Source organism: Ictidomys tridecemlineatus, chromosome 10 (assembly GCF_052094955.1).
Source record: "Ictidomys tridecemlineatus isolate mIctTri1 chromosome 10, mIctTri1.hap1, whole genome shotgun sequence".
Classification (NCBI taxonomy): domain Eukaryota; kingdom Metazoa; phylum Chordata; class Mammalia; order Rodentia; family Sciuridae; genus Ictidomys; species Ictidomys tridecemlineatus.
Window position 1 is genome coordinate 6,725,885 of NC_135486.1, and position 144,179 is coordinate 6,870,063.

Sequence of the window (144,179 nt, forward strand, 5' to 3'; positions counted from 1 at the left end):
TAAAAATGTGCAAAAGACCTGGGTAGACATTTCTCAAAAAAGGATATACAACTGTACAACAAGTATATGAAAAAATGCTCAATATAATGAATCATCAGGGAAATGCAAACCAAAACCATAATAATTCACACTCTAACTCCAGTTAAAATGACTATTATCAAAAAAATGAAAAATATGGGTGAGGATCTAGAGAAAGGGAACCTCTAATACACTGTTGGTAGGAAAATAGTGTGTGGCTTCCTTAAAAACTAGAAATAAAACTATATATAATTCAGCATCCCCTACTGATCATATATCCAAAGGAATTGAAATCAGTATGTTGAAGAAACATTTGAATTTGCAGGTTTATTGCAGCTCTATTCATGATGGCCAAGACAGAGAATCAATGTAGGTGTCTATCAGCAGATAATGGATAACGAAAATGTAATACACACACACACACACACACACACACACACACACACTCACACACAATGGAGTGTCACTCAGCCACACAAAAGAATGAAATTCTATCATCTTCAGCAACATCAATGGACCTGGAGGACATTATGTTAAGTGAAATAAATCAGGCACAGACAAATACCACATGTTCTTCTCATTTATATGTGAAAGTCAAAATAACTCAGTTTAGAATAGTGGTTACTAGAGCCTTCCAAGGGTATGATGAAAGGAGGGATGGAGGAGGAGAATATAGTCGGATTCGAGGAATTACTTGTTTTCCACAATAGGATAATCATGGTTGACAATAATTAATTGAACATTATCTAGTAGAGAGGATTTTGAATGTTCCCAACACCAAGAAATGATAAAGTTCCAAGATGATAGATATGCTAGTTACCCCAATCTGATCATTACACGTTGTATGCATGTATTGAAATGCCATAATGTATCCCATAAATATGTACAATTACCATGTGTCAATTAAAAGTAAAAATATATATTTTTAAAAGTTGATGGGCTGAGTTTGGGATGAGGATAGGAGATGGGAGAGGAACTTTCCAGGCTTGAGATGCACGTGAATTCTAATAAAACTTCTTTGGCTGTGAATTCTTAAGAATTGGCTGGGACTCACCTGTTCCCTATTCTGAACAGCACAGTTCCTAGAGTTGCAAGAAAAGTGTGCCCAACATGATAGCGAACGTCTAATAATTCTCATCCTTCTATTACTTCTACCTGCTTTTTCACTTACATGTTAATCATTTGATACTGCTCTTTAGGTAAATACTTGCTTCCTACAGTGGGGAACTAGAGATGGAAGGTTTTTACTGTCATATAGTAAGAATGACATCAAAGATAATTGGAACTGTTATCTAATCATTGACAGAAAAAATAGGTTAGGGTGAACTCCTCTAAAACCCAAATTACCATACTTGGTAGAATTGCTCTAGCAACCAATTGAGTTATTTCCAAGAATTATAGAGTAGGTCCAACCCTTAAGTTCCCTGGGCTTAAAGTAACAGCTACACATAAGATTCACAAAGAAATTCCATGGCTCAAAACTATATGTTAATCTGGCATTGTAATGAAGGTTTTTTTTTTCACGAACAAGGAACACCTCGTTAGAAATTTTTCACACTAAACATTATGGCATGTTTCAAGGCACAAATAACTGTAGCCTCTGCCTCACACCTCCAGTTTGTATCCTTCCCCCCAATTTGTCTGGAAATGACCTAGGGAGGGTAGTTCTAAGTCTTCCAACAACAAAGACGAAAAGGGAAATGCACAGAGTTATACTTGTATATACCTATTGAAAGAAATATGTCTCAGTAACGACCAACTTTCTCCTAGTGAGAGTTTGTAAAGAGTGCCATCGCTTCCAAAGGAGAGGCCAAGTGGTTTCTCCCTAGAGTGGAAGGTCGTGCCCCCGACTCTACGTTAGCGACCTTCCAGGAAAAGAAAGCTACGTAAGAGACGCTGGGGAAGAGAAGCGGTCCAGATCTTGGAGTTTCGGACTCAAGGTCTAGCTTCCAGAGCCGGGGTGGACAGCTGCAGGTTACTTAGTGTGGAGCGGCGCTCACTTTTTGCCCCAGACTACAGCAGTCGGTAGGTAGACGCGACGGCCTTGGGTGAACCCCAGAATCTGGAGCGTGTGAGAGTGACTCACTCCCCTGACAGGGACAGCAGCTGCCCTTGACCCCACAGCAGCGAGCCCACAGCTCGAAACCAACGAAACGAAGACCACCCCTGCAGCCCTATCTGCCGCATCTGGCGGGAGGTATATTTTCACCGAGGCTTGGAGGAAAAGCCAGATTCTCTATCCCGGCCAATCAGATGAGAGAAGATCTCGGCACGCCCCTTTCCATCTGCCAATCAGCATCTGACTTGGGGGCCGGCCCCTTGACTTCGGAAAACTGCCTTTTAAATTTCATTAGGAGCCGCTTTCTTCTGCCCCTCCCCGAGTCGTTCTAGCCTGGTCACAAAAATGTGCCCCAAAGAGAAAAACCGACTGTAACAATTCCAAAGCTGTGAGAAGCTCAAACTACAGATTCCTATCTTGAAATCGTGGATTCCAGGAGCGACAGGGACAGAGGGTTCTGGAAGGCCGACTACAACTCCCAGGAGGCCTTGCGCGGACTAAGGGCGCGAGTGCGAGGGGGCGGGCGCCGCGCGGCGGAAGGCCGGGCGTCACGGGACTTCCTGAACGCGCGCCAGCGAGTGGGCGAGACCTGGTGGGGGGGCGGCGACTCAGCTTTGTGTCCTGTTCCTCGGGCAGCGCGGCCGGGCCGGCTAGGGGGCGTGGCCCGCGCGGAGGCTGGTGGGGGTGCGGGCTCCGCGGGACGCGGGTGACGCGTCTCCTTCCAGCTCAGCGGAGTGTGAGGTGTCGCGGCCCCGCCAGCGATTGGCTGTTGAGCGGCGACTACGCGGCGGCCGTTGGTCGCCGGCAGCACGGAGCGCAGGCCGGGGCGGGCGGGGGGGCTATGGGGCGGCAGTGGCGGCGGCGGCGGCTGGAGAGGGCGGGCGCGGGCGAACCGTCGGCCGCAGCAGCAGCAGCAGCAGCGGCAGTCTCCGGAGTCCGCCTGTGAAGCGCGCCTGTTGGCGCCGCCGTGGGCCCCGCGGAGGGGACTCGAGCCGCCGCGCAGCGGCTCCCCCGGCGCCGCGGCCCTTCGCGCTCTCGCGCCCGTGCTCGCGCTGCTGCTCCGGCTCCTCCATCTTGGCCTCGGCAGTGGCGGCTGCCGGGAGGATGTGCCGCCTTCTGGCAGGGGGAAGAAGGAGGAGAAGATGAAGAAGTACCAGCGGGCCCTGGCCCTGGCCTCCTGCCTCTCCCTGTGCTCCCTGGTCTGGTGAGGAGCGGCGGCCGCGCGGAGCTGTGGTGGGGAGGGGGCGGCTCGGTCACACCCCCGGGTCACGCAGGCTCTCGGGGTGCGGGTCTCCGAGGTCCGCGCCCGCCCCGCGCGGCGGGCAGCGCTGGGCGCGGAGCCTCGGTGGAGCGGAGCGGGGAGGCCCGGTGGGCGGAGCGGGCGCCTCAGGTGTGCGGAGTGGCGGATGTGCGGGGTCCCCAGGCCCGCGCGACGCGCACCGGCGTCCGCACCTGCCTTCTCCTGGCGGGTCGCACGTGGGGCCGCCGCTCGGAAACTTGGGGCGCCCGCTCAGTTGGCTCGGGGCAGGCTGCGCGGACCGAGTGCGTGCGGTGGCTTTCGGCCACGGGAGGACGGCTTTGTCCCCGCAGCTCAGCCGCGCTCCGTACGTCCCCAACAACGAGGGGCATTTTGAGGGGGAGCCCCGGGAGCTGTGGGTCCAACGGTGCTGCCATCATTAGGCTTGGAAAAGTCATTCTTCTCTGAAGAAATTCTTCCAGGGACTTTTCTTTCCTTTAAAAGGGAAGTGTGACATTTTGTGAGCGAAAAGGTGTTTTCTCGGTCATAGGAATTTGCTCTTTCTTATTAAAATCCCCGTAAACTGGGGTTCCTGTTTGGCTCACGGCTGCAGAGCACCAGCGGCGTTTTCACGTCTATGGGTGCCTGGCGGAGCCCAGAGCTCGGAGGGTAGTTGTTGCTCTCCCGAGTTTGGGTTAGAAGGATGATAGAAGTTTTAGAGAACAAAAAGGTTGACCTCATCTTTCATTTTGAACCTCTTTAATAAAGCCAGTGCCATTTTCCCGTTTTTCTATTTCTAGTATTATGTTGGATACCAAGAAGTGTCTCCAAAAGATGAATCCACTTACAAATTTTAAATTAGTGGGCGAGATACTGAAACCTTGTGCTTATTTCCACCTCTTTCTGGGGATTGCTTAGTTGTTTCTGCAAACAGCTTTCTCCTTGATCATGCCCATCTTTAGACCAGGTTTTACTTCACCAGCACTTCCTGAAATAACTGATAAAAGTAGAGGGTACACTTTTCATTTGAATTTAATAGGCACCAGTATCACTGGTTTTTTTCCAATTCAGTGGTGGAAATGAAATCAAACATTAGAATGTGGTTCTTGAAATCATTTGTAAATTTGAAATTAGTCATGTTTCTATTGTTGGGGACTGTGCTATTTAGTTTAATCTCATGCATTTTTTCCTCTTTTTTTTCATCAGCAGTAGTGAGGAGGTCATGACCTACCTGTCAGGGGAAAAGATCAGGTAGCCTAGTAGTCAGATCTATTAAGTTTGTTGACTCACAAAATGAAAAGTGTATGTTGAGGGTTCAAGTAAAGAGTGAAAAGTTTAGCTGAAGAAACACTTGGGTTAATATTTTGGGATTTGTTTGAACTGCCAATCTAAGTACATTTTAATTTTTTCTTTAGCAAAACTGTTAAAAGGCATTGAAATAGAATATTTAGGCTTGAGTTATTTGGAATGGTGATGATGAATGAATGAGATTGAGTAAGAGGAATGGTGTATGTCTATTTCATTCTTTTCAAACCCTTTTTCCTTGGGAAATCGAAATGATATCACTGACTTAAACAGAGGTCTAACAGTCTTGATTTGGTTTGTCATTTCCCTACATCCATATCCTCCCTAACAGAAATAGGTATCTAAATAAAACCTTTGTAAGATTAGATAAAAGTTGGTGAGCTCTTCTTAGTAGCCATTTTTATCATTCAGAAATTGTCCTCAAATTTTGTGAATTATTTCTCTTTTATAGATTGAGTGTAGTGTTGCAAGTTTGTACTATAATACTCTAGTTTGTAAGGTTTCTTCTTTATCTATCACTTTTGCTGTATCTTGTTATTTTTATTTATGTCCTAATTGTATAGATCTTGTTTATGTGTCCCTTCTGCTTTTGTCTATTCATCTTAAATTGCCTCCATAGAAACATCATACTTCGGTCTCATTACTCATTCCAGTTGCTATTTTTTCTTTTGTATACTTGGTGTGATTCCTAATTATTAGTATTCTAGATATAAATGCACTGTAGCTGCAGCACAGAGGAATGATAGTCAGCTGTCTCTGTGTCCGGCATGTAATGTATACTTTATACATTTTAGCATCTTTAATCTTAGTAACCCTATAAGGTAGGTATTATTAACTTCATTTTGCATTTTACAGATGAGTAAGTAGAGAGGTTAAGTAACTTGGTTAGGGTTAAGCAGCTATTACATTTTGTAGTTTAGATTTGAATCTAAGCAGCCTGACTCATAATACAGGCTCCTGATTACTGTGATCTTTTGACCATAAATCAGAAGGCCTATGTTGAAGATATGGTGCCATCACTTACTAGATACATGTTCTTGGACACATTACAATAACTCCTTTAAACCTTAGTTCTTATATTCTCAGAATGCCATTCATACTACGCAGGGAAGGAAATGAAGTAACACATATGACAGATTTTTTGTAAGACAGTGAGAATATCTTATCTATATATTTCATTATAAAATCATTCAACAAAGAGATTTTTTTATGCTTATTGTGTACCAAATGTTTATGAGCATTGAAAAACCTAAAGATAGATGACCAGTTTTTTTTCTTTTAAATACAGAAAGTCCCATATTCCAAGAGTCCTCCATTAGTTTTCTATTACTGCTGTAACAAATTACTATAAATTTAGAGACTCAAAACAGCACATACATATTATTTTATAGTTCTGGGGTCAGAAGTCCAAATTCAGTTTCACCAGGTTAAAGTTAAGTTGTTGGCAGGGCTGGTTCATTCTGGAAACTCTGAGAATTTCTTTGACTTTTTCAGTCTCTGGAGCTGGCTGCATTTTTGTCTCTTTCCTTATACGACTTGAACCTATTGCTTCAGTCCTCATGTTTAATGACTGATGATCCACCTCTCCTTCCCTCTTATTATAATGACTCTTACGATAACATTGGGTCCACCCAGACAATCCAGATTGAGCTCCCCATTTCAAAAATCCTTAATTTAATGACATCTGCAAAGTCTCTTTTACTGTATTATGTATTTACTGAAAATGTATTTTATTATATGTTTAGGGATTAGGATGCAAACATCTTTGGGGGCCATTATTCATCATACCCTCTCATTCTTGGAAAGACTAGAAAGGTTTATCATGACCATGAAGAAGATAAGGATGTGATCTGTACTTTAATCAGTGGATATTCTGAGTGTGTTCCCTAGTTAGTAAAACCTTGTACGTGTAACTTTAATGTGCTTAATTGTTTATAAATTACATACATGTGTTAATATGACATTAGTGTGTTAGCATACATGATAAACTACACAACTTAGATGTTTTAAGAAAGATGAGAGAGAAAATAATTTATACCTTCTGTTAATAGTACCTTTTGTTTTCATTAAAGTTGTGACTTGTGTGTGTGGCTGGGGATTACACCTAGGGACTCACAGGTGTCAGGCAAGTGCTGTACCACTGAGCTACATCCCTAAACCCAAAGTAGAAATAATTTTTAGTGAGTGCTATGTGATTGACCTACATTCATAATGTAGATGAGGAATAACTTATACAGGCTAGGCATCTAGCCTTGTCATTTCTTGTTGGCTTATACTTGTATTATTTTATCTTTGTAACCATTGCAGAGAATTTATGAGGGTCAGTTTGGTTAAAACTAAATGATCCCTATGTCTACTTACATGAGCACACACAAATCATAGTATATTTTGGCATGCTACAAGTAAACCCATTAGCTTGTGAAGCTTCTACTCTTTCCTGGTGTTCCTGATGTTTATGCAGCTGACCGTCAGACCAAGTATGAATCTTTATACTCATCTCAGTAAAGTTTAATTTTTTTTAAGACTAAATGAATCTTTTCTTGCACCCTAAAGGATCATCTTGGAGAAATTCATACTTGTACTAATGGGAAGAGCTTGACATTTAAACAGTTCGCATTTGAAAAATATAATAGAGGGGGCTGGGGATATGGCTCAAGTGGTAGCGCGCTCGCCTGGCATGGGTGCGGCCCGGGTTCAATCCTCATCACCACATACAAACAAAGATGTTGTGATCGCCGAAAACTAAAAAGTAAATATTAAAAATTTCTCTCTCACACTCTCTCTTTAAAAAAAAAAATGTACCTTTAAAAAAATATATAATAGAAGTACTTTCACAAGGACTTTAGCGATAACAAAGGAAGGATTTGTACTCTAGCTATGGTTTTATCACTATTTGTATGCCTTTGTGTGAGGGACTTCTATGAGCCTTAATTCTCATCCATAAATGGTTATCAGGATGGATAGTTCAAAATGGGAGAATTTTGTTTCATGAAGAGAGAATATTCCTATTGGTATGTTATCTGGAGTGTAGCTCTGGAGAGAGATGGAAAGGAGGCCACAATTAGGTTTTGGGGTTTTTAAAAAAAATTTTTTTTAGTTGTCAATGGATCTTTATTTTATTTATTTATAATATTCAGTTCTGAGAATCGAACCCAGTACCTCACACATGCCAGGCTAGTGCTGTACCACTGAGCTACAACCCCTGCCCTACAGTTTGGTATTGAAGGGATTTGTTTATCTTATAGATGAACTCTGATTTTAACCTGGCAGCTGATGAACAGAGTGAAGTAGTTAAAATAGGAGAGGACGAGAATGAGGGACACACTGATTGTTTAAATGGTTTGCTATGGAGGGTAGAATGGATTGGAAGGGACAGATTTTTGAGGGAGGTAACTCTAACTCTAGGAAGTGGTCATACCAGGAGAGGGTTAACAGATGTTTAGATCAAGGTGTTGACCTTTCTGACCTTAGAAGTATGTTTTCTCTGACTGCTGACTAAAGAGGTTTATTTCTTAGTTTTGATTATAGTTTGGTACCCCTTTATTCCTCAGATAATTTTGCTGGTTTCTTGTTCTTTTGTTAATATGCATACTTAGCAGAAAAATAAGAAACTAGTAGTTATTGTAAGCTGATTTTTTTCTTGAGAGGATGAATAGAAAATTTTAAAATTCTTATTCTGTCTTTAATCTGGAGAAATATTTTGCTTTTAAAAGAACCTATTTTCTGAATAAAATAATAACTGTTAAAAAGAATAAAATTACCCTTTCAAATAATTTGATGACTTTTTTATGTAATTGGTCTCTTTCTCTTTCTTTTTTTGGAAAACTTAATGTTGAAAGACCTTGGGATATCTTTACTCCAAGATATACATTCCAAAGAAAGCATTTGGTACTTACAAGAGATGTTGGGTCACAGATAAGGGTGTCAGATCCCTTCAGATAAGTTAGATGAAGCCAGACTGCCTTCATAGGAAACAGTCTCTGAAACACAGAACATCTTCCTATAAAGCTTTTGCACTCTTATCCAAAAAAAAGAGTGACAGTTCTTTATAATAACCTTTGAATTATTTTTAAAAGAGCTGGATGCAGTTCATATTGCTCCTTTAGGTTATTAAACATTTGAAGATATGTTGGAATGAAAGCAGTTATAGGATTGGCAGATAATGAAAAAGAAAAAAGATTCAGTTCTTTACTTACTTTTTTTTTAAAAGAGAGAGAATTTTTTAATATTTATTTTTTAGTTTTTGGTAGACACAACATCTTTATTTTATTTTTATGTGGTGCTGAGGATTGAACCCAGCCCCCCATGCATGCCAGGCGAGCGCACTACCACTTGAGCCACATCCCCACCCCTTAACTTACTTTTGAGAATTGGTTATTTAATCTTTTGGCGGTTCATGATGCATAAATTGTTCTTTCACTTTTCTCAATTTGGGTAGAAAAATTAGTTGATGTGTATAACTAATATTTTTGTACTTATGATGCAAAGAGGAGAAACTTGTCTTCAGGTAGAAACATGTATATCCTAAACTCTTTTTAGTGGTTTATATACAACTGGAAAGAAACAAAATGCTGCTATATTGTATAGATTGCTCTTTAGTGCCTGTTGTATGTTGCTTGTTTTGTTCTTCAAGATAATATTTTAAAGTAATTTCAGAAAGTAAAATTGCACGTGTCACAAGGGAATTGGAAGTTGTTTTGAGTATTTGCTGTGTAAGAATGTTAATCCCATGGGATATACTACATAAAGACATGATTTTTTTTTTTTTTTGAAAGAAGGTTTTGTTTTCTTTTAGGACTTTCCTCCTTTTTCTTTCCTTCCTTCGTTTATCCTTCCTTCTTCCCTTCCCTTCTCTCTCTTTCCTGGCATTTGACCTCAGGGCCTCCCACATTTGAGCCAAGTGCTCTATCACTGAACTACATACACCTCCAGTCCCAGGACTCTATTTGCTAATTAAAACAATTTCACGTTTTATATAAAACTGATACCTAGCTTTGTTAGAAAATGTTTTAGAGCATTAACATTGCTCATTGGTCCTAAGCTAATTTTGTATTGTTATGTAGTGTTTGAAATATACTGAGTGGAAATATATAAAGTGCTTAGAATGATGCCTTGCTTATAGCAAGTACTGTTATATAAGGTCTTATTATTCGTTCACTCTGGGTACTTTGGCAGTTTGTTGTAGAAGTAGGATGGCTTAGGCATCAGAATTGAGAAATATGAATCCATAAATTCATATATTAAATGAACTCAGACCTTTTTATACATCATTCTAAAAGATCTTATTAGGATGTTTGGGAACAATACAAAAAGCTGAATTGTATGATAGGTATTTAAAGAAAGGAAAAATTAGAGCTGGACTTGGTTTTTAAGGAAAATTATGTATGTGATTCATAAACTCTGCTTCTGTGGGAGCAGGTGTTTTGTGAGTTAAAATAAGATATACTGGTGCTGCTAATATAAATAGCAGGTATTTCTGTGTATGTGTGCACCTGCCTGCAGTGGGTAGATGGCACTTAATTGTCAATGAGAAAGTAAGTTCTGAATAAAAAATAATGTACTTGATGTGGGTGGGAGCAGTAGTAAGCAGACAAGCCTGAGGAAAAATGTATTTTGGATGTTATGATGGATTCTTAAGGTAATTCATAGAACTGGGTGATCAAGATCCAGCAAGAGAAGTAGTGTTTTAACATCATTGTGCCAGAGGTATTTCAGAGAAGAATGCAGGAATGATATTTATTTATTTATTTTTTGAAATTACTTTACATTTATTGTTCTTGTATCCTGAAAACATGGTGCAGTATTTTTATTGTAAAAGTTCTATAGATTTCTACACAGAAAGCGATATTTTCTACTAATATAGTTTCACTTCTTAACTTCTCGACTAGATGTCATTTATTAGTTATTGACTTTTTGATTATTTGTTCACTCTCTTATTATAGATATCTTCAGATTTTCAATTCCTTTTTATGTTAGTTTAAGTCAGTTTGTTTTTGGGAATTGTTGTCTTATTATTTTTTTCTTTTTTAAAATTTATTTCTTATATACATGACAATAATGGAGCACATTACATTCATGATTATCCATTCACAGCACAGTTTTTTGTAAGTCTGTATATAAAGTATGTTCATGCCAAATTATTATACGTGAGCTCTCATTTTTTTGCATATAATTCTTAATACACCTTTATACCACCATTTATCATATCTGTATATAAGGCATGTTGATTTAAAAGCAGTAATTGAGATTTGTTATAACAAGAACTTGGCAGTAGGAGTGAAGAGGGTGCATCAAACAGATTTTAAGGAAGTAAATAATCTTGGTTTGGTGATAGATTGGCAAGCTGGGAATGTGGTACAATAGATATGGCATTGGGCTAGAATTCAAAAGAACTGGGTTTTAGTTTGCCTCTAACTAGCCCTTGTTCAGCACCTACTGTCATTCAACTCAGTGTCAAGGGATTTTTACTGAAATTCTGTGTGTTGCATCCTATGCAGGATTCTGGTTGACAATAGAAAAAGGACTTGCTTTCTTGGAGTGTACTATAGTTGAAATACTCAATTCTAGAATCTAAAATTAGGAATTTATGAAATAAGTTTAAGAAAAAAAGTCTGTTTCTTACTCATACAACTAGAAGAATTGATAGTATTCAAAAAAGAATTGGAAGAGTTGGCAAAGGGTTTGAGATGGGAAGATCTGATAGTGGGAGGTGAGTGGAATATCCGACTGGAGACATCATAAAGACATATACAAATGCAGGCCTGTGTGCAGATATGATTTGGGTTGGAGTTGTCTTTATAGAGCATATCATTTTTGAAATAGAATGTTTTACTTCTGAGATAAGAACATTGAGCTTCTGCAGATAATTGAAATAAAGTGCCAAGCAAAGTAAAACCCTGAAAGGAAGGAGGAAGTTGAAAAACAAAGATGGACAGAGGTTGAAGGAGGTCATTTGAATGTCATCAGTATAAAAAGGTCTTAGCTAAGGCTGAAGAGCTTGAAAACTGTGTAAAATAATCTTGTGTTCAACAAAGGGAAGTTGTTGATTGAAAGTGGAAATAAAAGGTATTTGGAGAGCTGGTAGGCATGAGTTCTCACACATTTGTATGGAAAGAAAAAGAATACTTGAATTTAAAAATGGTAAGTGGCCTCATACTTGCATATTTCAAGCTTCATACTTGTATACAGTGCTACAAGATTTGTCTTATTAACAGTCAACTTTGATTATGTCAGTCCCAGATAAGCATTTTTCAAATGCTCCCTTTTGCCTAAAGGATGAAAATTTAAACCCTGATGTTAAAGACCTGCAGTGTGGTTCATACCTAGTTTTATAGCTATATGTTCCACTTTTCCTTATGCAGACTTCCTGCTTTGGCCTGGCTAACCTGTTAGCCTGGTACTAATTTATTTGGAGACTTGTCTTTGCAGTTTTGAATCAAAAATTAACATAGCGAAAGTGACTTAAGTTTTATAGAATAAATACACCTTACACAATTTATTGAAATACACTATTTCAAGAAAGTTTGGTATGTGATTATTTCTAGTAGCTTTGGGACAAGTTGTATTTACCAGATTTTAATCGTAGGGTAAGTTATTAAAAACTGAGCATACTTCAGTGTTCAGCAAGTGCTTCCCCCAGTTTGGGTCATTGAAATTATAGGCCAATTTAGTAATCAGTCCTCTAATACAATTTGGTACATAGGGTATTTAAACTGAGAGAATCCAAGACCAAACTGGTCACAGTGGCGCACACCTGCAATCACAGTGGCTCAGGAGACTTGAGACAGGAGGATCACAAGTTCAAAGCCAGCCTCAGCAACTCAGCAAGACCACATCTCTAAATAAAATACAAAAAAGGGCTGGGAACGTGGCTCAGCGGTTGAGCACTCTCGAGTTCAATCCCTGGTACCCCCACAAAAAAAATCCAAGACCAGTCCCACATAGAATGAATATTAAGTCAGAACTACTGAAATTCAAAGGTTTCCTTAGAAGCAAATATTAAAGAGCTTTTTTCAGCTTAACTGTATAGTTCCATGTGATTTAACTCTAGATTGCTGAGGCAGTATAATAGAATAAAAACTGAAAGGAGAAAGGGACCCTCAGTCCTCTTTCCTAGTAGCAGGTAGATAAGCAGAAGAGAAATAATTTTAAAAGAGCCCCCAAACTGCCAGGCATGATGGCCCATACCTGTAATCCCAGTGACTTGGGAGTCTGAGGCAAGAGAATCGGAAGGTCAAGGTGGCCTTGGCAACTTAGCAAGAGCCTATCTCAGATAAAAATTAAAAAGGGACAGAAATATAGCTGAGTAGTAGAGCATCCCTAGGTTTAATCCTCAGTACAACTGTTACTAGATTAAGAATATCTTCTTAAAAAAAAACAACATTGTAATTGAAAGAAAAAATGTGGTTATTTAGCAAAGGGGCTGGAGGCCCAGTCATCTCTTGGTCTTGCTTTATTACACATGTTTGATCAAAGTGGCTTTCTGTTTTTCACCTATTTCTCATAAGTCTCTTCATATCTCTGTAGAATTACTGTAAGTTTTTTTCAAATTTCTCATCAATAATGTTCAAAAAAACTAATTTCTTTAGCTACACTTCCCTAAATTGAATGGTTGACACTGTTTCTGTATCAGGGCTTAGATCTGAATTTAGACTAAGAAGCAATACTTCATTGCCCAGTTTAGTTCCTTGACCACAAATTCTCTGATTACTAGGCTCTTCTCTAAGCTGTTACAGAAGTTTTTCCAGTCCATAATCAGAGTAAGAGTCATGGATCACTGCTGAGAAGAGGACAGAAAATCCCTGCCTTAAAGGTGCTCAATCTTGTGTGAGAGAGAAAAATAAAGTGTATGTAGTAAGTGCTCAGATAGAGAAAGCCCAAGAGCTATGACACTTTGGAGGTGGGGCCACCAAACCACAGCTTGTTGAAATCAGAAAAGTTTGTCCCTAACCTAGTACTTGCCTTCAAAGAAAAGAATGATAAGAATTTAACCAGGTTTTGAATGGTGGGGAACTGGAGCAGGGGCAGAACGTTCTTGGAAGAAGGAACAGCACAAACCAAAGATTTGGAAGCAAAGATGTTGTGGTTTGTGTTCAAGATGCAGGTACTGATTGTTCTGCATCATTGATACATACAGTAAGGACATGGAGGGGCAGGAAATACAAAGCTTAACATGGTTGCAGAAGTTTAGAGAGTTTTAAATATCATGGGGAGAGAAGCTTCGATTTTGTCAAGTATAGATGTATAAAAGTGTATAAAAGTTCTTAAGCCAGGGGAATGATAGTCTGATAATTCAGTGTTAGATTTTTGGCAATGGTGTGAAGGATTGATTTGAAGAGATAGGAATTAGGGAGATCTATTAGAAGGTTGCTGTAGATAAAAAGTGAGGGTTTGAGTTAAGGTGGCCATAATGAAGTTTGAGAAAAGAAATTTGAAGTAAATGAGTTGAAGAAAAAGGAGAAGTCACAGATGTTTTTCAGATTTTTAATTTGAGAACTGAATGGGTAGCAGTACCACATGGTGGGTTCAAGAATATTGGAGGAGGAGAATTGGAAAAAACAAGATTATGTGTTCAACTTTGGATTTGGTCATCTTTAAGATTTTTGAAATGTCTTGGAACATGAAGAAAGAGAAATCCAACCTTTGTATGAGATTTATTCATTCTCAACATGGATATAGGCTTTCAACAAAGGGTTTGAAGAAATGGATCACTCTGGAGAAGATAATAAGGGCTATCTTTAATAGCCATCAGCTAAGAACTGTGAGAGCTGGATCTCTCAAGTCGATTATAAAGGCAAGACTCAGAACAGAACCCAGGAACGTCAGAGTTTAAATAGTGAGTAGAAAGCAGCAGAGTCAGAGAGATGAAAGCAGAGGTATATTATTTGACATGCCAAAGAAGGAGGTGATTTCAAGTGGAAGCAGTAGTCAAAGGCACATTTTGCCCCACCATATACCTTTCTTCATAATCATGAGGGCAGAAGTGAGATTTCATCAGGTTGAGCACTAAGTAGGAAAAGAAGAAGTTGAGTCTTGTAAGTATATACTGCTCTGAAATTTGGTAAGTGAAAGTAAATAGAAGGGGTCATGGATGAAAACAACTAACATTTGAGTGCATATTCTATGTCAGGCTAAGCAGAGCACATGCATTTATTTCCTCATAGTAACTCCATTTTACAGTGTTAGTATTGTGGCATATAGACCTTATAACTTTTCCAAGATCATATAACTAGATCAAGACCATATAAATAATAAGAGGGGGACCTGAAAATAAACCTTGAGTCTTTTGACTCTGAAGTCTATTCGTCTAGCTACTACACTATACAGCCATTGTGTTTATCACTTTGAGTATCATAATAGTAAAGCACTACTTTGATTTTTGTACATCACTGCTCTTCCTTTGTGAGAATAGTTCTTGTAATTTTGTCTTAACGCTGTAAATGGCCTTCACTAACACCACCAATTCTCTAGTGAATGGATTAGTGTTGTTTTCTTGGCTTTTATCTGTTGAAAAATTATTAAGCATGAAATATAGCAATACAGAAAGATCATAGGCTTTGGAAAGAGAAAAATCTAAGTGTACAGTCAAAAACAGTGATTTGGGGCAAGTTACTTAACTTCTGAGCTTTAGTTTCCTTATTTGTAAAAGTAAACCATGCTACCTTCTGTGTGGATTCCTTCTTTTGCTGTTTTCTGTTAACCACTCTTATCTTCCTATCGTCAATCTTACTCTTTTACCCTTATCTTTGGTATTTAGTTATAACTTGGTTATATACAGTGAATGTTCTTCCAGTCAGCCTTCTGTGCATTTATTTAGATGTGTGTTTTCTTTGGAAATAATAATGTTTTGTTTATATGTTTTCAGTTTTACATAAATTTACAGTAGTCCTCCCTTGTCTGTGGTGATAAGTTCTAAGACTCCGGTAGAAGCCTGAAAAACTTCTGATAGTGCTGAACCATATAATTGAGTGACTTTTTCATCTTAACTAAGAACTTATACTACTATATGGCTGCAATATTTGCAGTTTGAGATGCAACAGCATAATTAGCAAACAATTCTTTTTGCTTCACAGTTTCATAGTTAGAAGATTTTATTCTTACAGTAGATCTTAGAAAGTTAGTTTTTTTCTTTCCTTTTAAGAACTTTCACTTATTCACTTAAAAATAGCACTTCACAGCTTCTCTTTGGCATATTGAAAATAGCACTTGGGGCCATTGTTAAGTAAACCCAAAGTTATTTGAACAGGAGCACTGAGATCCTACCACATTGGATCTGATAACTCTTAGAGCTAGTAGGGCTGGAGGAATATATATTGTGCATACTCTGCACATGGAGTGATTCTTGTCTATTCAGAACAGAGAAGAGACAGTGGTTGATTTCATCATGCTAATTCAGAATGATGAACAACAATTTATGAATTGTTTATTTCTGGAATTTTTCATTTAGTATTTTCAGACCTTGGGTAACAAACCGTGGAAAGCAAATTGTTCTTAAGGAGAGATGACTGCTATAAACTGTTAATTTCATTCTTTCTCCTTTCTTCTACTTCACACATTTTTTACTTAGTTTCTAAAATGTCAAACTGAATTCTAAACAGTTAATGAGGTGTCGGATGCCTTCAGAAAGGCTTGATAATCATCTATCCATCCATCCATCCATCCATCCATCCATCCATCCATCCATCCATTCATCCATCCATTCATCCATTCATCTATTCATCCATTCATCCATCCATCCATTCATTCAGTAAGTTTTGCTGAGTCTGGTAGGCTACCTCTAAGGAAAGTCTGAAATTTGCCAATTTTCAGTTGGAAGTACTGGGTTCCAGCTGCCTATCTTTTGCTATCCTGTTATGATAGTCTAATTACAATGGTTTTTAAATCTTGATTATCTAGAAGGTGGATCACATGCCTTTATTGTTGTTTTTTTTATTTAGGTATTCTTGGACCATTTTTTTTCCATATAATATTTATACCAGTAGGCTGCTGTATGTAGTTTGACAGTGATATTTGAGATGATGAAGTACTTTTGGGAGAATTGATGTCTTACATTTTTGTTACATCAACCCAGCCATGAACATAATATATCTTTCATTTATTTGTCTTCTTTTAATAATCTTACAAGTATTAAAATTTTTGTTCATGGTTATGTATTTTCTTAGGTTAATTTCTAAATTATTTTATAGCCTTCATTGTTACTTTTAAAAAAAATATTTATTTTTTAGTTGTAGTTGGATACAAAACCTTTATTTTGTTTATTATTTTTATGTGGTGCTGAGGATTGAACCCAGGGCCTTGCATGTGTCAGGCAAGCGCTCTACTGCTGAGCCACAATCCTAGCCCCATGTTGCTAATAGTCTATTTTCTATTTGAAAATTACTGGTGAATATTGACTTTTATTTCCTGTATCTTTAAATTTAGATAATTTGCATACAGTGTAATGCCCACATGTTCATCAGAAGGTTGATCCATTTTGAAAATGCAGAGGAATGTAACCTACATGCCATCAAGATATAAAACATTTTTATCACCCAAGTATATTCTTTTATGTCCCTTTTCCAACAATCTCCTAAAGGCAGCCATTGATCTGATTTTTATCACCATGGATTAGTTTTGCCAGTTTTGGAACTACATCTAAATTAAATATGGTCTTTATTCATGCATCTGACTTCTTCTATTCATTGTAATGTTTCTGAGATTTATTCTCATTTCCTTTGCCATTAGTTAGTTTCTTTTTATTACCAAGCAGTGATAGATTCTATGAATATACTTCAGTTTGTTTATATACTGCCTTCTCTAGTTTTTGGCTATTAGAATACGAACTGCTGGGAATAGTCTTACACAAACATTTTATGGGCAGTTTTCATTTTTCTTGAGAAGTACCTAAAAGTAAATTGGAACTGCTGAGATGGATATCATATGATTTTGGGTGTAATGACCTGAGAAAAACACATTACTTACGGAAGGACTCTGGCCCAGAGTAGATATCTTTATTCTGGTCTTGGTGAAACATCAGACAATCTGCATGTTAGGACCATTACTATTTAATAAGAAAAGGGACTGTATCTTTGAAAAATGTGAGGATCACATAAAGTAAGCCATGTACTATTCCAACCTAAAGGATGCTGAAGAGACACACTGGAGGAAAGAGGATTCTATTTTGTCTAATAATCCAACACAATTGAATTATTTGACAAAATCGCCATAGAAAAGGTATAATAAAATATTGTGTCAATGTAACATTTACTGAAGTTGATAACTAAAATATCATAAGTGGTATGTTTGGTTTGTTAGCTTTTTGTCACTGACCAAAATACCTGACAAGTACAGCTTAAAGGAAGTTTATTTAGGATGCATGATTTTAAAACATGGTTTTAGAAGTTCAGTCCATAGTTGGCTAGTTTCGTTGCTCTGAGTCTGAGATGAGGCAGAAAATCATGGTGGAGGAGCATGAGGAAGGAAAGCTGCTTATTCCTGGTAGCCCAGAAAGCAGGGGAGGGAGGAGAGAAACAGCCAATTCCATGTTCGGGGTACTATCCTAACTGACTTAAATTCCTTAGTGTATTTCTGTTCATGTCAAAGCAAAAGCCAGTTTTGGACAAAGGTAATCAACTGATGTAGTAGTCATGTACAAATAGATAGAAATCTTCTAAAAGGGATTTTTAAATGAACCATTTATTCAGTGTTGTAGTTTAGAAGTAAAACTTCATTTTTAAGTATATCAGACAATGGAATATTATTTGGGGCTAAATAGAAGTGAGCTGTCAAGCCATGAAAAGACCTGGAAGAAGTGTAAATGTGTGTTACTAAGTGAAAAATAGAGTTTGACAATACTACATGTATTTGATTCTAATCTTTTGACAATCTGGAAAGGTAAAACTATTTAGACAGTAAAAAGATTAATAGTTGTAGCACAGAGGATTTTTAGGGCAATTAAACTATTATGTATAATACTGTGATGGTAAATATATATCATTGTACATTCTTCAAATCCATAGGAATGTACACCACTAAGAGAGAACCCTGTGAACTGTGGATGCTTGGGGATAATGATGTATCCATGTATGTTCATCACTTGTAATGGATATACTACTCTGGTAGGGAATATTGATCATGGGGAAGGCCACACATATGTAGGGGCAGAGGGAATCTGGGAACTGTCTTTACCTTGTATACAATTTTGCTGTGAGCCTAAAGCTGATGTAGAAAATAGTGTATTTTAACTCAAAGCAGTCTACTTAAGTTGATTATTCTCACTGTGTATGTATGTTTGGTTTGTTAGCTTTTTGTCACTGTGTTCTCAGGAAATAGTATCACCTATTTTCTTCCCTTCTCTTAAAACCCAAAAATGTTTTGCTTTTCAATAAACATTATAATGACTAATGTCTTGTGTTTACAATGTGCTGTCCACAGTTCTAAGTAATTTTAAGCTGCTCATCAAATTCTCAAAACAGTTCCATGAAGTAGCCAATATTATTGTGAAGAAATAGACACACAGAAATATTTGTTTCAGAAATTGGCTAAGATTGTACAGACTGTGTAACTCTAGTCCTTGTTCTTTTAATTCTCTTGCTAGGCCTATTAGTAAATTGTCATGATTGAATATATTTTCTTGTAATGTCAAACACCTCCTTAGGTCTTTGCCTTATCTCTATAATTATGATCCTGGTGGAAAGTGACTTATTTCAACCCAAAAGTGTGAAATTTTGGTATCCTAAATGGTACTCAAATGTGAGTTTTAAAATAAGATCTTTTGTTACAAATATTCTGTAAGTTAACACCTTTCTGTATGAATGGTGAGTTCATGCCTCGTTTATGAGGAAGAATTGGTGAAAAGGATAAGTATTCTCCTAGCTTCCAGATTCTTTTTCTTTTTTTATTTATATGCTTGTGGCAGGGATATGGTGTGGAGGGAGAGTAGTAATGGTAGTGGTGGTGATAGTGATGGGAGAGGAAAAAAGATGGCTGTATTTCCTTTCTGCTGTGTGCTACAGGACAGTTCCCCACAGAAAACTATTTATTTATTTCATATTTATTAAGCACATTATGTTTGCAAGTTTTGATTTATTTAGGGAGTGATACAGTTATTATGAATTGGTTCTTGAGGAATTACTTTTTAAGTACAAGAAAAAATATATATGAACAAATCACCTTAAGAATAGTAAGTTATATAGGAGTGGCCACTTATTTTGAGTCAAAGGAAGACATCAGGGCTCACAGATTGCCATGATCTTGATGTAGTTTCTGGTGCTACTGAGCCCGACCAAGGTGTTATTTTTTTAAAAAAGATTCTTCCAGAGAAACTTGTACACATTGTAGTATTTCACTAAATTCATATGTAGCTTACTCTTTCCCTTTGTTATTTTTAGTTTTAATGTATTCGTAGTTTAAAAAGTCATGGTTCTACTTATTCCATCTACCTAACTTTTTACCTATTGAGCAATCTATCTCAAACCTATTTCCCTCCTGCCTCTGGTAACACCAGTTTTACTCTATAATTCTATAAAAACATTCTTTAGCATCCACATGTGAGTAAGAATATATGCCGTTTGTCTTTCTGTCCCTGGCTTATTTCTCTTGACGTGATGTCCTCCAATTCCATCCATGTGCCACAAATGACAGGATTTCACCCTTTTATGGCTGAATAATATTCCACCATGTGTATGATTGTTCTCTTTTTACTTTCCTCTTGCCACTGGAATTTGCAGGCACATGGTTAGTCAGTCAAGTCAGTTTTTACTATTTGTTTTCTTCATTCTATAGTTTGGAGTCTCTTGCCAGTTGATCCAAAACAGACAGGACAAAAAGAGCACAGGCGTTGAGGCCTCTTTACTGGATTGTGAGCTTCTTTGGTGAAAACTTTGAAGTACAACTCCAGAGCTCCCCTTTGATTTGTAGATTGGAGTTTTATGAAGCTTGGAAGGATATGGTAGATTATTGGAGTAGGAGAGAGGGTGAAACTTTGTTTCAGATGACAGCCTGTCCTGATCATACCACAGAACCAGTGTACACATCTGGGTCTCCTTCCTCCAGTCCACAAGGGATGTCCTTTATACCATTTTGGGGCCAACCAGCTCGAGGCTTAAAAAGCAAACAGTGAACCCTCATCAGTAGATAAGTTCATTTGGGATAATTATGGAGTTTAAAAACATTGTATTTGATTTATTTTTGGATTTACACTTAAAGTTGTTTTTTCATATTTTTAAGGCGTCATTACTGTTTTCCTGTTAAAGGATGTGTGTGTGTGTGTGTGTGTGTGTGTGTGTGTGTGTGTGTGTGTGTGTCTGTCTGCCTGCCTGCCTGTCTGACCTGTTAGGAAGCATTATAAAATTGTTAATTTTATAGCCAAAGTTCAAATGTCCTGACTTGTGTTAATTTCATTAAAAATCAGTATTAAAATGATCCACAAATTAAAAAAAAAAAAAGTCAACAGTTCTAAAAGTAAAAGGTCTGGTTCTAAGCCCCCTACCTTTTCCCCATACAACCATGAAGCTGTTCTCCTTTTCCTCATTTTGTCTTTTCAACGAAACTGCTTTCATTTCCTAGCTGATTTTTTTTGGTATTTACCAAAGTACTACAGGTGATTCTATTAACTATATGCTGCTATAGAGTTCTATTCTAATTTGATTTAGATAAGTACTTGCTGTTTACAGTTGAACCAGGTAGTAGAACTCTACTATAATCATTTTTCCTCTTCTACACTTTTTTTTTTACTTTTCCTAGAACTAATATTTGACTTGTTTTATTGTTTGTTTTCTATTTAATTAAAACATAATAAAGAATATTATCCAGTGTATATTCTAGACTTTGAAAGATCTCTCAGTAGTGCTGTCATTTACATCTTTTTAAAGCAGCAAGGCTCTTACAGAGCTTCTGGTAGCTCCCATCTAGACTGGTTGCCCTGCATTCCTTGTTTACAGCTGTCACTCTGGGATTTCTCTCTCTAGAGCCCCCTGGGCTTTCTCTTTCTTTCTCTCTCATCTCAGTACCATATTGCTGTTATTATTGTTTCATGTAGGTCTAGTTCCCTCATATCAGAATCTTTTTTACAGTTTCTGGCTTGCTTTTTTACATAAAAAGTTGCCCTTTTTATATCTTCAGTATATGGTTTTCCAAATGTTCCTTATATAGTACCATTTTGAATTGTGTGAAATTGACATTCTTTTCAAGTAAAACAACTATCAAATATCAGCAATTTCAAACAGTTCTTTGAAGTAGAAGATTTCTTGCTATTTGTTTCTTGGTATTTTATTTTTCTATTGTAAATGGAGACTCTTCTAATATCACATTTGTAATTGTTGGTGATGTTTCTACTGAGAGTCTGTTAATGTATTAATTCTATATCTAGGACTTAAATTTTACATTTAGAACTTTCTTATGTAGGCAATTCTTTGGAATTTTCCACTTCTATTAACTCGTTATCTGCAATTAATGCAGGTAAACTCATTATTTGTAACTCAATAATTTTACTTTGTAACTTTTCCATTTGACATCTTCTTTGTCCTTATACCATGTAATATTATATGAATATTTTTGTCTTGTTTCAGACCTATATAGGTATGTTTTTAGGTTTCTTCACTAAATATTATATTGACTTTTAGGATTGTGTATTATGTATGTTTCCCATACTAAATATACACATACTTTATTATTGATTTAAAGACGCTTGATGGATATATAATCAGATGTCTTTTAGTGGACTAATCATAAGACATTTTTCTTTTTTTTTTTTTTAAAGAGAGAGTGAGAGAGGGGAGAGAGAGAGAGAGAGAGAGAGAATTTTTTTAATATTTATTTTTTAGTTCTCGGCGGACACAACATCTTTGTTGGTATGTGGTGCTGAGGATCGAACCCGGGCCACACGCATGCCAGGCGAGCGCGCTACCACTTGAGCCACATCCCCAGCCCAAGACATTTTTCTTGATATGCATAGCAAACTAAAGAAATAGATTTTATTATATCAAACCAGTTTTGAATATCAGAGGTAAACTACTTAATCCAACAGTGGTATATTTCTCCTTGGTATATTCCCAGAGATTTTTTAATTGTTTTCTTTAGAAGTTTTGCATTTTATTTCATAGGTAATGTTAACTTGCGCTATTTGTTAAATTTTTATACACTGTTCTCTATGTAAGAATAATTTGTAAGCTTTGCTTCTATGCTTTGAAACATGTTAGATAACTTTTGGAGTTATTTGTTCTTAAATATCTGGCAAAATTTAGAATATTATTGGCATCTTGAACTTTCTCAGTAGGTTAACTCTTGGACTTTCCTTCCTTGATAGGATGATAATTACCACGTACTGTTTCTGTGAAGTCTTTTTTTTAATATTTATTTTTTAGTTGTTGGCACAATACCTTTATTTTATTCATTTATTTTTATGTGGTGCTGAGGATCAACCCAGGGCTTCGCATGTGCTAGGTGAGCGCTCTACTGAGCTACAACCCCAGCTCGGAGTCTTTTCTTTTGTACCTTTGTAGGATTCAATGGCATCTTACTTGGAATGTTGATAAAATGGCATCTTACAAAGAAACCAATATGATCTCATGTTTATACTTTTCCTAGGGCATTCTTCATCTTTAAATTGTTAAGTTTTTAAGGGTGTTGGAATGGGAACCTGTTTATTACCTCAAATTTAGCCCATATAGGGACTCTGTTGACTTAATTTCTCTCTCTCTCTCTCTCTCTCTCTCTCTCTCTCTCTCTCTCTCTCTCTCTCTCTCTTTGTTGTTGTTTTCCAGGCTTCCCAGCTGGCGTGTATGTTGTAAAGAGAGTTCTTCAGCTTCAGCTTCATCATATTACTCTCAAGATGACAACTGTGCACTAGAAAATGAAGACATACAATTTCAGAAAAAGGTACTTTAAGTAAAGTTGACATTATAATTTGTGTACTCAGCTTTCTAAGACTGTCTCCAAACATTTAGAATAAAAGTCACTTCAAAAATACTTTGCCACAATTTTTGGTGGAAATTTATATTTTTTCTTGCTTTAATATAGGGAAGTTGCTCAGAGATTTATAGATACTTGTTGCTTGTATTTGGAATTTCATGATCATTCTTGGTCCTATAGTAAGGAGAAAAAAAGAGTGTATGTTCAGAGAACTAAAAACTAGTGCTATCTTTTTTTTAAAGTTTTTTTTAGTTGTAGGTGGACAAAATATCTTTGTTTATTAGTTTATTTTTATGTGGTGCTGAGGGTTGAACCTAGTGCTTCCCACTTGTGAGGCAAGTGCTCTACCACTGAGCTACAGCCCCAGCCCTAGTGCTCTCTTTTTATTGCCCAAATACTTAAAGGGTTTCTAAAGGTACCCCAATCTTATAAATGAAAAACTGTCAGAAATGAGTATAACAAGGATAATTTGTAGTTGGCAACTGTAGTTTATTTTCTGTAGCTAAGTACAGTAAATAGATAGAATCCAAAGAAACCAATATGATCTCATGTTTCACCATTTTATATGATAAAAGATGAATATTGACTATTTGCTTTTGCCTCCAACTTCAGTGAATTTTAAATTTATATTGTCTACAGAATATTCGTGTTTACATATCATTCTTCTCCCCAAAGGAACTACAGTTTACTGTTTCTCCTGAACATGTTCAGATTTTTTTTTCTGTTTGTATAGATATACCTTTATATATGCATACAACTAATATTTTATTTCCATTAAGTGTCACATAAATATTCTGCAAATTGACTAGCATCCTCCTTCACATGTCACCTTTTCACGTTGACTTGTTCTTCTAAATGACTGCATTTTCATTCCATCTCACAGATAAACCATACTCTATTAATCATTTCCTTACTAATGGGCTTTTGCATTGTTTTTCAGCTGTATGTGTGCATGTGATATGCACAGTGCTTGTGTGTGTCAACACACAGATTTACAATTACGTTTACATGCCTAGAGTTTTTTTGGGGGGGGCTTGATAGTTGAAACATATTAAGTTTTTAAGTTATGTGAAATATATTTCTGGATGGAATATTTAAAATTTTGAAGACTTGCTAAATACTTCTCAAAAGAAACTATAATTTATCCTTTTCCCCACAGTCTTATAAGACTTAAGTCTAATCTCTGATGGGATATTTGGAGACAAAATATAAAAATGAATTTAATCAAAGCACTGAGCTGGGCATGGCCTTGCATGCCTATAATCCCAGTGGCTGAGGAAGCTGAGGCAGGAGGATCGTGAGTTCAAAGCCAGCCTCAGAAAAGCAAGGTGCTAAGGAGTTCAGTGAGAACCCTGTCTCTAAATAAAATACATAATTGGGCTTAAGATGTGGCTCAATGGCGAGTGCCCCTGAATTTAATCCCTGGTACCAAAGGAAAGAAAAAAAAAAGTATATCTGTATACACTGAAAAGGTACTGAGGAGGGGAAACTACTCTTTCAGCAAACATTTAGATATTTGTGCCAGATTGACTCAGGTATTTATACTCTAGAAGGTATATTTAAAGACACAAAGGTATTAGAAGTTCTAACTTGAATATGAGTAAAAAGACAAAAAAACTATGGGTGCCTTCATTTGTCGGATATTTATCACAGTTTTCTATGTTTTACCACTGGGTGGTAGGTGTAAAGTGCTTATTAAGCAATCAAATGAGGTTTTTTGTGTATTGTACATTTTAAGTGTATTGATGAGAAAGGAGATATAGGAAAGTACACAGTAAGTATGCAAACAAATAAAAGTAAGTAGAGTCAAATGTATAAAGGTCAGTTTTTTGGTTTTAGCATATAGAAAGCAGTGGTCTTTATTAAGTGTTATATGAAGCAATTTTATCAGTCTTTTTTTCTTTGTTGTACATAGGATGAAAGAGAGGGACCTACTAATGCAGAATTATTGGGAAAATTGGGTTCAAATTTGCCCATTCCTCCAGAAGAAAATAAATTAAAAGATGACTATATTGTGGATGTACAAGTAAGCTATGTTGCTTTGATTTTTAATAATTTGCCTTTTCAACTACTTCAGAAGATAGCATACCTCTGTTCACCATATTTTTATTGTTATTTTTTTTAATTTTGAAGTACCATGTAATGGAACTTAATGTTAGTTATCTGCTAATAGTACTGCTTTTGATAAAATAAAGTTTACAGATTTAATAAATATGACTAGTCTCTTTGAAGTAAAATTTGAATGTAAATCCTTATTTCTTCTTGGGTTCTATATTGGTTCATTATAATGTCTACAATGTCTCTTCAGATTTTCATATATAAGATTTTTTTCTAAACTGCTTTATTTACAACAAAAGAAAGTAAGTGTGTGTAGAACAGAGTATTTTGACACCCATATTTCCATTTATGTGGAATATAAACTAGCATAATATTCTAGAATGTATTTTTCTTTTTATCTCATTGGGTATTTCATTCCATCAAACTTTATGAAAGATTAAAAAACTGGAATGAACACACTGTAGGCCTATCAGAATTTTGAGGCAACTGGAAATCATTTAATATCGGTAATGGTTGTAGGAACAGAGGCAGAGAGACGAAGGAAAAACTGTCTCTTAATTTAAAATAATATATTTTCAGCTTAGAATTAGGAAAAATTCCTTTTTGTTAATATAGCCAGTACTCTTTAAATTTACCGGGTTAATAAAGGAGATAAAGTGAGTTTCACTTTATTTGATTTTGGAAGACATTTGCCAAAGTTTTGTGAAAAGGAATAAGAAAGTGTTACCTGTAACCCTTCCAATTATATGACTGGCTTCAACAGTCTTGCCATTATTTGTTTTCTGGTGTGCTCTTGCTCGGATACTTACCAATGTTTACATCTTCTGTACCTGTGCTATAATATAGTAGAATAGTTGTTACCCACATGTGGCTGTTGAGTGCTTGGAATATGGCTAGTTCATACTGATTTACTGAAGCATAAAATACACATTGAATTTAGGTTTAAAAAAAAAAACGTGAACTAGCTCATTTTTTAAAAATATTGATGCACGTTGATATGATAATGCAGTGTTTGATATTAATGTAATAGTTCTTTTCTCAACAATAATTATGCAAATCACTTATATTCCTTTGTGAATTTTTCCTTGTAATTATTCAAATGATTATAGTTTATATTCTCCTGATTCTGTGCCTTGTGTTTTGTTTTTGCTCCTGTACCGACCTTCCTTTTCTTTAAGACCTATCTCTTTCAATCCTTAGTAGTTCATAGTTTCTTTTCCTTGAATTGAGTATGAATTTCTCATTTGTTGATCACTTATTGAGCATTTGAATGCAAACTGTATGCTAGATACTTTAATACTAGATACTAGAATTAGTAATCAAGTGAATATAGTCCTTACACAGGCACAGTATAGTTCAGGAAGGGGGAAAATAAATAATAGCATTTGAGATCTTTTAGATACTGTGATAAAGACTCCACAGAAAACAAAGTGGCATGGAGCAAGCTAATTCTTTTTAGGATTGGTGGTAGGGCAAGGGGTGTTATAGAAATTTTCAAATATGATCAGGTATATTTCAGATTATGTTTTTGAGAGGTGTGTGACCTAGGGCATTTAGGACTATGAAGGAACAGTAAGAATCATGTGTAGCTTTGTACAGCCATATTGTTGTTGTATTGACAGACACTAGCTCCTAAGCTGCTTGGGGACAAGTACTTTTTGTTTTACTGTTTTGTATATTTAAATATATTTCTTAGTTGTTGCTAGCATTCATTAATTGTAGTAAGAGGAAATATTTGTAGGTCCTAATACACTTTGGCGTTTTTTGTGTGTGTGTGTGTGTGAGTGTGTGTGGTGCTGGGGATTGAACCCAGGGCCTTGTACATGCAAGGCAAGCACTCTACCAACTGAGCTATATCCCCAGCCTGTTATAGGCCCTAATACAAAATCGGAAGTAGGAAGGGAGAAAGAGATAAGCGCTTTATGCAAATTTATGAAAAATGTGTGTTGTTGTGCCTGTATTTTAATATAAACTATATTCCTTAGAGTTGGAATGTTGGAAGACAGGATTTTTATACAAGTGTTTTAGTGGACATTCTATTATGGTTGTTTTTTAGCTTTCTGTTTTTGTAAACTCTTGCTCAGCAAAAGAGATAATTTGTTAATCTAAACATTTAATGTAACTGGCTTTTTAAACAGCATACAGAGTCAGGAAAGTTAAATCCACCTGTGGTTGAGACACTCCCTGCAGTTGATTTGCATGAAGATACTTCCAGTGCAGTTGGGAACAGTGAAGATGCTGAAAATATTTCCAGCTCATCTACCTCAGAAATCACTCCAGTCTCAAAGCTTGAGTAAGTCATTATAAAGAAGAAGAAAAAAAAATCTCCTTAGTTAATTTGGAAAAATCATTTAATAGGATATGGCAACTTGATACTCCAGTTCCAGTTTGAAATTTCAACTGTTTAGCAGAACTAATTTTTGATACCTGCATTTTGTGTTTGTTTTGAATGTAATTATCTTATAATGAATTTGTTTATTTGGCTGCTTAATACAGTGAAGTGGATTAGATCCCAGCCATGAAGCTCTGCCTAGTGTAGGCCAAGTGAGGTTCTACTTAGGAAACATAGTGCTTATTTGAATAAAATTCCCTATAATTATCCAAAACTTGTATCAATTATTAGTTTCTATTCAAGAATCCCTGACATTCCATTTATAGTTTTGTTGGTGTGTGAAGAGCTACCTTTTTGAAATTTAATATTAAATACTCAGAATATTTAAGAATAAGTGATCTTTAATTTAGAACATCAGTTATGTATTCCTTCTGACTCTTTCCAGCAGTATTCCAAAAAACAAAACAATACTCTTTATACCATATTAAACATTTTCTTTATTAAATCGGTTGATATTGAGGAATGTCTGATACATAGTAAGAATACATATTTCAGCTAATATCATCATCATCATCATTGTCATCATCAGTAGCCTCACTACTAGTTTTCATTGCAGCCACTTTTTAAATACCTGTCTTCTGGCTTGGCACGGTGATGCACACCTGTAATCCCAGCAGCTGAGGCAAGAGGATTGCAAGTTCAAAGCCAGTAATTTAGCAAGGCCCTAAGCAGCTCAGCAAGACTGTGTCACTAAATAAACTACAAAAATGGCTGGAGATGTGGCTCAGTGGTTGAGTGCCCCTGGGTTTAATCCCTGGTATTTAAAAAAAAAAAAAAAATCTGTCTTCCTCAGGAATGCAAGGGACAGGCCCAGGGAGTTGTACACAGAGATGTTACAATTATTGTTTAGGGATTTTCCCCAGTAAGGCACAAGGGAACAGAAAATGTATTGAGAAATAATGACATTATTTACATAAATTATAAAATAAAGAAATTTAAATTCTTATTTCAGAAACAACTTTAGGCTAGATATTGTATTCCTGAACACTAAATCCTATTTTTCCAATATATTAGCTATGACTTCAGTGAAATAGGTGAGGCAAGGGAAATATTAGGGTGTATATTTTTAAAGGGAAATTCTAAAAATGCCTCAGAACTTCAGTGATATATCTTGAGATAACAGAAGATTTTGATGGTATAGATAACAACTAATGTTAGTAGTATTAATATACTAACAGGAAATGTTAGTAGAATTAGTATGTATAACAGGCAAATTTAACTTTAAAGAGTATACATTTAGAATAAATAATTAAAAAAAATTTTTTTGAGGTGGGTACTGGGGATTAAATTCAGGGACACTTGGCCACTGAGCCACATCCCCAGCCCTATTTTGTACATTTAGAGACAGGGTCTCACTGAGTTCCTTACCACCTCACTTTTGCTGAGACTGGCTTTGAACTCTCAGGATCTTCCTGACTCAGCCTCCCGAGCTGCTGGGATTATAGGCATGTGCCACTGCGCCCAGCTTAAAAATCTTATTTTTTATAACACCAAATACTAACCTATAATGTTTTGCTAGGAACATTTATTAGTAGTTAACATTACATGACTTAAGTGAATTCTTGAAAACACATTCTGGAGAATTGTAAAGTTATTTTTTCATTATGTTTTGGAGTTCACTGATAGGTTTTTTTCTTTTTAATTTAGCTTCATTAGGTGAAGCTAAAAATTGTCTTTGTTGTTTCTTATAGTAAAATAGATAAAGCTGATACTATCCTGATAGCCAAGGCAAGTGAAACTGAGCAATCTGAAACTGACTGTGAAGTTGATGAGGCCCTGGATGCAGATGCAACAGTGGAACAGCCTTCCTTTGTCAGTCCACCTGAAAGGTAGGTGGGAACAGTTGTTTGTCCTTGGAATGACCATAATGATGACAGTGCTGTCTGAATGGACTTTGGTGCATATTTAATTTGACTTTATGATTGAGAGAGAGGTGATAATCTTTGTTCTTTTCTTGGTTTGAATGCAATAATTATGGCATTTAGATTGTTTAAAACTTTGTTATCCAGCTATAATTTGTTTTATTTATTTATTTATTTTTTGGGTTTCAAATAGCCTTGTTGGCCAACATATAGAAAATGTGTCATCTTCACATGGCAAAGGAAAGACAACAAAATCAGAATTTGAATCAAAAGTTTCACCAAATGAACAAGGTAGCAACGACCCAAAATCTCCATTGAGTGCTTCAGATCATTTAAAAAATGAGGTTGGTATACAACTTTCACTATCTCTTACTTTATTATAAAGTGCATTCTTGTTGTTAGCTACTCTTATAATAATTTGCTAACCATATTTGTCTCAAAATTAGGGCGATAAAATAGTTAATGACAGTTGTGGAACTGACATGAACTGTGCTTCCTGAGAGCAAGTGGTTATTTCATGGTATTACTTTCAGTATAATTGTGTTTTGTTTTGTTTTGCAGTTCTGGGGATTGAACTCAGGGGCATGCTACCATTGAGCCATGTCCCTGGCCCTTTTTTTTTTTTTTTTTTTTAAGCTAAGTTGCTCATGCTAGCCTCAAACTTGAATCATCAACTCCCAGCTTCCTGAGTAGCTCCGATTATAGGCTTGTGCCACCATGCCTGGTTCCAGTACAGTATTTGTATGTACATTGTTCTATGTGTGGACTCTTTGGTTATATATAATTTAATGAGTTTTCTGCCACAATCAACTATTTGTTGCCACATACGGAAAGACTGTATTTAAGCAGTTTCTCAACTATGCAGAAGTTATGACTATTAAATTTAAGAATCTTCAGCCAGGTGTGCTGGCATACACCTGTAATCCCAATAACTCGGGAGGCTAAGGCAAGAGGACTGTCAGATTGAGACTAGCAAGATCGAGACCAGCCTCAGCAACTTAGAAACTTGCCCTAAGCCCAATTTAGTAAGATCCTGTCTCAAAAATAAAAAGGGATTGGGGATGTTAAACAAGTGCAGTTAAAGAACAATTCAAACTGTAGCACACCCCATCTGCATTCATTCCCTTTTAATTTCAGATGTTCTTTTTTCTCTTTATCTTTTCATAAATTTTCAGTGAATTTGCTTTTACACCTAACTATACTTCAGGCTGATGAGTTTCAGTTTTAGGACCACTGATAACCACATTAAGCATAGTCTTAGGAATATAAAAACGATTTAATAACAAACAGCTACATACACATTATTCAGTTTAAAAAAAAAAGTCATAGATTGTATACCCTTCCCTCCTCATCAGATAGAACCATTATCTTCAATTTGTTGGATTTTTGAAATTTTATTTTAGAGCTTTCTAGTTAGCCATAAACAGAACATACTATTAATTTGGCATATTTTGAAATATGAATTCTTGCCTTAAGTAGCATTTTATTCAATATTATTCTTGAGATTCATTGCTTTCAGTACTTTTTTACAGCTATTCTACTACTATAATTTGTCCATTCTTCATTTAATGCATATTTGAATTGTTTCTAATCACTTCAGCATTCTGATAGATTTCCCATGATTCGACAGACAAGCCATGACTTCCCACACAATAACTCACTTTTTTCTCCATTAGATTGGTATAATTTCTGTATCTCTGGTTTTCATTTGCATTCAATTATTATTACTCTGATTGTATTTTTCTTGCTGAATTTATTGCTTTTATTGTGTTCCCTCGTATTGATTTGTAAGCATTCTTAGGAGTTGGCAGTAATCTTTTGTTGGCTAAATGTGTTGCACATACTTCTCTCAGTTTTTGGCTTATTATTTTCATGTAATTTATGGTCTTAAGATGTTTTAAATTCTTAAATTTTTAATCTAGTCAAATGTGTCAGCTTTTTAAAAATGCATTCTGTATTTGTTAATCTTTTTCCTATCCTGAGTCATAAAGATATTTTTTCTACTTTTAAATTGTGAAATAGTTTTTTAAATATTTAGATTTTTAAATCTAAGTTTAAATTTTTGAATAGAAAGTGCTTACTATGAATTTTGTAGAAACTATATATAATCCATCTAAAATTAGTTTCCTTTAATAAATGTTTTTTAATTTAGATTTTAACATATATGCACTATAGGTATAAATATATTAATTTCTACACTTTGTGTATGAGTAATGTTTGCTCAGGATATATTACAGTTTTTATAAAACAACCTATGCTAATATCACTAACATGTGAAGGAAAATATCTTGTGGTATTGTGGTACAATAGATAGTTCTTACAGTTAGTTATTATTACAGTTAGTTAATAGTTATTACAGTTCTTTTAAGAGAAATTCAGCTTTTAAATAAATTGAAACTTTTCTATTAATGTTATTCATTACAAAGTTAGACTTTTGACATAAACATTTGTTTTTACTTTTATTATTTATTAATCTAGTCTTTGAAGGTTGAAGTCTGTTTATTTTTTGGTATTTCTTAGAGTGCTGATATTACAAAACCAGGAGAAACTGACCCTACATCTGTAGCAAATCCCAAAGATCCAGAAGATATACCAACATTTGATGAATGGAAGAAGAAAGTTATGGAAGTAGAAAAAGAAAAAAGTAAGGAAGCACTGATATTCTTTTATTAATTTTTTAAATTTAATTGAGTGGTTTACATAGCTTTTCTCTTTTTTAATTGGCAAAACAAAACTTATTTTAGAAAACATTTTAAAAGAGAAATTTACAAAATTGCTGCTACCATGCCATTTACAATTATAAACAGTTTTATTTTTAATTAAAAGCCATTCGTAAATTATTACTTGAGGATCAATAAGGAAAACAGCAGTGATTTTCATCTCAGTTTTCAAGAGGAAAATTGAGGCATAGAAAGTTCAGAGTCAGAAAACTTTAAACCATGTATGCAAAGTATTACTTTTACTTTTTTCCCCCCCTCGATTTTATAGATTGAATCTCAGTTAAAAATTGTTACACACAGAAAGATAACATTCATCCTTAGGTAGAATAATATATATGCCAAAAGCTTTTATTGTAATGGACATACTTCATTTTCTGATTTATAGTATTTAGGTATAAATCAAGTAACACTTGCATTTTTGTAGTTACTTTGTTTACTGGTATTATTTTAAAGCTATTGGGGTATTTTAAAGCTATTTTTGAATTTCTTACATATTTTTAAAATATTATTTTAAGCATTAAAACTTGTCCTTCTCTAGAAGACAGTCTGTTGCTTTTGAGATCATTGTATTGCTGGGGGTGTTTTCAATTATAATCATCATTTATTTCTAATAAGGTTTGTCTGTAGGTCAGTCATTGCATCCATCTTCCAATGGAGGGCCACATGCCACCAAAAAAGTCCAGAAAAATCGAAATAATTATGCCTCAGTAGAATGTGGTGCCAAAATTTTGGCAGCTAATCCAGAAGCCAAGGTACTTAAGAATAAATTTTCTTTCTTATAAGTATAGAAGACTACTCACTTTATTAATAAACTATAGGCATTAGTATGCTGGGGACTATTTGGGAGACTGAAGCAAGAGGATTGTGAGTTCAAAGCCAGCCTCAGCAATTTAGTGAGGCACTTAGCAACTCAGCAAGACCCTAATTCTAAATAAAATATAAAAAAGGACTGGGGATGTGGCTCAGTGGTTAAGCACCCCTGAGTTCAATCCTGAGTATGAAAAAGAAATTTTAAAAGAAAATAGCAGATAGAAATTTATTTCCTTTACAGTAAGAGACATTGAATTTTAAAATGGGTTGTTTCAAAGATAATTTAACTGTAGTCCTAACTAGTAGATTTTAGCCCCTTTTATGTTTTTCCTTCCCAAGTGTATGTTTCAGTCTTACATATATTGTAAGATCTAAAAATACAGAAACACTTAGAACACTTAAGAATTGAAATACTTTTTAAAAATTATTTTTCCATAAGTAATAGATTCCATTTCCTTGTTTTGAAATAGAGTACATCTGCTATTCTCATAGAAAACATGGACCTTTATATGTTGAATCCTTGCAGCACTAAAATTTGGTAAGGAATATAAAATTTTTAAAAGTACATTCTATATATGTTAATCTTTTATATCAAAGTTTAGATTGACTTATAATCATTTAATAAGTATTTATGATTAATGTTGGTACCCTGCAAAATTGAGGACAAAATGCCTTTCCTTTTAAGGAGGTAAAAGAAAACCAGTGACAGATTTTGTTAAACAGTTATGAAATGATATAAAATGTATTGCTGAAAGGATATTAAAAGATGTATAACTGCAAGGGAGCTTCTTAGAAAAGGAAGGATTCATAGGAAATGGCAAGGTGAAGGAGTCACAGTGCTTTAAAAGTAGCATATTTTTTCTTAGTATTCTGTGTCTATGTAGTCACAATCTTCAGGGTTTGAGAAGTGTCTCCTTAAGTTAAATATATACACACACACAATTAATTAGTTCATTCATTCTAGTAGATCAGAATTATGGTGGCGATTTTCCTCAAGTAGGAAAATGAGCCTTACTCAGAAAGTCAAGGGTTGTTTTTGTTTCACATGGAAAATAAAGATAAAAAAGCTAGAAAAAAACAAGGTGGGGGGCAGCTCTCATTAAAATAGAAGGAAGATCAGTAGAGGAAGGGGACATGGGAAGAGGAGAGAAAGCTGGGAGGTACTAGAGTACAAAATTGACCAAATTTTATATATAGTGTGTGCGAATATGTAACAGTGACTCCCACTATAATATAAAATTATAATACATCAATAGTCTTTTTTATGGTTTGAGTGATATTTAACTGGGCCTCACTTATTGGATATTTGTATTGTTTATGATCTTTTTGCAAGTATTAGTAAGCTTGTGCATGCACTATCTTAATAATTGTTTGAAAATTTGGGAAGACTTTATTTTCTTTTCTTTTGTGCTATTTTTGGTAAATTATACTTTTTTGTATAAATTTGTTTTCTATTTTCAAAGTTTTGAAATAAAGTTGTTTTCAGAATTCTCTTATTTAAAATCTCTTCTGCATCAGAGATTTTTTGTTTAAAAAAATAATGCCACCTCCTTTAATCTCCATAGAAATGTATCTGTTTTGTCTTTATCAATTCACTTCATTATATCTTTGTTCTCTCTTTCATGAATTTCTGCATAAAACTTTCATTTCTCTACATTGTTTAAGTTTAGTCTGTTGAACTTCAATTTTTAAAAAAATTTCTAATGTACATATTTAAGGTTATAAATTTTTCTTAATTTTATCCTAAATTTTGATTCATGGTGTTTTATGAAGCTACTTGTTAATATTCAGCTCTGTAACTTTAATGTAATCTTTTAAAACTGAGTAGTAAATAGTTAAGTATAATTGAAATTGTTTAACTTATTGATTTTATACAAAGTTCTACTAATTTCCTACTGCATTCTCTGTTTTAAGAAAACATGAGAGATGAGGCAGAAAGATTGAAAGGCATTTTAAAAATTTTAATGCAGAGTAATTAGTTTTATATTAGTATTTTACATACTTTGAAGCGATTTATCAGTTACATACAAATTTTAGAATTCTTATGTGTTCCAAGTGAATCAGCATTGTATACTTGGTGATGTGTTTATCTGAAAGCTTATTTTATCTGATATTAATGTAAGTTATGTCTTTTTAGAGATGAGGAACATTGTATGTAAAAAAAAAAATAAGAGTGAAGGGCAATTAGCTTTTTGTTTTCTTCTCAATACTCATAGATTTATTTTATCCAAAGTAAATAATAAAAGTCTGAGTCTGATTTCCTTTAGTTCTTCCCTTCATCATGTGATTGGTGCTGTAGAAAAAGTTCAGGTTTTGGAACCAAAATATATAGTTTGTTAAAGCAAATTAGAATACTAAGTGTCACGAGCATTTCTCTTCCCCAAGTACCATGCTACATACAGTTGTATTCTATGCACATAGAGTCATACTTGTACTTTTTTCCTAAGTGGCAATACTTATGGGCATCTTTCCATGTCAAACAATCAATCTCTAGCATCATTCAGTGCTGGGAATTGAACCTAGGGCCTTGCATATTCTAAGCACATGCTCTGAGACTAAGTTATACTAACTTTATTTTTTAAAAAAACAGCATAATTGAGGTTTAGTTGACATACAATAAAGTGCAACATGTCAAATTATATAGTTTTATACATTTATACATCTGTGAAAATATCACCACAGTAAAGATAATGAACATACTGGGCTGGGGTTATGGCTCAGTGGTAGAGTACTCGCCTCACGCATGCAAGGCCCTGGGTTCAATCCTCAGCACCACATAAAAATAAATGGATAAAATAAAGTTATTGTGTACAACTACAAAAAATAAAAATTAAAAATTAAAAAAAAGATAATGGACATATTCATTACTCCCAAAAGTTTTCTTGCACTTTTTTATAATTTCTTCCTCTCAAACCATCTTTCCCTATAACAGTTATAGGCCAGGCTTCTGTTACGTGTAATTTATAGCTGGTCTTATTGGATACTGGCTATTTCTTTGTCTGGGTGGACCATCATTTATGTTAATTTATGTTATCAATGAAGCCATCCTGTGATATTGTGGTGCTGTGGGAAATTCAGGTTTGGGAGTCAGATAGATTAACTGACACCCCTACCCCCACCACCATTGCTTTTATACACTGCATTTTGATAAAGCAAAATGTAAATATAGGGGCAGACATCCTTCTTAACCTATTAGGTTTCATCTTCCCAGATCTGGAACACATAAAAACTCAAGTTGAGCAACAAATATGCCACCTATGATAACTTAGATAAATAATTTAGAGCACTTGGAAATATATGTATTGTACTACATATGTATACAAGAAAATATATAAAAGAGTATGTAAGCTCTAGGTTATGATTTCCAACCTATTTTACAGTACCTGTTTCAATTTCATTGACATATTCACAGAATTGAAAACTTAATGCATTAAGATTTTAAGAGAGTATTGCTAAATCAAAGGCTTTCATACTTTTAAGACAATATATATCAAATTATCCTCTAAACTAGTCAGTTTATACAATCACTGACAAAGTCATTCTTTCTCTGGCAATGTGCTTTGTCATTAAAAAAATATCTTTTCTTAAAAAATATGATGGGACAAAGTCAGTATCTTATTTTTATAGTTTTTTTTTCCTCACTACTGATATTCTTTGTGAAAGAGGCATTCCCTTACAGATAACTTGAATTATAAATCCTCCTCCTCCATTAAGGTGTAGTAATTTTTAATGGATATCTAGTTTATACAAAATGTTATGCCATGTTTAATATGAACTAATATTTTAACCATTTAAATAATTGTCTTGTTCTTTTTGAAGGTTTGTTATTGAACTTTGTGAGCCAATTCAAGTAAAACAGCTTGATATCGCAAATTATGAATTATTTTCTTCTACTCCTAAAGACTTTTTGGTTTCTATCAGTGACAGGTAAGTTCTAGAGCTGGTTTCTATAGGGTCTGTGTTGGATCTTTGGAGTAAAAATTTTAAAATGGGTCACTTTTGACTTTAGTCATTTTGGTTTTAATGTCAGTTTGTAATAATAGTTGTAGACTTTTCTTAATCACTTTCCTTTTATTAGCTCATATATAGTTACATCACAGCCAAATTATTCCCTTATAAAGTTAGGAAACAGAATTAGGGGAGTTTTGAGTAGCTTGCCCAGGCCGAATGACTTGTTAATTGGAAAACCTAGGATTATGTGACTTTTTAAAGTCTTTACTTTTAATCATTATGCTCCATTGCTTTCAAGCATTTCTTTAAAAGTTTTTAGAAAATATGTTTCATTTCATATCATGAGGTATATTTTTTGTGAAGAATATTTTTAAACCTTTTATATGCGGGGTTGGGGGTGAATTCTGGGGATCGAACCCAGGTCCTTGTCGTTCTAGGCCAATGCCTCATTGTGTTTCCCAGGCCAGCCTTGGACTTTTTGGTCCTCTTGACTCAACTTCCCAGGTAGCTGAGATTACAGGCATATTACATTGTACCTAGCTAAAACCTTTTTTATACTTGTATGATTGAAAGAAGGACCATAATACAAAGAATTTGGAAAAGAATGGTATTCCCTCATAAGCAGAGATAACCATTGTTAGCATTTTTTACATTCTTTCCTATGCATTTATTTATTCTACTAGAAAATATATTTACTTATTACTTCTTATATCCTGAGAATACCTTTTCTTTTAAACATACCATTTTTAATGAATACTAGTATTTCCCCCTCAGTGGAGGTAGTATTCCATAAATACATTTGAGTGCCCATGATATGTCAGGTAAGATGCTATCATTTATTCTTCTGTCATTGATCATTAAAGATTTCCATGGCATTTCTTCTCTTACCTTATAGTCAGCATTGCGTATGTACAGTTTTTGAAATCAGTCCTCAAAACTTTTTGAGAATTCCATGTTTTTCTGTTCTTAACCTTGCTCACATCACTTCCTTTTCTCTAAGCTGCAGTTTTATTATATGTCAGATGGATATATCTAGCTCTTACAAAGTATGTTCTTTCTAAAGGTGAGAAAAGAGAAATCATTATTTTGAGGGGGGTAGAGCACTTGCTTCGCACACATGAGCTTCCATCCTCAGCACCATCTACACAATAAAAAATAAAAATAAATAAATAAGAACTAAAAATAAAAATAAATGCTTTTATACTTTTTATGTTAGATTTCCTTTAAAAGGTTAAGCTATGTGGAGCTGGGGCTGTAGCTCAGTGGCAGAGCACTTGCAGAGCAAGTGTGAGGCACTGGGTTCGATTCTCAGCACCACACAAAAATAAGCAAATAAAATAAAGACATTCTATCTATCTACAACTACAAAAATTTTTTTTAAAAAGGTTCAGCTATGTATGATATTAAAAGATTTTTTTTTCCCTTCCTGATTTGCTTTCTGTCATCAGTATTTCATCACACAATTGTCAATATGTAAAGAGAATGCTTGTGTGGGAATGCTGTTCTTTTCCCAATTCTTTATATTATGTTACTTCTTTTAATCACCAGTATAAAAAAATGTTTCAGCTGGGTGCAATGTAACATGCCTGTAATCCCTGCTACTTGGGAAGTTGAGGCAACCTCCTCCTTCCAAGACAAACTCTTGGCTCCTTTCTGTTTTAAAATCTCAACAGCCCTTCTGAACCCTAAGAAGCAGTGATTGTCCTGCTTTTGTCTTTTCCTTGTCTTCCTTTCTATTTGTTAGTAGGATTATTTATTTATTTATTATTAACTCTATTAAGTTTGTATATATCACCTAGAGAGGAAGAAAATGAACAGGACATTTATTTTTGTGTTTTCTAGATATCCCACAAATAAATGGATTAAGCTGGGTACTTTCCATGGTAGAGATGAGCGGAATGTCCAGAGTTTCCCTTTAGATGAACAGATGTATGCAAAATATGTGAAGGTAATGTTTATGTATATAAGGCCGTGTTCCATAATGAAAATATTAGTCATATTTTATTCACTTTAACCATTTAGAGATCAGAAAACTCTTAAGAGGACATTTACTGTAGCATACCCTTTAATAAAATAGTTTTTACTTGGATATTTTGTTTTATGAGACAAATGCTGCTACTTTCCTTTTGTATTATTGGAAACCCAGACCAACTTTTTATTTGTGATTCTGAAAAAAAATTCTAAATTGTAGCTCTTAATTTCTTTTGACTTTATATAAAAATGTCATCTTTAGAGTATTCTATTTAGAAGCTCATATCGATTGCTGTCACTAAAGTCTTTTTTTTGGTACTATAGATTGAGCTCAGGGGCACTTAACCACTGAGCCACCTTTCCAGCCCTAATATGTATTTTATTTAGAGACAGGGTCTCACTGAGTTGCTTAGCATCTCCCTTTTGCTGAGGTTGGTTTTGAACTCTCAATCCTACTGCGTCAGCCTCCGGGATTACAAGCATGTGCCACCATGCCTGGCAATTATTGCTGTCACTAAAATCTTTAAAGCAAATCTTAAATCTTTTTGAAATATGATTCTTAGATTGTTTCGATTTTAATAACCAATTATTTGACACTATTTTGGCTTTTGCATTTTTTGTGTATTCATGTGAAACAGTCTGTGTGCAGACACCAGTTTCAAATAAAGATAACTTGATATTCAGTGTTCCCTCTGCTTCCTTCACCAAATGATCAAGTAGAATTATCACTCTTAAACTGGATTTGGATGAAATAGGGGATATTTCTTCTACTCCTTTCCTTCCTGCCCCTCTTTCCTTTAAAAATGGCACACCTTAAAATACCATTGTGTTAATAATATGATCTTTAAATGGCAGAAGTTCTAATTCCTGTCCTTTCTTCTTTAAATTTGAGAACTTACAGTTAATTTTGTCTTCTGGGATTTTACTGTCTCTTTTTAAAGCATGTATTAAGTTGAATTCTATAAAATGGGTAAACTTGTAGTATTCCTAGTTTTAGTATAAAAGTTGCTAAATATCAAATAATTGATATTTCCAGTTAATAACCAAGAGTTCAGAAAAATGAACACCTTCAGTTCCTTTTAAAATGAGTACTGAAATGATTATTTAAAGATCTTCTTATATAAACATGCTTTCTATGCTGTGAAAAATCATTTGCCAGGTGATAGAATTATATTTAATTTTGGAAGTAAAAATGTTATCAAATTGTCTGAGGATCATTCTGTATAATATCTACTTATTAATAATAGAAGAATTTATTGGCAGCATTAAAAGTTGAACAATAAATTCCTGCCTTATCCTTTGTATGGTAAGAGACTATAGAGCATTTTGATGATTCATTTTATTAAAAAAAGTTGATAGAAAGGTTCAGACAATCAGAATTGACTCTGATTTTCATTATGTAGTTATATATGTTTATCTGATTTTCCCCTTATCCTAAAAGAGTTAAATCCAAATTTACAAATTATTTTTAATAACTTATATTTTAAAAGTGAATTGATACATGTCTTCTGCTTCTGTAAGTTATACTTGAAATAACAGATTATCTAATGCTTTTGCCCTGAAACATATTGCATACACTATCAGACAAGTGTAAATAATATTTTATAATATACTAAAAAATCTGTGTATTGATATGCAAATTTATCCGTAGCTATATACATGATACATAAGTATAATATTTAAAGTGATATAAGATGATATTTGAAGTAATATAAGACTTTTAAGAGTATTAATTGATTTCAGAATGCTTTTAACAAAATAGCCACAATGGATTTAGGTTATTCAACTTTATTAAGCTAAAGTTAATTTTATTGCTACATAGTATACTTTCTAATTGTAATGGTAAAATTTTAAATCATTGCTTTGATTTCTGCAAAGAATTAAGAGTACTACAATGTTATCCATCACGGTACATTGCTTTCTGTACTTTAATTATACAGTGTGATTTACAAATACTTGCAGTTGCTTATAGCATGTTATCTAGACTTTGGAACTGATTTCTTTTTCTTTTCCTTTCTCTTGCTTCAGATGTTCATCAAGTACATAAAGGTTAGCAACCTTCTCTTTTGCGATATTGAATAACATGGCATGACATGTTAATGCATTATTAAAAAATACTTTGAAAGTATTGATTTTGGGGAAATGAGGACTTTATTTTTAGAAATTTTATAATGAAAAAACTGAGTATATTGTTAGTCTTACAAGCACTTTGCTGGCTTCCCATTTCATGTGCTTTTATTTTTTAGGTTGAATTGGTATCACATTTTGGGTCAGAGCACTTTTGTCCATTAAGCCTTATAAGGTAAGGCAGAACAAAATGCATTTACTTAGTGTTTTTTTTGTTTGTTTGTTTTGTTGTTTTTGTTGTTGTTTAGTAATACATAAAAATCTTAATATATTTAAAAGTGAAGAAATAATTTTCTCTCACGTGAAAGTTATCATAGAAATAGATGCAGTTAACCTTTATCTTGATTGTGTTTTGGAAAAATGTAAAAAATATTCTGTTAAAGAATAAACTTTATTTACATGTTTGATCTAACTTACTTGAAATTTTACCACAATGAAAAGCTTTGTCACTGTGTTTCTAAGTACCTAAAATATATCAGATTTATATTTTTAAAAAAATATTTATTTGTAGATGAACATACAGTATCTTTTTTTTTTTTTTTTTAATGTGGTGCTGAGGATCGAACCCAGTGCCTCATACATGCTAGGCAAGCACTTGACCACTGAGCTACAGCCCCATCCCTTCAGATTTACCTTTTTTTTTTCTTTTTAGAAAGAGAGAGAATTTTTTTTAAAAAAAAGAGAGAGAGAATTTTTTAATATTTATTTTTTAGTTTTTGGCGGACCCAACATCTTTGTATGTGGCACTGAGGATCGAACCCGGGCCGCACGCATGCCAGGCGAGCGCGCTACCGTTTGAGCCACATCCCCAGCCCTCAGGTTTACATTTTAATGGAAGTAGTTGATGACTGAAATGCAAGAAATAGCCAATATTTTGAAGTCCAGAAGTAAAACATTACTAGAGTTGCTATTTATCATAGATTTTGAAGAGATGAGTCTTAATAACTCTTCTTTTAATGAAAATTTTTAATGAAATTGTTATTAGGGTATTTGGCACTAGCATGGTGGAAGAATATGAAGAAATTGCTGATTCCCAGTATCAGTCAGAACGTCAAGAACTATTTGATGAGGACTATGGTAGGTGATTTTTAAATAGGTAACTATTAGGATTATCTTTTTACTTTTATAATCTAATAGTAATAGGTGATGTTACTTAAATCAATGACTGGTGTCACTAGTTTCTTTTATTGTTTTTATCCCCATTAATTTTTTCATAAACTTATCTTCTAATATGATTGCTTTATAAATCATGTTGTTTTCCAAGTTTCAGTCAGTTGTTACTGAAATTCTCTTGCAGCATATCAGTGCTATAAATTATGATTATATCATTATGCCAGGCCCAAAAGATGCTAAACAAACCAGGTGATTGAAACAGTTCAGATGAGCATTAATTTCTTTGATTTGCCCTGAGCCTAGAAGAAGACACATAGCTTGAATAATCTAAATCTTGTCTTCTATCATTTTCCCATAAAAGAAATTAAGGTATTGGCTAAGGGTTAGTAAAGTATATTGAAAATGCAAATGAAGTCTTATAAAGAATGAGAATTCGGTAAGCATTACTACTGTTTTCCTTGGCTGACATTATTAAATGGCTTCTGAATCTCATCTTTGTTTTGTAAATATGTTTTAGATATATAATCAGCATATCACGGGATGTTTTAAATGTCTGTTTATTTTAACAGGATATGAGTTTTTAAACATATTGTAACTAGTTCTTAGCATAATTACTTTCGTTTTCTCCTTAACAGATTACCCATTGGATTATAATACTGTGGAAGATAAATCTTCAAAAAATCTTCTTGGTTCTGCTACAAGTGAGTATTTTTGGGTATTCATTCTATTAAGGTGTTTCTTTTATTTTTTTTCATTCTGACATAGTTTAGGGTTATTCTATTCTGAATTTTGAACTTTTGAGTTGAAATCAAAGGGTACTAGCTTTTGAAAAGTAGTTTTAAGGAAAATGAAATAGGAATGGGTGAAAAAAGGGGAGATTTTACAAAATATGAAGTCTATTCCTATTCATATTAATAATGAGCTATGGTATAATAATAATTTTACATACACACACACACACACACCAACAAGTGCAGTAATTATTCTTTGTAAATAAAAGAAATGACTAAAATACCTAGTCGTTTAGACTGTTTTCATTCCAAAGTGGTATGTGGACCTAGTGATAGGCCACCTAAAGAGATTACTGGAAAGGCCTTTGTCCAGCTGGCAGATAATAATATTGTATTATTGTTAGGATGTGGGTAGGTATATTCTAATATTAGTTTTAATTATTCTTGAAGAATATAAAACTAACTGGAAGGAGTTTTCTATTGGATATTAATAACCAAATTTAATAAAAGTAAGTTTTAGTAAGATATAGGACTAGCTCCTTTTTATTCATTAGTGAACTGAATGGCTTGAATACTCATCTTGGTGTCAATACTGACTAAAACTTTTTTGGATATTCAGTCACCAGTGCATATATGTGGGTAGACATTTTACACAGCTGTATGTATCTAGTTAGAGTCCCTTTTCTTTCTTTTCATCTTCTTTCCTTTTCTTCCCATGTCGTCTTCTCTTCTCCATAGAGGGTTGTGGACTTCATTAGAATTTGTTTAGGCATGGAGATAGCAGTGTTAAAAATACTTACAGGAGGTGAAGGTTTTCATGTAATATTTAACTATTTCAAATCTATCAGTATATTTTTACTTTATTTTTAGTATTCTGACTTTTTAGATCTTAGTAATTACTTAAATAAGTGTCTTGTTTATTGCTATATAGTGTTTTTAGGAGTGAAAAACTATATTATCTGTGTGGACATTCATTTTTTTTTTGCATTCTTAAATTTGTCATATTTGTCATAATAGTCATTTTTCTGTCACTTGAGTAAATTACTGATGCTAAAGTAGTCACCCTAATTATCATTTTTTAAATGAGTTAGAAAATAGCTCCAGTCTAAAAGATCTTTAGCTTCTGGTGGTTACCAGACAGGTGAGAGTACCTTAGAATTACTTAACCTCCCTAAGGTAGATGTGGGTCACATTCCAAAAATATGTTGATATTCTGGGTTTTAAATTTTCTTTTTTTCCTATGAGAGATTGAATCCTGTATGTTATTAACACCTAACTGTATGTCAGTAGAAGACATTGCACTATTTGTAATTATTTCTTTGACCAATGTATTATTTTAATTATTAAACAGAATCTTACTGAGATTCTGCTTTTTAGATCTTTCTCTTTACTAGTGTGTTTCTTGATAACCCTTTTTTTTAAATGGATCTCTGAAAAGTCAGTTCATTTACCTCCCAGTGTGCTATGGTTGAGAGCATTTGTGTAGTGAGACAGATGGGTGGAAGGTGGTTAGCTGAGCATAAGCATGAAAAATGGGATTTAAAATGATCTCTATCTCTTAAAGGTTCAGAGCAAGAGAGGCAGTAGGAATTTGAGAATTAAACTATGTTTTCATGAAACTGTCACACCTAATCCAGCACTGCTGCCTTCTACACTTGTGTCTTTGTAGTATTCTCTGAAGAACTTGAGACTGTTCTGAGCGACTTAACTACATACAGCCTCCTGGGTGATGTCACTTAAGAAGTAAATAATGAGCATGGACTTAGGCTAGTGGGCTTGTCTCTGGCACAAAGATGTCCAAGTTCAATATTGCTGTGTTAGTTTTAAATGGGACTGTTTTGAAACTAATTTATTTCTTCTTGTTTTTAACATGTACTTGATTTCTATACAAGATAGAATTCTATGATTTTAATCTTAATAGAAACTCCTTTTTTCTTTTCTTTTTTTTTTAAATTTTTTTTAAGTCATACATGACAGTAGAATGTATTTTGACATATTACACATACATGGAATATAACTTCCCATTCTTGTGGTTGTACACAATGTGGAGTTACACTGGCTGTGTATTCATATATGAACATAGGAAAGTTATGTCCAATTCATTGTATTGTCCATCCTATTCCCACCCCCTTCCTTTCATTTCCTTGTCTAATCCAGTGAACTTCTATTCCCTCCCCCCATTGTATTAGCATCTGCCTATCAGAACATTCCACCTTTGGTTTTTTTCCAGATTGGCTTATTTCACTTAGCATAATAGTCTCCAGTTCCATCTATTTACTGGCAAATGCCATAATTTCATTCTTCTTGATGGCTGAGTAATATTCAATTGTGTAATATACCACATTTAGAAACTCCTTTTTCCTTCTGTTGTAAGTTTAGGAGCTTAAGTATCCCTGCATGGAGCTAGAAGTGTTTCAGATTTAGATTTTGGAATATTTACATATGTATAATGAGATGTCTTGGAGATGGGATCCAAATTTAAACCCAAAATACATTTGTTTCGTGAAGGTAATTATATAGAGTATCTGTAGGGTGCCCATGTTTTGACTGAGACCCAGCACTTGAGGTCATGTGAAGTTTTCTGTTTGTGGTATCCTGTCAGCACTCAAAAATTTTGGATTATTTTGGATTTTGGGTTTCAGATTTTTGAATTAGGGATGCTTAATCTGTAGTTAGAACTTTTGATTCTGATGAGACATGGATATAAAAAAGCATATATACTGCATATTTAGATAGTGTGGATATCATGCTTTTTATTTAACTGCTAAAAATGGAGTAACTACTGTCTTAGAGCAAGCATTCTTGGCTTGTGTATATGCAATTCTGTCACCTTCTCTGTCTGATTCTTTTGTTTGCATTCTTGAACTAAAATATTTAAATCTTTTACGTCAATAAGAATTCTACATATTACTCTGCATTCTTTGTGCTTTGTCATGTGGTTTGCCAGATGGCTTCTACATTGATGAAAGTCTGCCTTTTCTATAGATATGTGGTCTGCATTTTGTTAAAATTGCCAATTCTACTAAAAATAGAAATTTCCAGGTATAAGATTAAGATAAAATGTAGTTTTTGCTTCAAGTCAAGGAATTTTTAAGTATTTTTTTTATGAATGCATATATATGGGTCTCCCCCACCCCAGGAATTCACATGTATTCTAAAACTACATATAGAGAATTCTAGAAGAAAAAAAAGAAATGGAACTGGGCTTTAGGGAAGATGAGTACAAATAACAACTACACATGGGGTTGGGGCTCAGTGGTAGAGCACTCGCCTAGCACATGCAAGGCTCTGGGTTCGATCCTTAGCACCACATAAAAAAAGGTATTGTGTCCAACTACAACTAAAAAATAAATATAAAAAAAAAAAACCCAAATAACTACACATATTAGATTTTTGTTGTTGTTGTTGGTTTGGCTTGTGCTGTAGCAAATAAACTCTTCAGCATCTTGGACAGGAATTTGTTTTCTCTATCAAAAAGAGTCTTTGTATGCTGGAGACTGAGTAATAGTTAAGATACAAACATTTCTAGGAGTATTTTATTCCTGTAGGAAAGAGATGGGATGAATAAGTCAGTGGAGTTGACCGTTCCAAGAAAAATTAGGGGTAGTTATCCAATTTAACAGTCTGAAGTTACTACTGTAATCTACTCTAAAGACTTTGATGACAAGCTGTTGTGCATTTGGCTCCAAGTTGATAATGATCAGAATAGAATATTCACAATGCTGCTTCTTTCAAAAAAGACAAAACAAACCAACAAAAAGACTGTTAGGCAGTTTTCTGTGAACACAGGTAAATTATTTCTTTAGGTTAAGTGGACTGAGAAAGTAGAAATTTGCCAAATTTTTGTTTTGTTTCTGATACCCTGAAATGATGGTGATAAATAATATTCTAAAGGGTGGATAGTGTAAATATTTTTTATTATAGGGTGAGTATTAAAATTTATATTAAAAATAATACTCCAAAGCTAATTTCTTTATACAGATTAAAACCTGTGTTCTTTTATTAAATTTTTAGATAATACGACCCCCAAAATTTGAACTCTTAGGGAAGCACAAGAGAGTGAGCACAGACTGATTTCAAAATTTGGTTTTATGAAACATTCAGCTTTGACAGAACTTCACGCCTCAGTATGAGTAGGGGTTCATATCTGGTAGTACAGTATTGATTGGCTTAAAAGTGGGTTTATACCAAAAGCAAAAATTCTGATTGGCTAGATGCTAACATACAATGCGGGGGGTGGGGTGGAGTAGAGAAGTTCCTTGGATCAGACAAAGGGAATGAAGGGAAGGGAGGGAATGGGAAAGACAATAAAACGAATCAGAATGCTTATCCACCACATTGGAAGTTATACTCCATGTATGTGTAATATGTCAAAATATACTCTACTGTCATGTAAATCTAAAAAGAAAAATAAAACATATGGGTTAAAAAGTGGGTTTACAAGGGAGTAAGCTCCCACTCTTTACTATCTTGCTCTGTGAGGAGATGTGGAGTTTTCATTCCTATCATTATCTTAAAATAAGGCATCTCCTCAGCCCAAGTAAGGACTAGGGCTGCTTTTCTGTTTACCAGTTTGCCAGCTTGAAGGGCAAAGACATATAAAAATGCCATTAAGGGCTGGGGTTGTAGCTCATACAGGTGGAGCGCCTGCCTAGCATGTGTGAGGCACTGGTTCAATTCTCAGCACCACGTACTATAAATAAACAAAATAAAGGTCCATCAACAACTAAAAAAAATATTTTTTAAAAAAATGCCATTTAAGCATTTAAAAATGGCAAATGTCAAGCTTTTGTGTTATACTAATAATTGGAAACAAGTATCACTACTTTGTTGACTGTAGAATCCCAGTTATGTTAAGATCAAAACTAATAAATAGTAATCATCTTTTATTAAAGTCTTTAAGATCTCTTCTACTTTTCTCTTATAGCATAAATGTATTTACAGAATCATCAGATCATGTGACAGTGAGGAGATTGCTCCCAGCTTTCTTTTATATTTATATATAATTTTCCTTTTTTTAAGTTGTAGATGGACACAGTACATTTATTTATTTATTTCTATGTGGTGCTGAGGATTGAACCTAGTGCCTGACGCATGCCAGTTGAGCACTATATCACTGAGCCACACCCAGCCTGCTCCCAGCCTTCTTAATGTGCTACATTTCTTCCTTTATATCCTTTCCTACTTTTCACATCTTTTGGGGTTTTGTTGTTGCGGATATACTGGGGATTGAACCCAGGTGTGCTCTACTACTGAGCCACATCCCCAACCCTTTTTTTTTCTATTTTGAGACAAAGTCTTCTCAGTAGCTAGGATTACAGGAGAGTGACATCTCTGGTTTTCTTTGAAAGGGTTGAAAACCTTATGAATCTCATCTAGGAAAGAAGACTAAATAAGATGGAAATAACTACGAGGCTTGATAAATAGCTCCTGCCAAATCTTAGTATTTTAATAGGAGAGAAGTACCTGATACTGAAGAATTAACTTCTAAAAGAACTTCAAGGATTGGGGTAGAAGTTAATTTTCCTTGACATTAGGTCACATTACTGCAAGGAAGCCTCCTGTTTACAGTATCAGCTTGTTATGGAGTTCTGCCATTTTGTGATCTTCATGTTTAAATATATTTAAATATATTAAAATGGAAGTTCCACATATAGAATATTTATTGAAAATGTAATCGCATTGGGCTAATATAGCAGTAACTTTATGTTACAGAGTTTTCTAAATGTCATTATCATAATATCCCCCTGGAAAAAAACAGAATTACCAACTATGCAAATTGGTTCACCTGCTATACTCAGTTTTATGACTTTGATTTTAATTAATTTGCCCCATCCTAATTACAAAAAAACCTGGTGTGCTTTAAATTATACATGAAACATTGTTATTTTGGCCAATGAATTTTAAAATCATGAAAGAAATTGAATTTTATAAAGTGTCAATTTGGAATTTAACCATATTACAAATAGCTACTGTATGCATAGGTAAAAATACTAAAACTTTTTCCACTTTGCTTTGGATAATAATCTCCCCATTTCATTTTCACCTATGGTAGCCACCCATTCAGGAAAAGCTTTAGTTTCTTTAAGTTTTGTTTGTTTGTTTGTTTGCTTTTGTTTAAAAGTATAGAACCCATTTAAAGAAAATAAATTTTGAATTTTGAAATATGAATTTGATCACATTTCCTCCCTGTCTCAATATAGACTGTATATTGGTTCATACTTGAATTTTGTAATGTGCCAAAGAAGTGTTTTAAGTGTTTTGGTAAAAAGTTTGAGGTGGCTTTATAACAATTTAAGTTTAAAATTCTTCCTGAATATCAAAATTCAAATTTATGTATATGCTTTTGGCTGAAATTTATTTGGGTCCTACATTGGACTTAAACAGTTAAAAAAAAGGTAACTAGTCAAGAAAGAAAGAAAGCAAAAGACCATTATAATAATTCTTTAATTATCTGATATTAATTTATATGGGAATACCTAGATGTATTGGTATTTTTTTCTGATTGAATTTTGTTTTAGATGCCATTCTAAATATGGTGAATATTGCTGCTAATATTCTGGGAGCAAAAACTGAAGACATGACAGAAGGTACCTAATCATTTTATGGGTCTTTAAAATAGATGGCACTTTATGGTTCCTTCTAGTTAGGAAAATCCAGGGATAAACCAAGAAATTTCGAATTTTCCTATAGAAATATAGAAATGACCCTAAGGAACTTAAAAATCTTGTATATTGTTTATTTGAATGTTGCAAATTCTTTTTTTACAAAAGGCTCTCATCTGTATAGAATTCATCAATTAGTGGGGGTTTTTTGTTTGTTTTTTTAATGTCTGAGCTGTGGTTTTATCCCATCTCTTCACTGAGATTTTGATGCCCTGTTAGCAGTTCAAGTTTGCTTTTCTTGTATATAACATATATAGAAAGACATTTTTTTCCTTATGGAATAGTAAGTAAGAATATTATTAGCAAGAAGAAGCAATCATGCTTTCATGTTTTTTAAAAAATTGTTAGCTCCAAATACTAAAAAATAGCCCATTTATTTCCTTTCATTGCCTTTAATAATTCTTTTAGATGTCAGAAGGCATATTAATCAAGATCATGTAAAATTTATAATAATCAGATTTGCTTTAGTTACCAGAAGTTAAATGATATGCTTCGCTTATAGTTGTGATCTTGTATGATCATTTCTTTCTAAAAGAGATTTTTAAAAAGTCTGCAGTAGCAAACGTATTTGACTTCTTTTCCTTCTCCCCCAAGAAACTAAAGTTCTTTGTTAAGGTAAAATATTTTCTTGATACAGCTTTTAAAAATTGAACTCAACATGGGCATCTTTCTTAAAATAGGAAATAAAAGTATATCTGAGAATGCCACTGCCACAGCTGCACCTAAAATGCCTGACTCAGCTCCTGTTTCAGCTCCTGTTCCATCACCTGAGTAAGTTCTCTTGCAACATTAATAGAGTTCTGTTAAAATGGAGAGCTAAGTGAACTGGTACAGCAGCATGTGATTTGTGTGTGAAGTGGGTCATAGGACAGATGTTCTGCAGCCACTTAGAACTTCGAATGTTACGTTCCTTCTTGTCTTAGTGTATGTGTGTACCAGGAATACACTTCATTCCAGACCATATGCTTTTTACTTGGATATATTATTCACAACTTGAGTCTTTATTGAGAAAATAGTACTTCATTATTGTGAATAATTGTGCAAATGTAAACTTGATAAATTTTGAAGGCCTGTTTTTATTAAAAGCAATGATTATGTATATGTGGTATCCTTAGAAAGCTATAAATTATGTATTTGTTGCACAAATTCAGTTATATAGGTCTTTCCCCAAGTTGTGGTGGAGCACTTTGGTCAGGGATGTATATAGATGTAACAAAATATACTCAATTTTAATTTTTTATCAGATATGATAACATTTTTGATAATTATACTTATCTGTAATAGGTAGTGATATTATATTGATTTGGATAATTTAGTGTGGTTATTGTAGATTTAATTTATGTATATTTCTTTAAACTCCCTATAAAACTTTGAAAGTCCTACTTAAGAAAAGATTTGAACTTGAAATAGTTCAAGGTAGTAGGTAATGAGAACTGCACGGGGTGTGCTTTGAAATCCTAAGTACTACACTGATTCAGAAATAAGATTTTTGTGCTTTAAAGAGCATAGTGAGAAATTTACTTTCTCCTATGTCAATCCTGTAAACAATTGAAGATGCTTAATTGGGTGATTAGAAAGAAAACATAGCATATGTGTTATTGATTCCTAGAAGAACCTAAGGAATCTACCAGGGAGGGAGACTTTCTTGGTATTTCTAATTATGTCGAGCTATGATTGCAATTCTTTTTATTGTTTAAAAAAATTTTTTTTTTTTTAGTTGTCAATGGACCTTTATTTATTTATATGTGGTGATGAGAATCAAACCCAGTGCCTCATACATGCTAGGCAAGCGCTCCACCACTGAGCCACAACCCTAGCCCTGAGATTGCTATTCTTGATTTTGTAACTAGCCTTCTTTAATTAATAAACACATGCATGTCTTATTTTTCAAAACTAAATCTAAGTTTATACACACACACATAGAATGTTTTTTGAAAATGTAATCACATTGGGCTAATGTAGCAGTTTCACTTCATTTTACAGAGTTTTCTAATAATATCTTTGCCTAATTTTTAAAAAAATATTTCCTCATTTTTATATAACTTAAATTGTTTTTAATGATTATATAGCAATTCTTTGATGAAAATGTAAGAATCCATGATAGGATGTTACTATTGAGTTGTTAGGAAAAACTGACTCACAGAGTTGTTTTTTTTTTTTAAGTATAGCTCTAAATAAGAGTATATAGTAGTATATAGCAACATATTTTTACCAGATTCACTTCAGTTTTCTTCTTCCTTCAGAAATTCCTCCTTCTGTCACAATTTATTTTGTAGATAATAGGCAGTGTACCACATGAATATGTAAAAAAAAATGTTATTAGTAACTCTGTGCATGTGTGTTTGACTGTAAACATCTTTCTATTTAGAGAAGCCTGGCATAATGATGTTTTCATTTTTTCCATTTCCATTTATGTTTCACTGTCAACAAAATGAAAATCCACTTTTTAGGTATTTTAGTACCTTTGCTATTATGATATTAGTCTTTATTTGAAGTTTGGTAATAATTTTTTAAAGTAGGAAAATTTGTGTGTGAAAGTAACTGGGTTTTTTTGGTAGTTTTTTTTTTTTTTTTTTTAATGTGGTGTTCAGGTTACTTTATTTTTTTTCAGAATGTGCCATTTGTACTGTAAGGCTACCTCCAGAAAATACTTGTTTTTATCTTAGAAGGAACCATAGGCATTATAATTTATAACCCTGTTCTCACCAAAATTATCTTTCTGCTCTCCACACCACAGACATATTCCAGAGCTCAATGAAGAACATAAGTTAGTGGTACTGTATTAGTGTATGATAAGCCAGGATTTTTATTAAGCTGTTATTTGCCTTTTGGCTTTTAATAATAAAAAATTGGCCCAGATGGTATTATTATCATTTTGCCTAGAAGTATTTATTCTCCCTAAAGCAGATAATTTCATTCTTTATCTATAGAACATTTGTCTGTGAGAAATTTGTCTTTTGAAGATAAGCCCAAAGTGCATTTATAAATATTAAGAATTCTGGGTTATAGTTTTAGCTCTTCAGTAGCTTAATTTCTCATCTGTAGAGGGTAGTAAAGCTTATAAAGATTTGGTCAGCTTTTATGGAAAGAAAGGTACACTGTACATTCAGGGAATGGAAGGTGCTCATAGACAATTCTTAAACAGATTAAAAAGTCCAGTGTAATATGATGGTTTGAGTCACCTGGCTGAACAAGTAGACTTTCTGCTACCATTTCTAAGATATATGTGTGTGTGTGTGTGTGTGTGTGTGTATGGTACTGGGGATTGAACCCAGGGCCTTATGCATGCAAGGCAGGCACTCTACCAACTGATCTATATCCCCATCCCCTGAGCAATATTTTTTATAATGAAATTATTTGATGGAGAAAATATAATCCAAATGTTTTAATTTCTTCTACACTTTTAGACCTCCCTTTACATTATGTCTGTTACATCTATATTCCTTAAACATATTTTAGCTTTAGATTTCTAATTAAAATGATTTGTAATTCTTCTATATATATATGTTTTAGGTATGTAACCACTGAAGTACATGTATATGACACAGAGTCTTCAACACCTGAAACTCCAAAAGAGAGTCCCATTGTACAACTAGTTCAAGAGGAAGAAGAGGAGTCAGGTCCATCCACAGTGACCCTTCTGGGCAGTGGCGAACAAGAAGATGAATCATCACCCTGGTTTGAGTCAGAGACACAAATATTTTGCAGTGAACTGACCACAATTTGTTGTATTTCTAGTTTTTCGGAATATGTATATAAATGGTGTTCAGTTGGAATTGCGCTTTATCGACAGCGCAGCAGAACTGCAGTGAGCAGAGAAAAAGATTATCTTATGTCAGCTCCACCATCCTTCCTGCTTCCTGAAGAATCAGTAGATGTTTCAGTATTGCAACCTCCAAGTGGAGAATTGGACACTAAGAGTATGGAAAGGGAAGCTGAAACTGCTGTTCTTGATGACTTAAGTAGTATGCAACAAGGTGATTTGATGAATCACACTGAGGGTGTGATTGAACTTGAACCAAGCCATCCTCAAACTCTTTCTCAGTCTCTTCTCTTAGATATTACTCCAGAAATCAATTCATTATCTAAAATGGAAATGTCTGAATCTGTTAAACGTGAGGCAGGGCCTACACCATCACAAGTGATTCCCCAAGAGAGTTCTATTGAGGTTGATGATGAATCAGAAAAGAAGTCTGAGAGCTTTAGTAACATAGAAAAGCCATCTCTTAGCTATGAAACAAATAAAGTTAATGAGGTAATGGATAATATTGTAAAAGAAGATATGGCCTCCTTGCCAATTATTACAAAGCTATCTGAAACAGTAGTTCCACCTATAAACACAGCCATTGTGCCTGAGAGTGAAGATGGGGAAACCAAAATGAACACAGCCGACACACCAAAGCAAACTTTGACTCCTGTTGTAGATTCTTCTTCATTGCCTGAAGTAAAAGAGGAAGAACAGTCTCCAGAAGATGCCCTTTTGAAAGGGTTACAGAGGACAGCTACAGATTTCTATGCTGAATTACAAAACTCTACAGATCTAGGATATGCTAATGGAAATCTTGTACATGGATCAAACCAAAAGGAGTCAGTATTTATGAGACTTAATAATCGTATTAAAGCCTTAGAAGTTAACATGTCTCTTAGTGGTCGCTATCTGGAGGAGCTTAGCCAAAGGTAAGTTTATTGTGAATTAACCCATTTCACGTGGTAAATTTAGTAGCAGAATTTGATCTGTGGGTGCTGATCAGTGGCTTAATTTATTAAGTTTTAGAAGTACTACTCAGTGATACACACCTTTATTATTAGGCTTGTAACAAGTTTGTGTCACCTATGTTCAGTTTTCCCATTATATATATATGTACTCTTTTCTTTCTTTTCCTTTTTTATGAGTCTTACTGTGTTGCTATGCTAATCTGAAACTCCTGAGCTAAAGTGATTCTTTAGCCTTAACCTCCTGAGTAACTGGAACTACAGTCACACATCACTACACCTAAGTTCACTTACTCCTTTCTTCTCTCACTGCTTAACTTCAGCCTCTTTTACTGTTTGATTTCCAGAGAGTACATGGGAAAAAATATATAGGCCTTAAACCTCTTAGTGGGACATGACCAGGTATCATTTAAGATGTTACATACATAACACAAAAATGGACTGAACTGGATGATTAGGCAACATTTGCAATCTGTACTCTTTTATACAGGTCATAGAATCCCAGTTCTAATTGTAACAATTTATGCCCTTGTACTCCTAAGTGTCAGAGGCATTTCGAATATACTTACACAGTGATTAAGACTCGGGCACGGTTCTCCTCGGTTCTCCTGGTTTTCTCTTTCTCTTCTCTCCCCCCCCCCCCCTCGCCTCAATATTTCTTAGTTATTGAAGGACCTTTACTTGTATGTCGTGCTGAGAATCAAACCCAGCTGAACTATAACCCAGTCCTGTTTTCTTTTTTTTATCCCTTCATTGTTCAATGTTCTCAGGGCTTCTCCTCTAACATCACGCAATCACCTAGGCACCAGGGGTCCAGAGTTCTTAAAATACCACATTTTCTTGCTCCTATTACATTGAAATGCTACTGATGATATGTCAGTAAAGTGGTCCTTGTATCCTAAAGGGGAATTCTCCCTAATTTATACATATAATTGATAGACAAATTGTGTCTTGTGTGTGTGCCTACCCACTTAGTTACTTCATGCCTGCTGCACTCCAAGGAAACCACAGAAATCATTAAATGTTATATAGCAATGAGATGCATATAGACTTGATGTTTAGGGAGCCAGTCAGTACCTCAAAAACCTCTTTTTTATATCTTCGTAAGTTTTCCTGTATTGCATAAGCTTGAATAAGAGTTGTTTTACGAAAAATGGATTTATGTCATATATCAAAATTAGAAGCACCCTTCCAGTAATAAATGAAGAAGAAATTAAACTTAAACCAGTTTTTACTCTGTAGGTATCGAAAACAGATGGAAGAAATGCAGAAGGCTTTCAATAAAACAATAGTAAAACTTCAGAATACTTCAAGAATAGCAGAGGAACAGGTTGGTTTTTTTCCTTCTTCCTGTACAAATACCCATTGAATTGTATAGCCTATAACAGGTGAAAAGCATAAGTAGTGTTGGTTCATTTTTCCCCTTTTAAGCCTGAATGTGATGTAGCATTTGAGGAGGTATCTAGCCATTAGAATCATTATCTCCTATGGAGAAAATGTTCTTAAGCATAACATATTATATTTTGTGTCTGGTGAGCTTTTCTGCAACAATGTTAAACCCTAAAATCTTTCATGGTTTTCTTTCTTTTTTTTTTTTTAATATTTTTTAGTTGTTGATGGACCTTTATTTATTTATTTTTAATTTGTATGTGTACTGAGAATTGAATCCAGTACCTCACGCATGCTATGCAAGCGCGTTACCACTGAGCCACAACCCCAGTCCCCTTTCATGGTTTTCTATATAGATAATCTTATTGACTACAGATAAGAAGAGGTTAATTTCTTGTTTTAATTGTTACACCATTTTCTTTTTTTCTTTCTTGGCTAGAGCTATGAAGTAATACAGTAGGACTGATGATAGTGGTCACTCTCCTATACTGTTGATTTTAAAGGGATACAGTGTTGTACCTTCAAGTATGATGTGTGTGTGTGTGTGTGTGTGTGTTATCACAATAAAGAAGTGTTGTACTTGGAAAACTTACTTCCAAGGATATTTGGTTTTATTAAGGGGTGGTGAGGCAAGGAGATTGCAAGCTGCTGTTCAGTCAGTTGCCTCTTGCCTTCTGTTCACAGCACATTGTAATTGTGATTCTTCCCTTATTGGTTTTTTGAGTTTTTTACATCTTAATATAAGTTATTTGTCAGAGATATGCTTTCAAATATCTTCTCCAAGTCCATTACTAATTTTCTCATTTTCCACAGCATGGTTTGAGGAGCAGATTTTGATTTGTTGAAGCCTAATTTATCAGTTTTCATGTTGTTCTATGGAATCTTTGCCCAAGGCAGAGGCACGATGGTTTTCTTTCCATTTAGAAGTTTGATAATTTTTAGTTTTACATTGTGTTTATGATTTATTTTAGTTAAATTTTATGTAGGTATACATCAAAGTTCTTTTGGGAAAAGGGATGGAATGGAATATCCATTTGTTCTAGCAGCATTTGCTGAAAAGTCTATCTTTTCTATACTGAATATTCTCGAACTTTTGATAAAAATCAATTCACCATATATATTTGGGTCACTTTCTGGTTTTTATTCCTATTCTATTGATATGTTATCTGTCTTTATGCTTATACCACCAAGTTTTTTTCTCTTAGATTGTTTTGACTTTTAAATTTTTTATATTACTGTATGGAGTTTTAGAATCAGCTTGTCAGTTTCTTAAGAAATCAAAACAAACTCTTTGTATCTTGACTGAAAATGTGTTGAATTTATAGATTAACTTAGAGAATTGACTTTTTTTTTTTTTTTTTTTTTTTAAGACATATTGGAAATTTAACCCAGGGGTACTTTACCACTAAGCTGTATTCCCAGCCCTTTTATTTTTTGAGACATCCCCACTAAGTTTCTGAGGGCCTTATTACTAAGTTGCTGAGGCTTGCCTAGAACTTGTAATCTTCCTTTTCTCAGTTTCCCTCTGCATCCAGCTGGTGAATTGACATGTTAACATTAAGTTTTCTGACCCATGAACATAGTATGTCCCTAGGTATTCATTAATTTTAATACAGTGATTTCTCCTCTGCCATTTTCTTTTTGCTTAATTTGTAACAGCTATATCTTGCGTCTCACAAACTTACATAAGTACTTTTCAGTGATTTTACTGTTTAAAACCATTGGAAGTAAATCTTGCTTCGAACTATTAACTATCTTATTAAATTTAAGAGTTTGGCCTTTACATGTTTATAACTGTCTTGAACTTATCAGTGCCATATATGAGTCAGAATAAATGATTTAATGAATCACCTTAGCATTAAAAAAAAAAATAGGATAGAAGTTACCACAGTGGATCACAGCAAAGAATGTGAAACATGTTATTTATACATTCCTCCCCCCCACATATACAGCTAAGACTTAAAACCAATTTGAAAAACTTAGGTCTAGAATAATGTCTGGTTATGTAGATGCATTAGGCATAAATTAGAGTTTTAGATTTCCTTGATTTCTTCCTGCCTTCTTTTCCTCCTCCCCATATTCTTAATAGCTTCAAATTTTCTATACAGTCTACCTAGCAAAGATTCTTAACTATGTGATACATAATTTCCTAAAATATGGTTGCAAACTTATTTTATTAAAAACATACTTGTTAATAAAGAAAGTTTCTGAAATTCAGAACTATCAAAAAAATGGAAAGATAGGTAATTTTGATGAATTTTTTTCTTTTTCTTTTTCTTTTTTTTTTTAGAGAGAGAGAGAGGAGAGAGAATTTAAATATTTTATTTTTCAGTTTTTGGCGGACACAACATCGTTTTTTGTATGTGCTGAGGATCAAACCGGGGCCGCACGCATGCCAGGCGAGGGAGATACCGCTTGAGCCACATCCCCAGCCCCTGATGAATTTTTTTCATTGGTGTGATATAAGGAAATTTTAAAATCTCTTTGAGTTTACTTTGTATCCAGAAACATTCTTCAAAGATACTTCAGCATATCATTCTGCTACCATTTTGCTTTAAAAACACATTTGACATTGATAATTTGTATTACATGCTGCTTTATACATATGGAGCCCACATGTGTTGAAAAGTGATTTGTTAATGTCACACAGTAGTTGACATTGCAGCAGTGAGTTGACAAAAAGTGTTTTTGAGGGAGATGGTTGAACACAGTCCCAAATTCTTGAAGTGTTCTTTGGTCAAAGTTTATAATATCTATTAAGACCTTATTATATGTTTTTTTAGAAGAAATTGGCATTTTTTCCAGATTATAAGTTTTATTTGAATTTATAATTACTTAATTACAAACTAAGAAAAATAATACTTAATATTTTATTATAGGATCAGCGGCAAACTGAAGCCATCCAGTTGCTACAGGCTCAACTGACCAACATGACACAACTTGTTTCAAACTTATCAACAACAGTAGCAGAATTAAAACGGGAGGTAATTATTATTGCTGCTCTTGTAAGACACAGTACACCATGTGGATATTATAAATACAGGCTTATAAACATGAACATGAGAACTAAAAACTTTAACCAAACAAAACTGTCATGCAGAACTTTTTCAGACATCAAAATAGAACATTCAGAGTTTTGGGACTACATCAATTATCAAAATTTTTGTAAAACATGGCTTTTGTGATTTAGATACTATCAGTAATAGGACTATTCTGGCAGGCCTTTTATAAAAATGAGAGTAACAGATTGACAAAGTGATCTTGTCATATCTTTGGTTTTCTGTTGTGTTGGGACTGATGCTTTGTTTGCAATGTTGTTGAAACACTTCTCAAACACTTTTCAACATGGTCAAAACACATACTTCAATTCAAAAAGGTTTATAAAGTTGTTCAATAAAGCAGAAACTTGGTTGATTTAGCAACTATTTATTGAATGACCAATGTATGTAAACAGCATTAGCTGCACAGTGCTGTGTTGATACAGTACTTTCTGGCCTCACAGGGTTTACTTTCTGGTGAAGGAGTAGAATACAAATGGTAAATATGTAAACAGATGATAAATCTCTGTGACAGGGGCTGTGAAAAGAATGAAATGTAGGCGTGTAGGGTGGTGATAGTTGTAGAGCATGCTGTTTTAGCTAGGCTGTTCTTGGAAGTCTTAGAAAGTGGCCTTAGAACTGAGAGCTCAAAATATTTAGCAGTCTGTACTAGTGGAACTAGGGCACAGAGCCCATAATATGGTTTATAAACCATAATATATTTATATGGTTATTATAAACCATAATATGGTTTATTATTATAAACAGTGTGATGTATTTGAGGGCAAAAAGAAAGCTGGTGGCTGGAGCAGAGTGACTGAGAAAATGAGGCTAAGAAATGGATTCAGGATGTTGGCAGGAACCTGCTTGTTGGTTGTGTGAAACTTTGTAGGTAAGTTCGAGTTTGAAATTTATTCTTATTGCAATTCATTGGAAAGTGGTAAGTAAAGAAATGGTATGGATTATTGTTTGACTTGTGGAAGAAACTCCCCACTTGTTGCAGCATGGAGAATTGCCCATTGAGGAATAGCAAGAGCAGAACAGGAAGGAAATCAGTTAAGAGCTAGTTAAAGTAATTTGAGTGAGTTGATGTTGTCTTGAAGTAGAGAAGGGTGTGTCGTTATTGAATTCAGGGTATATTTAAGATGTGGAAAAGTAATAAACCTTGCTAAAATATTGGTATGTGGGGACAAGGAACTAAGGATAATATCCAGGTTTTGGGCTTAAATACCTGGATGACTAGTGGTCCTATTTTATATGATGGAAAAGACTGGATTAAAAAAAAAAAAAAAACACATGTTGGTTGGTCCCCCCGCCTTCCCTGAGAAAGAGATAGTGCAAATGAAAGGATAAACCAATTGTAACAAAATGTTAATGATAGTTGAACACAGATGAAAGACATAATACTTTCATTGTATTGTTTTTAAAACTATTCCATAAGTTTACGGTATTCAGACAAAGAATTGGATGGGTAGAAAGCAGAAAACAACCAACCATTATTTTAATAGTTTATTTTCAGAGAACACCCTGCATTCATAGTTTGAAAGCACATTGAAAAACAAATAATTTTTTCTTTGAGTTTTACACTATATTATTCATAATATGATTTATTATTATTATTATTATTCTTTAACCCTCTTCTCATCTCAGGTTTCAGATCGACAAAGCTATCTTGTCATATCTTTGGTTCTCTGTGTTGTATTGGGACTGATGCTTTGTATGCAACGTTGTCGAAACACTTCTCAATTTGATGGAGATTATATGTCAAAACTTCCTAAAAGTAATCAATATCCAAGCCCTAAAAGGTAATACCAGCATTATATTTCACAATTTTCATTGTATTTTTTATATTTTTGAAAAATTTTCAGCAAATGAAGGGACCCTAAGGTAATTTCTTTCTCCATACGATTATGTTAAAACCAAAATGTTGAAAACCTCATTGAGGGCATTGAGATAGTCCTGTGCCTGTATAGCTTTATAGACTTAATAATGGAGAAAAACACTAATAGTAAATGCATAAAACCCTTGAAATATTTTGGTTGAGAAGGGTACTCAGATATGGAATTAAAAGGAGGAGGAGAATAGATATTTCAATATAATAACTTCTTTTTAAACTTTACTATTTTTTTAATATAAGAACTTTTAGACAAGAATTTTTTAACCTAAACAATTTTTTAACCTAAGCAATAATTGGTATATTAATTTAGACTTAGTCCCATGTAGTATGTGCAGTTCTCAGTAGCTTCTATTTAACCTCAAATACAAAGAAAATTATGTCTGTAGTGTACTCATTGTGCCCAGTATTAATTTTTCTTAATGTGTTAGGTGTTTCTCTTCCTACGATGATATGAATTTGAAAAGAAGAACTTCATTTCCACTCATCAGATCCAAGTCTTTACAGTTAACTGGCAAAGAAGGTAGATTGTTGTGACTATGTAATATGTATATGTAAATAAGAGACTAGCTGCTTCTGGCATATATAATGTCAATATGTTCATGACCACCTGCAACCCAAAATGAATACAAGTAACCTATGTGTTTGTGCTGTGTCAAAACCACTTTATCATACTTTCACATATCTCTTTGTTCTTTAAAAACCCAAAGGGTGGGGAAGGGGGGGGCCTGGTTTATTTAATTAGCAACTGGTAGTTTTGTTTGCACATGCTCCTGTTTAGAAGTATTTCTTTTTAGAAAGGGATGTTTGAGAAAGTTCAACAGATATGGAAACCAGAATGTGCTCCCATAGCATCCTGTGCTTATCTGCCTCTCTTCCTGTACAGGTAGGACCCCTTTTGTCTCTAGTTTAGGACTACGAGGCACTTTCTAAAAGAAAAGCTGATCTTTTGTCTTTATAGCCTGAGTCTATAATTGGGTTCTATCTAACATTCAGTAAATACTTACATTTAAGTGAATGGATGTATATTGAGTGGCTGTTTTCCTGTTTTATTACTTCATAATTAGTGCCTATTAAGAAACTTAGAAACTTGTCTTCATACCAGTATTAAAATAACCAATTAATTATATATTACAGTTAGGAGTGCTTTCTTAATCATTGGCTGTTCTGCCTTTCGTTAGGATTTTAGTAACTGAGCAGCATGTTAGTTGATTGACTTGTTCAAGTACTCATTTATGAGCTTTATTAGTTTATTATTATGATAAAGCTTTCCAGGCTTAACCATTATGTGTGTATTTACTTAGGGCCAGTAAATCTCTTTTTTCTTCATGCTTGCTTCCCTCTCCTCCCCACCTTTTTTTCTTTTGGTTAATATGTCTTTTTTATTTTTTTTAAGTATATCTTGATCTATTTTCACAAACTCAACACACTTGTGTTGTGTAAACCATATGAGATTAAGAGGCACCTCAAAACCTTCTTTGTGTTTTTCCTCCCTAGGTAGCTAGTGTTTGACTTCTAACTATTATGAGCTTCACTGTGCCATTGAGTATAGTTGTTTATTCTCATTGCTGTGAGGTTTTCTATTATAGAAATTGACCACACATTTTTCATTTACATTTTGCGCTATCTTTTGGCAAACACGTGTGTGCATTTCTGCTGTGTATATGCATGGAAATGGAGTGGTGGGGAGCAGGGTATGCATGTCTTCAGCTTTAGTAACTACTTCCACGGTCTTCCAGAGTGCTTTGTGAATTTTCCCTTCCATCTGCCAGTCCCCTTGTTCCACATTCCAGTAAAGTTTAGTATTTTGTGTCTTGTAGCCATTCTGGTAGGAATTTATGCAAATTTTAGGTGTATTCATGCAGTTAGGAAATATATTGTGCTATTTTCCTTTTTTGTAAAGTCTTAAGTGAAACTCTGGCTTTTTTTTTTTTTTTTCCTGCGTGTGTGTCTAATTCTTAAAGCCAAATAGAGGAGCCTTTGCTTCTGATAATAGAATTACTTCTATTTTAAGCAATGATGTTATCTTGGCTTAAAAAAAGTTGAATCCAGTAGGTAGGAGATTAACTTTAATCCTGAATCTGCTATTGACTAGTTAATTCACATATTACTTCACCTGTTTGAATGAAACCTTTTAGTGTCCTTTTTTTGACTTCCTCAGATTTACATTTTTGGTTTTTAAAAAGATATATTTTTTATAACTTTATTTTATTTACTTATTTTTTATGTGGTGCTGAGGATTGAGCCCAGTGCCTCACCTGTGCTAGGCAAGTGCTCTACCACTGAGCCATAGCCCCAGCCCGGACACTTTGATATTTAACTATCTCTTTTGTTGATCCAGCCTTAACAACCAAAGTTATTTTTATTTCAAACCACATTTTTATTGAGAAGTATGAGAAATACATAAAAGTTTGTAAAACTAACATACAACGCATTGAATGATTATAAAGTGAACATTATAAAGTGTGACTATTACCCTGATCAAGAAATAGCACATGGATAGCTAGCATCCTTGAGATTCTTTCTCCCAGAGGTAACTAGTTTCTTGACTTTTGAAATAATCATATTTTTCATTTTCTTAATAGCTTTATCATCAGCATTTGGATTCTTCAATAATTAATCTGATCTTTGCCTGGCTTTGAGGTTTTTGCTTTTTTTCTTCCACTACTGGGGATCAAGTCCAAGGCCTCAAATTGTTTAAGAAAGCACTCTGCCACTGAGCTATGTCCCTAACCTCAGCACTTTTGATAAATGAAGTTATATCAAGTGTACTTTTTTTTGGGGGGGGGTCCCCTTCATTCTACATTGTATTTGTACAGTTCATATATGATAGCATTCCATTTCCGGTATTATTTAGTATTTCAGTAACTGATTAAATCACAGGGTATCCATTCTACTATTTTGTATGGTTTAGGCTATTATATGTTATTAAATCACAGGGTATCCATTCTACTATTTTGTATGGTTTGGGCTGCTATGTTATGCTTTCTATGTTTGCATATTAGAATGAAGTTGCTTTACAATTCTTAATACACTTTATCTAAAGTCTGCTCTAGGCGCTGGGACTGTGGGTTAGTGATAGAGCGCTTGCCTAGCATTGTGAGGCACTGGGTCAAAATAATAAGAGAGCTCGTGGGAAAAATAAAATAAAAAGAGGAGAAAGGGTATCAGGCAGACACAAATGTTAACCTATTTATTAAGCCTGAGAATGTGTTCTGACCCGGGGGGGGGGGGGGAATGCAGTCGCTTGAGTTTCCCTAGGAATACTACGTAGATTCTAGGCGCTGGGACTGTGGTTTAGTGATGCAGAGCGCTTGCCTAGCATTGTGAGGCACTAGGTTAAAAAATAATAATAATAAATAAATAATAATAAGAGAACTCATGTAAAAAAAGAAGAGGAGGAGGAGGAGAAAGGGTATCAGGCAGACACATATGTTAACAACTCTATTAAATAAAGCCTGAGTGTGTTTTCTGACCCAGGGGGAAAAAATGCAGTTGCTTGAGTTTCCCTAGGAATACTACATAGATATAAAATTGTGAGTTGTACTGTATGTTTCTTGGCAAATTATGAGATAATGGCAAATTTTTCCAAAGTGATCCTAGTACTGAGAATTTTTGTTGTTTTACAGTTAAGTTTTAAAGTGTTTGTTAACTTCTTTGCAGTTGTAATTTGTATTTACCTGATCACTGAAGAAATTGAGCATCTTAAGCCTTTTGATTATTTGGTTTTCTTGGGCCTTTTAAAATTTTTACCAATTCTTTTACTGGATTGTTTGCCTTTTTCTGACTGGCTTTTATTTATTTTTAGGATTTGGATTCTCTGTGTTGGTCAGTCAGATATGTAGTAGGTATCATATTTTACTCTGAGACTTATCTTGTTCCCTCCCCACCTTGGTTTGGATTTTGAGACAGGGCCTAAATTGTTGGCCTCAAACTTGTGATACTTTTGCCTCATCCACCCAAGTAGCTGGGATTACAAGCATGTGCCACTTTTTGTTTTTTTTTAAACTCTTGTTATATTAAATGAGACAGGGAAGCTCTTAAAGTTTATTATAATCAGATCTGAATTTTTTTACCTTATGGAACTAACTTCTTTATCTCTTAAACTTTTTTTTTTTAACTTCACGTTTATGGATGGTAGTCTTAAGGTTCTAAATATTTATCTTTGATTTTTAGATCTTTAATTTGCCTGAAATTGGTATTTTGTGTTTGGTGTAGTGGTACCAATTTTACATGGAATTCAGTTAGCTCAGGTTTCTTGGCCATTAATGGCTCTCTGAATTTCCATGAAATTTAGAATCACCATTTAAGTCGGGCACAGTAGCGCATGCCTGTCATCCTAGCAGCTCCAGATGCTGAGGCAGGAGGATCATGAGTTCAAAGCTAGCCTCAGCAACTTATCTCAGAACCTGTCTCTAAATAAAAAACAAAAAAGGGCTGGGGTTGTAGCTCAGTGTTTGAAGGCCCCTAAGTTCAATCCCCAGGGCGAGGGGAAAAATCACTGATTATTTTCATTAAAAAGACAGTATTGGGCTGGGGATGTGGCTCAAGCGGTAGCACGCTCGCCTGGCATGCGTGCTGCCCGGGTTCGATCCTCAGCACCACATACCAACAAAGATGTTGTGTCCGCCGAGAACTAAAAAATAAATATTAAAAAAAAAATTCTCTCTCTCTCTCTCTCCTCTCTCACTCTTTCTTTAAAAAAAAAAAAGACAGTATTAAGCTTTTGGTTAAGGTTACTTTGACTCTACAGATTACTTTGGGAAGGAACAGTACATCTCTGTTGGTATCTGTAGCTGTATGTGCTTTGCAGGTAGGTAGAAATAAAAGATTTTGGTGCAATTGAGTTCCATTATGTCTTTACTAAATTTATGTCTGCCAGATCTATTTCTGATAAAGGTGTGGTGTAAAGTCTCTCTGTAATAGTGGATTTCTTCATTTCTCTTTACATTTCTACCAGTTTTGCCTCACGTCTTTTGATACTGTCATTAAGTGCATACACACAAAGGATCTTTCTCTCTTAGAATTTTGACCCCTTTATCATTATGTAATACTCTTCTTTATTCCTGAGAAAGAATACATTACTTTTATCAAAAGTCTGCTCTAGGTGCTGGGACTGTAACTTAGTGACAGAGCACTTGCCTAGCATAGTGAGGCACTGGGTTCAATCTTCAGCACCACATATAATATGTAAGTAAATTAATTAAATAAAGGTCTGTTGACAACTAAAAAAAAAATATTTTTTAAAAAGTCTGGTCTGTCTGAAATTTATTCTTGCTTTCTTTTGATATGTATTTAAAGTGTGTGGTTTTGGTATGTAAGGCTTATAAACATTAGATGGGTAAGACTATTCTCAGAAAGAGTTTAAGATTAAAAGTATTTCTTTTTAAATCAGTAAAGTTATGTGGTTCTAGAATTTTCTCTCTTTTTTTTGGGAGAAGATAGAATTTTCTTTGTAACAAGAGTTTTGGACCTTTAGCTCAGTGTATAGGAGTGAGGTTTTCCTCATCATTTTAAATTACAAATTTCAAGAATCTGTTCATTTATTCTAAACATGAGAATGCATTAGTATGGAGGTGCTCCCCTTTTTGTCTGTTTCCTGTTCTTTCTGCTCCCCCTTCTTCCTTCATTATGGTATCGTGATGAGAAAGAAGCAGACTGTTTCCCTTTTTCTGCCATTAGGTTGGAAATTGTACAGTTTTTGTTCTTTATTGATTACCCTAGAAATGACAGATACCAAAGTCTATAATTAATATCTTTACCTCATTCTGAACAGTACAAAGATTTGTAAAACTTACTTTTCTCTGGCTTGATTTATGTTTGTTTTGTGTATTTTAATTCCATTGTTTTGGGTGTGCTTTACATTTAATATTTATTTAAATTTACATACATATTTACTAAGTTCTTTGGACTTCACTCCTTTTTCCCTAAGGTCTTCCATTTATCATCATTTCCCCCTTAAACCTCTGAAATACTAATCTCCATTTTCCCCCTTTAATCGTATTTGAGAGTTAGTGGGCTCTTTGTTTCTCTTTGTTTATCAGTACTGGGAAGTTCTCAGTCATCCCCCCCCGCCCCCAAATGTTATGTCTATCCCATTCTCTTTTCTCCTCAGATTTTTAATCAAATGTACTAGCACTTCTCCCCACATCTTGTCTTGTCATGTAAACTTTCCATCTTTTTGCCTTTCTAGCTGTATTTTGTTTTTACTTATCTTTTGTTTTCTTTTCCTGATCTATCTTGTAGGCCACACAATCTTTAGTTGTATCTAGTCTGTTATTACATTCATTCATTGAGTTTTTAATTTCTGTTACTACATTTGCATTTTTCTAGGAGTTCTTTTAGTGAGTCATTAAAAATATCTTAGTATTTTTTCTTCTTTTATATTTCCTGTGGATGTTTTCAGGCTTTTTAAATTTAAATATAGTAAGCATAAGCTTCTTTACCATCTGTTTGTGCCAATTCTAACATTAAATATTTGAGAATCTGTTCATTAAATTATCTTTATAGGCTCTTGATCACATGTGTTCATGTATTTGGTTGTCTTTGGTGCGCTACTCCAATATGAAAAATGATTTGTCAGGCTAATTTAAGAGGTAACGTGTTTGTATTTGCTTTATATTCATGGCTTGAAGTTTGTTGGGCTACCAGGTATTGAGAACTTCCCATCCAAACTGCAAATTCATTCTTTAACTGAAGATATGGTCCTTTTTATTCCCACCTTACTACTCAGTAGGAGAGAGTACCTCACGACTACTACTTCCATTTGGCCCAGGGATCTGATTTCTGTTCCATTTGTTTGTGATACCATCAACAAAAGTTCATGTATTTGTGTATTGGCAAATGCCCTCAGGACAAAAATGACTTGTATTCCACTTGGCTATCTGGGCTCTTAGTTTTCCTTTACTTTTGGCCCAGAGGTAGTACTTACTGTCTTGGCAGCTATTCATTGCTTTTAGTGGTTTTGTTTGTATGTTTTGCCCGTCATATTTACTTGCATTCAGTGGAGAGTTTGATCTTAGATATATAATGACCATTATTAGACATCAATCAGTAGAAGATTTACAGTGAATTTGTTTCTTATAAATTAGTTGTCTCTGTCAGGTCCTAAATTGGTTTAACCTTGAATAGGACTTACCTTATATGTATGCTTATCACTATAGAGGTGGATTAGGAGTAACTTGAATGTGCTTTGAGTAATGAAATTTTAGAAACTTCAATCTAAAAGTTAGATCTAATTTATTTACTATAAACTTAGAAATGTTTATCCATTGCTTAGAGATACACACACACTTATTCATATTCATATATATATGTGATGCATGTTCAAGCTGTTAGATTTTGGAGTTAATAGTTTTAATCACAGTGATAATTAGAACAGTATTTCTTGAATCTCTTTTTGTATATAGGTTCCTCTAACTAGCTTCTATACATGATCACAACACTTGTTGCACATTTTTAACCCACCTTTGTGACATAGTGTAGTTTAGTCTTTTCAGGAAAATTTAAAACGCTCTGTTGGTTTGGTATTAGCTTACCACTTACGTTATATTTTTTATCAGGTAAGAGAGGCTGGCCTCAGAGAAGTATCCTTTCTTTGCTGATTGATAGCCAGTTATTAATTAAAAACTTAATTTGAAGGCTGTTACCTTCAAATAATTTGACCACATCCATAATAAGAATGATACCTTCTCCTGCCTTGCTTCTTTTGACTTTTTAAATGCATAAATATATAGTTAACCTGGTTTAAATATAAATCCACTGGTTCTTTTTAATAAAGTAATCACTAAGGAATGATATATTTTTTAGGGTTTAATCATAGCATGAACCACCTTTTTAATTTCATAACTGCTTTTCTTTTCTTTCCTTGTAGTGGACCCAAATGATTTGTACATTGTAGAGCCCCTCAAGTTCTCTCCAGAAAAAAAGGTAATATTGTTTCTTTTGAAATTTATTGGTGACTTTTGTAATAGTAAATGAAGAAATAGATTGAAACGTTTAACATAGCCTTTAGGTGGTCCCTAACTTACTGTTTATTTTTATTTATGTTAATAGTGTAAATAAATGTTTACAGAGGTCAGCAAACTATCTATGGTTTGAATGTGCTTCAGGCCATTGTGGCCTGAAGTGGGGAGCCAAGAAGCATTTTCTTATTTTTAAAGGACTATAAAATAAAAAAAGAATATGTAAGAGTGATGGTATGAGTCTTGCAAAGCTTAAAACTTTACAGGAAAAGTTGGCTACTCCCTGTGTGGTCATTGTTTCCTGAGCATTGGAGGCTTGTCAGGCACATTGTGTCACTGTGCCTTCATCCTCACATCAGCTTAAAGTTGACGATGGTAATACCACTGAGTTGAACCTGGGTTGAACTCAGGGCCTTGAGCATGCTAAGTAAGCACTACCATGGAGCTATGTGCCCAGACCAATATCCCCATCTTCTGAGAAAACAAAACTGAAGAGGTTTTGATTTCTCAATGACCCTTTAGATAGGTGGCAAAATTCAGAATGCATTTAGAATTTTTTGGTTAGAAAGTCTATTCATTTTGATTGGCAGTATTGGCTCTGGGTGAAAGAACTTGGGTTTTTAGAATCAAATAGCTTAAGATTCAATTCCAACTTAGGCATCACTGTGTAACTTGGGCTTCGCTGTGTAACTTGGGCAGGAGCCAAATCTCTGAACCTGGGTTTTCTCATTTAGGAACCAAGGATAAACAAGTAAGTAAGATATATGTGAAATATCTGGCACATAGTAGATATTCAGATGTTAGTTGTCACTCCCTAAATCTGTATTCACCGGTGGCAGATAAGCAATTAAAATTTTTTGATTGAGTAGTATTTATAAAATGGGAAGGTAATGATAATATCTATACACAACGTGTATGTGTGCATAAAAAATACTGTTTTACTTTTCACCAGGTGGTGGCACTTTCCTCCATTAGCTTGCTCTTCTAGTGTTTAATAAGGTAACTGTTGGCGGTCTAATTCCTATCCTTTCATTTGTGTTATAGAAGAAACGCTGCAAGTATAAAACTGAAAAAATTGAGACCATAAAACCTGCAGATCCATTGCACCCTATAGCCAATGGAGACATAAAAGGAAGAAGGCCTTTTACGAACCAGAGAGATTTTTCTAGTATGGGAGAGGTTTACCACTCTTCTTATAAGGGCCCTCCCTCTGAGGGAAGCTCAGAAACTTCATCACAGTCAGAAGAGTCCTATTTTTGTGGCATTTCAGCTTGTACAAGTCTGTGCAATGGACAGTCCCAAAAGACAAAAACTGAGAAGAGGGCTTTAAAACGAAGGCGGTCTAAAGTCCAAGACCAAGGGAAATTGATAAAGACTCTCATACAGACTAAGTCAGGATCATTGCCGAGCCTGCACGACATAATCAAAGGAAACAAGGAGCTCGCCGTGGGAACATTTGGGGTTACAGCAGTTTCGGGACATATCTAAATTAATCTTTTCATACTGAAGACTTTTTTTGTTGTTGTTCTTTGAAGAACAGTCTGTGGTATTTGAAGGGTTGGGGGGGAGGAAACATTGGGAAAAGTATTCAGAAATTATGGTTTCTGCCTTTTTAAAAAATAGATGGGATTGTGTCAATCTTCGTTAATGAGCTACAGTTTTACAAGGCTGATCACTTCCTACAAGGACAATGGTAAACATTTTATAAAGATGTTTTTTCACAGATTAATTACTGGGACAAATTAATTTGGAAGCCCAGTTCCTTGGGTGGGATAGGAATGAAAGCCTAAACCTCTTCCTCTAGCTTTGTTCCTATTTCTTGCACCTTCCCCATATTTATGTGCCTTTTGTCTATTTATAATGCCACTGGAAGAGGAGGGAGAACTTTTTCTGTCATTTGATTTCTTTTATAACTTTTTAGGTTTTTGAAGCTGCAAACACTACAAGGTTTTGGGGTGGTCTGTGCCTGAAGCTCAGCAGTGTGGGTCAGACAGTGTGAAGAGCCTAAAGACTTGCCAGCTAGGTCTGTTGTGCAAACTCACTGGAAATAAACACTTGCTGGAACTTTAAGTCTGTTCTTTTAGGTAAATAGTGATGCTCTTGACGTTATTTTCATTTATCTTATTTGGACTGGATTACTTTTTCCATAGTTACTAAACTCAATGAGGGGAAAAAAAAGCAACAAGTTCTTTTCATGCAAACGACTAGGATTTGCAAATGTTTTTATAAATTTGCCTTTAAACACAACTACTCGTGAAGATTTCATTACATATTACAATAACACTAATCCTCCAAACTTTCACATCCAAACTTTTCCATTTGTACAAATGTATGAGAAACTGTAGATTTGGCAGCTGAATTCAAGTGCATTAAGGCATGGTCACCGTCTGTGCACACACCTACGCACGCACACAGAGCTGCCAGTGGGTTTGTCCCATGAATCTGGCTGGTCAAGTCTGGGGGATTGTGATTCCTTGATATTTGCTTTGTATTGGCCACAAGGTGCAGAGATATGTTTGTGTTATGTCAATATGTTTGTCTTCATTTGTGTTTTTTTCTTTTAAAAAATAATTGGCAGTGACTGTATTTGAATAAAGTGATTTCATAGTGTGTGCCTGTATAACTAGTGAAAGTGGAACACGTTTCTTTTTGAAAGGGAGAGAATTGACCTTTTGTATTGTGAGATTTAAGTTATAACTTATTGAGCACTTTTAGTAATAACTGTTTTTAAACTTGTTTGATACCTTTCTTGGGGTATTGTTTGTAATGTGACTTATTTAAAGCCTTTTTTGTTTCTTTAAGTTGCTGCTTTAGGTTAACAGTATGTTTTAGGAGATTACATTGTTTTTGTCCAGTCTGCACAATTAGCCATTCAGAGCAAGAGGGCCAGATTGTAAAGAAGCCCTTGAAAAAAGGTCCAGATGAGAACAGAGGCAGAGTGGGAAGTCACACCATCTGTTGTGGAAAGAGGACTTTCAGTTTGTAACTACGGAGCTGTAGTGCCATTAGAAACTGTGAATTTCCAAATAAATCTGAACACTTGTCTTTATTAATTTTACTGGCTCTTCCATCCTTTGAAAGAAAATGCTCAAATGTATTACTAAGCTCTGAACATAGATTTAAGGTTTTGACACTTTTGAAGCTAATTATAACAGCATTCTTTAACTGTTGCTCATGTGGCAGCCCCTGCAGATTATTCTTCACATAAGCATCTGTTCCCATACAGCCCCAGTCTTACTTTTCAAACCCTAAAATGATAGCTTTGAATCTACAGTAGGATGTATGTGTGTGCTTTTATTAGGTGCAGCCTACTAATTTTTAACTTTCTATATCTAAATAGAGTAGAACATTTTGTAATTTGGGGTTTATTTTTTCATCTCAGAATATAACTACATGAAGGGGAAAAAAGTAACTTGAGTGAAAATTTTTTATTTGTTCTAATTAGTTATACATTGGAAATTCTTACCATTAGTAGATTTGTGTCTGGCAAGAAGCAAAACTGTTCAGGTTGAGTATCACTAAACCAAAATCCAAAACTTTGGAGCCCTATACCATTTTTGGAGCCTTTGGTTTTAGGATTTTCAGGTTAGGGATGTCCACTCAGTAAGCATATAAATATTCCCAGAATCAGAAAATCTCTAAACTCTGAATCATTTCTGGCCCTGAGCTTTTTATAAGGAGTACTCAACCTGGTTATCTCTGTGTGTGTGTGTGTGTGTGTGTGTGTGTGTGTGTGTGTGTGTGTGTTTAATGGGTTTTCAGTGTCCCCCAGTGGCCAACCTCATTTTATTTCTAGTTCAATGTTAGGTAAAGCATTAAAACTACATTAAATTTCCCAAACTGAAGGATTAGAAAGGACAAGGATACAAAGTAAAAGTTCTTTTAATGGAGGGTTTTAGAGGTTCTACGTGCAGGCCATTCAAAGAATTAGTTCTACAAGGTGTGTTCTGAGAAACAGCACTTCTTCACTCTGCTGCTGCCCATTGCTCATGGCCCCCCACCAAGCATTCCTGCTCCCTAGCAGCAGCCTCTTTGGATTCTGCATCTCTAATTCTTGTGCTACCTTTTTAATGCTGCTTCTCAATTTTCCAGTTTTAGATGTGGGCCTAATTTGAATACATAGGCACAAACTTTAAATAGATACAAACTTGTATTTGCTAACCTAGCTGAATAAATCTGCTTAAAATCACAGTATATTAAAGAAATATGGCTTTTTAAACTACGTTTTGTAAGGATTGTTATTAAAAACTTCACATACTTTTCTCCAGTTTCATACCTTAAGAAATTTCAGATCCATAGAATGTTTGAACACTCATGTACCTTAACCCAGATTCACCAGTTAACATTTTTGTTTTCCATGAGTATTTTTATATATGTATGTCTAAATGTGTGCATATGTCTGTATATTACATAAATATGTATTGTGTATATAGTGTACATTTAGGGGTGAACCAGTTGAAAGAACATCATGACTTAGTACCCTAAGTACTTCAGTGTGTATTTTCTTATAGGAAAAGGACTTTCATGTACATGACCATAATACCAGTATCACACCTAAGAAAATTAATAATTATATAATAACTGATGTGCAGTCCATAGTCAAATTTCCCCAGTTACCAGCCCTTCTAGACTTGTTTTTTTTTTTTTTTTTTTTTTGGTCCAGGGTTTAGTCAAAAAGTAGACTGCTTCTTGATTGTCTTATTTTCCTTGTGTAAGGGCCGTACTTGTTTCATCTGAACCATTTCAGTTTCGCTCAGCTTTTCTGAATGAGGTATGATGACATCACCATAGATTTTATCCCAGCCCACATCCCGTTGAGGCATATATTCATAGCCTGCATTATACACCACTTGAAACATTACTTTCAAAATTAGTCTTTAGAATATTTGTTTGCAACACAGTTGATATCACTTCTGGTTTGAAATCACATACTCTGGACTACCAAATCTTCGTTTTTCTTTTTTGACAAGTAGATTAAATAGTAAAATCCAAACAAAAGTTTTAGCCCAAGAATGGTTCAAAGAAGTCATTTACCTAGGATGTGGTTGTTGACACCATTTAAGAGCATGTACTTAGAAGTCAGACTGCCTACTTTTGAGTTTTGCTCTCTACCTCTTGCTGGATGTGGCATTGGACAAATTGAAATCCCATTGAGCTTCTCTAAAAATAATTCACTTTGGATCATAAAGCAACCAATTATCTCACCTATCTCCTTGTTGCAAAGAAACCTCTCTCTTCTCTCACCCTCATTCTTGGGGTCACTCATTCCAATACTGTTTCTGTCATTCTTGATTTCAATGTCTATTTTACATGATTTTTTACTGTAAGTGGCCACTTATCTGATGACCAAATTTGGTCATGACCAATATCCACGGTCCTTCCTTCATATCTCCTACTATCTCCTAGCTTGTGCTTTCTTACACTGTAGCTCCAACAATGCCATCCTCCCACCAAAGCCTCCAGTCCATTGGTCACACCACTTACGCACTGTTCCTCATTCTTATCTAGCTTGAATTCTGTGCTCAGTCCTTACAATTGCTCCCTTTCATACACCTTCAACTTTCTTCCCGTCTCTTGTTTTGATGAGCCTCAGCAAAGCAAAACCCTGGTTAAATACAGTTTAGATGTTACCCCAGACCCTCAAACAAGCTCCCACCTCCTAGCCTTTGTCTCTGCGATCTGCTTTTGCTTCTGTTCCTTAAAGCTAATAACTCTACTTAAGGGCTGTATTTCATTCTTAGGGAGAACTTTCATTTTTTCTGACTCTTGCATTATCATTTCCCCTTTCAAATAGAGCTCTCCCCATAGTATACTAATGTCATTGCTGCCTCCCGTCATACACCTTCTGACCCCATTCTCTCTAGCTGCCTGTTTAAGTGTTCCACTTCAGAGCACCCTGTCCATCTCCAGTTTCTCACCAAGCTTTCTTGAACTCGTTCCAATTAGGCAATTGATCTCTCCTATATTGAAACTGTCCTTGTGAAGGGCATTGGTGATCTCATGTTGTCAAAACCAGAAAACAGTTCTCTGTTCTCCTCTTGGCCCATAAGCAGCATTGAGCTCAGTTGATTGTTCCCCTGGTGCAATGTAGTTGACCTCTGAACAACATGAACTGGGGCACTAAACTGCCCACCACTAGCTTTGGACTCCCCCCAGAATTTAACTACTGATAGCCTACTATTGACCTTACTGATAACATATTAACACATTTATATGTAATGTATATAATGAAATATATGTGAGAACTGTTAGAGGTCACTTTTTTATTGGTGCATAATAATTACACAGAATAATGAATTTCATTGTAGCATATTCACACATGCACATAACAAAATTTGATCAGTTTCATTCCTATATCTCCCTACTTCCCTGCTCACAGGAGATAATTTAAGCATCTCAGTGTTTTAATACAACCAGAGGTGGCTACAAAATTATTACAGTAGCACAATATGTTCTACAGTTCATTTTATGCCATTATGAATGACTTAATGCAGCATCTTTACATCTGTCTACGTTTCTCTCAGCTTATTAGTAGCACGTACAGTTTGTGCTTGTGCATGTGTGAGTTTTGATAATTTTAACTTTTTATAATACATATTTCTATATTTTATGGCAATAAATGATTTAAGACAGACCACTATCTGTAATCATGTTATGCATTTCTGACATCCTAAGTTTCCCCCCCCCCCCATATTTCCAGACTATGCAATTCATCTGGGAGTTTTTTCAAATTGGGGCAAATCTCAAAAAATAAATTCTCAATCATGTAAGAGGGCATAATGTGGATGTGCCCAAACTCCATTGTAGGAAGTCTGCTCTCTGTGGCTCACTTCTATGCTGATTGCTCCATTTTTATAGCTCAGTTTCAGGGTTTTCTCTTTTATTCAATTGATATTTTTTTCTGAGCCAATGCTCACTCTTAATGTCTACATTTAATTATCTCCCTTAAAAATGGTGTTACAGAAGTTTTACTTTACTCAAGTTCTGTGCCAGAGGCCTGACTCTGGAGATCCCAACAGACTAGATTTGGCCACTTGCCCTATAAGAAAGCATGACGGAAAAATTGATGGTAGGAAAGGAATTTATTCTCACTGCAGCCACAGTGGTGTTAATAACCAATACTAACAGACCAAACACATTTGTGTCTTTCCACAATGTCAGAATGTATTGAATAGCAATGATTTCACAAGCTACACCATGATCGTTGGTCACTATTCACCAAGTATTCATGGGTCATCTGATAGACGTAAACTGGAAAATCTCAAGTTCTTTTCTTCCATTGCAATCTTAAATTCTATTAACACTCAGATCACACATGCTTTACACAATGGTATATCTGGGTTAAGGTGGCCTCAGGTTTACAAGATGTTGTGCCAAGAACAAGAGGTGATTAGATAAGAGTTTAAACCACCCAGCTCTGCAGAGTTGCCATGGCGAAGGTTCAGACATAGCAGTTTCAGAGTATGAGCTTAGGTGTCAGTTTGGAGCAGGCTATGCATGTCGTCATGGACAGAAGGAAAAACACTGAGCCGAAGCCAGGCGACAGGTCACTGGAGGTTTTTCGATGTGGTGATTTTCCTGGGCAAGGGTCATGAGGAGTGACCAGATGATGGGGTCACAGTGCTACCATGTCCATCTTGCAGGGGTAGTCCTCGTTTTTATGGGTTGTAAATGAGGGGTTTATGTTGGGGAGATTTATAAGTTCCTGTGTCTGGTGTTTCTGATGTGGGACTGCCATGTGTCCAGGTGCTCTTGATTTAGTTTGATAAGTTGGCCCAAAAAAGTTATTTATCAATTTGTGCCTTATGGTTGTTCTTGGAAAGATGATGACTGTTTATTTGAATTAACAAAGTATAGAGTCATTGTACCATGGCATTTGTTCTAAAAATGGAGTCACTTTTGGCAAACTACTGCTTTACAAAATACAATAACTTAGACACTGGCATAGCCTGAAACTCTCTTCTCAGTTTAGGGCACAGCCTTCTGTCCACAACTGGGAAGACAGAGCTAAGAACTGTCTTGGTGGCTCCGCAGTTTCCTTGAGTTTATTCCTGGAAGGACAAGATGAAAGTTGAATGGGCTTGCATAGCTAGAGATTCTAGTCAGGTGGAAATCTGGGTGGACATTGTCCTGGGCCTGGTCACAGTCTTTTGGACACCAAGGAAGTGTTGCAGGATATTTATCTTTCAGACCTATGGATCCTTGAATTAAACTGAGGGAAAGATCAACTTAGAAAGGGGCAGGCCACGGAAAGACAGAGTGGAGTGAAGTATGTTGATAATTGGATCCTCCTGCAATGGAGATGTTATCAGAATGAATATATTGAGAAATACTTTGTCTAAATTCCCCAGGATTTCCTTTGGACTTTTGAACATATATAAATCAGTATGTGGAGAATGTTTATGTTAAACAATATTGAATCTTTTTATCCAGGATTATGGTATGTCTCCTCTTACTGGTCTTTTTTTTTTTTTCTTTTTGGGGAGGGCACTGTGGATTGAACCCAAGAATGCTCCACCACTGAGTTATACCTCCAGCCCTTTTTATTTTTTATTTTTCGACAAGGTGTCACTGAGTTGCTGAGGCTGGCCTTAAACTTGCTATTCTCCTGTCTCAGCCTCCCAAGTAGCTAGGATTGCAGGTGTGTACCATCGTTGGCACTTTTTGAAGTTTTAAAAGCCTCCTCTTTGAGGTGCTGTAATTTGTGTTGTTTATTTCTCATATTTATTGTTGTTATTATCCTCGATAACCCTTGGTTCCATTCACATCTCTTTTTACATTTACCAGGGATTCCACTGCTCATAATGGCAAGTATTACTGGTATTAGCCGACGTCCTTTTCTTGTTAGTAACTATAAATATAGGAAATATTATAATGGTTCATTATTAAGAGTAATCGCTGTTAGTTTAAGATAGATATTTTAATTATTTTACTAAAAGCTTTTTTCCTTAGTCTAGCATCTGTGTTAGATTTTATCAAATGCTTTTTGAGCATCTACTGAGTTAGCAATTTTGCTATTATCTGTCTTGTGTAATGAATTACATAAGAGTTATTGTTGCACCAGATAGATTGTCTAATATTCAACCATCCTCAATCACATTCTTTGAGTAAATCAACTTGGTTTTAAAATCTGCTATTTTGTTTTTGGTTCTGTATTAGTCAGCTTAGGTGGGCTATAAGTAATCAAATCCGAAGCCTTGGTGGAATATCACAATGAAATCTATTTCTCACTTGCGTGAAGTCTAATATCAGCAGCTGACCCTTCTCATTAGTCTTAAGATTATGCCATCTGGAACACAAGGACTCACAAACCCACCCGAAAAGGGAGAGAGGGCAAGGAAAGACTCCCTTGCTGTAACTCCCTCAAGTATAGAATGACACATTATTGACACATTTCAATGCTAAAGTTAGTGACACAGTCCTGAACAAATGCAAGAGAATCTGGAAAACAGCCTTCCATCATGCCCAGGAGCATGGTGAGCACATCATTGTCTCTACAGATTTTTTGGGTCCTTCTTCGATTAGCCTTTCTGTCTCGGGGGTGCTTCAGTAGGAAGCCAGTGTGTATTTCACAATTTCCTGAAACATTGTTTGGGGCTTAATTTCTGCCGATGTATTTTGTATCTGCATCTTCATGATACTCTTTCCTTACCTTCCTCTGCAGAACATTAAACACTCCTCTTAACTCTTGTTAAGAGAGAAGATACACTCAGAATCAGTTATTTTAACATTTTGAGTGTTTATATTGTTAGGCCTTTCTTTTTGTCTATTAGTATCAAATTCATTTTTACAATTACAGTGTGGCTAAGCTCCCAGACCTATACCTTTTCCCAATACTCTTCCACTGATGCTTTCCTCTGAACAGTATCTTTCCTTATTGGATTGCCTAAGTCAATTGATTATTCTAAATCAATGTAGTATGAGAAAAATTTTGATTCCACTATGCGCTGCTCTCTACCTCCCAGAAGGAAGTGTATCATATGCTTCCCTTCCAGATGTTTTCTATGCTCTAACAGATGTGTAAAGGTGGTTGGCAATCTCAAAAAGCAGCCTGCATGACAAAGGTGCTAAATAGCACTGACTCTATGTGAGCCCATAGAAAATGGGTGAGTTACAAGGTATGTTACAACTAATTCCTTTCTTCCATGTAGTCTCTGTTTAAATTATTCCTAGCCATATAGATGGTGGTAAGGGGACACTATATAGATAATATACATCTGTTACTGAGAATGGCAGATAAACTGATGCTGGAATCCAGGGAGATACAAATCTATATACATTCTCCTGTAACTTTGTAGGTATTTTAGTAAAAAGTTGGGAAGTGCTACATCTGGAATAATCCTCTGGAGGCCACTCACCTTCTTAGCTCTTAAGGAATTAAATCCTGAACTTCACCAAACGACCCCTTTTCTGGGAGTAAAGGTAAACGCTAGTAAGCAACCAAAGGAAATTTTGAAAAGTTCTCAGCTGCCACCTCTTATGAAAGTTGTGAATTCTTATGTTTAAGTAGTATACTTAATAAGCAGGACTAAAAGTGTAATCAAAACAGCAAGTTTGTTTACTAGTTCCTCAGTGTGACTAGTTCTTCTGTGGCTTCTAGATTAAAAGTTAGGCAGGCTTCATTATTGCTCTGCCTTCTTTAAGTTACAGACAGTCCCAAGCTACCATTTAGAATGCTCAGTCCCAGACAATAAGCAAAACTTCCATTTCCTTTGCATTGAGCTACTCTATTCCCAGGGGAGAACTGAGGAGCCTGGTGACAGGTAGCAGGCCGGCACCTCTCGCTCCTTTTCCAGTCCTGGTCCCCTCACTTGCTAACGAAGCTTCAGACACCTCTAGAGTTGGAGTAGGAAGAAGAGAGGCAAAGGACAAAATTCTTCCTTGCCTGGTGCTGTCCTGGGAATGCTCCAGATTCTCTGAATCTGCCAGACAGTTAAAGATGATTTGTGTTCCTTTTTCTTCATGGATACTGATGGGGGTTTTTGCAGGAAGCTCACCTATTTTCCCTAAACAAAGACCTGGCTAATCCTTTGTTCCTTTCCCAGCTCCCAGGGTCCAGCTGCTTTTGCAAGAGTCCTGACTGCTCCTTGGAGTGTTCTGGATCCAACCCTGCAGAAGGTTCTCCTGTGTGGTCCATATTTCATCTCCAGAGACCATCCATCTTTGGCCCACAATCCCTGAGAATGCATCCCAGGCCTGACTGATGTGGTAGGCCCTCTGCTCACGCTCTCAGAGTGGTTAGTAGCCTTTCTGTGGACTTAAGTGTTTTGGGTGGTATTCAGAGTCCAGCAGACTGCATTCTTGAATTCCTCAGGTGGACCATTCACAGCATCTTTCTCGCATTGGGTCAGAGGAACTTGTCCCATAAAGTTCTTAATTTGTATTTAAAATAAGACCCCAGTGAGAGCTAGAACTCAGAAATGCACTAACTTTTTACTTCATACTTTCTTGGGGCAGAGAGTTACACTGAGTATTATTTTTTAAAAAATTCATTATCAGAAAAGTTCCGAAATTATATTTCCTAGTAGTGCTTTTGGGGGAAAAAAATGCTCTCTGAACAGATTATGGGAACCAAATTTCTTTTTTTTTTCCACATTTTTTATTAGTGCATTATAGTTGTACATAAGGATGGAAATTGTTTCACATAGTCCTATAGGCACACAATAGAGAAAAAAGATTCTTAATGGAAAATTCTAAAAGAAGATAAATGTCTAGTGTGGGGTATTGGGAGTCTGAAGAAAGTGTTTAAGGAGAAAACATCCAATTTAGAAAAAAGTGTGTAGAGCGGGGAATTAATCCTTCAGTGAGAATGTGGGTCCTCTTTTCAAAGGGGTGTTTTTCCAGTGAAGTGAGTGGGTATTTATTTCATGGGCAGGATTGGTGGGTCAGGGCTGCCACATCTCCTAACCTTAAGGCTTGGGAATTCTGCACCATCAGATTCTAGGAACCAGGCAGCAGCCAGAGTGAGCAATTTTTATACTAGCAGTGAAGTTTGCTCTCCCCAGGAGCAGGCAATCAGAATTCTTATTTATTGGGGTTTATGGAACTTTAGAAGAGGAAGTACAAAAATGACTCAGAATCCCCACATGAAAAAGAATATTGATTTGAGGGAGCATGAAATGCTAATATGCATCAGATCAAAGAGCCTGTACCTTAAAAAAACAACTGGCAGCACCAGCAGAGAATGGAAGCTGTGGCTCTTCTCCTCTGCCGAGAGTCTCTGATCTCCCCCCAGAGCCCCAGAACACCATTCACGAGGGTCCCGTGAGCCCACCTGGGCTCCGTTAAATCTGGCCTGTCTCTGTGCTCAGAGCAACTGAGCTTATCAAATTGCTCAGAAATAACTGAAAAATTAGCCACACCATCATATTGCCTACCCTGGACTGGGTCTGGCACATTGTTGACTCCCTAATTAATGTATGAAATAAAACTGGGCATTTTACAGAATTTATTTTCTTTACTTTATACAGATTCACTTTCAGCCATTTCTGCTGGCTATTTTTGAAAATTCAGCCTTTTCCCATGATTCCAGAAGTGAGCCCAGTGCTAACTAGCCCAGTGCTAGTTGAGTTTAGTGGATCCTCTAGTGACTCTACACAGTGATTCACAGATCGTTATTTCTGATGAAGAAATCACCCATTGTTTCATGTTTGAAAAGTGGCTGTGCATTTTTTATTTCCATTCTGCAATATTTATGGAAAGGAGACGTATAACTAAAAGAGAATCCATCAAATGGAACTTAATGAAATGATTTATCATCTCCAAGATGGTCACTGAGGAACATCGATGGCTCCTGCATCTCATAGCTCTAAGACGAATTTCAGGGGCACAAACTTCTGCTGCCAATTAGGTGAGTTAATTCCCCCCAAATCTGTAATCTGGTGACTTTCTCTATGTGTCATGTAGGTCCCAGGGCCTTTCTCTATGGAATCTAATAATAATTGTAGACTGTTAGTCACTGACTCATTGCCCTAAGTTCAAAAAAGGCAAGAGCAAACCTTTTATTTCCTGACCCATTGCAAAACTTTTCCACCATCGCTCAACCCTGTCCTTCAAAGTCTTCAGCGTGCAATAAGACAAGAGTTCTAAGAGGGCTTGGGGCCGGCTGGGTGGGTCAGGTCTGGTCCGCTTTCCTTCAGGATGCAGCCACAGCTGAGTCCTTAAGGCTCCCTGCCACAGCCTTGGTCTGGGCCAGCTTTCCCCTTTCACATGCATTGCTCAGACAGGTCCTTGCAGACAGCCATCTGTGTGTGGACGCTTGCCTTGCAAGAAAGTATCCCATGACTTTCACACTGCCTAAAGCGCATTTAAGAAAGTCGTTCTGATCCTCTTCACCTCCCAACCTGCCTCTATTCTAACATTTAATTGTCCCGTGAGGGTCCTGAGAGAGCAAAGGCCAAGAATCATGCCAAAAGATGTGAGAGTTCAGCTAAAACTTCGGACCCACGTGTCCTGGTTAAGATCTCCGTGTGGAAACCACTGTGTTTCCCCAAGACCAAGGCAGATGCTTCAGGCCAAGCTGTTGAAGTGTCACATTACAATATAAAAGAGTTCCTAATCTCAGGAACCCCATAGCCTGGTGAGGAGGGACAAAGACATGCAAATAAACAGCTACTAATATAATGTCAAGCTTAAGTATTCTAGCAGTGGCATGATTCAAGGCTAAGAAGCAAGGAGGGCTTGATTCTCCTGGAAAGGAATTGTGTTTTGAACTGGGTCTTGAAGGATGAATAGGAGTTCACCAGGCAATGACCCTGTGGTGATGGATATCGTCAGGGAAGGGTAGGAGTTGGGAGGACTTTCTTCCTCAGAAGCCCAGAGGTAGCAAGTGCAGTGTGCTCCAGGAGCTGCTGTACCTCCCAGGGCCCCTTGGAGAAGTACAAGTTCAGGATGATGTTTGGCAGATGAAACACTGAGAAACCTGAAATAAGATGCAAAATTTTGAATTTATTCTTATTTTTCTTGGAGTCTCTCGTAGGAATCTTATGCTCACCAGAGTCTTTCATCAATTTTACAAAGGGCTCTGTCACTCCCAAACAGGTTTAAACCTCTCAGTTTATGACGATACACTGTGAGTCCTGGCTTCCTCTGTGGGGACCAGGCACAGGAAACCTCCCTTTGATGTTGCACGACATGTGCTCAAAGAGACATCTGGAAGACAGAACTTTTATCTGACTCTTCTCAACCTTGCCTCAACCTCTCGGGCAATAAATCACCGATTGTCTGAGGAGGAAATGAAGAGGTAGCACCTATGGAGGCCCACACTTCTACACCAGCTCAAATGCAAACAGAACCCGCGCAGAGGCAGGAGCTTTTGTGTCCACATACAGGAGAGTGTTCTAGGCCAGCGGCGAGAGGAGAGAGGAGGCAGTGCTTGCCCGGTGACTAAGAGGGTCTCTTTCTCTCTAGAGGAAGATAAACAAGTGAGAGAGAAAGACATACGGGAAAAGTGAAGCTTCACTGACAGAGAGGAGGAAGAATAACCACACCCCATCTCAGACTGGCAGGGAAGAAGAATGTCATTACCAGGGGTGGGGTGGGGGGGGCTCCCCAGCGCTCCATGTCTGAACAATTTTATCAGCAGGAAAGATGATAAAAATCTAGGTCACAATGCCTGCTTCAAACCTCTGGGGCCGAATGTGTTTCAGAATTTTAAAACGTTTTCATCACAGACTGGAAGTGAAAATGAAAGGAAAAATCATGATAAAAGCAGGCTTCAAGAGCTTCTGAAATGGAGGGTATGGAGGAAGCAGTCACCAGCTGCTGCCTGCAAGGGTGCTTTGGTCACCTCCAGTCTGTTACTGGGGCTGTCTGGAAAGATCAAACTGACCAGATTGTGTGTGCCCAGAGGCCAACAGGCTCTCAGACTCTCAGCTGGCTCATGGACATTTCCATTTTGTTTATATATTGTTTGTCTTCTTTCAATCATTAGACACCATTTTGTTTGTTTGTTTTTGTTTTTTGGTACCAGGGATTGGATCCAGCAGCATTTAACCACTGAGCCACATCCCCAGCGCGCAGACACACACACACACACACACACACACACACACACACTTTTTAAAAAAATTTTTATTTACTTAGAAACAGGGTCTCTCTGAGTTTCTTAGGGCCTTGCTCAGTTGCTGAGGCTGGCTTTGAATTTGTGATCCTCTTGCCTCAACCTCTCAAGCAGCTGGGATTACAGGTGTGTGCCACAGCACCCAGCTAGACACTGTTCTTCCTCAACATTGCAATGGAAGTTTCCTACAAAGGGATTTTTACCATAAATCACTTTTCTACTTAAGCTTCCACTTTCTCTGTCTTCTTTGGAAAACCAATTCAGAACTCGCTGCACCGGTGTCTTCCAAATTACAATTCCCAAGACCCCAAATATAGAGTCCTTTTTCCTTCTGCACTTTCTGGGTTTGGATTGATACACAAAGTGATGTCTTAGCTAAGACTTCTGGAACAGAATTCCACAAACTGGGGGGCTTACACAACTAATATCTACTTCTCACAGTTCTGCCAGTCAGTCGACAGACATTGCACCAGCAGGGTTGGTTCCTAGGGAGGGCTCTCCTTGGTTGTAGAAGCTGATTTATTACTGTGTTCTCACACTGCAAGAAGCAGGCGAGCTAGTAGGCCTCTGATTCCTTCATGAGGGCTCTGATCTCATGACCTAAATATGGTCTTCAAAATATGAATTTTGATGGGAACACATTCAGTTTATTGTATCTATCTTGCATATGGTATAATACTACCAATCTGGATCAGCTCTCTATGATCAAACTGATATTTCATCAAAATTCCCATTTGGACTGTTATGTAAATATTTGTGCTAGTGGGAAAAATACTGTAAATACCCTGATTTAAATACTGTGCATAAATTTAGGTTTTGCTGTTCAATGAGTTATGAAAAACTCAAATCTTTTTGAAAAACAGATTACAGATATATATTATATATACATAATCTGTGTATGCACATACATAGATCTGTGTATTTATATATAATTCAGATCTCTACAACACACAAAGTAAAACCATGCACACACCACCTATTAAAAAATCATTCAGGGCTTGGGTTGAAAGTCAGTAGTAGTGTTTACTCAGTGTGCACAAGGCCCTGGGTTTAATTCTCAACTCTATGAAACAAAGAAGCAAACTTTATAAAAATCATTCAGATATTGATGTCCAGAATCAACTCAATTGAACAACTTTTAAAACATTGAGGACATGTGTTTCTTTCAGATGTCTCCTATTCCCTTTAGTGTCCAGTTCTTGAAATTTAATCATTGTTTCCACATTGAGCTAAAAGTTTTGGATACTCTGGAATAAAAGTAGCCTGAGAAGGATAAATGTGATATAATAAAATAAATATTTGATTTTTTTCCTGGTTTGTGGCACACAACTCCTGAAACCCATGCCATCTCCAGAGCGATGAGTGTCCCTTGGGAGCTGATGAGATGGCTGGTCCCTGAGCCCTAGATGACTTCAGGGTGGGGGCTGTTTTCCAGGAGCACCAAGGCCTGACCAGCAGGTGGAAACTTTTAGCCCTTCCCCGGACCTCTGGGGCGGAAGGGGAGCTGGAGGTGGAGTTCGTGGCCAAGGATGTAGTCAATCATGCCTAAGTAATGCAGCACCTATTAAACCCCCAAATGACAGAGTGCCAGCAGCATCCACATGCCCCAGGGTGACGCGTTCCTACCTCATGGGACAGGAGCTTCTGCACTGGGAACTCTTTCTGGCCTCAGCTTTGAACCACTTCATCTGGCTGTTCACCAGTAATGTTCTAATGCATCCTTTAGAATATTTTGGTACATAAATTGATAAATAAAAATGCAGTCATTCCTCAGAATCTGTGGATGATTGATTCTAGGATCCCCTAAATCTGCAGATGTTCACACAATTTTTCTTTTCAAATATTTTTGACATGTGCTTGGCTAAATGGAAAATTATATACTATTTCTAAGCCTCAGTTCATGTATCTAGCACCTATCACCAACCCATTATTTGTCTTTCTACAGCCCATTTTCTATCATTTATTATTAAGTGTCATTTCTATTTGTCCGCCTGCCTCCTCGTGGTGGACATGAACTTACTCAACGTCTACTTCCTCTTTCTTCCAGACATGAGGAGGGTCACACACACCTGTTCAGTCCATGAAATACTAGGAGAGTTGATGACTTGTGCCCCTTCCAACAGAAACATAAGAGCTGGTACCGACTTTCCCCCTTCCTTCTCCCTGCTTCTGTGACTGGCACCAGGGACGGGGAGGGTCACAGGCAGCCAGAATCCCTGAGTGAAGGCCACCCACCATGAACCCCATGTCAACAACAGGTACACCGTCGCTAGGTTAAACTGATGAGGTTTTGCAACTGTTCCCTAACATGGTTTAACCTGATTAATACATTGTCTTGCCTTGTTCCAAAAATAATGTAAAGGAGTTTTAAAAGAGAAATAGAGCACAATAGGATAAAAAAGGAACCAAGCAAACAGAACATACACAACAGAATGATAGACAGTATGTGCCCCTGTTGATGCACCAACTTCCTTTTTGTTTAGATTCTCCTATGTGCATTATCGTGTCCTTCCTACTCAGGTACCTCTTCCTTTCTGCTGGGTCAGAGAGGAATTCCTAGACCTACTTAGAATCACAACCCCATTTCCTCCACCCCACAATCACCATCAGCCTTGCTTATTTTTTCCTTATCACCATCTACCAGACTATATAATTTTAATCATTTGTTTTTTCTTCCCTGGAGTAGAATGGAGGCTGCTTTGAGGGCAGGGATCTTTATTTGCTGCTTTGTCTCTGGCACCCAGAACAATGCCTGCCATATGCAATCTGTGCTCCATACGTATTTTGAGTGACTTATGAAATAAGAAATTGTGTATTGGGAGGAGCGTCCAAAATTCTTATTGCAGAACACTGAGATGGAGTAAACAGCCAGTTGCCTGGTCCCCCAAACTTGGGAGATTGAGATGTTCACACCCCATTGAGAAGCTAATTCTCCATGTACACTCCCCTTAAGCCTGATCTGCTCCTCCATACCTCTCTGGAATTTTCTCTCCTCTTCTCCCTTTTATGCATCTTAGTTTTGAGAGATACACCCAATGGGCCAGCTTCAACCACAATCATAATGAGAACCATCGAGAAAAGGTGATTAGCAATTATTGAGCACTTAGGATTTATCTATAGTACTTGTTCCACTTTCAAGGCGGTGTAGATTCCAGTCGGGATCTAATATGTATTTCAATAATCTTTGTGATCAGTCCTATTATTATCCTTATTTGAAAGGTGAGGAAATTGACACTACATAATGTATCTAATTTTTAAGTGTTTTGATTATCAACTGCTATATAACAAACCACCCAAAATGCAGTGCTTTAAAGTAATTTATTACTATTTATCATAGTTCTGTAGGTTGAATGGCTCAGCTGAATAGGTCTCTCTTGGAATCTCTCCTACCACAACTGCATATGGCAGCAGTTAGGTGGAGTCTGGCCTGGGTGTCCAAGATGGGCTTCACATGTGGGTCATCAGACGAGATGGCCAGACACTTGGGAACTGACCAGCATCATGTTCTTTCTGTATGTGGTTCTCCACATGGTTGGCTTGGGCCTCCCCACAGCATGGAGGTCCCAGGGCAGTCAGATTTCTTATGTGATGGTTGGCTTCTTGTGAGTTATCATTGTCCCTTCCCTTGCAGGTGGGGACCACAAAGAGCTCGGCTTCACATGAGAGGATATAAATATATTCTGGAAGGCCTGACTCATTAGGAGGGTGTTTTGGAGGCTCACTATCACTTTCAAGCCAGACATTCTGAATGCAGGCTTCGGGTCACAAACTCATATACATACTTGAAACAGGCAGGTGATAAGGTATGAGTAGGAAAGTCTAAAACAGGACCCACAGGCTGCCAGTTTGTGAGCACTGCTCTGGATCTCCAAGATAAAGCCCTGGCTCATCAGCATAGCACACAGGGGCCAGCAGGGGCTCTCCTGCCTGACCACCCAGCCTCAGTTCTCAGGCCTGTTCACCAGGCATACATCTGGAAAGTATTTATTGATTGTTCCTCTGTGCCACGAATGTTCTAGGTGCTGGAGATATAGTAGAGAACAAAATAAAGTCTCTACCTCTGGGGATTGATATTCTAGTTGGGGGAAGCAATCTATAATGGAATAACTGTAGAAAATGTCAAAGCAGGCTGAGCCCCAGCGTGGCAGGTGGCAGGGCGTTCCCTGCTCAGCCATGCTCTTCTGTCTGCCTTGATTCTCCCTCTCCTTTCAGGGTAGCCGCCTCCTACCTGTCACTTGGGTCTTGACTTGAGTGTCACAACCTCTGAAATATCCTCTTGCCCCACCCCTCCCCCCAGTGTGGAAGCTGTGCCCCTCCGTCTTGCTTTCCAGGTGTTTGTGCCTACTCTTTCCATGTGGACATACCTATGCTCTAAGTTCATGTCACGAGATAGCGAGTGACTCAAGGTCTTCTGCTTTTCCTTGTTTCCCGGGAATCATTGTTTATCAAAGGAAAATCCTCGTTGGGAAGGTCTTCGGGGAGGGGCCTGCTTGGTGAGAGAAAAATTCTCCTGAGCAGTTTTCTTCTTTCTTTTCTGCAGTAAGGAAGATTCTCTCCCCTCCTGTCAAAATGCAGAACTGTGCGTGAGGTTATTTGGAAAACCAAGCTGAGGGACATTGTGAGTGTCCTTCAGGTTGGGGGCAGGTTCTTAATGAGTGTGAAATATTGTCTTATATCAGACAGGCCGCCTTCGCCTGGTGGTGAGACAGTGGTATAGTCCTTCTAGACACATGCCTGTGTGAACCCCGTGTCCCTGTGTCTGAGGCGGTAAGCAGGGTGCAGATTTATAACCCATGGCAGCAAACAGGAAAGCTGCTCTGGGGCGGCTCTGTCTTGGCTCAGCGGCTGACTTCCAGCTCTGTGGTTCTGTCTGGCTCCTGCTGCTGAGTTTCCAGTGGCTGAAACCTTGTCTGCCGTGCTGAGGACCCCAGTGGGTATGCCTAGAGCCCGGCAGGGTTTTCTAGAAGGCCCGGGGCTGGGCTCCGTGGCACTGTGTGTCGCTGGCCTGTGGAACAAGATGAGGCTGACTTTCTGTTGCTTGTGGAGTGCACACGTTTCCGCTGCGCATGGAACGCCCGAGCTCTTGAGCCAACCACAGGGTGCTGTGGGCAGATCAGCCTCTGATCTGTCTCATCTCTGGAAACCCTGACTTTCAAGCTGTGTCAGAGCTCCCTGAAAGAAAGTGACCAGGGTTGACCCTGCTTGAGGAGGGGAGCCACCTCAGGCAAGAGGGAAGTGCCCGGGAAGTGCCCTGGAAGGTGGCCCAGGAGAAGTGAGGCCAGGGGCATAGCGCCTGTGGGCCTTACCTCCTGAGAGGAGGACTGGGGTGGGGGTGACAGTCCTGTGAGGGGGCTAAACCAGGCTGGCGGGAATGCCCAGAGGTTCTGAGCAACCTTAAGAAGGAGGATCCAGGTCACTTTTCAGATTTACGACTTCTATTGAACCGGTTATTTGCTTCATATGATTTTCCCCCCAATGGAATGGGCCAAAGTCTCTCTCTCTCTTTTTTTTATTCAAATACAAAATTAAAATAAATCGATAATGATTCTCTAAGCCCAATCTCAAGTTTCACCTCATCCATGAAACACTTCCTCAGCTCCCAACTCTGTCCATCCCTCTAGCCTCAGTCCAAATATGCTTTCTCTCCTCTTCAACCCAGTACTGACTTGGAGGCTTCCTGAGTGTGTTCCACAGCGGGTCTTGTAGCGTGGTTGCTGTTACGTGAGAACTTAGCTTCAGTAGTCGAAGGGAAGGGAGGACTCTGAGCCCCATATGTCCCTGACAGTTGGAGGAAATTCAGATTTTAGCCATAGAGAAAGGTGGCTGAGGAACTCCAATTTCAGGCATTTTGGGGTGCCTCTGAATTAAGTCTTATCTGGGGACCTGGAAAGCATTGTGGGAGTCAGAGGGGTGAAACCTCATCAAAAGCAGTTTCACATTCTCCCACTGAGACTCAGTGGAATGTTAGGTGGGTGGGGACTAGACATCAGCCAGGATGAGCTCTCCTCTCCTGCCTCCAGAGCACCCTGGCCCTTTGGGTGGGGTTGACTCGCCTCTTCTCGGGAACCAGCAGAACCACAGCTGCCCAAAGGGCTGTTCCTGCGTTTTCACAGAAACCCTGTTCTCTTTAGGCATCCACTCGGCGTCCCGTTGGGGGTGTACATTGGGTTTCTTTGGGTTGGCAGACAATGGAGACCCAACTCAAATAGGTTTACCCTGAAAAAAATGAAGAAAAAGATGATGTGACTTTCACAATGTGTGAAATGTAGGGAGGTACTTTCCAGATGAAGGCCCAGATGAGATCCACGAGAGCCCGCCTTCGTCCGTCTCTGGTCTCTGCTCCCTGCGGACACTCCCACGTGGGTGAAGGGACTGGCAGTCTGGGCTCCTGTTTGTGTTATCAACAAGCCCAGCTGAACAAGAGCACCTTGTTCCCCAGTAGCCGCAGCAGAGGCCCCAGAGCTGCTCAGTAATGGCGTCGCTCTCATGCACTCACCTGGGCTGGTAAGGTTCATGCCATTAATGGACCACACGGGGCCGGCCCTGTGCCCATGCCTGAGTAGGAGGGAGTCCATGTGGGTCAGTTGTAACCCCACATGGACAGAGAGCAGGGACAGGGGGCTCTTCCAAGAAAGTTGAACGATCATTACTCAAAACCATGGACACAGGTTCAGAAACTGCATGAGGGGTCTGAGAGTTCCTCCAGGCACTCCCTTCTCTCCACCTAAGCTCTGACACCTGGCTCCCGAGACTGGGTTTCCATATCCCCACACCACAGAGAAGCGGTTCTATTTCTTAAATATAACATTCTCTTGTGGAGCCCCAGATGTTCATTACAGATGGAGGAAAATCGAATTTTGGCAACAGAGAGATGTGGCTGGTGTAGAAACGCAATTTCAGGCATTTTTCACATTTAAAGTTTATTCTGGGGGCCTGGAAAGCGGAGTGGGAGTCAGAGAGGTGAAACCTCCTCAAAAGCAGTTTCATAGTCTCACATTGAAGAATCCTCACTGGATATCATCAAGAGGACAAATGGGACTCAATTTTTCCCTGCAGTCCAGAAAAATCAAGAAGCCCAATCTCTGCTCCTCAGACATAAAGTTTCTAGAGCTCCTCAGCTGGGGAAAAGACAACATCATAGACTCACCCGAAGGCAAACAAGCTTCCAAGTGGCTTGGGCCCACCTCCGGGGCCGTCGGGGTGCTTGGAGCTGCTGTGGGGAGCGCTGGGCCTCTGCCAGTGCTAGGGGACTGGAGGCTTTCACCCCGCCCTGCCATGCCCAACCTGATCATAGTAGTGGTGATGGGGTGGGTTTCTAACGCTGGCAAGGCACAGGCAGGCTGGCTGCGTCTGAGGAATCTACTTTTCTTCTCCAGGTCTCAGTTTTCTCATCTTCGGTATTAAGGTTTTTTTAATATTTTTTTTTAGTTGCTGTTTTATTTATTTATATGTGGTGCTGAGGTTCGAACCCAGTGCCTCACACATGCCAGGCAAGTATGCTACCGCTGAGCCCCAGCCCCAGTATTAAGTTTTGATCTCAATACTCTCTCTTCAGGGTAGTCTGTGATCTTTCTAAACAGTTTGATCTCTTTAGCAGACACTCAAAACTCATAATCATCTGAGTTGCATCTTTGCTCGTCTCTACCATGGCAATAGAGATGAGCCATAGGTGGGGGAAGCTTAGGTGACATAAGGATTAAATAAAATTTACAAAGAAAAAAAAAACTTTCCACTTGATTCAGGGAGGAGATTAGAGTGACAATAATATTTAACCCTTTTTTCAGGAAAAGAGATGTCGCTGGGACATTATGATGGCTTCAGATCCAGTGTGGATCATGCTGAGATTCTGCTGACCCTGTGACATGAAGCTGCCCACCAGCCGTGGTCCAGTACCCTCTGAATTCCTGGAGCCCAGAGAACATGAGGTGTGTAGGAAACATACCTGTGTACAGAAACCTCTACGTTTAGCGTGTTTAATATTAATCTTTTCCTGTTTGCTCTGAGACATTTCATTGTTGGGAGTGACAGGCTGCCAACTATAATGGTTTGGGAACGTCATTGCTGCTCAGGTTTCCTGGCCAGTGAGAAAGTTAGAGTGGGTGATGACACTGTGCTGAGTCAGGTCCAGGCCTGGCCCAGGGGAGCATGATAGATACAGAGAGAGGAAGTGAATGAGGGTGGACACGTGCCTGAGTCCTGGGACTGCTTCCCGTTCTGAACACAGAAGGGAAAGCAGTTCCCAAGTCTACGTAGAAAGGTGAGGAGAAAACAGAGAACACAGAAGATAGGTGTCTGTAGACTACGAAACAGACTATGTTGCAGGACGAAGACGTCATGACCCTTAGCTTCTGCCCCAAATATTTCTGTGAAAGGAAGTGCCTCCTGCCACCCCTCTGACCACTTCCTCAGTGTCCCCCCACCCCACCCCACTCTGCGGAGTTGGAGCTGAAACAGAATCGTGTGGGAATGAGTGTCAGGGAAATGAAACTGGGTCCTTCTATAGGCCTTTGCTGTCCATCTGCTGATCCTCTCCCCCTCCTCTGCCCAGCACACCGTGCTGGTCATTGGGCATGGGGAGATGGAGCAGGAATCTGTATCAGGGACACACACACACACACACACACACACACACACACACACACACACGACACAGGCGAGAGAAGTGCTGGCCATGCAGGACAAAGGAAAGCGCAGAGCCACCAGGCAGGGTTAATTCAGGGAGAAGGAAACCCTGCACCTGTGCTCTCTTTGGGCATCAGAGGAGTGCCTGGGGCCCAGGACTGAGGCCTCCCTGTCTTTACAGTCAGTTACTTTTGATGTGTGCAAGGCAGAGGGACAGGAGAGGGGACCAGATGCTAACAGCAAGAGGCAAAGGCTCACTTTGTAGAGGTGGTGGGGTGGGTCTCTTAAGCTGGCAAAACAGAGGGAGGCTGCCTCCCCAGGCAAGGCCGGGTGACGGAGGACAGCAGGAAGGTGTATGGGAGGTGGACAGTGTATCCACCAGGGAACTGCCTCAGGGAACTGGAGTCGCATAAGAAGGGATTTCTAGGGCAGAACAGGACTCGGGAAGACTGCAGGAGAAGGCAGGTCCTGGCTCAGAGGGATCGATGGGGGCGGGGGACAGCAAACTCAGATGGATGGAAAATAGGAGTCCATTCCAGGATGGCGGCATGTTTGGGGTCCTGAGGCTGGACAGCCTGGGTTCAGATCCGAGCTCTGTCACTTAAAAGTTGTGTATGTAATTTTGAACAAATAGCTTCACCTATCTGAGCTGGTCTTCTCTTCTACTAAGAAGGCTGTTTACAGCACATGCCTCGCTGGATTGTTTTAACAATGTGATGATCCATATGAAGGGTGTGATTCCCTATCTAGACGTAATGGATGCATCGGAAACACCAGCCCTCCTGTGACCGTGTGAACATTCCAGGGCACCAGATGATTGCCATTGATGAGAACCTGGGTGTGAAGCTGGGCCAGGACCAGTGTTAAAGGTGGCCTGGCTCCTGCCTGAGAGATTAATGGTCCTAGGGCTTGGGCTCTGGGTCTGCAGGGGTACCTCCTGTGGTGTGTGGTGGGTTTTGGGGAAAGACAGTTGGCTCTGCAGAGATGAGTCGCCATAGAGGGGTCGGCTTCCCTTGCAGGTTTTGCTCTTTGAAGCCTGATGCTCCAGTGTGTTGACTCCAGGGCTACGGAGTCTGCGGCACAGGGGGCAGGCCCAGGTGGGCAGGCCAAGGAGCGTTTCACGGATTTTCTGTGAGGAGTTGGTTTTGTCAGTTGGATTTGATTCCAGGTCTGGTGGGATGGCATTAAGTCTCTTTCTGGATCAGGGGTGCTGAACCTTTACTGTTGGGTTCTAGTTCTACAGAAGGTCTACATGGTCAAGAATCCTCAGGAAATTCCTACTGAGCACTTACTGTATGCAGGCCTTTGGGTTGGAGATGGCAAATTCCGGAATTAACAAGAAATTGTCCACGTGAAGGAGGTCGAGTTGAGGAAGCAGATGAGAGTCTGGTGACTTGGTGTTCGGTGCTGCAGTCAGCACTCTGAGCGGGCAGGGAGTCCCTGTGCCTGAGTGGCTGTGCAGGGAAGGTAACGTTGGAGCTGATTTAGAAAGAAAGAGTCTGCCAGGAGGAGGAAGGGGCTCTTCGGTTTGAGGAGCCATGGGGTCCAAACCAGGAAGCTAAAAAAAAATAAAATAGGGGTCACTGTGAGCAGAGGGGAGGAACCAAGGACTGGGCTTGTACAGTGGCGGGACCCCATGGAAATGGAAAGGACTAGGAAGGGAGGCGGTCAGTGTGGTGCAGTGACATCTGGGAGCATGACCCTGAGGGTGGCCCGCAGTCTCCTCCTGAGTTTCCTGTTGGGGACAGAGATTCCTGAGGAACCAACAACACCGGGCTGTCTTGTTTCTGGGGAGGGGAGTTTGGTGCTTGAAATGCAGTAAATTTAGCGCAGTAAATATGGCTAGCGGTTGAGAGTGTGGTTTTGGATTTTCTTTTTTAATATCAGCAGGAGATGTGGAAGAGTGGTGGGTGGGAATGCGAGGGGCAGGGAGGTCAAAGGTTGGAAAGACCCTGTGATTGGGAATTCATATTCTCTGGAAGGGTGAGTAGGGATTTTGATGTTATGTGTTGGGGGGAATCTTACTTGTCAAAGACATCCCAAGGACACATGAGAATCTGCAGGAGGAAAGGACAGCTGTGAGAAGAGGGAAGGATTCCGAGAGTGGCCTTGTGGCCTGATGGAAAGATCCAGGTTCCTATCCAAGCTCAGCTTCTTCATGGATTCCTCAGCTTCTCTGGATCACTTATAAAAAGGGAACAATAATGGGGCTGGGGTTGGGGCTCAGTGGCAGGGTGCTTGCCTAGCATGTATGAGGCACTGGGTTTGATCCTCAGCGCCATATAAAAATAAATTTAAAAAAAAGGAACAATCATGAAGGCTGCTCGAGAGCCAGATAAGGTAAGGTATACAATGTTCATGCACAGTGCCTGGCATCCAGCAGGTGCTCAACAGACGCATCATTCTGTCCCCCTTTCCTTCCCACCATCCCAAAGGAAAACTGAATCAGTGTTTGATTATGAGGGACAGAAAGTGCAAGTGGACTCTAAAGACCATGAAGGCAACATGGGGACAGGACCCGCTGAGGCTCCTCCGGGAGCCGTGCCTGACCGGGTCACATCCTCGCATCCCCCGCTGCCTTGTGCACATCAGGTGCCAGAGATGCGTGGGACGGACTTGAACAAAGATCAAACCCATGAGTTTCAATTCCACACACTTAGAATGTAGTGGGCAGCACTAGGAGCCAGGCCAGGCCTTTCTCCTCGCTCTTCTACTGGTGATCCTGGAGGGCCAGCTCATCTCTCTGAAGCCCAGTGACCACAACTGTGAAATCAGGGAGAGGGCTGGACGTCCGTGGTGCTGTGATCTCCATGTTACTCTAGAGCCCTGCAGCTTTCAGGAGGCTGGTGGACGGTGGCTGTGGACTGAACTGTCTCCCTCCCGGGTTCATGTGTGGAAGCCCTAACTTTCAAGGTGTATCTGGAAAAAGAACTTTTAGGAGGTGATTAAATTAAGGAGAGGTGAGATCCTGAGGGTGGGGCCTGAATCTGAGAGGCCTACTTTCCTGAGAGAGAGAGAGACCCACCACATGAGCACGCAGAGAGAAGTCCTCGGGAGAACTGACCACACGGACACCTGATCTCAGACTTGGACCCTCCATGAGTGCAAGGAAGCAGTCCGCTGTTCAGCCCACAGTCTGTTGTGGCCGCCGAGCAGAGGAACACAGCAGAGCTGCAGCTGGCTGGCAAATAAGGCTCTGGGGAGAGATCTTCTTGTGAAATAACAGCGGAGCACAAGAGTCATGGCTCTCTTGAGTCACTAACTGAGGTCCCAAGGTCTGTGACAGACAGCAAGCCACACCTCAGACTCAGAGGGTGCCTTCTTATGGGACCCCCGGAATGGAAGTCTCTTGAGGCATCCAGCCGCATGCCCCAACATATGCTAGGCACCAAAGGAAACAGTGGGTGACAAAAGCAACGACTTTGACATTTAAGTCAGCCCGGGTGGATCTGCTTTCCCACATACTCACCGTGACATGTGTTTTTGCAGTGAAGCATTTCAAGCATCAGAAAGGGCCGCCCACAAGAGCCAAGCATTTCCAGCTTCTGATGTTGTCTGAGCCGTGCCCCACAACCCGCTGCCCTGCAGGCCGGCCCCTCAGCTCTCACCAGGGATGCTGCTCTCGGGCTGGTCTTGAGCGTCCTGATTTTGTGATCACACTCACATTGTGCAACAGGTGTGCCCAAGAGTGAATCTCAAAACAGGTAAATAATCGAATGCTAAATACAGGGAGCAATCACTGCACTTGGAAGCTTGAACACACTCATCTTAGAAACAGAGGCCACGCCGCTCCCAGCACAGAGGCTTGCCTCCCCTCGTGTGGATGGGGGAGAGGCGGAGGCTATAACTATGTGCTGGTACCAGAAGAAACAAGGGTCTGTAAAGTGGTTCAGCTACAAGAGGAATCTTGGTGTGTGATAAATGTTCCACTGGAATCCAGCAGAGGAAAGATGGGCTGTGCTGGGAAAACCGGTTCATCTGTGGAAAATCATACACAAGGACTCCTGCTCATCTCCCGAACAAGAGCAAACTCCAGAGGGTCCTAAAGAGGAAATGGGCAATGGCACGGGACAAGATGTTTTCAGAATCTGAAGGTCACTGCGGATTTATATCTAAAATACAAAGTATGAGAGATTCCACAGATCAGCAGGAAGGAGAAAAGAACCCCAGTTTAAAAACGGGCATGGCGTATGAACTGGAAGTAGCTTGAATGTCCAACAGATATAGGGCCAGGTTTTCAAACTCACAAGGAGCCACAGAGAAGAAGTTTAGGAGACCTTGATATAGGACTTTGTAGCCATGACACTTGGCAAAAACTAGAAAGGTGGACAGTAGGCAGCCAAGGAAGACTGGACAGGATAGTCCTCACGCAACTGCTGGTGCCAAGGGGCCGACCACGCAGATGAGTGTCTGGAGGGACCTAGTGAAATTAAATACGTGGGTTCACGTTTGCGAGTGAATGAACTCCGGCTCAGCACCCACGGGGGCCTTGGTCACTTCCGAGACAATTGCAAGGCCTGGCCTTTTACTGACTCGGCAGCTGCTCTTGGGAGTCTTCTCTAGGTCCGGGAGGGTTTGCAGCGGCTCTCTGAGGATGGACCACTCTGCTACAGCCCAGTCACCTCTGGAGCCCTGGTCTGCTTCTGCAGGACTGGACAGACAGAAAGAGCAGCCCTTTCTCTTCACTGCTCTGACCTCCCAGCCTCCCTGTGACTCACACAAAGCTTTGGGAGAATGTTTCAACCCTGTTTTTAGAGGGTTAGGACAATTTCTGAAGGAAAAGGTACAATGTTAGAAGGACCACAGTGAAAAACAATTTGAGGGCTGGGGATATGGCTCAAGCGGTAGCGCGCTCGCCTGGCATGCATGCGGCCCGGGTTCGATCCTCAGCACCACATACCAACAAAGATGTTGTGTCCACCAAAAAACTAAAAAAAAAAAAAAAAAAAAAGAATATTAAAAAACTCTCTCAAAAAAAAAAAAAGAAAGAAAGAAAAACAATTTGAATTTTCATCTAGTGAAAGGTACTTAGGAAGTCATCACAACCCGTACAAGGAGGGCTATCTGATTTGGTCCTACACTAAAATTTGTTCCCTGTGACTGTCTGCAACTGGTCAGCCGACTCCTCCTCCTTCTCCTGAAACAGATGGGCAGCTCTGAATCCTTCTCCTACCTTCCTCAAGGAACTCGGGTTCTGCAATGAGAGATGCAGGTGCAAATAAGAGTGGGGAAAGGGCTGGGAGAAGAACCCAGTTTGAGTTTCCCAGGAGTGGGAGGTGGTCGGCAGAGCCAGCCTGTTGGTGCCTTGGTTGATTTATTACTTGGTTTATTTATTAAGTCCAGCTCTTGAGGACAAATCTTATAAATTCAGCAATCACAGAGCTAAAGATATACTTTAATTATTTCTCCTAAGAAGGTTTCAGTATCCCCAAAAGCTGATGGGGCCCTGTTATTGTTTGTACAGGTGTTGATTCTAGGATTTTGCCAACACGTGACGTTCGCTGGCATCACCAAGCCTGATGCCAGTGTTTAAAGTTGCCCTCTTGGTCTTTGCTTGTTCTTCACTTTGTTCAGCTCCTGCTTGGGAGCTATGGGCTTCTGCTTCCTCTGTCACAGAATGAATCAGGAGGAGGCACCGGGCAGAGGAAGATGAGAAATATAGCGTTGTTCTTAGAGTCCTGGAAGTTTTTATGGAAGCACCTAGAAAACCAGAGACGTCCCAGCCTGAAGTAGAGGCCACAGCGGTTGGCAAGATGGGAGTGGGTGGGTGACGGGAACCTCCTTAACAGTCCTGGGACACCAGTCAAAGTCTGGGGCAGAGGCAGAGAGGGGAGCTGGGGTTGTCACCAGAGGGAGTGACCTCGAGAGAAGGGGGTTGTTTTGGGAGTGGGGTGGGATGGGCAGAACGTCACAGGGAAATAATATGTCCTGTGTTGGTTTGCTGCAGGTGGAAAAAGCCAGAATGAGCACATAGAAATCCCAGATCGTATAAAAACTGATCAAATTTGAAAAGTAGAGCACTCCAATAAAATAGAAAATAAGAATTTGTAGGAGGTTTGTGGTTTCTATGGGAGAATGGTTGGAACTAAAGCTGAATTCTTAGAAGTTATTGGCATATAAAGGTTATGTGAGGCCAGAGGAAAGGGCGAGGTTTACCCAAGTAGAGTTGCCAGCTTCAGTCAAAAGCAAGAAATTAGAGGACACACAGTTGAATTTGAATTTATGATAAACGATGAATATTTTTTACTATTTCCATGCAATGTTCAGGATATTCTTGTCCTAAAAATTATTTATCTGAAATTCAATTAACTGGGCACCATGAATTTCATTTGGGAGTTGTAATAGGGACTATGAGCAGAAATGCCTGCAGGGACCAGAACAGCTATTGCATGGGGAAGGCGGTGTAGTGGTGTGGCCCTGGGTGACCCTGAGCAACTGTGTCTCACTCCTAGGGTAGCTTCCTGGGTTTGCAGAGACAGAGCCTCGAGAGTGCCCAATATTCTAATATTTCAAAACAGAGTGGAAACATATATTTTTAATGTGTACAGTACCAGTTTTAAAAGTGGGTGACTAATGAAGGAAAGATTGTGTAGTGTAAGCAAAGCAGTTCCGAGGCTTCTCAAAGCCCATGGGCAGCTGGTTTGCAACCTCTGACCACCTCTGAGCTGGTCTGTGGAGTGGACAGGGCAGGTGTCCACCTGTCAGTTATGATAATGTGCAATGTCAGGGTAAATCACACTTGGGTGTGGGAAACCCAAGGCGTGTGTGGGGAGTGGTGGGGGGGTTTCCTCATGCTAAAGGTAGGATGTGCAGGTGGCTTCTCTGGCCATGGCTCCAGGGTCCGGCCCCACTGGTCCGTCTCTCTGCAGCTGGGTCCCATTTAATGCCCACAGGGCTGCACCCAGTGCCAACTGCTCTGTTGGTCCAGGGCATGGTGAGCACTGCCTCCCAGCTCTTTGGGTGCTGACAGCAAGCAGAGCTTTGAAGGCTTTCATCAGAAACTTGTGGGCGGAAGCTTCCAGAGGTTTACTCTGAGCTTCTTGAGGCTTTTTAGATTCAGATACAAAGCTAGTGGGTGTCTTTCAAGAGAAACAGAAAGAGAATGAGAGAGAGAGAGAGAGAGAGGTGTTTCCCTCACTTATGGAAACACTATAAAGACAGCTGCGTTCCCTTCTCGTGAGCAGTCAGCAACAGGAGTCCCGACCTCGACACCTCAACCTCCCGCAGGATTGAGAGAAGCAAAAACCCTTCCCTGCGGCTGACCCGAGCCACTGGCTGCCATGCAGCAGCCCTTGAACTACCCGTATCCCCAGATCTACTGGGTGGACAGTAGTGCCAGCTCTTCCTGGGCCCCTCCTGAGTCAGTTTTCGCCTGTGCATCCTCTGTGCCCAGAAGGCCAGGTCAACGGAGGCCCCCGCCCCCACCTCCACCGCCACCTCCACCACTGCCTCCGCTGCCCCCACTGCCACCACCGCCACCACCGCCTCTGAAGAAGAGCAGGGACCACAACACAGGCTTGTGGCTCCTGGTGATATTCTTTATGGTGCTGGTGGCCCTGGTTGGACTGGGCCTGGGAATGTATCAGCTCTTCCACCTGCAAAAGGAACTGGCAGAACTCCGTGAGGTAAGGCTGGTATGGGGGCTTCCGTGCCCGGGAGTCGCTGGGCAAGACGGCTCTGCTGCAGTGCGGGTGGCCGGCAGCTGTGAGCCACGTGGATGGAGCCCTGCCCTGCTTGTGAGGTGCTCCTCAGGCCTTCTTGTCCTGTCTTCCGAACCAGTGGCTGTCGTCACCCTCCTGTTGGCGAGGGAATGTTGGCTCACACAAGGGAAGGGAATATTTTCTTGTAAAGACTCAAAGGCAAACAGTCCTTCCTTTCTCAGTTATCAAGCCAGTCGGTTGAGCCATTTACCACTTCATAACTAGTGATTCGAGGAGTTGAAATAATTTGGAGTCTTGCTTAGAAGGAACTGACTCATAGACCAAATTAAATTTCCTGGAAAACATTTTTAAAATGTCGGTACTATTCTAAAACGCAAAACTGAGGGACAGTGAGGCGCAATTGCTTGGCTGAAGTCTAAGTTAGGCAAGGGTTTGAGGTGTCTGAATTATCTTTCTAGGACTTGCTTTAGTTGACAATTCTGCCTCTTCTGCTTTGATAACTAATTACACAACTTTTCTCTTTTTCTTTTGCTAGTCAATCTATCAAAGAAATACAGAACCATCTTTGGAGAAGCAAATAGGTGAGTCCTTTTATACAAGAGCCCTGAGTTCCCAAAGATGATCCTCAGAACTGAACAAAGTTGGTGGAATATCTTGAATTTTGTCCCATTCTTAGGTTTATGAATACTATGAGAGGAATCCTGGCTAATTTTGAATCTCTGGTCAATATGGTTCCTTGAACTATTTTAAAATATTAAGTGAATTTACTTGCTCAAAATCAGGTAGCTGAGCACTGTTCATAATTCAAACTAACTTCCACTTCGCTTTGAAAAGGAAAATAGACCTGGGCCTTTGCCCCCAGCTCCAGACCACTGACCCAGGCCTGGCCCTTTCTCACGTGTCCTGGTTCCGGGACGGGTGGTAGTGGCCGTGACTCCGTGGGAGGAAAAGGGAGATGTTTGGGGGGAATGTCCTCCACTCTTTTAAACTCTCTAGAAATGATTAGAGCTAAGCTTTATTTTAAAGTATTTTATAGGACATGACAAAGATTTCAAAAAGTGGACAATCAGTCGCCCACAGTAGGGGTTCTTTTGAAGTCACTGGGGACCCAAGGGTACACTTCAGCTGTTCCTCAAGGGAAGTTCAGCTTCACCCACAGAAGACTCATGAACTGCCTTTGACAACAAAGGAGAACCCTTTGCCTGAGATCTGGGACAGGAAAAAGAAGGCTCGTGAAACCCTGACCTCGGGAGATATCAGGGCAGAGCTTAGGAAGCTGCAGACAGATAAAGTTCAGGGCATTCTTCATTTGTCATAGACACAGATTCACTGAAGTTTTAGATCTGGTTTGAATTAGAAGGGCGCTTCCCTGGTCCAGATATCTTATTTTTTAGAAGAGAAACAACAGATGAATTAGATAATATGCCCAAGACTATCAGCAGGGAACTGGGGCTAGATGAAAGTCTCCTGATGGCTTGTCACCTATAGGTCCTTCCAGGACATGGTCTGGTGCCTCATGAAATAGAGAAACTCCCGTCTCTGTAATAACCATGGAATGGGGAAAAGATGCCAAGCAGGATACCTCCGCGAAGATGATAGGCAAATCTTATCCTTAGAAACTTAGTAGAAAGTTTCCTGGCAACAGCAAACCCTGGCCATCTTCAGTGCAGCTGGTGGAGACTCAGAATGTGCCTACTGCCGTTGACCCAGGGCAGCTCCGCATCTTTGGGATGTCTGGGCCTAAGTTCTGTGTCCAAGTTCCTAAGTGTTAGAGAGCCCAGATGTACACAAGCCGGGGGCACTAATAGAACAAGGAAGCCTCTGCGAGGATTTCTAAAGTACAATCACTTTGAAAATCAGTGGAATGTGGCTTGTGAGATGGGCACCTAATTATTCATTTTTCACCCACTTCATGGAGTTATTTTAGTGTTTTGAAGTCAAATGAAAAGATGAGTCAGGTCTACCAACCGCAGTAAAGAATTATCTTCTCTACATCTACCCAGGTGGACCAGAAATTGGTGAATGATCATATGGAAATCAAATTACTAACTTTACTAATAAGAGATATAAAACATGCAAAGAAAGACATAAGAGGAAAAGACCTGCTTAAATTTCAGTTTCAGCCAGTATGCATGGAAGGTAGACAAGAGCAAGCCTGTAGGTGCTTCCAGCGGCAGGTAGAAAGCCCTGGTGCAGGAAGGAGTCCCCACTGTCTAGGATGCCTTTCTAATATTTATCCAGCAGATGTTTAGAGTAAGTACCTTGTATGAGGAGAGTGTTACACTAGGCTCTGAAGGATATCATGATGCGAACCTGTGGTTTTCGGTTCCATTTCCTGTTCGTTTGTGGCCACGTGCCAGCAGAGCTGCCCGGATGGCTGTGGTATGGGAATGGAGAGGAAACTCAGTCTTGCCTTTCCTGCTCACTCACACCTCCCTCCAGGTGGTCTGTCTTGGGTGCTAAGAGGTCACAACTGCTCAGGTCATGTTCACAGGGGACAGGGCCGTTTTCACACCTGGGGGACTTTCACAGGCTGATCACTAGCCTGAGATGGACAGGCATCTTTCCTGTGAGTCGTTCCTGAAGGTCTTAGTTAGCTGAGTTAATTAGCTAAGTGACAGCTTTCTACCTTGGCTAACGTATTAAAGGTCGGAGAAACGGTGTCTGGTTAGGAAAATATTATCAGTTTCAAATCCTTTGATTTAATATGCTGAGCACTTGCTGGGCGCACGCTTCGTGTGAACTCACTCTGATGAAGTCAGCGTATAGTGAGGAACTGGCTGTTTATTTGGGGGGGGGATAAGACAATTTTTACATTAAGCAAGGATCCCTAAGGTCCTATCCAACTTTAGAATTTCTTGGATTTGGCTTTTCCTTTCAGGGAGGGACAACCAAGTTTAAAACTTTCAAGTTTTAAAGATCATAAGATCTTTGTTTCAGAGAGCTAAATTTATCTCAAAATTTTTCAATGCAATCGATGGGGGACATCTCCTTAGAAAAGGGGAGTCAGAACTGACAGGAGAAGTAAAAACGGAGGGGTCTTAGGTTTCAGAGGAGAAAAAGAACATAGTTGACTTTAAATCTGGGAAGGTTTCCCCAAGAAGGAGACATTTGCGATGGAGCTTAGAGAATGGATTGAAGTTTGGCACAGAAATCTCTCTGGGACAGCATCCAGGCAGACAGCACGGCGTGAGTGCAGGCCCAGGCGGAGGGCCGGGGCAGTGTCCAGTGGGAGTGAGCAGGAGGAAGTGAGGCTGAAATCACGTGGGGCCACAGAGGTGTCTGAGGTCTCAGTGACATCGGTGGCTGAGGACTTAGAATGATTAATGTGGGTGCAGATTGTACAGTGCCAGTAGGAAGAGACCTGGTAGCCAGGAGACACATTAGCAGTCTTCTTCTCTGTGTCCCTGGGGCAGCACAGCCAGAGTGGACAGAGCCCTGGATTAGAGCAGGAGACGGTGACTCTGAATGCTGAGTCTTCTTGGACTAGTCATCCATTTTCCAAGCTCACTTTGTCAACCATAAGTCAGGACAACAATCCCTACCTCCAATACTATGGGAAGTTCTAAACGAAGTAACTGAGACAACAGTTTTATGCACAGTGTAACATTACAATGAACATATGTGTCTATTTCAATTTGGCTTAGTTTGTTCCACCTGTTTCTGAAACACAGACTGTTGTTGAGAATCTCTCAGAATATCGCCACCTATGCTTTTAAAATCTTGTATTCAAATAGGATTGAGTCCCACCATGGTAGTAGCTGGCATCTCATTTTTACGTACATCTTTTGTCTCTCTGTGAAACAGGCCACCCCAGTTCACCCTCTGATAAAAAGGCACTGAGGAGAGCGGCCCATTTAACAGGTCTGTGTTTGCAAGCCCCGGGTGGGGGCTGGGAAAACCTTTGGCAAAGCGCAGAATGGTTTCCGTGACCAGTTCTGGGGACAAGCGCTTTCCAGCAACAGTATTTGGAACCCAAATGATTGAGAGGCAGCCTCAACCCTGGCCCTGGGGCTTCAGCGTGGGATTACAATTTGGGCGGTGAAATGGTGGCTGTCCCACTGGAAACCACAAAGACAGGAGAAGTAGACGAAGGTCACACAAGGTCGTGTGCTGTGCCACTGCTTCTGCAGTTTCTCAGGCAGAGGCTGTGGGTTGACTCAGGTAGACCAGCAAACACTTCAGGAGTACCTGCTGTGTGCCAAGCTTTGAGGGCATGGAGACAGAGGGCTCATGGTTCCTGCCTCCAAAGGAGCTTGACATCTCATAGGGAAATATAGGCACACAGCCTGAAGTTCAGTACTGGAGCGAGTTCTTTGATTAAGGTTTGGACATAGGAGGAGGTGTGAGGGATAGAGAATTTCAGCCCAGATAGAGGGGTGGAAGAATCCTGGCTGTGGTGAGAAGATGGAGCAAGGATCCCTTAGGTCCTACCCATGTCTTCTTTAAATTCCCCGGGTTTGGCTTCTCCTTTCAGGGAGGGACCACAAAGCTTAGCAGTGTTGCTTCTAGTTCTGAAGATCATAAAATCTGTGTTTTAGAGAGCTAAAATTATCTCAGTAATTTTTACTGCAGTCGGCTGGGGGCATTTGTTATTGTCCCTATTGTGTAGATGACAAGATTGATACAGGCAATTTGACAAAGAGAATTCAGTGATGGGCCACGTTCTCACCCCTCCGCCCGTTCGGTGGGAGCTCCCTCACTCTGGATAGAACATTTGTGGAAGGAAAGGCCCGTAGTTTTGCCTGGGAAGTTAGCTTGTCGGCTGCACGAGCTTTCCTTGCTGACGGCTCCTCTCTGATTGACTTCAGGTAAGCCCAACTCAAGGTCCAGCCCGCTGGAATGGGAAGACACCTACGGAATTTCCCTGATCTCCGGAGTGAAGTATCAGAAGGGTGGCCTTGTGATCAATGACACTGGGCTGTACTTTGTGTATTCCAAAATATACTTCCGGGGTCAGTCCTGCAACAACCAGCCCCTGAGCCACAAGGTCTACATGAAGAACTCTAAGTATCCCCAGGACCTGGTGCTGATGGAGGGCAAGATGATGAACTACTGCACTACTGGCCAGATGTGGGCCCGCAGCAGCTATCTGGGGGCTGTGTTCAACTTCACCAGTAATGACCATTTATATGTCAACGTATCTGAGCTCTCTCTGGTCAATTTTGAGGAATCTAAGACATTTTTTGGCCTATATAAGCTCTAAGAGAAGCACTTGGGGATCCTCTCCCTGTGGTTCCTTGTTACAGGCACTGGGGACATTGGCCTGAATGAAGGTCTTCTTAAGCCTATTGAGTTCGAGTGCAAAGACATAACCACAAAGACCTTGAGACCACAGAGTCCAGCAGGTCTGCTGTTCCTCATCTCACCCAAGGTCCATGAGCCAGAGAGGAAGAGGAATATGGCTGAAGAACCCAGAGCTTTGGGCTGCCACGCAAAGGTGCAGGACACAGAGAAGCCACTGCCTGGAGTTCTAGACCCATGTTAAGTGGCCAAGAACAACTTACGTGGAAAAGGAGGACACCTTCGAACACAACTCCCAGGGTGGGTCTAATTGCTACCTCAGGGAAAGCTGTCTTCAGATCCATGGTTATAACATGGATGGACAGGGACGGGGAAGGAGAACCAGGCACGCATGATAAGCTAAAGAGACCCAAGGAGGTCAGCACCCCATTGGTGGCATCTTTACTTGTAAATGCATATCCTGGGCTACCAGGCCATGCTAACAGAGAAGCGAAAGGAGTGTTTGGGGGACTTGGTCCACTCCTACACCATATGCATCTCTAGTGCAATTATAAGGGGGAGAGAGAGAGAGAGAGAGAGAGAGAGAGAGAGAGTGTGTGTGTGAGAGAGAGAGCGAGACAGAGTGTCAGTCAGTCTAAAGAGTCACATACATAGAGCAAATGTGAGATGATAAAGTATGTATTTAGGAAAAACTGTTTTGAATGCTTCTTGGCAACCAAGTGTAATAGTCTTCAAAAATGTTGGTCACCCACCGACATTCAGCTCTTGATGCTGTTTTCCTTTAATATAACCAATATTTATTTTTTTGCATTTTTAATGAATGGTTGACATGTAATAAAAGCTCCACTTTAGCATCTACAAAAGTATTGTGAGTGTAAGTTTTGGAAATCACCAAGATTTGGGTTTTTTGCTTGTTAGTTTTGTTTTTTTTTTCAATCTATGGTGATTTGGGTTTTTTGCTTGTTAGTTTTGTTTTTTTTTTTTTAAAATCTATGGTTTCTTCATTGTGACTTCAGATCACATTAAGGAGAATTTTTTAAGGTGAGAAGAACTGTGCTGCAAATCCTTTCATCTGTGCCAGGCTCTTCTCTCTTTTTCTGTCTGTGTCCTCTGTGAACCAGAGTTTCCATTATCAATGCAATTGCTGGTGCTAAGCTTGCCCAGCTTTCTAGATACTTGATGACGAGGTGTCTTCCTGGGGCAGAGCCATGATCTGGTGGAACTAAAAAAACAGAATTTGAATCTTTGTTCTTCCACCTACTGACTTCACAGGCTCTAGACAGATCACTAGAACTTTCTTGGGCCAAAAAGAGCTAATTTGTGCACGAAGTATCTGACATGCTGTAGGACATCAAGAAATGCTACCCAAGATTGCTCACAAACTCTCTTTCAGAAGTGCTTTCTTCTCGGGAAGAAGCTCTTTTGGGGCGGTGCCTCCAGACACCTGATCACTTGTGTCCTCCCACTCCTCACAAGGACCTTTTGCTGTTTTCTTCAGCTACTCACAATCATGGCCTTTCCCTTGACTTTGTTATCATTGAGAATTCCTCCTCTGGATTTTGGTTTTTGGTGTCTTCTGTTCACAACATTATCACGTATTGTTCTAGTTCAATTACTCCAACATCTTCTTTTCTAAAATACTCTTAAAATACTGAGATCTCTAATTAATAAACTATCTTTTCCCTAATGTGTTCATCAGGTCCTTCCCCAGCTTCACTTTCCTCTCTGCCCAGTTCCATCATCCGCCCATTAGAATCAGTGCCTTGGAAAGACTCTAAATTCCAGAATGATTCCTTCTTCCCTCGTGTTCTGCTCATAAGGATCCATCTCTTTCGGTTGACATATCAGCAGCCACAGGTTGCTGGAGAAAAACTGCCCAAACCGGATGGCTGATCTTATTTTCATTTATTGTATATTTAAGTCAGCCCATCCATTATGGACTTCTTACTGACTTATTTCTATCTTTCGATTGACTTGAATAGGCAATGTATACATGTACAAATTTTAAAAGAAAACGCAAGGATATAGGATGAGAGTCTTCTTCTCATTCTGTCCTGCGGCCCCATTTCTACTTTCATAGAAGATCACCGTCTCCTTGTGCAGCCTTCCAGAGATGGTGTGGACATAACCCTGACACCACTTTAGGTCGGAGCTTCTCAGTTTGGGCTCTGCTGGTATCCCACGGCGGGCAATCCTTTGTGCTGAGGGCCCTCCTGGGAGTTGTGCCGTGCTTAGCCGCATCCCTGCCTGATGCTCGATAGAAGCCAGGAGCATCCCCCATCGGCCCACCCAACACGTGACAACCCAAAACTACCTCCAGACATTGTCCCCAGGGGTGAGAGGAGGACAGTTACCCTTGGTTGAAAGCCACTGCTTTACATTCATGGTCACAGGTCTCCAGTGGCCCTTCAGCACGGCCAGCACCCTTTCTTCGGTCCCCTAGTGAGATGGGCTTTTGTTCTTTGAGTCATTTCTGTCATATTTTCCCTCTTGCATCATCAGCCACATCCCCACCTCCCACCACTTAACCTTCCTTCCACACAAAACTCAATTCCATCTGCACCGACACCCCCTCTTCCTTTGGTCTGGTTGCAGGAAGAGAGCCATCCATTTGCCACTAGGCTCACATTTCCTCTTTCCTTCTTGGCCACTTACAATATCTTTCTCTGTCCCCTAACCCCCAGACCAGCCCCATCTAGGAATCATTTCTAAGTACTCGTGTTAAAGCAGCCCTTTCAAAACAGACCACCCAACCCAGACCAAACAGAATGAATCTGCACCCAAACCTGTCTTTCCCCTCCGTCTCCCTCCCATTTCCCAGGTAGATGCAGACAGCTGAGCAGGTGGGACACCACACGGCCCCCGCTGCCTTCTCCAGGCTGCTCTGCTTGGGTTTTTCACATGGAGTTCAAATGTCATCCCCTCTCAGATCCTCCTAACTAGGGCCTATTCTCTTTCCAATATTCCACTGTTGGAAGGGAAATTCCCAAAGCAGAGCCTTTTCTCCCTTGTTATTCCTCTATCCCAATCACTTAACCCAGTACCTGGTACATATTAAGCATTCAACAAACATTTGTTGACTAAATAACCTTAATTATAAGGCAAGGGTCTCTCAGCTTTGGATGTGTATGATTTAGGAATTGGGGAATCCATGTTCATGCCATCTCCTGAGCATGTGAATAATCCAGCTTTGAGGAGATTATCCAATGGGAGTTTGAGGTCACAGATACTAAATCATACTAATTCACAGCATTGGAAAATAAGAAAGACAGAGCTGGTTTCTGGCAGGGCCAGGAGTTTAGTTAGGAGAGGGCTGAAGGAAATCACCATTGCTTCAGTAAAACCATCATTTAGAAGATAGTCAATAAGTATTTGTTGAATAAATTAAAGAACAAAGCCAAAGTTCCAGGTTGGAAGGTGTCATCTAATCTTCCTAAAACTTCTCTCATCTACTCTGGAGGATGAGGTTCCTGACGGGACACGTCATGGAGACAGAGAGGTTTTGCCCTTACCTTGCTGCTGATCCGCATTTCCAGCCACCACGATGAAATCCCCCTTGAATTTTCCCTCCTGTTTGGACTTCAGCCATCAAGTGTGCCAATTGGAGGGGTCATGGGACGTTTTCTGGTAGATGTATGATTTTTTTTTGGTCAATGGTACCTTCTAGATAATAGTACCTTGTGTCACAGCAAGAGGCAGTGGGGATGGAGCTGGGCATCCTGAGATGACTTGGTGCCATCAGCTGATGGTGACACCACTGGCCCGTGATCTCTCCAAGCCTCAGCTGCACTAGGGTACCTTGGGGATCCTCTGAAGGTAGGACTACAGCTTACTGTGCTTTCAGTACTGGTTCCAGGGAAGAGGTGTTAACAACTCGTTTGAAACACTGAGCTATTTTTCTCTAACACAGAACGTAGGGAATGTCAGAAACCCAGGACCTTTGTTCCTTGAAGGTGGGACCTGCCATTGCTCCTCTGTGAAAAGCTAACCCCAAAGCAGAACACAGGTTTCACACAAAAAAGGCTGCTGCTGGTTCAGTCGTTCGAGGTTTCTTCTTTCTTTCTTTGTTTTTTCAAACAACTAAAAACACACAAAACCCGAGTCTTTTCTTAGCCCCTCAGAGTGGTGACTGTGTGTTCTCTGAAGTAGGTTTTGACTTACCACAGCTGAACAGGAAAGAGCTCTGCTGTGGGCATCATGGTGAGGGTGACAACTTCGAAATGATAACTTATCGGAAGAGGGAAGCGGAAGGGAGAAGCTAGGCCCCTCAAAGCCAGACCGTGAGCTCTCTGTGGTGGGTTGAGTCCTAGACATTCTCTGCCCCTCCCTTTTTTTTTAAAGATAAACTTTTATCTATCTTTATTTTATTTATTTTTATGTGGTGCTAAGAATTGAACCCAGTGCCTCACACTGTGAGGCAAGCACTCTACCGCTGAGCTACAACCCCAACCTCTCTGGTCCCTTTTTGAAGCAGCATGTTGACTTACATTCTTTAGGGACCTGAGTAAAATCTGGTGTTAGTAGAGATGGATTTTACTTTTTTTTTCTTTTTAACTTTCCAAGGTTTTGGATCATCCAGAATCAGATTAAGGAGATTCTATTAATGATTCCTCTGAGGACTAATAGGATTAAGAGAGCTCAGAAATGAGTCCTGTTCAGAAACAATAGACCTATTGGCAGTGCCGGGACCTTTGCGATCCGCTTGGAAGGCAGCCAGCCTGAGGACCTGGTGGGTGCCGGGCCCCAGCGTTTACCCAGTGGGTGGAACGACCTCCTCAATGGAGGGCTGCCCACCTGGGTTCAGTCTTCCCCCTGCTGCGAGACCCCCCTCCACATTTCTGGAAAAAGGGCAGAAAGCGCAGTGTAGATGTCTGTCTCCCCCACCCACCAGGCTCTCTCAGGCTTTGGGGCCATCCTTCCTTCTGGGTCTCAATGGGATGATGTGACCTTTGACCCCCCTTCTGGGGGAAGTGCAGTCTTCTCTCCAGGCCCCTGGACACTCAGGGGAGACCCTCATTCTCTTGGGCAGTCCACACGGCAGCCAGTTTCCTGGTTCTGCTTTGGACTCTAACAGTGGCCACTTGCTCAGGGCTCCTACCACTGCCTCCGGGGGACACTTGTCTTCAAGGCCTTCTTCCCACGAGCTGCTGTGTGTGGACGGAGCTCACTGGAGGTTTGGGGTAATGGAGAAAGATCACCTTACGGCACATGTGTGTGAGCTGCACGTCTCTCTCCACCACTCCCCCATCTTCCACAAGTGTCTCCTTAAAGACGCCACCCCAAATTCCAGTACTTGAAGTGAGGGTGGGCACTTTATTTATTTGTTCATTCCTCAACAATGATTTTCCAGTTTCCTCTGGGTCCTGGAAACCGCGCTTGATACTGTGGAACAGGGGAAAACAAAACCTCTGTGGAGTTAGTGTTAATGGAGAGAAGGTGACAATTAAAATAAAAAGCAGATCAACATTCGGGTGACGTGGTAGGAAGTGCTAAGAAGAAAAAGTAAGCAGGTCAGGCAGCAGAGCACCAGGGAGAAAGGGTGCCTGACAGGGAGGAGCCCACCAAGCAGGACAGCGCCACACCCAGCCTTGGGTCCCCGAGCTGTTTGGGCACCTGAAGCCAGGGGCTGGTTAAGGTAAGCTAGGGGAAGCCGGTAGGAAATAAAATTGGAGGAGAAACCAGGAACGAGATGATGTGGGGCCCGGAAAATGTGGAAAGGTCTGTGGGTTTTATTCTAACTGTGATGGAAAGTCATGAGACAGCTGGGAGGTGATAACACGTGATGTAAAAGGAACATCCAGTTGTTCATGGAGAACAGGCTGTGGCCAGTCCAGCTCTGACCTGGGCAACCCAATGGGGGACAGCAGCAGTGTGAGCAAGGGGGTTGCTGACGGTGCTGTTGACAGCTCTCGAGGACATTAGAGTTAACTAATATGTTCACTGGCTCCGGAGTGACAGAAGGGTCATTCTCTGACTTCTGAGTAGCTGGCAGAGGTGGGTGCTGACCTCGGTAGGAGGCACAGTCTGGAACGGAGGCAGAAGACTGTTTCCTCCTTTGTGTTGCTGAGTTGGTGCCACGGGGCTGGCTCAGCTGGTGGAAGGCAGAGGCCGGCCAGCCTCTGGGTTTTGCATGAGTCTGCTCATTGACAGGACTTTGTAACAGCCTCCAGAAGGAAGGAAAACGTTGTATGTTGAGATTACCACAGGAAAACCAAAAGCTGTCCCAGTTGCTGAATGCCATTCATTGCAGACCTTGGGTTCAGATGTGATCTCAGAAACAGTAACGGGCACTTTCCCCTCCAAGCCAGGAGTGCTTCTGCCATATTTCCAGGTGGCCACATACTCTCACCTCCAAGCTTCCTGCAGAAGGGCCTCCCTGAGCATCTGTTTCTGCACTGGACGATATTGCATTTTATGAAGTTCTTTCTTAGGTTTTAAATACTCTGTTTTTAAGTTCCACACACTGGCCATGGCGTTCTGCTGCTGTGTGCCCCTGTGCTATGCATGGTTCCCAAAGCTCTCTCGTACCTTATCTTGTTCAGGTTTCACAACAGGCCTGTCCTGCAGATTGTTACCCTTGTTTCATACACGAAAGCAACTGAAACGGAAAAGTTATGGGCCTTGCTCAAGGGGACAGAGTGTATAGGTGGTGAAGCTGGGACTTGATCCTAGCCATCTCACCCTAAACTTAACACTTAGGGTTTCCATATGCAAAGAGACTTCTAGAACCTACATGACAGTGCTCTCTCCGTGAGCCTCAGTCCATTAATTTCCAGCGACACTTCTTACGAGAGGTGAATGTTATAATTGCATTTTGATTTCAGTCTCTCTTTGCCCAATATCCATACTCTGTATTTTATAGAAATATACGTGAAGTTCATTGCATAAGTACGTCTTATATACATAAATAAAGATAGATATGGTCTCATGACTGCTATGGTCTGAGTGGGTCCCCCAAATTCTCATGTTGGAAACCTGATCCTCGACGTGCTGCTTTTGGGAGATGGAGCCTAACAAGAGATGGTTGGTTCCTGAGGACAGGGCCCTTGTGGAGGGACTAGTGTCATTGTCCCAGGATTGGGGGAATTTCCACCAGAGCAGCTGGTTACAAAAGCAGATTCATGTGTGCTTTCTTTTCTCCACGTCACTTGCCTTTTCACCTTCTGCCAAGTTTCAAGGGAGCACGAAGGCCCTGTCAGACACAACCGCCATGCCCTGGGATTCCCCAGCTCCAGAACTGGGAGCTACACAAGTTCCTTTTACAGCCCCCACCCGCCAAGTCTGGTGTACTGTTGTAGGAACTGAAAATTGACCAAGAGGGTGACGCCGCAGATACAGATCTAGTGTCTCCGCAGTGTCAGCGGCTTTTAGATTTTCTTCTCCTGTTTCTTCCTGAGTTACTGGTCTCCCGTCTGTCTCTTGCTCACTGTCCCTCTGAATCGCCCTGTTGCCCCTCTGCCACGATGGCCTCCTGCTGCTAGTAAAGTGAGAAGGGAAGAGGTTGAGCTTGGGGTCAGGAGGCCTGGGCCCGAGTCCAGCCTCCATAATTTCGCGAGCTCCGCGGTGGCCTTGGCAGCACGTGTACACCTTGAGGCAGTGTAAAGCAGGGAGGCCAACTCCTGTCCTCACGGCTGGGCAGGCACGTGGTTAATGCCAAGTACCCAGAGAGCACTCTGGTGCAGGAAGACGCGGGGAGGCCAGCAGGACCGTGGGCTCCTCACACTGCTCCTGGTAGTCACTGGTGAAAAAATTCTAATGTTTAGTTTTCCATGAAATTGATTATCCATAATCCTGCCACACAGAAGGTCCCACCAGCCATTAAAATAGTAGGAAGAACAGATACATTCCCTCCTCTGTGGTATAAAAACAAATGAATAGCCTTTTAACATTTCTCTTGTGCCTCTTGCCCTCAATGTTTTTCTAAATACAAAATAATACACATAACCTCAGCTGGCTTGCATCAGATTCTGTATAAATGTTAGTTGAACATGTTGACTATATTCTGTCCTAGTCACAGCCTGGTGTGATTCACCCTTTTGATAGCTATTCTAATTCCTGAAATACTATTAAGCATTTGACTTTGAGCATTTGATATTTAAGCATTTGACTAGGGAAACAACACTTAAACTCAATGCCATCCTTATTTACAGCCAATGCAGGGTCAGCCTGCAAGATGGGAAGGGGTGAGGGATTCCCCTCCTCCAGCCTGGCTTGCCACAAGGGGACAGGACCTCTTGGTTCTCATGCGGCAGCCCAGCTTTCTGTAGGTAAACCACTTCAAAGACATTGTGAGTTTTGTCGTCAACTCTTAAGAGACCCTGTGTGCAAGACCAGAGCCATTGCACATGAGCCCAGAGAGTTGGATAGGTATCTGCTGGCACCTTGGTTGCATCTCTGGGCAAGATTCCGGTAGGTTCCTGTGTTTCGGAGCTCACACGGCATCCTGACACCATTTCCTCACCACCTCAGGCTGCAGAAGGGAACTTGATACATTTCCTGGAAGAAAGAGTTTTATAAGTTGTTCTTGATTGGAGGAAAAGGTTGATGGATGATTCTGGAAGCTACACAGAGGCTTGTCTCTGTCCTTCAATAAATGATCTAAAATTCTAGACCCTCACAACAGAAACTAGCCTAGAGATGGGGGTTCATGGGCCATGAACAGTGTTTGCTCTCCTCGCCCCAACTTCATGGAGGAGACACCGCCCTGACGAGGTGGTGAGAAAGAGAGTGAGGTGTCAAACAGAACTCTCAAGTGTGAGCTGCAGGGCACCAACCTCAACCTCAGCATCCTCTGTGCATCACTGGGGTGGGCTGTGTTCCAGCTTCTAAGAAATTCTGGAGGCCCAGGCACGGCTCAGGAGGGGGTGATGAGGAGACAGAACTGCAGGGGCTGAGACGCTTGTGCTTCCTTTCACTCTGTTCTCAGCCCCCTGATGTGGTCGACTCGATGGCCAACTAGCTTTTCCTACCTTCCCGAATAACATGAAAGATTGCTTCCACTTTGGAAGAGAGAGTAGCCGATGGAGAAGATGGCCAAGCAGCAGATTCACTTTTTTTTTAGTACCAGGGACTGAACCCCAGGGGTGCTGTGCCTCTGAGCCACATTCTCAGACCTTCTTATTTTGAAACAGGGTCTCATTAAATTGCTGAGGCCAGTCTTGAACTTGTGATTCTCCTGCTTCAGCCTCCCAAGTCACTGGGATTCACTTTTGAAAGGAATGTGAGTAGGGTATACTTTTTCTGCCTTACGGCCAAGTTTCCATTATGGCTCGCTAGATGGTTATAACAATAATGGGACACTTACTACAAGACTTATTCTTGCCCCGAGTCTACTTACGAAGTATCTGAGCAGCAACGATACTTGTCCTTTATCGACTTCCTATTTGTAAGAGTTACATAAAGCACCCAACCTTTGTGCTTACTAATCCTATAACAACCCCCTAAGTCAACTTTTACTAACTCCATTCTGTAAGTGAAAAAAAAAAACAAAAAAAAAACGATGGAGGTCAGATAGGTTAAGTGAGTTTCCCAAGGTCAGAGCAACAGAGTAGGATTCAAGACCAGGTGTGTTTAAACATATTGCCTCATTTTTAAAAAAATGCTTATTCTTCATCTATTCAGCAGTGTTAAGTCCCTGTGAGGAACCGAGCATCACTTAGAGAATAGAATGAAGAGTAAAATAGATAACAGTCATTACTATCCTTAAATTCACGTCCTAGTTGGGGTGAGGAGACGAGTGGAAAAAACAAACAAGCACGTAAGTACATAAATTAGGAAGCTATCAGATGATGATAAAGCTACGTAGATAATAAGACGGGAGAAAAGATGAACAGAGAGACTAGAGAACATGTTAGAGGGATGCCTCTCTGGGGAAGGGTCATTTGAAGTAACAGTGCAGGCTGCCGTGCAGCTCCGTGGTGGGGCTCTCCCCTAGCATGCCCGAGGCCCTGGGCTTGATCCCCAGCAGCACAGCTCAGTGGTGGGGCTCTCCCCTAGCATGCCCGAGGCCCTGGGCTTGATCCCCAGCAGCACAGCTCAGTGGTGGGGCTCTCCCCTAGCATGCCCGAGGCCCTGGGCTTGATCCCCAGCAGCACAGCTCAGTGGTGGGGCTCTCCCCTAGCATGCCCGAGGCCCTGGGCTTGATCCCCAGCATCACTGCTCAGTGGTGGGGCTCTCCCCTAGCATGCCCGAGGCCCTGGGCTTGATCCCCAGCAGCACAGCTCAGTGGTGGGGCTCTCCCCTAGCATGCCCGAGGCCCTGGGCTTCATCCCCAGCATCACTGCTCAGTGGTGGGGCTCTCCCCTAGCATGCCCGAGGCCCTGGGCTTGATCCCCAGCATCACTGCTCAGTGGTGGGGCTCTCCCCTAGCATGCCCGAGGCCCTGGGCTTGATCCCCAGCAGCACAGCTCAGTGGTGGGGCTCTCCCCTAGCATGCCCGAGGCCCTGGGCTTCATCCCCAGCAGCACAGCTCAGTGGTGGGGCTCTCCCCTAGCATGCCTGAGGCCCTGGGCTTCATCCCCAGCAGCACAGCTCAGTGGTGGGGCTCTCCCCTAGCATGCCCGAGGCCCTGGGCTTGATCCCCAGCAGCACAGCTCAGTGGTGGGGCTCTCCCCTAGCATGCCCGAGGCCCTTGGCTTGATCCCCAGCAGCACAGCTCAGTGGTGGGGCTCTCCCCTAGCATGCCTGAGGCCCTGGGCTTGATCCCCAGCAGCACAGCTCAGTGGTGGGGCTCTCCCCTAGCATGCCCGAGGCCCTGGGCTTCATCCCCAGCAGCACAGCTCAGTGGTGGGGCTCTCCCCTAGCATGCCCGAGGCCCTGGGCTTGATCCCCAGCAGCACAGCTCAGTGGTGGGGCTCTCCCCTAGCATGCCCGAGGCCCTTGGCTTGATCCCCAGCAGCACAGCTCAGTGGTGGGGCTCTCCTCTAGCATGCCCGAGGCCCTGGGCTTGATCCCCAGCAGCACAGCTCAGTGGTGGGGCTCTCCCCTAGCATGCCTGAGGCCCTGGGCTTGATCCCCAGCAGCACAGCTCAGTGGTGGGGCTCTCCCCTAGCATGCCTGAGGCCCTGGGCTTCATCCCCAGCATCACAGCTCAGTGGTGGGGCTCTCCCCTAGCATGCCCGAGGCCCTGGGCTTGATCCCCAGCATCACTGCTCAGTGGTGGGGCTCTCCCCTAGCATGCCCGAGGCCCTGGGCTTCATCCCCAGCAGCACAGCTCAGTGGTGGGGCTCTCCCCTAGCATGCCCGAGGCCCTGGGCTTCATCCCCAGCAGCACAGCTCAGGGGTGGGGCTCTCCCCTAGCATGCCCGAGGCCCTGGGCTTGATCCCCAGCAGCACTGCTCAGTGGTGGGGCTCTCCCCTAGCATGCCCGAGGCCCTGGGCTTGATCCCCAGCAGCACAGCTCAGTGGTGGGGCTCTCCCCTAGCATGCCCGAGGCCCTGGGCTTCATCCCCAGCAGCACAGCTCAGGGGTGGGGCTCTCCCCTAGCATGCCCGAGGCCCTTGGCTTGATCCCCAGCAGCACAGCTCAGTGGTGGGGCTCTCCTCTAGCATGCCCGAGGCCCTGGGCTTGATCCCCAGCAGCACAGCTCAGTGGTGGGGCTCTCCCCTAGCATGCCTGAGGCCCTGGGCTTGATCCCCAGCAGCACAGCTCAGTGGTGGGGCTCTCCCCTAGCATGCCTGAGGCCCTGGGCTTCATCCCCAGCATCACAGCTCAGTGGTGGGGCTCTCCCCTAGCATGCCCGAGGCCCTGGGCTTGATCCCCAGCATCACTGCTCAGTGGTGGGGCTCTCCCCTAGCATGCCCGAGGCCCTGGGCTTGATCCCCAGCAGCACAGCTCAGTGGTGGGGCTCTCCCCTAGCATGCCCGAGGCCCTGGGCTTCATCCCCAGCAGCACAGCTCAGGGGTGGGGCTCTCCCCTAGCATGCCCGAGGCCCTGGGCTTGATCCCCAGCAGCACTGCTCAGTGGTGGGGCTCTCCCCTAGCATGCCCGAGGCCCTGGGCTTGATCCCCAGCAGCACAGCTCAGTGGTGGGGCTCTCCCCTAGCATGCCCGAGGCCCTGGGCTTCATCCCCAGCAGCACAGCTCAGTGGTGGGGCTCTCCCCTAGCATGCCCGAGGCCCTGGGCTTGATCCCCAGCAGCACTGCTCAGTGGTGGGGCTCTCCCCTAGCATGCCCGAGGCCCTGGGCTTCATCCCCAGCAGCACAGCTCAGGGGTGGGGCTCTCCCCTAGCATGTCCGAGGCCCTGGGCTTGATCCCCAGCAGCACAGCTCAGGGGTGGGGCTCTCCCCTAGCATGCCCGAGGCCCTGGGCTTGATCCCCAGCAGCACTGCTCAGTGGTGGGGCTCTCCCCTAGCATGCCCGAGGCCCTGGGCTTGATCCCCAGCAGCACAGCTCAGTGGTGGGGCTCTCCCCTAGCATGCCCGAGGCCCTGGGCTTCATCCCCAGCAGCACAGCTCAGTGGTGGGGCTCTCCCCTAGCATGCCCGAGGCCCTGGGCTTGATCCCCAGCAGCACAGCTCAGTGGTGGGGCTCTCCCCTAGCATGCCCGAGGCCCTGGGCTTCATCCCCAGCAGCACAGTAAGAAACAGGTAAATAAGAAGCCACGCTGTCATTACAGGGAACGAGCAGTTAGTCAGAGGATAGGGTTTGGTGGGCCGCTCTTGTGTCTTGGATGAAGCAAAGCACCACTGGGGGACAGTCACACCCATGGAAAGTGCTTGTCATTCCTAGGATCCAGATGACAGTGGGTCTCCCCGCACTGTGACAGCCGAACACGTCCCCTGCTCATTTCCAGACTCCCTCTGGGGCCGGCGTCCTCCTCCCTTCTTGTTGGAAACCACTGGACGAAGGTTCTCAAACAGGAATGAGCTTGGTGTGGAGCAGGGACAGTGGCCAGGGCCAGGCGGGGTGACCGAGGTGGAAAAGCGGGCGGCAGGGCTTGGTAAGCCGCTGAGCAGGTTTCGGTGTTGATACCAGGGGAGGCTACTGAAAAGCATCACAGGGGAACTGAGGGGAAGTGGAAATTTTTGATATATATTTTGACAGTAGAGTTTTCAGGTCTGCTGTCGGGTGTTAGGTGCATGGAAAAGAGATGAATCAAGGATTACGCCTACTATATTTCTCGGTTTCCTTCACAGCACGAGCTGCAATTGTTTCCTAGGCTGCTCTTTCCTATTTGCCTGTTTCTTCTCTCGGATCCACGTCTACATTTATTCTGGTGCGAAATGAAATGTGCTGAGTGACCCCTGCCTGGGACCCCATGGTCTCCTCTCACCCCCCACACACAGCTACCCTGTTCTTCTTCCAGGGCGTGTGCGGACAGCATCACGTTTTCTGTCGCTTTTCTTACTGGGAGATTAGGTGGTTCTCAATTTTGAGTTTTTCAGAAAAGTGTTGCAATAGTTATGTTTATGTTTATGTACATGGCTGTACTTTCCTGCTAATATTTCTTAGGATAGAAGGTTGAATTGGAAGGACTAGGCATAAACTCTGCACTATAACTTCTGAGGTACATTATCAAATTGCTTTCTCAAAAGTTGTACAGACGTACACTCCCACCTGCACCACGCGAGAGTGTCTTCTCTCTAGTGTAAGTACTCTTCCATATATTGTCACTTACACAAAAATTTTGTAACAGCAGCGGGCAAAAACGATCTCTGATTTCAACTTGAATTTAAAAAAAAATATTTGGGAAGTTAGATTTGCATTTTTATTTGTTACCATTTGCAATTCTTCTTCTGTGAATTACGTACTATAATTTGTTCTTTAAAACTCAGCTCTTGTGCTCTGGAGTGGTTAAGACAGTTCTTTACATGACATGGATCTGACTCTGTTACATGCTTCACACACGTTTCCTCCCAGGTGTCCTCTGTCCACTTTTCCATGTAAAAGTGCTGATTTCTAAAAGAAGTGTATAGTTTCCTTCAGAGCCTCTCGTCCGTCAACCACTGGCCTCATCCATGATCACAAACATTTTCTTCCAACACAAAGTTTTCATTGTGCTCCGCAATGTCCTTACAAACCCGTTTTTATGCAGCGTGAGGCGAGTGGTAAGCTTGAGTTTGTGAAAACAGGTAACTGGTAAGAGCAGCACCATTTTTTAGTTTTTTTTTTTTTTTCATTGAAATAAAAGCACTGTGGACTAAACTTGGGTTTGGTTCTTCGTTATTTTCATCTTTTTATTTATTATTGGACTAATGTCTCCTTTAAATAATTGTCTTTAAGGATTTTTTTCTTCAAAATATCATTGGCAATTTTTGCGTAGTCGCTCTTCCCGTAGACTTTATAACAAACTTGTCAATCATCCTCTCTCCCCTCTGCTTCTCCGCTAAAGCCCATTGAACTTTGGAGTAGAAGTACATGGAAGTTATTATAATTCAATTTGTAAAAAATCTTGACTGCTTTACAACTATGGCGTCCACCTTTCAGGGAAAACATGGTGTGGCTCAGCTTTTATCTAGATTGCCTTCACTCCTGATTCGGTCAGCTTTTGCACTGCTGTGGCCAAAAGAGCTGCCAAGAGCAACATAAAGGAGGAAAGGCTTATTTTGGCTCAGGGTTCCAGAAGTCTTACTCCATGAAGGTTGGTCCACTCCATTGCTCTGGGCCCCAGATAAGGCAGCACATCATGGCGGATGGGCCTGGCAGAGCAGAGGACAGCAGCTTAGAACACAGTGACCAGGAAGCAAAGTGAAAGCTCTGCTCACTAAGGACAAAATATACCCTTCAAAGGTAGGTCCGCCCCCCGCCCCCCCACCCCGTCCCCCCTGCCCCCCCCCCGCTGCTCCCTCCGCCTGCCTTGACCACTTCCTCCAGCCGCACCCCACCTGCCTACAGTTACCACCCCATTAATCCACCGATGAGGTTAGAACTCTCATAATCTGGTCACTGTGCCTCTGAATGTTCTTGGGTTGTCTCATACATGAGCTTTGGGGGACACATATATCCAAACTATAACAAATCCTCTAGAAAACTAAGAGTTTTCTTTACATAGGTTTTGGGTATTTTTTAATATATACTTTATAGTTTTATATTTGGCCGCTTTATTGAAACCTCTTATAAATACACCACCTTTAAAATGCCTGGATTTTTCTTCTCTTACTTACGCATTGCTGCTTCCCATCTCTTTGACTTTAAACCCTCCAACACTGCTCCTCGGAGGGCCTTGCTTTTCCTCCACGTGTGTGCAATACACTATCAGCTGTGAGGCAAGGTGTTGGCTGGCCACTGGCAGATCCGTTAACAGCCATTCCCTCCTTACCCCCTGCCTTTCCCCGCTCTGCCCTCAGCCCACAGGCTGTGCTCCCCAGGTTTCTGGAGGCGTGGTGGGTGGTGGGAGGGCAGAGGGAAGGAGTCCAGGCGTGTCCCTCCTTTGCTCTGTGGCTCACATAGCAGCCCACAGGCAGCTGCATCTTCTCCGTGACCCACTACTGCCTGAGAGGCGGCCAGGGCTTCCGCTCTACCAGAGGCCACTGGGCCTCAGTAAGAGACCCTCCTTCCTTGGTCAACCCGGCTACTGGGGCTGTGCCCCACCATCACCTTGCCTTCTCTGCCCTGGTCACTTGTGCTCATGTTTGCTATTTTAAGCACTTGGAAGGATGTCCTTTCTCCTGGTTGGACCTGATTGACACACATCTCTTCAAAAGTCTGTTGAATTCAGAAATCAGATGAATTTTACAAAAGTCTTCAAAGCATGGGGCACAGGTAGGTCCCCTGGGAGACTTCCAGTCAAGAGAGACGTGGTGGGATGAGAATGCTCAGGTGGCAGTGGGGAGGGAGGGAGGGGTGGTAAGGAGGGAGGAGAGGAGAAACATTTATAATAGTGGCCATGCTGGGGACTTTGTGACGGCTGCCGTGCATGGTAGACACTATTTCCATTTTACAGTTGAGGAATCAGGAGGCATCCTCACAAAGCATGTGGCCACACCATGACCTACCTGGTCTCACCGCAGATCTCCAAAGAAGTGAACAGCCCTTGATGGTGTAATTACAGTGGTGAACTCCATGTCACGGCGATGGCTTGTCCCAGTCCTGGCCGCTTCCCTCACACCACTCTGCAGGGCCCAAGGTGGCTCTCTGTGCTGCCTGGGACTTTGCTAGTGGCCTGTAAAACCTTGGCCCGGCCTGTGAAGTCTTGTTGCATGTATTATTGGACTCCAGTGACAGATGGTTTAGTGTTTTTAAGGAAGTTCATTCCTAATAATTGTTTTAACTTTCTTTTTAAAGCGGATCTTACTCTCTATCAACTCAAAATGTAAGTGGGTAAGAGAGGGCCTTGGATCTTAAGACCCATTCAATCAAAGAGGTAGTGTTTGTCTCCCTGACTTCTTTCTCTTTCAGCCATCTTCCCCTCCATTTTGACATTCCCTACCTCAGTAAGCCAGAAGCCCCGTTTCCTTTCCTTTTCTTTCTTTCTCTTTTATATTCGGAAGACCCATTTCTTTTGGGTTCGTCTTTTGTCTTTCATCAAAACTTACATTCTTGAGTTTCATTTTCTTACTGGATGATGGGAAACAGTTAAATGAGCCAGCAATTAACTCAGGAAAAATTGTGATTGTAAAGTGTAACTCTTCTCAGGCAATTTAAAGCCTTCCGCACAGTGAAAACTCATTATTAGGCTCATAGTGTGCAACCGTAGGAGTGTCTGTTTATTACCCCACCTTACAGATGACTGAGGCTTAATTTAATCGCCCAAATTCACGTAGCTGGAGAGTGGGTCAAATTAGCCCAAGTCAACACCCCAACAGGTCTCCCAAGCTGTCGTTCTTCCTACTCTGAAATTTCTTCCAGGGTCACCCCAGGAGTGTGTGCTGAAGGCATGAATCAGGGTCACGGCCGCGGGGAGACGGCAAGCCTGACTGGAGGGGCCTTCTGACTCAGCCTGGGCTCATGCCCAAATTCCAGGCCAGGGAGGTTGGGTGGGTGAAGAATCGGTCACCAGAAGATGCAGACAGAAGACGAGGGTCTCTGGCGAAGGTGACGAGCTGAGTTGGGACAGTGGAGTTTCTGATGCTGCTCCTGAGGTAAAGAAGGGGTGCAGAAGGGGTGCAGTTTTGCATGAGTTGGGGTGCGAGGACAAAAGAGAAGGGTGACCCTAGTCCTGGAAAAGGGGTTGTTGACATCATTCCCCACAGCTAGGTCCCCACAAGCCCCTGAGTCTTCCTGGAATACATTGTTCACCCTCTCAAGTGCATGTATTCTACCAAGGTCTCCAAAAAGCTTGCTCTTCTTTCTAATCTTGCTTGATGAGCACTGTGTCATCTAGAGAATGGATGAATGGGATGTTCTTTGGGTTGTCCCTCCAGACTTTATTATGACAGAAGGAGAGGGAAATATAGCCCCAAGGCAAGAACACCTTCCATAAGAATGTGAACTGCTTCTGGTCTGCTGTTTTGACAGGGTGTAAAAGAACTCATTGGCCAGAACAATGGTGAAGCCAAGCCTTTGTCCTGGTCAACAGGACTCCCATGCAGCTGGTTCAATAATCCCCATGGGGAAGTGGTCTGGAGCCAGCAGGAGGACTGGACTGCAGACAGGTGTGGTGAGCCAGGGGCACTGACCTGCCCCCCATCCCCAGCAGCCCTAGCAGCCTGCCCAGGGCCAATGCGTGGTGAGAAAATAAAAATGGAGGCAGACCAGAGTGGAGACTGCAGGAAAGCTCAGACTCAAGGGCTGACCACAGCACTGACACTTTCCAAGACCTGCTGAGCATAAATTGGAAGCAATAGCTTTTGTACTTTTCCAAAACCTGATTAGCATAAATTTGGATCAGTAGTGTTGACCCAAGAGCTCTGTAAATTCCTAGACCCATGCTCTCACGCACCAACCTGCTATCAGCTCCCTCTTGCCCTGCAGGAACTCTGTCTCTTCCCCTCTCACTTGAAGAAATCCTACCCCTTTCACTCTTGCCTTCTGTTAATTGTCAATGGATTTCACTCTTTGAATGTGTGGGTCAAGAGCCCAGAAAGCAATTGGTGGTGAGCTGCTGGGGTCTGCTGCGACCCTGGAGGCCATAGCCCATCATTACAGGCTGCCACACGCCCCTCGGTAGCAGTGGAGAAGAATCTGAGTTACCCGCTGTCATCCTCAGAGCTGACCTCAGCAGGCGTGCCCTGCTGTGAAGGGCTCCTAACACTAAAATGGGCTTTCTCATCTGCAGAGGCCTGCAGCTCTCACAGACTCCACCCACCGGCAGAAGCAGAGAATCAAGTTCCTTCTCAAACCCTATTTTCCATGGCGCATGTGCTTATTGCTCTAGCCTAGGTACCATCTGTCTCAAGGCAGCTGCGTGCAGAGCTGGTAGTTTTGGAGTTCGCTGTAGTCCACTGGCATCCTCCAGGGCCCAGATGATTTCCTGGTACATCAGAGTGGAAAATGGAATGGGGATCTGCTGGTCACTGCAGCTTGTTCTGTATCTGCTTCTTGGCTGTGAAGCGATGGTGGTGGGGTCTGGTTTTCCCTACTATGGCAGAGTATGCTGTGAATGACTCTAGTGGTTGGTCTGGTGGCCAGAGGGGAGGTGGCAGTATATTCTGACACTTGGAAGTATTGTCCCTCAAGGCAGTGGTTTCTGGGTCATTTTGGAGCAGTGGGGAGGAGTGGTCCACTCTGCAGGTCCTGGAGAAGTAGACAGAATCTAATGTTTCAAGGACTCTCCCTTCACCCATGCAAATGTCCCATTTTTCAAGTCTCTGGGGACCATTCTTTTTCAAATAGGCATAGCAGACTTGACAGGGTATAGAACTTAAATTTCTCTGGAGTCCACTAACCTTGTAATTGAGACCTGGGGCTGATTCGCAGGTTATGTTTTGCCCTCCAGCTTCGGGAAGTGAAGGTCTGTCTCTGATGCTGTTGGGGTGGTGGGGTGTTCTTTCTACTGTAGGAGGTTTAGCAGCCTCACTAACTTCTGTGCACCAGCCAGAGCAGCACCCCACTCCTCAGCTGTATCAACCCCAGATGCCCCCAGACATGACCAGTCTTCCCAGAGGCAGAATCGCCCACCACAGAGAACTGCTGAACTTTGTAAAGTGTTGACAGGGCAGAGCAAGCAGACACCACGCGCCTTCACAGCCCTGATGCAATATGGCCCTCCCTCCAAAAGAAAGCGGAAGCCAGGTGGAGTGGTGCAGGCCTGTAATCCCAGCGCCTCCTGAGACGGAGGCAGGAGGATCGCAAGTTTAAAGCCAGTCTCAGCAACTTAGCAAGGCCCTAAGCAACTTAGTGAGAACCTGTCTCAAAATGAAAAGGGCTGGGGATGTGGCTCAGTGGTTAAGCACCCTGGGTTCAATCCTGGTACAAATAGTAAAATAATAACAACAACAATAATAATGCTGAAGCTGATGCATTCAAACTGGAGAGCACACAGCTTTTGTGCATGAGGTGCATTGCCTGCCTCTCCCTGCAGGGCAAGGTGCTGGCTGGCTGGCTGCTGAGTGCTGGCCACTGAGGTTTCACAGCCAAGCTGCCTTGTGCAAGGTTCCCGCCCGCCCTGTATGCACCTGCATGCACTGCTGGGTGCCAAGAGAATGTGCTGGCAGGTGCCCTCCATCCAGTATTTGAGACGTCCAAGGGACATGAACTCATAAGGGCAATGGGCTTAGAGGGCTGAGTGCAGTTGGTGCATTGAAGAAAAATGAGGAGAGTCTGGGGTGGGAAACCCCCGCAGTGCTGGGGCTGGTGTCTTTCACCTGATGGTTTCAGCCATTGGCCATCTTTGCTTGACTTGACTATTCACCAATGTTTGCAATTTTGTCATTTCTTCCACATTTATTAGTTAGAATTCTGTGGGGTGGGCCGGGGGGAGAGCTTTTTCTCGTCATCAGGGTTTACGTGATTAAGATTTTCATTTAGTGTCATAGGAAAGCTAGTTACAAAATGGGATGGTAGGAAGGAGAGTCAGAAAATAATGGCGATTTTTTCCTGTGGACCTAAGATACAGATAATTGAAACAGGCAGGAATGAAAACCAATGAGATTTGGTAGAAGGTAGTTGCTGAGGGTAGACAGAAGTTAGGATGGTTGTCTGATTAGGAGGATGGTTTTTCCAGTCATTAAATAGAAGAGAAAAATTGGGAGGGTCAGAGATGTGGAGACACTAAATGCAAGAACCGCTGTAGATTAAATTCTCCTTTAGCAAATATTCACGTCCCCTTCCCAAGCCATGGGACAACTTCCGGGAGCCTGTGAGCTTGGCCACTGGGATGTGATTGAAATGACAGTGTGCCCTTTTCGGGTCTGGCTCCTCACGAGAGGCACTGAGCATTCCTGCTCAGGGAAGGAACCTCCAGCCTCACCGCAGGTCCCATGAGGTCACAGGAGGGCAGGCCTGCTTCTCACCTGCAGCCTAGATCCCTCGAGCTGCCATCAATCAGCCTGCAGACTCAGGAGCCTAGGGGTCTCCGTTTTCCACCTGTGATTTTGTGTAAGATTGTTCCATGTTAGGATGGAAATGTTTTAATCTGAGGGACATGTACATGAAGATACATAGTAGGGAGCTGGCTGTGCAGTTCTGGAAATTAGATAAAGGACCACAAAGTGAAACAAAATGAACAAAAGAAGCGTAAGACAGAACCGCAGTAGAGACCATTCCTCCTTCAAACACACCCACTTCTGAATGGTGGAGGTATTTCTTCTATGATGGGACTCATGGAAAACACAAATCAGAACATGAATTACTGAAGGAATTCTCTCTATGTGCTTTCAAATCACTGACAGCTGCAGTATGCACGCAAATTGTGGATTACCTACACGTGATAAAACAACCACCTGCGGTTTTTCCCCATGAAAAGAGTTTCTCTCCCAGGGTAGGATTTGGTAGTTTGACCTTGAAGGGAAATGGACCTTGCTTCTCAGACTTTCCATTTCAGCTTCCTGCTTGGCTGGGTTCTGTCTCCACAACAAGACCTTTCTAGTCTTCTAGGTCTATTTTTGTTAGAAACCATCCTAGTCAGTTTCTATCCATCTTTCCTAATTATTCAGCTGAGAAAACTCAATTCTTTTTCCCTTTAAGACACTGAAAAGTTAATAATTTTATTCTGCAAAGGCAGGAGGTTCCTGTGTTGTGTTACGCTGATGGTCTCTCTTGGCCACCCTCCTCAGTCCTCCTCCTCTCCTCCTCTTCTTCGTATCTTCTCTCCAAGTTCCCACCTACACAGGTTTTCTTCTCTCTTTGCTAGTAATAAGATGTTCACCTTCCTTTTAAATGCCACGTTTCCTGTTAGCTGTAAGAATCACAGTCATATCCTTGACCACAAAAATGCCTGACGGGGTCTGGAGCCTCTGCTTCAAGTCTAGATGGAGACAGACTCAGAACTGAAATGACACCAAACCACACCCCCTGGCTTCAGAAGCCCTCCTTCCCAGTTCAGCCTTCAGAGCCGTTTCCTGTTCTCAAGAGGAACAAACTGAAAGGAACTGCTTTGTGCAGACCAGACAGACCCAAGAAAGGTAGTGTCATTTCCTATGCTGAGATTACGACTTAATTCTCAGACCTTTAGCAAGAAAGGGGAAGTCCTGGGGGATAGCTAATTGTGTGGTCAGGCAATCTATTGAATTTGAGAAGTACTGAGTTTCAGCACCTAGCAAGGTCAATCACACCACCTGGGGATCTGTGTAGTCAGTTTGGCTTTGTGCACACGGAGTTTGAGGTCCAGGGAGCGTTCGTGCCGAGGCGACCTCCAGGCAGGGCTGTCACACAGTAGGGATGTCAGGGCCCGTTCAGATTCAGGAGTTACCTGGGCATTCAAAGCTCTGAGAGGTGATGGGGCAGCACGGGAATGACGGGAGCAGGAGGCTGATGCTTGAGCCTCGGGCCGTGTGCGATTTGGAAGATGGAGGAGAAAGGAAAGCGAATGGGAGAGAGAGGTCCGCGCATGCCGAGGGCACACCAAGGCCAGGGGTTCTGAGAAGCAGCGTGGTGATGAGTGTCTGCGGCCAGAGGGATGGGGAGGGTGAGCACTGAGCAGCCAGGGCCACCGGGGACGTTTGAGGAGACAGTTCCTGTGAGGTGGGTGGACGGGGATGGAGCCCGCAATTAGGAAGTGATTCTGTGGTGAGGACAGACAAGTTTTCACGAAATGTAGGCAGGAAATGAAGGAAGCAGAGAACTCTAGAGTTCAGCTCTCGTCATGCTGCGAGAGGCGCTTCAGGGCTCCCCACTGCCCTTTGTCCTGGGGGCGGGGGTCGTGCTTTTTGTGATATTTGTGGCATGTGTCAGCCTTTTAAAATGTCCAGTTGGTTGTCATGCTGTGTCTCACTGTGAAGAAATCCTGACTTTTGTATCTGCTCTCATATTTGTGATTTCATATTCTTTATTGTAAAGGCTGTCACTGAAATTGTGTAAGCCTTAGGTTGCCCAAGCACAGATGCTCCCCAGAAGGGACGTGCAGAAGTGATGAGTTCTAGCTCTTCCAGCAAGCAGGCCAGCAGCCGGTGGTGACCAACCAGACCCCGTGCCAAAAGGGTTCTTCTGGCTTTTGACTCTTCCTCCCCTTTACACTCACACTAGCAGATTGGTGGATGAGTGTCGCCACTGTCACTATTACCTTAATGGGTGAGCCTGGAAGACTGGGTTCTTTGTCAACTTGAGGTTCTGCATTTATTTCAAAGAGCAGGACTTTGAGGGTGTCTATGATCAGAGGGGACAACAGGTGGTGGAGAGTGGGTGGCAGGTGCATGGCTTGAAGAGAGGATGCAGAAGGGGCAGCATGAGAGGTTCTATAGGTGAGGGGTTGGGGTGGGGTGCCTGGGTTTCCTGGGGTTGACTGAGAGCCAGGCTCAGGTGGCAGGACCAGGGACAAGAGACCAGGGCAAGCTGAACCGGAGAAGAGAGAGGCGTGGCAGGGAAGGGTGGTGTGGGGTGGAGATGCCCCCAGAGCACCCGCTCACAGGAAGCTTCTGATCACTGACTCACCACGTGGCTGGCTCTTCCTGTGCTTTAGTTTCCCCTTCTGCAAGATGAGAAGCACCGCACGGGGCTCTGGGGAGGAAAAACTAAGAAGAATAGGCCTCCAACACTGGCAATACATAAGTTCTTCTGTGGTTTCCAGGGCAATGCTTCTGGGTTGGAATGAAAAAACAAAAACAATGTGAAGTGAGCAGAGCCCTTGTCTACTCTACTAGGAGAATTCAGTCTAAATTGGGGTTTTTCTCTTCCAGGGGAAGGTCAGTAAAGAAACGATTTCCCGGAGAAAACTCCAAGTCTCAGTCTCCCTAGTATGTCATTGTCATGCAGAAGTTGAATCAGGCACGACCTGTTGGTGGTAGGGAAAGAAATGCGACAGGAATATCAGCTCTTCCATTCAGAATGACGTTTAGTGCCCCCAGAGCTCAGACAAGCCAGGAGTGCAGGGGACAAAAGCCAGCCCTTGCTACACAAAGAAGTAGCCCACATGTGAGCCAGGCTCTGCAAATGCTGGATGAGGACAGCCCAGTAGCACAACAGAGAGAGGGAGGCCATAAGCCCCTAGTCACAGATGCCAGGTGGGTTCCTCGTCACACACCCAGGGCTTTCCCCAGACTTCTCCCTGGTGGAGTCCCAACAAACGCTTCTGTTTAATTCACTCCCTTTTCTGAAAGGATGCCCTGGCTTCTGGTTGACATGAATACAAAGACAAGCAACCCATACATACCAAGTTCAGGCCCTTTGTGACCTTGGCTCACCTTGGACTGCCCTGCGCCCACCCCCTTGACCTTGCACTTGCTCTGTGGCTGCTGCATTCCGGGCCTCTGGGTACACATCCTCCTGTCTGGACCAACCAAGATTACCTAAGTAGACTCTCTGTGCTCCGTCCTGGTTTTCTCTATTATTGTATCTTATTGCCAAAAGATTTGTTAGGTGAATTGAATGTTGCTTGGCTTACTGGGGGCTTTACTATATGATTGGTACTATGCTCATTTCCTTATGAATATTTCCTCAGTTAACCCTGGTAATAAGGTAAGTTCAACTATGATTCCTATCGTACAGAAGAGGAAACTGAAACTTAAGAGAAGCCAAATGAATTGGCACAGGAAACACAACTAGTGACAGTGACAAACTTAGAAATCAGAAAGTCTGATTATAGCATCTACCCTTAAGCATATTTGGCTGATTTTAAGTACTCTCTTTTGGATGTGTCTGTACAAAGAGTTGGCAAATGATTATCGCGTGTTTCTTTCACATCAGTCTTGTGTTTTGTGAATTTTTAAATGATCATGAACATTAATCTAGAATCTTTCACTGAATTTTCTATGTCATCTATGGTTTCGAATTATACCCCTTTAGCAAAAGGAAAGGAAAGCATAAAGTTCATTCTCTCCCTTTGACTCATCAAATTTTCCTTCTCCACAATTTATACGATACCAGTGAGCTTGCATTTGGTGGCAAGTTCCAGGGCGGGCATCTCAGACATTCCTGTTCATGAGAATCACCTGGGGATCTTACCAAAATGCAGCTTCTGATTCAGGGTGCAAAGGACGAGCCTGAGGTTCTGCATCTCTAGTGTTGTCCTGGGTGGGGTGGCTGCTGCTGCTGGGGGAGCATCTCAGAGTCCCAAGTTCCTAAGGGACGGTGTAATTTAGAACCTGGGTTTTTCCTTCTTCTCTCAACAGGAGAAATAAGACACTAGCCATTGGGGGGACAGATCTTGACAAGGATGAGCGTGAGCATATAAAATTACACTAGAAGTTAATCTCCAGGAGACCAGGGTCTTTTTATACCGGTTCATAGCGTGTTCCCCATTTTTGACACAGAGTTAAAGCTCAACAATTATCAAAGAAAGATGATCTAAGAGAATCGCTCACAAGAGTAGACAGTAGCTCTAGCCTTATTGTCCCATTCATTCCCAGTTGAGTGGTCAGAGTAGGGTCCACACACACACACACACACACACACACACACACGCAGGTGAAATCCATTCTTAGGTGACAGGCAAAGCTCATATGGGAATGTGAGAAGGAAAAGGAGATCCTAAGACTTGAACTTCTACTTTGATTAATAGTCAAATCCTTCTTGGAACCGTTTTTCTGGTTTAGGGTCATATGAATAGACAATCCTCTACTTTAAATTGAGTATGTTTCTGAACACATTTACTCATTCATCTAGGACATATGTGAAAAGAACCATTTTTAGGATTTTGAGAAGCATGAGTTGTTAAGAAAAGACTTCTATCCCCACAGAGCATCCTTGAAGCTGCTAGAAACAGAAATAACCACAAATAATCATAATCTGTGCTATAAGGTGATAGGGCTAAGAAAGACAGGTGCGGAGCAGGGTGAGGACAGGTGGGAGCTGAGGTGGGGGGAGCTGGGGAGTTGAATGGGACGGCCAGAGCTGGTTTTATTGAGAAAGTGGCTCTGGAGTGAAGACTTGAGCAGGGTGGTGGTGAGGAAGGAGTTTGCCAGACAGAGGCAACAGCTGGCACACAGAACCCAGCAGGAGAGTCCTGGAATGTTCCAGAGACAGCAAAGAGGGCAGTGTGTCTGAAGTGGGGCAAGGAATGGGGACAGTGGTAGTGAGCGAGGTCCGAGAAGTAAGGGCGTGGGAAGCTTCGTTCAGGGAGGTCCCTGTTGGTCACTCTAGGGACTTTGGCTTTTACTCTGAGTTAAGTATGTGATCTGATATGTCTTCAAGGGGCCTCTCTGACTCTGTGCTGTGAACAGACTATGGATGAGCAAGAGCAACGGCAAAGAGACTGTATAGAGCAGAGAGGGATCTACTGTGCCTGGTCTCAATAGGACGAGAGTTGAGCCTTTCTGAGCACTGATCACAGGGACCACCAATGGTGACCGTTGGTGACCTTGACAACAGTAGGTTTGATGGGGTCACGTGGACAAATGTCTGACTGAGATGAGTTTAAGAAAGGGCAGGAGATGAAAATTTGAAGATGATAGCAGATACAGACTCACCTGAGGACTTAAAATACAGCCTATTATTAAGGAATCCTGAGACAAACTTATGATGACGTTTGAAATAGAAATGGAAAAGGAATCCCTGCAATTGAGTAAGGTGAAGAGGAGAGGAGAGAATGGAAATCCAATATTTATTTATTAGAGAAAACTCATGGGTTGCCTGGGTGATAGTCGAATCATTTTATGGTTCTTTCAGTGTGTAATTCCAAACACCCCAACCGGAATTCCCGGCTCCTACTTCTCCACATTTCTGCGTCCCTTTGAGAAATTCAAACACCCTTAAGTGGGTCCCTTGATCCGAAATGATGAAAAGGGCTTTGGAAAGAGGCCCTTCCTTTCTTGTAGATGAAAGAAGTACAGCAAGGACCCAGGGACCAAGCGCTGCTTCTGAGTGGCGGGGAACCTACATCTTGGCCCCTTTCCTACAACGTGCTGGTCTCCCAGGATAAAGGTCCTTGTCCTTTCCCAAACTTACTCAGAATCGATGCTCAACGAGGGTTGCCTTTTACAAACCTGGAATTCTGATGGACTGGATCATGGCTTTCTTCCTACCTGCATCCTAGGTTTGTTTTCTTTGTGGAGGAGTTCAAGAATAGAAAAGAGTCAATTCATGGAACACTAAAGAGACAGGGTGGCCAGGGGGTCAGGTCTTGAACTAGGTTCTAGTTAACTGTGGCCTGAGGCCAATTACATCACTTGTGGAACCAAGGCCGGACTGGCTTTGCTCAGTGCCAGGCAGAATTCCCACATCAGTCCTGGTCTGAATTAAAGGACAGGGGCTCCCTGGACAAGGTGGCAAAAGCCACTGCGAGGGAGTGTGTGGACCCACATCCCTGGAGAGACGGGTGAGTGTGCACCCAGCAGAAGGACGCGGACAGCAGCACACGGTAGTCATGCCCTTAGGTGTGCAAGGGCCAGTATACTCTTCTGTCACTAAAGTTGAGTCGACAGTTCATAGAGAGGTGAAGGTCAGGGTCACCAAAGAGGGCTACAGATCCTTTTAAAATCTCATTTTACTCAACAGTGGTGATTCCTCACCTCGATGGAACTTTACTTTTGGGTTGCTTAGAAGAAACAAAACCAAGAAATTGTTTTTCCTTTTGAAGTTGGTCACCTCCTTGATGCTGTGGATGGGTGGCACTTATTCAGAGGCTGCATCCGGAGATGGGCCGAAGACAGCATCAGAGAGAGTGTGGTCATTACTTGAATAAAGGGTCACAGGGGTCAACAGGCTTTTGTCTGCCTGGTCCTGGGAGCAGTGGAAGAGAATTTTTATAGGAGAGTCAAATGTACACATGCTTCTACAAAAGAAAGATATCAATGCTGTATGCAACATACACACCTTCCCCCCCCCCCCCCCCCGCAATTTCTGTAAATTTCCTACATTGTAAGGAGAAGGAACATGAGAGGATTCCCAGCTCAGACTCACCAGGCCATTCACAGGCAAAATGAGGACATTTTCAGGACCAAATGTGTGGCACGCTCAGGAAAAGGGCACAGTGCAGGGTGCAGAATGAAGAATGCCAAGAGAGAGTCTCGACCTTGCCCCCGACCACGCGGCTTTCCAGCCTCTGTACCACTTTCTCTGTGGTCCCTTCATGTGCCCAACTGTGGCCCCTTCCAAGGGTGCTCTGTTACCTTCCAGGATCCCCTTCAGGAAAGCAGCCTCTGCTCACCCAGCCTCAGGGTGAGCCCGTTGTCAAAGGTCACCCGCCATGGTCTCCTCCTAGGCTACCTGTCAGGCCTCCCGTCTGCACAGCCAAATGCCCCTCTGCTCCCAGAGCCAAAGAAGAGGAGAGGGCTTCCAGTGAGCGCCTACCAGGAAAAGAGGCTTCCTGGCAGTGTGCTGAGGTCTCCCCTGAAGGCAGGCTTTGGTTGAGGTATAAAGAATTTTCATAACGCACCAGGGCCATCGGTAGGTAAGACTCAGGCCAGAATTACTTCTGGTAAACAGACAGCTGGGGCGATAGATGACTCATCTCAACAGGTTCTGCGGCTGTTTCATAATTTCAAGAGTTTGTCCAGAAAGGAAAGGCAGTGAGGATTCTTGGAGAAATCAAATAGACAAGACTTCCCCTCTTCCAAGGCCACGATGGCAGCCATTGCACCGAGAGAGTGGTTTTTATTTAGCCACAATGTGTGCAAACTCAAGACTCATGTTGTGCAGGATCACGCTACATAATTTTTGTCAACTTAAAAACAATTTTGCTTGCTTTTAGTTTGATTAAATTTCTCCTCCCATGAAGTCAACTATTCATTGTGTGTTCCTCCTCCGGTCCAAAAGGGGAAAAATATAAACAACAAAAAATCAGAATCCAGCCCTCTCCCATCACCACAACATTAAAATCTAACTAGAGTCCAAACAACGTGTGCCCTAAACAAAGGACACTCCCTAGAACACTGAACTACTTTAAGGTGGTTTTGTTTTGTTTTGTTTGGTGCCAGGGATTGAACCCAGGGCCTCGTGCACGCTAGGCAAATGCTGTACCTCTGAGCTTCACTGCAGCCTTGATGCTTGATGGTTGTTTTAAATCATTTCCTTCTCAAGGAAAATATGATTCAAATCATTCGCTTATACCTTATATAGGTATGTATTATCTATATATCTACTATGATGTACTCATATGATCCACACAGAGAGTAGTGAACATGAATGAGCTCGGCTTCCCGACCTGGAGAGCAAACGTGTGATTCCACAGGCAGCGAACCAGCCTGGGCCCCGTGGGGAGGGTCCTCTTTATTTTCTGCAGCTGCTTTGTTCTCTTCTCTGTGAACTAAATACCAGGCCGCAGGCCTATGGTGTCCCTGTGACCATGATAGTGTGACCTTCGTGGGGCAGAGGACCAACATGGGAGGGCTTCAAGCAGTGGACTGGGCCTTTTCACATTCAATTTTATTTTTGAACCCCACTCAAGATGATCTCTGGTCATCCCATCAGGGCAGAGTCCTCGTATTGAGGTCATTTTTATGACCTTGGGGAAAGAGGAGTTAAGTGTAGCGTTTGAGTCTCTGCCCCAAGTGGGGTTCAGGGCTGCTGAGGCTGCTAGAGGACTGCAGAGCTCGGAGAGGTGCAGCTCTTCCAGACACCCCGAGTCAGCTTGTAGATGCGCTCCCAGATTCCTGCGTTCAACTAGGGCTAACAGGGTGGGGTGGGGTGGTGGAGTGGGGTGATCTTTCCTGCCTCTTATACAGCTCAAAATCAATGTTCCTCAGTCTGAATTTCTGTCCCTCCTCCCTGGCCTCTTCGTGGCCTTCCCTGCTCTGACTCTCAGTCACAGGCCCTGCCCTCTACCACTGGGCCAGAGACCCGGGTCTGATGGCCACCCCTCCTTCCCCCTGCTCCAACCCGGTATCAAGTCCGCCTACCGCTCACCCGCTCTCTACTCCCGGAGGCTTTCCGCTCCTGGCATTCCCTCTGCTGGTCCGCTGCTCTCTGCCCACTCCTGACCCATTCCTAGAGTTTCTCCTGTCACCTCACACCCCAGTGAGCCATTCGCTCTTTCGTTGATACCTTTCCTTGGCTTCTCAGTGACTTGAGCTCAGCCCCAAATTCACAATGTGGCTTACCTCCCGGGAGCTACCCTGCCTCTGTTACCCCTCCAGGGCCACTCTGGGTCTCCCTCTCTCTGCCCCAGAAGTACCTGAGGGTTGTTGTTCTTCTCAGCTGCGATGGTCTCTGCTGCCCCCAGGCTGTCCTGTTACCTGAAGCACCCTGTCCTCTGCCCCCCACGCCCCACGGTCACACATGCCCATACCCGGTGCTTAAATAATCCCCATTCACTCTTCAGGACTCAGTGTAAATATCACTCCTTCAAGATGACCTTCTCCGATGACCTCTTGGTCATGTCCCTAGTTATACCTGCTTGTGGACCCCGGGACTCTTCACGGGACTTGTCACGCGCTGGAGGTCTCTTCACTGTGCACCCTTAAGTACCCAGTGTGTGTCTTCCCCACTCAGCTGTCACGTGGGACTCCCCCTACCTCCGGCTACATCCGCAGTCTCCCCAGGCCCCCGGCACGTGGAGGCACCAGAAGTCTTATTTCGTTTTTCTGATTCATGCTGCCTTCCTGGATCAGGATGGTTTGGCCAGCAAGTAGCAGAACCCCCCAGCTATATGCTTTTCTTTCTTTCTTTTTGAGAAAAAAGAAAAAGAAGGTTTATTGCTTTGCTAGCCAAAGAGAAACCCAGGGGACTCCTGTCCCAAAGGCTGTGACTCTCTCAATCAGTAGGGTCACGGGGGTTTTGAAGGAATTTTTCAAGGGCTACCTTCCAGTAGGAGGTTCCAGGGTGCCCTGATGGTGTGTTAGGGTTCACTGGTTAATTTGGGAGATATTCACTTCCCAGATCCTCAGCAGGCATTTCCTTCCTGTCGTGGGTGTGTTCGAGGGCAGTTAACCAGGGGAAAAGATAACACGGTCTCCCTGATCTTGTTAGGGATGGGGAGAGGGGAGAAGAGAGAAAAGAAACTTTAAAAAAAAATAACCTTAGAGCAAAGAGGGCTACATTCAGAAGGTGAAAGGACCACTGGGGCACTTCCCCACTGTCCATTTCCATCTTCCATTTCTATGGAAAAGTGGGCGATGATATCTCCAAGCTACTTCCTGCTGAGAGGGCAAAGTTGGGGGAAAGGGACCCAAAGTCCTTGTTTTCTGTGGATGGGGCATGGACAGTTAAGGTCACTCAGCATCACGGCAGTCCAGAGTCCATGGTGGCAGGGGGCAGGAGACTGGACAAGGTATACGTAAGGCAAGGTCTATGCTGAGTTTCAGAGCCCTTAGAGGGGTCCCCTCCTTCTCTGGGTCCTGGCTGACCTTAGAGGACAAGGGTCAATATCGGCTGCTTTTTATTTTGCCCTTTTACTTCCTTGACTTAGGTCTCCAAATGTTGGTTTTAAACATCCAGCAAGCCAGTTTCACCAGACTTAAAGAGGGGGTAACAGGTTATAGTTTTAATATCTGTGACTTTACAGTTACCCCTTCCATTTAATTGGATGAGTATTAGTACTGCAAGTCAGTATCATACACTATCTGTCCTACAGGTGATGGCTTTTTCTCCCAAATTAACCCGATTTGGTTTTTTTTCTTTTTCTTTTAGAAGCAGTACCTCTCGGTGTAGATCTCGATGGGACCTCCAAATATGATACGGCTGGTTATGGGTGACGAGTTCTGCTCCCTCACATGCTCACGTTTGAACATTAGAGAAGCATGCTGAGGCAAGCATTTGAAGCAGGGTTTATTTAAAAAGGGGTGACAGACTTCTCCAAGGATGGAGAAGGGGGCCAGAGCTGGTACCTTGGTATCCCTACGTGTGCTTTCTATAAGATAGGGTGTGTGATTCTTTCCTGTGCCTCAGTTCAGAGAGAGGCAGACGTCAGGGCTGCCGCTGAGTTGCAGCCTCTGAGGTCATTTGCATGTCTCCATGCTGCCCTCCTCTGCCCTGGCTTTAATTTCTGTGTGGTTGTTAGAAACTTGCATGGAGTCTGCCTTGCTGCTGGGGTGGGGGGTGGGAGTAGGAAGGGACCCTGGCCACGGACACCTCAGAAGCAAGCTTAGGGCCTTGGGCCCCTGCTGCTGGGACTGCTCATTCAGTAGGGTGTTCAATATTCTACCAGCACCGCCACATAGAAGCTGTTCCTTATGTAAGATCTGCTGAATAAAATGCTATCAGTCCTCTGCTGCTTCTTTGGAGCAGAAGGAGGGCACAGCAAGCTTGCCCTGCAGATGGCATGGCCCTCACTTTCCCAGGACAGTCCAGCACACGGAGTGACCTCTCCTCCCAGGAGGCTCCAGATTGGCCTGCAGCACCTGCCACCGTGAATGTTGAGTGGCTTAGTGACTTAAAATGCCACCTCTTTTTTTTTTTTTTTTAATTTTGGAATAACACGGAGATGCTTGGGTTTGAATATAAACAAGCGGTTCTTTACTTTCACCTTTGGTAACAGGCCTGATTTCAACACTGGACTTAAACTTTCTGCTTTCATTAAGAGGAGTCAGGATTTTCCTTTTCTATTTCCTCAATTCTGTGGGAACCATGGTAAACCCTGAGATTCTCTGCTTTGACAAAACATTCAGATTTTTAAAAATGACATATGGGGAGGGGCGAGAGACCTGCAGTGAATAAACCACCCGCAGACCTTGGTGGTAAGAGAGCGGCCAGTCCTGTGACTGGGGCTGGGTCAGGTTGGATGAAGACTCTTGGGGGCAATGACAGATTCAGGGAAATGAAGGCCCTGGGTTGGGGCTTCCTGGCCGGGGTATGGGACCGAGGTTCCTGCTGGTTACCGAGATCATCACCTGTCTACTACCTGCTCAGAGCTGACTAGACCCCGGGGCTGTCTGCTCTTACCTCTGCTGTATGGTTCCGTTAGTGCTCTGAAGGCGTGGGAGGAGGGCGGAGGCCAGGTGGGCCTCCCCTGCTCGCTCGGCCTCTTTCTGAGCAGAGGACACCTGCTCCTGCAGACAGGGAGAAAGGAGCTCAGCAGCTGAGGGCTTCCTTCCACCGCGGGTATTCCCCCACCTCAGGTTTGCTGAGCATGGATTTCCACTGCCGAGCGGAGACTTCTGCCTGTGTCACGGTTTCCCTCCTTGTCAACTTTTACTTTTTCTTTACTCAGGCAACCCCGCGGGGGTGGAATCTTACCTGGTTCCGAGGAGCGCCCAACCAGACACCCTGGGGCTGTCTGCAGCCTGGGGTTAGCTTTGCAGGCTGAGCGCCTCCTCTTCTGAGGCTGGGGAAACGGTTTTGTCTTTTCTGCTAAGCTCAGCACTTCATTTTTAAGCTGCTTGCAGAGTTGCCTGGTTCTGTACTCGGATAGTCGGGACAGCTGCTTATCCCTGCTCTTTGTAGGTCTCCAGAAGGTTCCATTTCAACAGGAGAGGCTGCATTTTATTAATAAACAAGCTCCTTTCTGTACTCAGGAGTATTTGAGGAATTAACATGGCTTCATTCGTACCCTTTGGCCCTCAGATCATCTCAGAAAGGCCTTTCACAACCTCATTAACCAGTGTTCTCTGTAACTCTACCTGCTCTGTTACGTCATGCACTTACCAATAACTTTTGATTATTTGCCTGAGTATTGTAAGTCTCTCCCTGTGGGCCCACAAAGACTGTTCTTATTGTTTTTTCTTCTCTGTTCTCTCTCTCCTTCTTGAGGTGGGCAGATGATCTAAAAGAAATAATTCTTTGTAGATTATTTTCAGAGTTATGGTGTAATTTACATCCTATAAAGAAGGGAGACTGTTAATGCTTTGTCACCATCATTTATATGAATTTCCCATCATCTGTGACAGTTTCCTTGTGCTTTTCTCCTGCTAATTCTTCACTAGGAGTGAAATTTTCTGACTTAAACATCACCTTAGTTTTGCCTATTCTTGACTTCTTCTTTCAATAGGACATCTGTAAGAATCATTGTTGTTGCTGTATTAGAAGTTCATTCCTTTTTATTCCTGTATGAATATGCCAAAAAATTGTATCTCCATTCTCTGTTGATGACATTGGGATTGTTTCCAGTTTGGGACTATTATGGGCAAGATATTTGTACATATATTTTTATTGAGATATATATATATATATTCTTCTCTTGGGCAAATATCTAGAAATGGAATTTCGGATTAGGGGGTGCATGTATATTTTAAGGTATATGTATATACCTTAAAACCATAAAAAAATGACTAAAAAGTTGTCCATGTTTGTTCTGTTCACTAAAATATACTGGACTTCCATTTTGAGGCCTGATGCATAGTAGTTACTTACTGGTCTGTTGAAAGACTTCCTGCTGTTTTGGTGTTCTGACTTCAGACAGGCATCAGTCAGTCAATTATTCAAGGATGAAATTATTTTTTCCTTAGGTCATTATGATAAACAGACTTTGGCTAGAAAAAGATACAAGGTCAATTTTGAAATCAGCCCTCAGCCTTAGTATTTTGTTTTGTTTTGCCTTTTTTTTAATTTTTATTTTTTATTAGTTGCTGGAGACAACACAATGATCTTGACATATCATACATTTGACTCAAATGGGGTATGAATTCTCATGTTTTGACTTTTTATTCTTCCATTTTTTTTCAGTGACCACCACTGCTCTCTAAGCAGAAAACCTACCACTTGGTAGTCCAAGTTGAGCGCCATGTGGGTTGTGCTTGGTTTTCCTTCCCAAGAGGTCAGAGTACTTAGTGTGAAGTACCTGCCAGGTAGCACTGTCTGGGAAACTGAGTCTTCTGGGTCAGGGTAGGGCTGCAGTTATGCCCCTCAGCTCTCCTCGTCGTTATTAGGAACTATGGAAGCTCATGACTTCCTCTCCATACCCGTGAGTCACCCGATACACTCAGTGGGTGGAGACCACGGGGGTTCCATTCGGGGTAAAATCTCCGGGAGTCCCCTTCCTGATGTGAAGTGACCCACATGGGTTCGCGGGCTCTTGGGTCCTCTTTATTCCTTGGATTTCCCGGGGAATCTTCAGGGAGCTCAGGAGCCTCTGGGAGATTCCGTTAGGTGAGTGAACCTGGACGGTGGGGAGGTGGGACTGAGGAGAGGGAGGAAGAGGGTAATGAGTGGGTGGCAATTAGATTTAAAAACTGGACGCTGCTATTGCAAGAAACTCCTTAAAAGGCAGAGTCCTCTGGGTTCGTGCATATTTGCATAACTGCTGATTAATACTCGGGAGAACTGAGTCAAAGCCGGGCCATGCCATGGGCTGGTGGAGTCCTGTGGTGGGCCTGGCCTGCAGGGCCCTTCATTTCTAGCGGTCATCGGGGTTGTAGTGACCTGCAAACACGATGACTCAGGAAGCCTCTGGGGGTCAGATGGGGAAGGAAGGACACTTTGATTTTCCTTTCCCAGAATCTTGGATGGCATCCAAGTGAAAAGTCTTACAATATTGTGTAAGGCCACTAGTTTTTTCATAATTTTTGCCCTTCCTATTTCAAAAAAAATATGTTTTAGGTCAAGCTGTAGTTTTCAAGAAAGTATAATATGAGGCAACTAAAAAACATATCAGAGACTGTCTATAGGGGAGGAAGACCATACACCCCAACTGGGATGATATTATCAATATCCGCAGATTCTACAATTAGTGCTGGTCTTCATGGCAACCTTAGCAAAACAACAGTGATAACTAAAACGCATACAAAAAGAGACACAGTTCCTGTTATTTGATAAAGGGATCCATAAAAATCCATTTGAAGTATATCTTCTTGGTATTGAATTTCTAAGAGAAATTCGTTTACTGGGTTTCCTTGTAGGGGTAGGAGTAAAGACATGAGCCATCTGTTAGGAGATGGCGAACACTCAGGGCAGAAGTCCTGACCCAGAAGACTCAGGTTAGCAATACCACAGGTTATTGGCTCTTATGATTGCAGGGCAGACTGGCAGCCACAGCTCATTTTTGCCACCCAGCACTGCCAGAGGGTCTTGAATCACACATTTCGGGGGTGGGGGGCTGGGGCTGCAGCTTAGTGGTGGAGCTGTATTGATTGACTTATGTAAAGACTTTCTGATAAACGAACAGAGGTCTATCAGCTTTAGATAACTACAAAGTTGACTTTTTATCATGCAAACATGTTTTTCAGTCTTTTATTTGTTCTCTTGATTTTAAATTATTCCTTAATAACACTTTAATAGCAATTAAATGTTTTATTTCATTTTATCTCATGCTCTGACAAAAAGAAAAAGATCTAGTGTCAATGTTTGAGTAAATAAAGGAACGAATTAATTTGCTCTTGATGATCTCTAGCTTCAGTTCTTCCAATAAACCTTTCTCAGACCTGCTCAGAAGTAAGAAATAAAATTGATTTGATTTTCCTTCCTTTCCTTTTACCTCCCTAACCTATTGCACTGTAGAGAGTTCAACACTTTTAGCAAAGGAAAAAGAAAGAAGGCATAATTTTGCTTGATAAAGGTTCTTCATGCATAGAAAAAAAAAGAGAGAAAAAGGCAAAAAAAAAAAAAAAAGAGATTCTTTTTTTTTGGTATTGGAGGTCGAATCCAATGCTTAACCACCAAGCCACATCCCCAACGCTTTTTATTCATTTATTTTTTTATTTTGAAACAGAGTCTTGCTCAGTTGGTTAGGGCCTCACTAAGTTGCTGAGGCTGGCCTTGAACTTACAACCCTCCTGCCTCAACGTCCTGAGCTGCTGGATTGCTGGTGTGTGCTACCACTCCCGGCTCGTGGACAGTTTATGAGGACACCAGTGAATGACCATCTGCTGTTCAGAAGGTCAAGACCAGTGAGGCCCTTTCTCCTGCTGTCATTCTCCTTCTCCATCATTCACAGCTGCAAATGCAAGGACCAGGGCAAGAAGCAGTGGAGGGGCAGGAAGAGGAAAGGGCGGTGGAGGTCGGGGAGAGGAGTAGTGAGGGGAGGAGCAGGAGGAGGAGACAAAGGAAGAGACGCCATGGAAGCTGCGAATTAAAAAAAAAAAAAACAATTAAAATTCTCTGTGTTCAGGATATTTTGCCTTGGGAAGTGATACATACATTCCCTGTCACTGAGAGTATTGGTAAGCACCCCTGGATTCAATCCCCAGAACCATTAAAAAAAGATAGAGAAGCTGGCGTGCCTGTAATCCCAGCAGCTCAGGAGGCTGAGGCAGGAGGATCTCAAGTTCAAAGCCAGCCTCAGCAAAAGTGAGATGCTAACAACTCAATGAGACCCTGTCTCTAAATACAAAATAGGGTTGGGGATGTGGCTCAAGGGTCTAGTGCCCCTGAGTTCAATCTGTGGTACCAATAAATAAATAAACAAATAAAATTTAAAAAGGGGAGATTTCATTAAGGTCTAAGTTCCTGTTCCAAACCTTGAGATTCTGTTTAAGGAACCCAATCTTCTAACTGATTTATGGAGTTTGTCCAACTTGATTAAAGGAAGCAAAACACTGTGGGAAAGGCTGGTGCAGATTCTGCTCCTTGGTCTTTCACAGCTTCTTGGCCTCAGGCAGGTCACCCCCACATCTGGGGCTTCTCCTTAGAAGGAAAGGAAGGGCTTTGAGCTGCAGGACTTCCAAGGCTGCCCAGGGCTTGAGCGCTGTGTACCCAAGAAGCGTCATGCTAGCCTTGTCTCCTGCTCACGGCCTTCTCCCAGGGCCACCTCCTCACAGCTCACAGGGGCTCCGCGGCCAGCAGCAGTGGCCTCTCCTGGGGGACTCCTCTCTGCCTCTAGGGAGGCACCTGAGCAGCAGGTCTACACCGCAGGCCAGTGGCCACTGCACAGGGGATGGCTCCGGAGAGTGGTAGGGTCAGGACTGTCCAGGTCTTGGGGTTGATCCCAGTGCTTGTCACCCCCAGAGCCACAGCTAGAGGTGGCGTGTCAGGTAGCCGCTGCCTTTCATCTTCCTCCACTGGGCCTCGCAGGGCTTCCTATCCTCACCCCTGTCTCTGCTGCCGTCATGTGATGGAAAAAGGCAGAGGAGACTCGGCTTGTTTTGCTGCCTCTCTGGGGAGACCAAGCTGAAGTGCAAACAGAAAACCAAACGAATGACTGAAAAACAAAACTTGAGATTATTCTGAAGAGTCAGTGAGAAAGCCACGCACCAAACCCACATCAGAAGCCCAGCTGGTGGGGGACCCCTTTCCATTCCATAACTACAGAGGCCACAGCACGAGGGGGCCAGGCGGAGGCGTGTGTTTGAAGAAAGAAAAGGTCAGGGTGGTAATGAAAAAACAAGTAGCCTGGGGCGGAGGACAGAGGGACTGCGGAGCTTAGTTCCCAGGAGGCACAGGTGATTTCTCACTGTCACCTTCCTTTGTGAGAAGTTATTTTTGGCAAGTCTTTCTGGTGGATTTCACTAGAAGATATTTGGATGAGATTTTCTCCCCCACCATGGGCATGACTTTTTTTTTAAGCATGACTTAAATCCTGCAGCTCCCTCTCAGAAGACAGATTTGAAGTCTGGAAAAGGGACAGTGAGCGTGAGCAACGAGGGCAGACTGGGGTAGGGGAACCCAGATCCTTTCCAAGTGGGACCTGGGAGTGGGGCTGGTGCAGCTCCAAAATGGCACCGCGCCCGGTTTTGGACGAGGCTTTGCTGGCTTTGTGATCCACCTCTCACCCTCCGGCAGGGGCAGGTGCGCCGTAAGCAGTGTGTTCCTGAGGACTTCCTTCGGCTCTGTGTTTGCTTTGACTCTGCTTTGCCTGGCAATGTCAGTGACTAGACATACTTTCTGTGATGTCACCAGAGATCCAGGAATGATGGCTTCTAAGCACAGGAAACAAATACTGAGGACACCCCATCAATTCCTGGGCTGGGAATCATTCCAGTATCTCACAGCTGAAATCAAATAGGACAGATTGCTCCCACAAACTCCAGTGATTGATCTAGTAATGTTTTAGTCCTGAGGATCAGGGATTGGGTGAAGTCATTTAAAGGAGATTCCATAGAAAGCACGAGGATTAGGGGCAGAACCTAAGCAGGAGCTCCGAGCAAAAGCCAGAGGGAAAGAGGCTTTGCCCTCCTTTTGGGATGTTTGAATATTAAGGAAACAATTTGTGGTTAATAGTTATGGCTTTGGGGTCAGACATCTCTGGATCAAATCTTGCCCTTTCAAGTGGTATGCCTTGGGGATTTTCTAAGTCTGAATTTTCTTATCTAAAATACATGGAAAATGCTAGTTCTTGTATGTAGCAGTTAAGATGCTTTTGATTCTGAGTATTAGAAAACTCATGCTAATGTAATGGTCTGGTTTGATCTAGATGCTCACATTATTCTAAGGCGTCTTGCTCCATGTCTCTGCCGCTTTCTTGGCTGTGCCTGCCTTCTAGTTTTAGCTATCCTCTCGGGCTGCCTCGCCTCAGGGCAGCAACAGCAACT

The 144,179-nt window shown here is 40.9% G+C and overlaps 2 protein-coding genes and 1 long non-coding RNA gene across 8 annotated transcripts; all 3 read left to right on the forward strand.

Annotated features, from left to right (window-relative positions):
• Positions 1 to 3,066: 3,066 nt before the first annotated feature.
• On the forward strand, positions 3,067 to 71,958 carry Suco (SUN domain containing ossification factor). 6 transcript variants are annotated; one of them, XR_013426354.1, is made up of 25 exons: positions 3,067 to 3,281; positions 23,360 to 23,474; positions 25,423 to 25,533; positions 27,704 to 27,858; positions 29,649 to 29,786; positions 30,013 to 30,163; positions 32,340 to 32,463; positions 33,155 to 33,291; positions 33,820 to 33,887; positions 37,169 to 37,276; positions 39,143 to 39,248; positions 41,300 to 41,320; positions 41,518 to 41,573; positions 42,384 to 42,475; positions 43,147 to 43,212; positions 49,764 to 49,832; positions 50,588 to 50,678; positions 53,421 to 54,584; positions 55,863 to 55,950; positions 58,889 to 58,993; positions 60,698 to 60,852; positions 61,373 to 61,464; positions 61,739 to 61,827; positions 68,815 to 68,870; positions 69,950 to 70,036. XR_013426354.1 is itself a non-coding variant. In XM_078022318.1 (25 exons), the coding sequence occupies exons 1-25, from the start codon at positions 3,220 to 3,222 to the stop codon at positions 70,391 to 70,393; spliced, it is 3,798 nt and encodes a 1,265-aa protein (XP_077878444.1). In that variant the 5' UTR covers positions 3,067 to 3,219; the 3' UTR covers positions 70,394 to 71,958. The 6 variants fall into 6 exon arrangements, 5 of the variants coding, with proteins under 5 accessions (XP_077878444.1, XP_077878446.1, XP_077878445.1 ...); XM_078022318.1 differs by lacking the exon at positions 61,739 to 61,827 and adding an exon at positions 64,750 to 64,785 and having other exon boundaries at positions 33,167 to 33,291; positions 69,950 to 71,958; XM_078022320.1 differs by lacking the exon at positions 61,739 to 61,827 and having other exon boundaries at positions 69,950 to 71,958.
• A 3,646-nt stretch (positions 71,959 to 75,604) lies between these two features.
• On the forward strand, positions 75,605 to 83,843 carry LOC120887385 (uncharacterized). The gene is made up of 2 exons (XR_013426355.1): positions 75,605 to 80,142; positions 81,376 to 83,843. It is a non-coding gene; the product is annotated as an uncharacterized LOC120887385 (long non-coding RNA).
• A 14,663-nt stretch (positions 83,844 to 98,506) lies between these two features.
• Positions 98,507 to 106,340, forward strand: Faslg (Fas ligand). The gene is made up of 4 exons (XM_005319796.4): positions 98,507 to 100,213; positions 100,785 to 100,830; positions 104,057 to 104,113; positions 105,061 to 106,340. Exons 1-4 carry the CDS (start codon positions 99,869 to 99,871, stop codon positions 105,453 to 105,455), a joined length of 843 nt encoding a protein of 280 aa, XP_005319853.1. The 5' UTR covers positions 98,507 to 99,868; the 3' UTR covers positions 105,456 to 106,340.
• The last annotated feature ends 37,839 nt before the right edge of the window (positions 106,341 to 144,179 follow it).

Excerpts from the sequence above, each read along its gene's own strand:
- Suco (XM_078022318.1), top strand. The coding sequence starts at position 3,220 with ATGAAGAAGTACCAGCGGGCCCTGGCCCTGGCCTCCTGCCTCTCCCTG. Across the intron at positions 37,277-39,142 it reads TTGGTTTCTATCAGTGACAG|ATATCCCACAAATAAATGGA; the intron begins GTAAGTTCTAGA and ends TGTGTTTTCTAG. Across the intron at positions 55,951-58,888 it reads CAAGAATAGCAGAGGAACAG|GATCAGCGGCAAACTGAAGC; the intron begins GTTGGTTTTTTT and ends ATTTTATTATAG.
- Faslg (XM_005319796.4), top strand. The coding sequence starts at position 99,869 with ATGCAGCAGCCCTTGAACTACCCGTATCCCCAGATCTACTGGGTGGAC. Across the intron at positions 100,831-104,056 it reads ATCTTTGGAGAAGCAAATAG|GCCACCCCAGTTCACCCTCT; the intron begins GTGAGTCCTTTT and ends TCTGTGAAACAG. Across the intron at positions 104,114-105,060 it reads GAGAGCGGCCCATTTAACAG|GTAAGCCCAACTCAAGGTCC; the intron begins GTCTGTGTTTGC and ends GATTGACTTCAG.